The following is a 144,179-nucleotide window of genomic DNA, read 5'->3' on the forward strand; positions in this document are numbered from 1 at the left end:
ATTCACAAACAAACTTGATTTGACTTGATAAATACGTAAAGACAAAAAGATTTATTAGCCATGAATTAATAAATTGGTAAATTAAAATAGTAATAAAGAGGAAACTATTAAAGTAAAATGAGGAAATAATCCTGAAACACACTGAGGGTACTGTGGGATAAAGGGATAGTTTTAGTAACCACTCTATAAGAGCAGACAAATCTTTATTTGTATGGAAAATGTTGAAGGGAGAGTTAGTACCAAGCCAAATATAGTATTCCAATCTAAAGTATTGATTTCACCATAGGAGAACTGTTAAGGTGGAAATAACATTTGTTCGTCGTCCAAGATGTAGAGTTTTAAAAAGACACTGGGCAAAGAGCGATTGCAAATTTAATTTTGGAAAAAGCAATATAATTGGGAGTAATACATGCGGGGCCTTGGATCACTCATTGAAATGGTGCATATTTTTGACAACCAATATCGTTTAGGGACAAGGGGTCACTCAACCCACCCTGCAGATGTTTTAAATCTTACTTGCAGCTTCACAGGGAGCGCACGGCACCAGATTATGAGTTTTAAAAGACAAGCGCCACCACCTCCTAATGGTCATCCATTTAATCAGTGATGACCTGAAATGTAGAGATGTTATTTAAAGTAGAAACATATTAAATCTTTTGATTTAGCTTATTTCTCGGTCTCTGAAGTCTTACAGGGGTTTACAGGGTTTGCACTCGATTGATCCTAAAAAGTCTGCCGGGCCTGACGGCCTTGACCCGTTCTTTTTAAAAATTGCAGCTCAGATGATAGCACAACCAGTAACTGATATTTTTAATCTCTCCCTGTCCACTCACACACTGCCAGCTGTGTGGAAGCAAGCTCTGGTATCGCCCCTCTTGAAAGCTGGTGATCCCACGGAGTTGAATAACTATCGTCCTATCTCAAATCTTTCTGTGTTATCAAAGATTCTTGAGTCCCTTGTTTCTACTCAGCTAAAACTTTTTTTAAATTCACACAACATCCTTAACCCTATGCAATCTGGATTCAGATCAAAGCACAGTACTGTGACTGCCAGTCTGAAAGTCTTAGACGATATTAAGGCTGCTTTGGATAAGAAATCAGTTTGTGTTGCATTGTTTATTGACCTAGCCAAAGCATTTGACACTGTAGATCACCACATTATGTCTAATGTTATGTTGGTGTCTCGTTTCGGTCACAATGCCATTTGCTGGTTTCAGAGTTATCTAACCGACCGCACTCAATGCGTCAGGTTGGGTAGTACTGTCTCTGACCCTGTCACCTTGGAGAAGGGAGTTCCACAGGGCTCTATCTTGGGGCCCTTGCTCTTTTCATTATATGTAAACACTATTTGTAATCAGATGCAATTTTCTACCTATCATATGTATGCTGATGACACTATTGTATACTCGTGTGCTCCTTCTCTGGATATGGCCGTTTCCAATTTAAAATCAGATTTTATCACGCTGCAGCATGCGCTTCTTGATTCTAAACTGCTATTGAACAGTAAGAAAACCAAAGCAATGCTTTTTGCTCCCAAGTCAGCGTCCTCCTCTTGCCTCTCCATTGACACCCTTGATGGCGTTTCTGTTGAATTTGTTGATACCTACAAATATCTGGGCTTTTGGTTGGACAGTAATCTGAACTTTAAACACCATATTGAAGTTTTAACAAAGAAATTGAAATTCACTCTTGGCTTCCTTTTCAGATTTAAATGTTGTTTTTCAATTTCATCCCGTAAAAGGTTGGTCTCTGGCTTATTCCTGTCCCAGCTGGACTACGGTGATACCATTTATAGATTTGCCTGTCCTACTGTTTTGGCCAAACTTGACCCACTTTACCATGCTGCACTGCGTTATATATCAAATGCACCCTATAGGACTCATCATTGCACATTGTATAGCCTAACTGGATGGTCCTCACTTACTATGCGTAGGATGCAGCACTGGTTTTTATTAATGTATAAAGCCATTTTAGGTAAGCTTCCACTCTACATATGTGTCAGATTTGCTCCAGTTTGTGACTCTTACAAACTCAGATCCAGTGCCTGGATATGGTTCCAGGTTCCTACTGTACGGACTGAGGCTGGAAAAAGGAGTCTTTCTTATTATGGTCCTTGGTCTTGGAATGACCTTCAATCACGCCTTAAACTGAGGGCACTTGTCTCTATTTCATGTTTTAAATTGAAGTTGTCTGAAGTCCTCACCACCAGCTGCTCTTGCAGTAACAAGTAGTGTACTTTTTTTATTGTCCTAATGTGCACAATGTAGTGACTGCTTTTTCGTCTTTTGTTTTCTTTATGTTCTCTGTATTTTATATGTTTGTGTTATGTGTTATGTGTAACGTTGCTGCCTTCTTGGCCAGGTCAGCATTGAAAATGAGATTTTATCTCAATGTTTTTTATCTGGTTAAATAAAGGTTAAATAAAAATAAAATATCTGCCATAAGTGAAAATTCCTAAATTGAACTACAAAACATTGATGAAATGACTTCTGTTTTTAAAATCCTTGATAAAGGAGGGAGTAATTGTTACATGTTCGGACACCCAAGGGTTCACACACTGTTAAAGGGGTTGCATAGTTCTGTAAGTAGACCAGAATTGAAGCGAAATGAGTATAATGAGTTATTGATATTCCACCGGTTTCCCCACCATTTCAGGGACTACATGTTAACAAATATAAACAGACATAAAATATTGAAATTGACCATTTACAATAGAGTGTTCAACTTCGCTGTGAAATAAGGAGATCTGTAATGTTTCTCAAATTGATTTCAAAATAATATAAATAACGTGTTTGATGGGCTCTCTTTTGGGTACACACTCTTTTTAATGCAGGGGTTTAATAACAGTGTATTTGTACTCTTTTAATCCTAATATTCCCAAAAAGGTAGGGGGTGATATTGAACATTAATTCACATTTCTTTTGAAGATTCTCAGGAAATGAGAAAATGACATCAGTACAATCACCAGTTAATGAAACAAGCAGAGGACATTGTTGCATTAGGTTTTTATTGCAGGACCTCTGTAAGCTTTAGTGTTGTAGTACAGAATGACAAATAACTATTACGACAGACTGGTGTCATACAGAATTATCACTTAGCAGGATACATACGTTTATTGATTAAAAGTTAAAGCCAATCAGAAGAGTCAATCAATCGTTGAAACCTTGATGTCATCGAGGCCCGACATCCTGATGGAAGTGACATCCTGAATGAAGACTTAACATCTTTATCCCAGGGGAGATGAGTTGGCAGAACAAACAAACGATTTCTTCCCAGAACACACCGAGTCGTTGACGTAGTCAGATTCTGTATGTTGAAAACAATCAAAAACAGCACAAACACTTAATTAATGTATCTAGTAAACATTGTTAGTATGACTAAAGAGGATAAAGAACAAATAATAGTTTTTTTACCTCTAAAGTTAATCTCCATACAATTTTCCTTTCCTTGACCATTTGGCTCCCCCTTTGCCCAGCCGCCAAATTTAAAATTAGAGCCATCGCTCCACAGCCACACACCGTCCTGAAAGAAAAAGGATTATCAGTCAGTGTACGCATTTTCACAAAAAACGTTTTACTTACTCTAAGGCTGAACCAGAGCATACAATTGTGCGAATTCTCACAATGCCGTTTCAGCTTTATTTTATTTAAACAAATTGACTAGCAGACATGAATCTCACCTTGACAGCATCACTGCTTCCAACCCAAGAAAGTTTATTTTTGCCTGTTGCCGTTTTCACCAACTGTCTGATGAATAGGTATTCAACGTGCGTTTCGATGGAAGCCAGATTACCACCCAGGGCAGTGCAAGATTTCTACGGAGGGGAAACAAAGTCAGTGAAAGTATGGACAGGCAAACAATGTTTGTTTTGATCTGTTTCAGAGAATAAGCCAAGATTTAGTGTTCCAGTTACTGTGTTATTGTTGTAATTGTATAAAGTACCTCAGCAATAGCCCATTCCTTTTCCTCATAGTTGAAGATGAAACAGCGAGAGCCAAGCAGAGACCAACCTTGGGGGCAACCTACAACACAATTGTAAAAAAAAACAGACTTAACAAAATACTAATGGGCCTTAGATTAGATATACTTTCTTTGCTACATTCAGTGGCGACTGGTCATTAGGGGCAGCCCCACCTAGTGTCAGCAGAAAGTATTACAAATAATGATTACAAAAATGCAAAAAAATAAATAAAAAAATATATAAAATATATTTTAAGATCATGTTTAATCATCTGATTCGTCTGTACATTGCTGTTTTAGTCTGTGTTCTTCTAATTAGTGTGTCTACAGTCACAGTGTGTGCCTATTGAGCTGTTTAGAGCCATGTGGGACAAAACCTGATTATGCCCCTTCCTCTCGCTGTGAAGTGAACGTGACTGTAAAAACTACACTGCGCATGCTCAGAGTATTTTGTAATGAAATGTGTGTGGCAAAAAAATAATGACCAGATGGGCACGGAGCTACCATCCCCACCATACGTCATCTCAAATCATTCAGAGCTGATTGGCTGTAAGTACGTGTGCCGCGAAAAGTGTGGTGTGTGAAGAGGAGACGAGAGAGCTGCAGTGGCGCGTCCTAAAACCAGGAAGTAAGCACAAAAAAGCAATGAGATTTCTCCAGAGGATTTTAGAAAATAGCTCGAAATAAGATCTGTGGGAAACGTACCTGTTAGATAAATGCACGTTTTGATTAGCCGGATAACATCCACATGTCTACCCTACTTTTATAATTTTTTTATCATAAATCTATGGATTAGATTTATGATAGACTTTTGAAACTACAAGAACATAAGGAGGACTTTTACAAAAAAGTAATAGAAATGTTTGTCCAGAAGGATAGGCAAATGGACTTCATCTTCAAGTCAAGGTAAGACCGCCATTTTATTGAAAATGGGATCTTACTAAGAGAGAACAATTCAATATTTAAATGATAAAATTACATTTTTTGGGTATCCTTTTGTTGAACTGTCTGTTTAAAATTAATCGAAGCATCAGACAAAAAAAGCTTTTGAAAATAATATTATATTTTGGTTTAGGTCAAAATATAATATTTGTAAACCTGAAGAGTCAGTGCCAGTGCCTCAGCAGCCATGAACCTCACTGCACGTCACTGCAGAAGCTTATATATAGACATCTAAGTTTTTTGTGCCCCACCACTTTTGTACATATAAAAACGCCACTGGCTACATTATACAGTATATGGACATATATGAATTATGTTTTCAAATGCACTTTTACTGTTGGTCTTAAACTGAGGAGTGCAGTTCTCTATGCTTGAGCTCGTAAATATTAACTTAGAATGCAACCAAAGCAATGAAAGCCTACAAATGCTGTCCAGTAGGATGTACCAACCTTTTCTTATGGGACAACTTGCCTGTGAATGTAAAGAACGCATTATTAGGAATGAACAGATCCTGATTCATGGTTGAGCCTCAGATTGAAATCACTACAACAACACTAGAAGCATTGCCCAAAATGTCATTATACCAATTCATTCTTTACTTAAACTCCCTGCAGTATCTGTGTTCAAACGCACTTTGTGAATGTAAGCTATGGGGGCTGAACACGTTCTTATCATGAGACTTGAGTCCCCGTCCCCATTGATTATTACATCACTTTACATTGTCTCATTGTCAATTAAGAGACTACTACTGTGCAACCATAATGATAATATTTCAAAATACTAATGTTGCAGGTGATGGAACAATGATATTATTTTTAAGTCATTACCACTGTATTATCCATAGCTAAGCATAACTTATATCACTTACGTCTGCCTCCATCCACAGTCCACCGGTCAAACAAAGGAGCACAATGCAGTGGAAAACTGACGCCATCTATGTAAAGAACAGTGATGTTAACAAGTTAAATGTAATAGAGTTAGTTGACAACACTTCATAATTTTTTCGTCCTTGACATATTACAAATATATATATATGAACACAAGGACCAGTGGCGGCCGGTCCATAGGGGCGCTAGGGGTGCCGCCCCACCTCTTCCTATATTGAAAAAATAAAAAATAAATAATAATTAAAATTAAAATAAAAAAAAAAAAATATGTTTAAAAAGATATATATGTTTTTATTTTTATTTTTAATGAACAAGGTAAATATTATATAATTGGTATCAGTAAAATGTATAATCTACAATAAAATCTCGTTTAAAATTGTGTTACGATGTCTAAAGTTACTGATAAGTCACATGTTTCCTGCCTGGCCTTGCCCATGCACCTTCTCTCGTCTGGGCGCTAAGAGAGGAGCCTTCAACCAGTGCAGCAGCAGCCACCAGCAGCTGACTGTTGCTATCTGTAACGTGTAAACTATGCCGCGAAAATATAATTTCAGCCAATCAGCGTCGTCAAAGATGACGGTCACCGGGCGCCAATGTCAGCGCCCAGTGCAGTCTGTGAGTAGTTTGGACAGTGACTCGTATCCGGTTGACGCAGTAGTTGATGAGGATGGCTTCGTGTGCAGGTGGAGTCTCCGGACCTCGGTCCCCGCCTAATTCTGTTCAAGAGCTAATCTCCAATCCTTTCGAAAGGAGAAGTTTGGCAGATAAATTGTTGCTTAAAGACCTTGCACCGGACCAACCCGATTTGAATATATCGCAGCAATCTCGTGAAAAAGACAACATTTATACACGAGGCTTCACAAGTAGCTGGTACACAAGAAAGGCTTGGCTAGCTGGATGCAAACAGGTAAATGCTGTCTTTTGTTTCCCATGCTTGGATATCACTTTATATGTAGAGAGGAGGTTTCCCATGGTTGTTAGAAGTTTATTAATAAGTGGGCATTTATCACAGAAGTGATTGTTCTGTCTCCACGTTTGTTGCATTGTCTGTGATGTATTTTCCAACGGTTATAGCTCCTGTTCTGTCCCAGCAACACTACACGGTTTGCAGCTCCACCACATTTTTGGTTTATCTTCGGTGTCGCTTAAAATCTGCTTCCCATCGGACTAAAACCTCCACGTAATCTGAAGACAGATACTTGAAGTTATTTAAACCTTTTGCAAACGTTATGTTCTTTCTTGCTCTAGCCTTGCCAGTTACATTGTACATAACACATATATTATCATTATGCTAACTGGTTGTTCGTGTTAGACGATGTAGCTTTTTCATTTCTGAGTTATTGCTATATGTAAATAAGCCTGTTTGTAAATAATCCTCAGAGAAACAAAGAAAAAACACAATTTATGACATTTTGTGCTGTGGTTATTTTTTTTAAATTGCATTTATTCACAGTTCAGTTTGAAATGCTGTAGTGACTTGTATTGAACCACTTAAATATTTATAATTAATGCTACTGAAAAGATGCTATTAATTTTATATCTCACATGCAGTTCACTGTAAAGCTACTTGGTGAAGGTGTTGGTTCATAAAACATGAACAGTTTTAAGAAAGAAAAAAACAGACCAGTTCTGAGAACACAAATTCCTGGTAAAGTAGTAGATGTTCAGGTTGATAAATAATATTTTCCACACTGAAGATTATGGAGGTATTGATCAGTCTTCTCATATTTTTAAGCCTCGATTTCTCCTTTCCCCCCCCCTCTAACATCACCAGAAGTCATCATTTAAGGGGTCATTTCTCGAAAAAAGTTTCCGGGGGGAAACCCCCTGGACCCCCCGGGTAGGTCACTTACGGTACGTCAAGAGCCCCACCAAAAAAAAAGACCACCGGCCGCCACTGACAAGGACTATAGTCTTGTTTGACAGTTATTATTGTTAAAATAAACTAAGAAACTGAACCTTTACCTTGCTGTGATGATCAGATGAAGTTGTACAGCTGTAGCAGTGTGATGAGTTGTGTAATGGTCTTGGAAGAGAAGCACTCTTTATATACCTTATCTAGAATATATACAAACACTTGATTGTCATCACCTCATCTTTGGTGCCATTTCAAATATCACAAATTACATATTGACATATCCTGGATTATATATTTGACCTTTTCATAAAAAGGTTAAAATAAGTTGTCTACAATGTGCTGCACACAGCACATGGTGAAAATACAAACAAGGGTGTTAACTGTATAGCTACTGCTGATGACAGATGCTGTGGGAACATTTCAACTCGTGGACCAGGTTAACTGTAGCCTGAGTGAAAATAATTGTGGGAAAGTTGCTAAGTTATAATTGTTTTGTACTGTACTAAACAGCCTCAGAGTCGAACCCTAGCATCATTCTTTTAAAGCTGTAAACAGCCTATAAGCTCTGCCTCACAGTGAGGGAATGGACTCTGAACACTTTTTATTTAAAATGCAAATATGTGAACCATCGGTCACAACCTAACGGCAAAAGAAAAATTGACATGTTGTCTTACAAACACTTGATTATTGTTGTCAATGGATTTCCTGCCGTCTAGAAACAAATAGGGAAATATTATCTTTCACTTTTCTCATTTTACAACAATAAATTACAGTTGATATGTGAATTTTATATATTTTTTCACCATCCACCACAGTGATGTTTGTGTTTTTATAAACGTTGTTGGTCTGTGTCAGTGTCATTACGATAAAATGTGATCCTAGAGACACCTTTCTATTGTCTTACTCCCCATCTACCCCGTATCATTATTGTTATGGAGAAAAATGAAGATTATTATAATAATAACAATAATAACTAGAGAATGCAATTCCTGAAGAAATTGCTAGTGGGAATGCTTTATGCTGAAAAGCTGACGCTAAACTGCTATGCTGAAATGTAATGTGTAAGAAGAAAGTGAAGAATTTAGATTGAAATGATACATGAACACTGGGGGCTTGAATGTGTTGATGAGAGAAGAAAAGAAAGTAAAAAGGCCTGGAAAAGCAGCAGAATATTTGAACTGCAAACTTTTGAACTAACTTGATGGTGATCTGTCGCCATGCCAACGGCATTTGATGACATCCCATAATACGCTTAGATGCATTGATGGCAGCATCGTTACCAAACCTGTGAAGTTTTGGGCCGTTTGGAGCATTTTCACTGAAGTTATGAGAAAACTGTGTTTCATGGTGAGCATTGTGTTGCCATGGCAACGGCATTTGAAGAAATCTCAAAACTGTCCCTTAGATGTCTTCACGGCTGGACTGTTAGCACACATGTGAAGTTTGAGCACTTTTTGAACATTTTCATAGGAGTTATAGCGACATCGTCTTTTATGGCGAGGGATGCGTTTCCATGGAAACGGCATATGATGACACCCCATAATTGACGTAGAGCTGTTGAGGGCTGGACCGTTAACCATTATCTGAAGTCTGCTGCTCTGAGCATGTCAGTTGGAGTTATGACATCATCGTGTTCCATGACACAGGTGTTTATATTTGAGCTAACGACGTGTCCAGAGATCAGAGGTTTCCATGGTGATGTGCAGTAATCAGTGAGAGGAGAGCATTTTCATTGTTCTGAATGAGAGATAAACCTCTTACATGTGAACGTGTAAGATGCGCCGATGAAGATGGCCGCATCGTCTTTGTGCCCCTCTCCAACTTTGCCCATTTTCGTATTTTGTACATATTTCTTTTACTTTTGCCGTTTTACTTTTAACATGGTTCGCAACATGCTAGCCGACCGCACCTACTCTGCCATACAATATAGCAGAGAGGAACTTTTCCAATTGCGAAACTTCGTGGACAATATTAACCCTCCGACAGACAATGGAGATTCACCATGGCTACCTGTTGCTGTTCTACCTGAGAGACGCAAGAAGAAGACAAAGCGGGGATGCCGGGCCGGGTTGCTGGTCAAACTGAGAAAACGTGAGAATCGGCCCCCTCTTCCGAGTATTCTTCTGGCTAATGTTCAATCCATTGAAAATAAGCTAGATGAACTCAGAAGCCGGATTGCTTTTCAACGGGACATTAAGAACTGTAACGTGTTAATTCTCACTGAGACTTGGCTCAACCCCGCTATCCCGGACTCCGCTATTGTCCCTGACGGATTCTCTATTTTTCGTCAGGACCGGACTGCAAACTCGGGGAAAAGTAAGGGAGGTGGTGTGTGTGTAATGACTAACAACAACTGGTGCTCAGATGTGAAGATTATTTCATCGGACTGTTCCGCACAGCTAGAGCACCTCATGATCTCATGTCGGGCCTTCCATCTGCCGAGGGAATTCACATCTGTTGTGATAACAGCAGTGTATATCCCGCCGCAGCCACTCGCCGACAACAACACGGCACTCGATCAGCTGTTTGGGTTTATTGATAAAACCGAGACTTCACGGCCAGATGCGGCGTTCGTTGTGGCCGGAGATTTCAACACCGCCAACATGAAGAAGGTTTTGCCAAAATATTACCAACACATCAACTTCCCGACGCGCGGGGGAAACATACTGGACCATGTTTATTCCCCTTTCCGGAATGGATATAGGGCTCTCCCTCGCCCTCCCTTCGGCAAATCAGACCATATCTCACTACTGTTGTTGCCTGCTTACAAGCAGAAACTTAAAAGGGACAGACCGATAACAAGGACAGTACAACGATGGAGCGAGGAGTCAGATTCAGCACTGCAGGATTGCTTTGCATCTACGGATTGGAGTGTGTTTGAGGACAATAACATCAACACACACACGGACACTGTCATCTGCTACATTGGGAAATGCATCGATGACGTGGTACCGAAGGTTTCTGTACGGACATTCCCAAATCAAAAGCCCTGGGTAAACGGTGAGGTGCGCGGCAAACTGAAAGCGCGCACTCTCGCGCACACAGCGGGAGATTTGGAGGAGTACAGGAAGTCTAGGTATGATCTCCGGAGAGCAATAAAAAATGCAAAGAGACAGTACAAAGAGAAGGTGGAATCTGACTTCAAAGGCTGTAACACTAGGAATATGTGGGCGGGACTAAGGACAATGACTGACTACAAAGGAGCAGCGGGGGGTGCTGCGGGAGTGTCTGCGTGCGCATCTCTCCCAGATGAGCTAAACAGTTTTTTTGCACGCTTTGAGAGCAGCCAGGCTGTGGAGGTACAGAGGGACCAGGAGCTACACTGCCCTTTTGTTTTAAATAGGGCAGATGTGTGTAAATCCTTTAAAAGGGTTAACCCACACAAGGCTCCTGGACCTGATGGCATCCCTGGCCGTGTTCTCAGGGTGTGTGCAGTTCAGCTGGCAGAGGTGTTCACAGACATCTTCAACAGGTCCCTGCTGCAGTCTGTAGTCCCCACATGTCTTAAACACTCCACCATCATTCCTGTCCCCAAAAAGACAATCATCACCTGCCCCAACGACTACCGCCCAGTAGCACTCACCTCCATCATAATGAAGTGCTTTGAGCGGTTAGTCAAATTATTCATCACCTCCTCCCTCCCTGAATCTCTGGACCCCCTGCAGTTTGCCTACAGAGCAAACAGGTCCACAGACGACGCCATAGCCCTCACCCTCCACACTGCCCTCTCACACCTGGACCCGAAGAAGAGGAACACATATGTGAGAATGCTGTTCATTGACTACAGTTCAGCATTCAACACCATTGTGCCCTCCAAGCTGGCCATCAAGCTCAGAGACCTCGGACTCAACAGCGCCCTCTGTGACTGGATCCTGAACTTCCTGACGGGCAGACCCCAGGCAGTGCGGGTGGGAAATATCACATCCTCCACCCTGATTCTCAACACCGGTGCCCCTCAAGGCTGCGTGCTCAGCCCTCTCCTCTACTCCCTGTTCACCCACGACTGCGTGGCCACACACAGCTCCAACACCATCGTGAAGTTTGCTGATGACACGACCGTCATCGGCCAGATCACAGACGATGACGAGACGGCATACAGAGAGGAGGTCGAAAACCTGACATCTTGGTGCCAGGAGAACAACCTCCATCTCAACATCAGCAAAACAAAGGAGCTGATTGTGGACTACAGGAAGCAGCAGGGAGAGGGACACGCCCCCATCGCCATCAATGGGACTACGGTGGAGAGAGTCAAAAGCTTCAGGTTCCTTGGGGTCCACATCACTGAGGACCTGACATGGTCTCTTCACACCACCACCATCACTAAGAAAGCTCGACAGCGGCTCTTCTTCCTCCGCAGATTGAGGAGGTTCAAAATGGATTCCAGGATACTCTGCAACTTCTACAGGTGCACGATAGAGAGTATCCTCACTGGCAGCATGACGGCCTGGTACGGCAGCTGCACCGACCTCGATCGTAAGGCTTTACAGAGGGTGGTGAAAACTGCACAGCACATCACCAGGACGGAGCTGCCATCCATGGAGGACCTTTACTCCCAGCGGCTCAGGAAGAAATCACTACGGATTATCAAAGACCCCCATCACCCCAGCCACAAACTGTTCTTTCTGTTGCCGTCTGGCAGACGTTACCGCAGCATCCTGGCAAGGACAAGAAGATTCGGAGACAGTTTCTTCCCGCGGGCAGTGAGACTGTTAAAAAATTGAACTGTTGAAACAACTTCAAACATTCAACTGCTACTCAGTAGTATGTATCTAATACCTAATATATATATATCATTCCAATAACTTGTATATAGACTCATACTGCACTATTCCACATCATAACTTTATTTCATTTTTATAACTATTATTATTTTTGTATTGCTCTTGCTCTTATTGTTATTATGTTATGTTATTATGTTGCATTGTTGGAGAAGCCTGTGACATAAGATTTTCAACTGCATAATTACTCTGTAGCTATGTCAGATTGACAATAAAGAACCTTGAACCTTGAACCTTGAACGTGTTGTTGAAGAACCGTAACAGATATCGGTGAAATTTCAAAGTGTGAAGCATGTGAAGGAACTTGAGCATCTGAAGTGTGCTTTTTGTGTACTTTCGGGTTAATAGTGTGGCCTTTTTGGCAGATTAACTAAAGGTGTGCGGCTGCTGTGGTGGGGAAAGATGAGGCTGAACTTACAATGGGGTTTAATGGAGACATGTTGAACGTTTTTGTCACTTCATGCCCTCAAGAGGCATTTTGTTTAATTATTTTGCTTAATCTTTTTTTATTTTTCAAGCTACGAGATGTTTTCCTACGTTTCTCATGAAAAATTATGTCTCAGGTGTGTAGGGTTTGGGAATTATGGCAGGTTTAAAAGAAAATATGAAGGCAAAATTAAATCTGTCCTCCATTCTAGCTGTGACATCACGCACTCTAAAATCTGAAGAAGGCCTCTTTACCAAGGTCTGAACAATGTTTAATATCTCTAAAAGTGTGGATCAGATGTATTAGTTGTGTTACACGATTAATGTCAGAAAGATGTGTAACATTTTAAAGTTGGAATGAGGTTTCTGAGTGAAAGTATGAAGGAGCAGTTAGCAGTTGAAGTTGCATGAAGATTGTTCAAGTCTGAAGAGTTTCTCCATTGACTTCCATGTTAAAAATGTGATGAATTATGGGATGTATCTCAGGAATTATGAAAATGATGAATAAGAAAAGTAATAGCAATCGATTCCCGACCGAGCTGCACGTTTTGATGTTTGAACGGAGTTCCTGCGATGTGGAATGTGGGAGAAGAAGAGGTACAAAATAACCTGGCGGAATAATAAAGATTTTTGTGCGTCGAAGAACAGATAGTTGGAATGCTGTATCAGCATTCCCACTAAATAATGATGATATGTCTCTGTGACAACAAAATGAAGGTAGTTATGTCACACACACACACACACACACACACACACACACACACACACACACACACACACACACACACACACACACACACACACACACACACACACACACACACACACACACACACACACCCCTTAAAGCAACTCTCGTTACTCCTCTGAGTTCCACGCAGTATTGTCATCATGGAGGTATACATAATACAAAAACTGTAGTTTTAATAACTGCTTGTTTAAAGCAGTTGTAGAACAGGGAATTTTTTGACAAGACTTTATTTGACTTATATTATATCGAGCAGTTGTCTGCCTTTCCATTAGGGTTAGGATTTCGTTATAATTGGAAAGAAACAGTCTCATACAAATGTTGACTTAAAGACTGTACAAGCAGCAGCATTTCAAACTCCATTCCATACTGTCACTGGGATAGCATTGCAACCGTGCAAGGTGCAGTGACAAAGCTTCAGGTGTGTCGAATCATCACTTATTTGCATCTGAAACTACATATCAAGTAAAGACTATTTTTGTACTTGAATCCTGTGTCTGCCTCCGTGCTTTTGGGTCCACACCTTGTACCGCCGTGACAGATACTGTATGTACCGGTTTGTAAACACACATTTGTGTCACATTAGTTTCTGACGAGCTGCACACCAAACACTCCAAATGTTCGCAAGATACGCGAGGCAGCTATCATGCGCACGGAAACGCGATGTTAAAAGACGGTTTATAGAGTATGTGAACTGTAATTCTAAGTCAGATTGGTCTTTAGAAATGTAGACATTTTATATTATTAAGTTTGACCAATTATTCATAAAATGTGTATATATTTCTATGACATTTCTAATAGGCAGCACTGTAACTAAATCTGAAAAGAAATTTAAAAAATCAATTTGCAAAAAATGGTTTGGTCCATTTTGTCCTATCTGTGTATTTTATTTATTTTACCTTTATTTATAAACAAAATACACAGATAAGACAAAATGGACGAAACTATTTTTTGCAAATTGATTTGTTTTATTTTTCTTCTATAATAATATTATTATTATTATTATTATTATTATTATTATTATTATTATTATTATTATTATTATTATTATTATCTCATAATAATCATAATAATAATTGTATGAAATAGGCGCCTTTCAAGGCTCTCAATGTTGCTGTGCAAGATAAAATCATGCAAAAGACAATACAAAACACCAGCAAAAAACAAGACAATGCTGTATATTGGTGCACCATAGAGAGTATCCTGACTGGCTGCATCACGGCCTGGTACGGCAGCTGCACCGCCCTCAATCGTAAGGCTTTACAGAGGGTGGTGAAAACTGCACAGAACATCACCAGGACGGAGCTGCCATCCATGGAGGACCTTTACTCCCAGCGGCTCAGGAAGAAATCCCTCCGGATTATAAAAAAACCCCATCACCCCAGCCACACACTGTTCTGTCTGCTGCCGTCTGTCAGGCACTACCGCAGCATCCGGACTAAAACCACCAGACTCAGGGACAGTTTCATCCCACAGGCAATAAGACTGTTAAACACCTGAACTGTTGAAACAACATCCACAATATTCATCTTGCTGCTACTTAAAAATTATTGATCTATTTACCTAATATATCATATTTCAATGAAGACTCTTATTGCACTATTTCACTATTTCACCTTTTTAAACTATTTTTCTTCTTGTATTTACTATTTACTATTTATCTGTTTATCTGTGTTTTGTGTTGCACTGTTGGAGAAGCCTGTGACACAAGATTTTCATCGACATAACTACACTGTAGCTATGTTCGTTTGAAAAATAAAGAACCTTGAACCTTGAACCTGGAACCTATAATCAATCAAAACGGAAGATGTGTGATGAATTGTGATCAGGGTGGATATGCCAGTCAGAAGAGATATGTTTTGAAACCTGTTTTGAAAGATGGGGAGAGTCAATATTACGGATATCAGGTGGAAGGGGGTTCCAGAGGCGGGATGCAGAGCGGCTGAAGGCTCTGGATCCCATGGTGGTTAAGCAGAAGGGTGCAGCAGTGAGGTGGAAGGAAGCAGGAGACCTAAGAGTGCAGGTGGGTGGGTTCAGGGGTGTAGTGCTGCTGGAGCGCACCGGAGCTAGCTAGCAAGCTTGGCTCTTTGTGTGTGTGGGAGTGAGTGAGCAAGCGAGAGAGAGAGAGAGAGCGAAGAGTTCTTTCCTGTTAGAATCCGACTGAGAGGCTCTTCTCAGATAACTACAGCTCAGAGTCAGACTGAGAGGATCTTCTTCAGATAACTAAAGCTCAGTTGATGTACAGTAAAGGAAGCTCTGAATGTTTAGCTAATTAATTTTAGTCTAAGTTATCTCAGTGGGTCACCAACATTTTGTTCACGATTTATGTAAACAAGTATTTCCAAGGCACAAGATGATGATCATTATAGGTCTAAAAGAAATAAGATAATAAATGAAATATTGATAATAAAATATTCCAATTCATGCTATAGGAAAGTAAAACAAAAGTACAGCTTAAAAAGGGAGTGATTTGTAAAATATGTTTAGCCGACCGTAAAAGCAAACCAACTGTCTGCCAGTGCATGCTCTCGGACCCCCCTAGAGGATGTTAGGTCTACCCCCACTTAAAACGTGTTCCTATGAATAGGATACTAAATGTGTGAGTCATAGGTGCGCTCTGGTACTTAAAAATAGCACTACACCCCTGGGTTTGTTGATGTGCAGGAGGTCAAAGAGGTACAGAGGAGTGAGTTTGTGGATAGACTTAAAGGTGAGGAGCAGAATCTTAAAACAAAAACCTGTCTCGAGACAATTTTTTAAAGGTCTTGGTCTTATCTCGTAATCAACTGCATTTGTTCTCCATCTTGTCTCAGTCTCGGACCTATAAGACTCGAGATTTTATGTCAAGATCGGTCAAGACCACTGCTGTGGCTGGGGATGTGATTGGATGTAAAACTCCCTGTTTCAAATGCAGCCAATAACGTGACTTCACAGACTTACTTTCAAGCACTCATGAGACTCAAAATATTTGCACTTATTCGCTGCAATGTTTGTAAACATGGGACTGGTTTATAACGGCTGCTACCCTCTCACCTCTCCCCGACCCGTTCACACACACTCAAACGGTCTGTGAAGATGTCGGGAAATTAAACAATAATTCGATTTGGATAAACAAACCACAAAAATGTCAGTTGCCCACCAACACTCAAGTAAAAACAGTCGGCAGTGTGTAAATACTGTAATGTGACCCTCATTGTGAGGATCCACAGTGCGGCCTTCCTCTTTTTCCTCTGTTGTTGTCTGTCTGTCTTCCTGGCTGGGCGTGGCTGACCTACATTTGGATTTCCGTCTCCACACCGCTCCAGCTGTTGATCATCTCGCTGATTGCCACTACTCACCTGCACCTGCTTAAAACCCTGGTTCTCATCCTCAGTCTTCGCCAGTTCTTCGTTTATTCTTCAGTGGTAAACTAACGTCCAGGCCTACTTAGCATTTTTTGCCTAGTAAACTTTTTGATGTTCCTAGTGAGAGGATTTACCTTCCTAACCCTGCTTCTTTCCTGTTTCCAGATCCACACACCTCCTCCGCCTGCCACGTCCAGCCACCTCCCTGGTCTGTCCTGCTCCTCGTCTCCCCTCTCTGAGTTCCTCGTCCCGGTCTGAACCTCGGTTCCAGGATTCCCCTTCAGCGTCCTCTGCAACTCCTTGACTGTGCCGTGGTCTAAATAAAGCCCATTTTTGACACTTCACCAGTTTCAGTCTAAGTGCTTGCATAGCGGGTTCTCATCTCCAGTCATTCCACGTGAAGCTTAACACTCACAGAAACGGCTGGGACTATGTCCAACTTTTCCAGACACTTGGAAAACCTTACAATTTATATCACCATGTTTTATATTAAGATATTACTAATTTGCTGTTTTTAAATGAAAATAATCACTTTTTGAATAAATATGATGAAGTTTAATTGACATCTTACATTTGAATGTGGGTTTTTTTATGATGATGTGGATCTTTCAGATCAAATTGACTATGGTATCTTCCATATTTTATTGTAAGGCTGAACGCTCTCCCCTCCCTCCCCCCTCTCCCCCCTCTCCCCCCTCTCCCCCCTGCCCCCACTGGACTATAACACTGAAAACACTGACATTCAGCACCAGACACTTTTTACGCTGCTATGGACAATCTTGCAATAATGCACATATGGACAATCTGCACTAATGTACATTCTCATAATATTGAAGCTATTGTTATTTTGTACATATTGATTGTTGTGTTTTTATTTAAGTCTTAATGTGTGCACATGTAAAAATGTGTCTTTGAATCTGTGTATATATATATACATATTTGCACACATATTTTATATACATTTGTTTTTATATTCGGGATTGTGGGAAACGGTATTTCGATCTCTCTGTCTGTACACCAGTGGCGAACCGTCAGGGCCTTCAAGGGCCGGCGGCGGCGGCGGGGGGTTTGTGTGTGTCTACAGAAGGTCCAGTTGTGATAGACACGGTTCGCCACTGCTGTACACACAAACTGGAAGATTGACAATAAGGTTGACTTTGACTTTGAAGTGTATTGGATTCAAACTAGACGGGTTCCTGTCTTGACTTGGTCTTGCCCTGCTTTGGTCTTGATCTTGAGTTGGTCTCGACCTCTTAAAGTCTGGGTCTTGTCTTGGTCTTGGTCAGAGATGGGGTCGTTACTAAAAAAAAGTAATATATTACACTACTTCGTTACTCGCTACATAAAGTAACTCGTTACTTTACTCGTTGCTTTACTCGTTAATTTACTCGCAGGGCCGGCCCGGCTGACTCAGCCATGTTTATGCAGCACTGCACGTGGAGATGTGGACGCGCAGGTCGCGCAGATTATGTACATATAAACCTGCGGCGGAAACCCCTCTTGTCTGTCAGTGTGATTATGACTGATTTTATAAAAGTAACGAAGTAACGCGTGTCGGGGCAATGTTAGTAACTGTAGTGTGATTACTGAATTATAAAAGTAACGCGTTACACTACTCCGTTACCGACAAAAGTAATATTATTACAGTAACGCGTTACACCCAACTCTGGTCTTGGTACACTCCGGTCTTGGTCATGACTTGGTCTTGGTTACGGTGGTCACTCTTGACTACAACATTAGTCAATGGGTCTCACTTAATTAAAACGCATCACATGGAGAGGAAGCCAAACTCTTCACTTCAAACTGAATGCACAAAACCCACACAGACACAAACATTCAGTTAGATGTTTGCCTAGAAATGTTGTGAAGGCCATATCTCCTCCACGAGGAAGGGAGATTTTCCTTTCACAAAACTCTCAATAAACATTGTGAAGTCACTATACCAAGCCTTAAAGAAAAAACTGTTCAGAGTAACCGTTTGATTTCTGAACCAATTTAAAAACATGTGAAATATGTACTCGTCAAGAGCAAGAGGGCATTATCTTCAACTTTTGTCTGACCATCCTTAAACTTTTGCATGTCTCTGCACTGTCTCTCTGCATTTCTCACATATCATTCTCCATGTCATACCTGTTGGTCTTGTGCTGATATCTCTGATGTCCAGGAGTGTGTTTAGAACTCTCTGGCTTTTCTACACTTTATTCTTGTTTCTTTTTTTTTTACTATGGATAATTCAGTCCTCATGTAAAAATAATTTGCAAAAAGTATTGCATTGTGTGTTCTGATGGATTACTGGAAAAACTAAAGTGTTTTTTGGCTACAGCTGTTTTTATATTGACAAGACTTCTTTTGCAGGTTCAAATAATTGAAAGTGGTCCTACAGCAACATCAGAGCATCTTTAGCAACATTCTGTTGTTCAATATTGTTAACAAATATGAACAGACATAAAATATTGAAATTGACCATTTACAATAGAGTGTTCAACTTACTGTAGCTGTGAAATAAGGAGACCTGTAATGTTTCTCAAATTGATTTCAAAATAATATAAATAACGTTTCATTTTGATGGGCTCTCTTTTGAGTACACACTCTTTTTAATGCAGGGGTTTAATAACAGTGTATTTGTACTCTTTTAATCCTAATATTCCCAAAAAGGTAGGGGGTGATATTGAACATTAATTCACATTTCTTTTGAAGATTCTCAGGAAATGAGAAAATGACATCAGTACAATCACCAGTTAATGAAACAAGCAGAGGACATTGTTGCATTAGGTTTTTATTGCAGGACCTCTGTAAGCTTTAGTGTTGTAGTACAGAATGACAAATAACTATTACGACAGACTGGTGTCATACAGAACTTAGCAGGATGCATACGTTTATTGATTAAAAGTTAAAGCCAATCAGAAGAGTCAATCAATCGTTGAAACCTTGATGTCATCGAGGCCCGACATCCTGATGGAAGTGACATCCTGAATGAAGACTTAACATCTTTATCCCAGGGGAGATGAGTTGGCAGAACAAACAAACGATTTCTTCCCAGAACACACCGAGTCGTTGACGTAGTCAGATTCTGTATGTTGAAAACAATCAAAAACAGCACAAACACTTAATTAATGTATCTAGTAAACATTGTTAGTATGACTAAAGAGGATAAAGAACAAATAATAGTTTTTTACCTCTAAAGTTAATCTCCATACAGTTTTCCTTTCCTTGACCATTTGGCTCCCCCTTTGCCCAGCCGCCAAATTTAAAATTAGAGCCATCGCTCCACAGCCACACACCGTCCTGAAAGAAAGAGGATTATCAGTGTACGCATTTTCACAAAAAAAACGTTTTACTTACTCTAAGGCTGAACCAGAGCATACAATTGTGCGAATTCTCACAATGCCGTTTCACCTTTATTTTATTTAAACAAATTGACTAGCAGACATGAATCTCACCTTGACAGCATCACTGCTTCCAACCCAAGAAAGTTTATTTTTGCCTGTTGCCGTTTTCACCAACTGTCTGATGAATAGGTATTCAACGTGCGTTTGGATGGAAGCCAGATTACCACCCAGGGCAGTGCAAGATTTCTACGGAGGGGAAACAAAGTCAGTGAAAGTATGGACAGGCAAACAATGTTTGTTTTGATCTGTTTCAGAGAATAAGCCAAGATTTAGTGTTCCAGTTACTGTATTATTGTTGTAATTGTATAAAGTACCTCAGCAATAGCCCATTCCTTTTCCTCATAGTTGAAGATGAAACAGCGAGAGCCAAGCAGAGACCAACCTTGGGGGCAACCTACAACACAATTGTAAAAAAAAAACAGACTTAACAAAATACTAATGGGCCTTAGATTAGATATACTTTCTTTGCTACATTATACAGTATATGGACATATATGAATTATGTTTTCAAATGCACTTTTACTGTTGGTCTTAAACTGAGGAGTGCAGTTCTCTATGCTTGAGCTCGTAAATATTAACTTAGAATGCAATCAAAGCAATGAAAGCCTACAAATGCTGTCCAGTAGGATGTACCAACCTTTTCCTATGGGACAACTTGCCTGTGAATGTAAAGAACGCATTATTAGGAATGAACAGATCCTGATTCATGGTTGAGCCTCAGATTGAAATCACTACAACAACACTAGAAGCATTGCCCAAAATGTCATTATACCAATTCATTCTTTACTTAAACTCCCTGCAGTATCTGTGTTCAAACGCACTTTGTGAATGTAAGCTATGGGGGCTGAACACGTTCTTATCATGAGACTTGAGTCCCTGTCCCCATTGAGTATTACATCACTTTACATTGTCTCATTGTCAATTAAGAGACTACTACTGTGCAATCATAATGATAATATTTCAAAATACTAATGTTGCAGGTGATGGAACAATGATATTATTTTTAAGTCATTACCACTGTATTATCCATAGCTAAGCATAACTTATATCACTTACGTCTGCCTCCATCCACAGTCCACCGGTCAAACAAAGGAGCACAATGCAGTGGAAAACTGACGCCATCTATGTAAAGAACAGCGATGTTAACAAGTTAAATGTAATATATTACAGAGTTAGTTGACAACACTTCATACTTTTTTCGTCCTTGACATATTACAAAAATATATATATGAACACAAGGACTATAGTCTTGTTTGACAGTTATTATTGTTAAAATAAACTAAGAAACTGAACCTTTACCTTGCTGTGATGATCAGATGAAGTTGTACAGCTGTAGCAGTGTGATGAGTTGTGTAATGGTCTTGGAAGAGAAGCACTCTTTATATACCTTATCTAGAATATATACAAACACTTGATTGTCATCACCTCATCTTTGGTGCCATTTCAAATATCACAAATTACATATTGACATATCCTGGATTATATATTTGACCTTTTCATAAAAAGGTTAAAATAAGTTGTCTACAATGTGCTGCACACAGCACATGGTGAAAATACAAACAAGGGTGTTAACTGTATAGCTACTGCTGATGACAGATGCTGTGGGAACATTTCAACTCGTGGACCAGGTTAACTGTAGCCTGAGTGAAAATAATTGTGGGAAAGTTGCTAAGTTATAATTGTTTTGTACTGTATTAAACAGCCTCAGAGTCGAACCCTAGCATCATTCTTTTAAAGCTGTAAATAGCCTATAAGCTCTGCCTCACAGTGAGGGAATGGACTCTGAACACTTTTTATTTAAAATGCAAATATGTGAACCATCGGTCACAACCTAACGGCAAAAGAAAAATTGACATGTTGTCTTACAAACACTTGATTATTGTTGTCAATGGATTTCCTGCCGTCTAGAAACAAATAGGGAAATATTATCTTTCACTTTTCTCATTTTACAACAATAAATTACAGTTGATATGTGAATTTTATATATTTTTTCACCATCCACCACAGTGATGTTTGTGTTTTTATAAACGTTGTTGGTCTATGTCAGTGTCATTACGATAAAATGTGATCCTAGAGACACCTTTCTATCGTCTTACTCCCCATCTACCCCGTATCATTATTGTTATGGAGAAAAATGAAGATTATTGTAATAATAACAATAATAACTAGAGAATGCAATTCCTGAAGAAATTGCTAGTGGGAATGCTTTATGCTGAAAAGCTGACGCTAAACTGCTATGCTGACATGTAAAGTGTAAGAAAAAAGTGAAGAATTTAGATTGAAATGATACATGAACACTGGGGGCTTGAATGTGTTGATGAGAGAAGAAAAGAAAGTAAAAAAGGCCTGGAAAAGCAGCAGAATATTTGAACTGCAAACTTTTGAACTAACTTGATGGTGATCTGTCGCCATGCCAACGGCATTTGATGACATCCCATAATACGCCTAGATGCATTGATGGCAGCATCGTTACCAAACCTGTGAAGTTTTGGGCCGTTTGGAGCATTTTCACTGAAGTTATGAGAAAACCGTGTTTCATGGTGAGCATTGTGTTGCCATGGCAACGGCATTTGAAGAAATCTCAAAACTGTCCCGTAGATGTCTTCACGGCTGGACTGTTAGCACACATGTGAAGTTTGAGCACTTTTTGAATATTTTCATAGGAGTTATAGCGACATCGTCTTTTATGGCGAGGGATGCGTTTCCATGGAAACGGCATATGATGACACCCCATAATTGACGTAGAGCTATTGAGGGCTGGACCGTTAACCATTATCTGAAGTCTGCTGCTCTGAGCATGTCAGTTGGAGTTATGACATCATCGTGTTCCATGACACAGGTGTTTATATTTGAGCTAACGACGTGTACAGAGATCAGAGGTTTCCATGGTGATGTGCAGTAATCAGTGAGAGGAGAGCATTTTCATTGTTCTGAATGAGAGATAAACCTCTTACATGTGAACGTGTTGTTGAAGAACCGTAACAGATATCGGTGAAATTTCAAAGCGTGAAGCATGTGAAGGAACTTGAGCATCTGAAGTGTGCTTTTTGTGTACTTTCGGGTTAATAGTGTGGCCTTTTTGGCAGATTAACTAAAGGTGTGCGGCTGCTGTGGTGGGGAAAGATGAGGCTGAACTTACAATGGGGTTTAATGGAGACATGTTGAACGTTTTTGTCACTTCATGCCCTCAAGAGGCATTTTGTTTAATTATTTTGCTTAATCTTTTTTTATTTTTCAAGCTACGAGATGTTTTCCTACGTTTCTCATGAAAAATTATGTCTCAGGTGTGTAGGGTTTGGGAATTATGGCAGGTTTAAAAGAAAATATGAAGGCAAAATTAAATCTGTCCTCCATTCTAGCTGTGACATCACGCACTCTAAAATCTGAAGAAGGCCTCTTTACCAAGGTCTGAACAATGTTTAATATCTCTAAAAGTGTGGATCAGATTTATTAGTTGTGTTACACGAATAATGTCAGAAAGATGTGTAACATTTTAAAGTTGGAATGAGGTTTCTGAGTGAAAGTATGAAGGAGCAGTTAGCAGTTGAAGTTGCATGAAGATTGTTCAAGTCTGAAGAGTTTCTCCATTGACTTCCATGTTAAAAATGTGATGAATTATGGGATGTATCTCAGGAATTATGAAAGTTATGAATAAGAAAAGTAATAGCAATCGATTCCCGACCGAGCTGCACGTTTTGATGTTTGAACGGAGTTCCTGCGATGTGGAATGTGGGAGAAGAAGAGGTACAAAATAACCTGGCGGAATAATAAAGAATTTTGTGCGTCGAAGAACAGATAGTTGGAATGCTGTATCAGCATTCCCACTAAATAATGATGATATGTCTCTGTGACAACAAAATGAAGGTAGTTATGTCACACACACACACACACACACACACACACACACACACACACACACACACACACACACACACACACACACACACACACACACACACACACACACACACACACACACACACACACACACACACACACACACACACAGACAGACACACACACACACCCCTTAAAGCAACTCTCGTTACTCCTCTGACTTCCACGCAGTATTGTCATCATGGAGGTATACATAATACAAAAACTGTAGTTTTAATAACTGCTTGTTTAAAGCAGTTGTAGAACAGGGGATTTTTTGACGAGACTTTATTTGACTTATATTATATAGAGCAGTTGTCTGCCTTTCCATTAGGGTTAGGATTTCGTTATAATTGGAAAGAAACAGTCTCATACAAATGTTGACTAAAAGACTGTACAAGCAGCAGCATTCCTAACTCCATTCCATACTGTCACTGGGATAGCATTGCAACCGTGCAAGGTGCAGTGACAAAGCTTCAGGTGTGTCGAATCATCACTTATTTGCATCTGAAACTACATATCAAGTAAAGACTCTTTTTGTACTTGAATCCTGTGTCTGCCTCCGTGCTTTTTGGTCCACACCTTGTACCGCCGTGACAGATACTGTATGTACCGGTTTGTAAACACACATTTGTGTCACATTAGTTTCTGACGAGCTGCACACCAAACACTCCAAATGTTCGCAAGATACGCGAGGCAGCTATCATGCGCACGGAAACGCGATGTTAAAAGACGGTTTATAGAGTATGTGAACTGTAATTCTAAGTCAGATTGGTCTTTAGAAATGTAGACATTTTATATTATTAAGTTTGACCAATTATTCATAAAATGTGTATATATTTCTATGACATTTCTAATAGGCAGCACTGTAACTAAATCTGAAAAGAAATTAAAAAAATCAATTTGCAAAAAATTGTTTGGTCCATTTTGTCCTATCTGTGTATTTTATTTATTTTACCTTTATTTATAAACAAAATACACAGATAAGACAAAATGGACCAAACTATTTTTTGCAAATTGATTTGTTTTATTTTTCTTCTATAGGCAAGGCAAGGCAAGGCAAGTTTATTTATATAGCACCTTTCAACACAAGGTAATTCAAAGTGCTTTACAAAAATGGAAGACATTTTAAAAATGGCATTTAAAATCAGTCATTAAAAAGGAAAGATAATAAAATAAACATTAAAAGAAAAAATACATGGATAAAAGTTAAAAGTTACAGTGCAGTTTAAGATGTGAATAGTTCAATTAAAAGCAGCGGCAAAAAGAAAAGTCTTCAGCCTGGATTTAAAAGTAGTAAGAGTTGCAGCGGACCTGCAGGTTTCTGGGAGTTTGTTCCAGATATTCGGAGCATAATAACTGAATGCTGCTTTACCATGTTTAGTTCTGACTCTGGGGACAGAAAGCTGACCAGTCCCTGAAGACCTGAGGGTTCTGGATGGTTCATAATTTAGCAGTAGGTCAGACATGTATTTTGGGCCTAAACCATTCAAAGCTTTATAAACCAGCAACAATGTTTTGAAATCTATTCTTTGACACACAGGAAGCCAGTGTAAAGACTTCAGAACAGGAGTGATGTGATCCACTTTCTTAGTGTTAGTGAGGACTCGAGCAGCGGCGTTCTGAATTAGCTGCAGCTTTCTAATAGATTTTTTAGTGAGGCCTGTAAAGACACCATTGCAGTAGTCGAGTCTACTGAAGATAAAAGCATGGACAAGTTTTTCCAAATCCTGCTGTGACATTAGTCCTTTAATCCTAGATATGTTCTTTAGGTGATAGTAGGCTGATTTAGTAACTGTTTTAATGTGACTGTTGAAACTCAGGTCAGAGTCCATGACTACACCTAGATTTCTGGCTTTATCTGTTGTTTTGAACATTGCAGACTGAAGCTCAGCGCTAACTTTTATACGTTCTGCCTTGGCTCCAAAAACCATTACCTCAGTTTTATCTTTGTTTAATTGGAGAAAGTTCTGACACATCCAGTCATTGATTTGTTCAATGCACTTACTCAGTGTTTGAATTGGAGCATAATCTCCTGGTGAAATTGTTACGTAAATTTGTGTGTCATCCGCATAGCTATTGTAACTTATTTTGTTGTTTTTCATTATCTGAGCCAGTGGTAGCATGTAGATGTTAAAGAGAAGAGGCCCCAAGATGGAGCCTTGAGGTACCCCACATGTCATATTTGTCAACTCAGATGTGTATTTACCTATAGAAATAAAGTTTTTTCTGTCCTTTAAGTAGGACTCAAACCAATTTAGAACTGTTGCCGAAAGTCCCACCCAGTTTTCTAGTCGGTCTAGTAATATGTTGTGGTCAACAGTGTCAAATGCAGCACTGAGATCTAATAATACTAACACTGAAGTTCTGCCACTGTCTGTGTTTAAGTGGATGTCATTGAAGACCTTTACAAGAGCAGTCTCAGTGCTGTGGTTTGGACGAAATCCTGACTGGAACACATCCAAACAGTTATTTAAATGCAAGAAGTTACTCAACTGTTGAAATACTACTTTTTCAATGATTTTACCTAGAAATGGCAGGTTTGATATTGGCCTGTAATTGTTCATTACTGAGGCATCTAGATTATTCTTTTTTAAGAATTTTAATGACTGCAGTTTTCAGGGCCTCTGGAAAAATACCTGAGTGAAGAGATGTGTTTACTATATGAAGTAGATCTGAGGCCATGCATGGAAAAACATCTTTGAAAAATCCTGTTGGAATAATATCAAGGCAGCAGGAGGAGGATTTCAGAAGTTGAATAATGTCCTCTAAGTTTTTACCATTAATCTGATGGAATTGTGTCATGGTGTTTGAATTGATATTAGGTGGACATAGGGACAAAACATTTGCTGTACCTGATGTAGAGGCACTGACTGCTTGTCTAATTTTCTGAATTTTGTCAGTGAAGAAGGAGGCAAAATCATTGCACGCCCTGGTGGATAGAAATTCAGAGGCTACTGACACTGGGGGGTTAGTTAGTCTGTCTACGGTAGCAAACAAGGCACGTGCGTTGTTTTTGTTTTTGGTAATGATGTCAGAGAAGAAAGACTGTCGTGCGTTTTTCAATTCCAAATTATAAAGGCCAAGTCTCTCTTTATAGATTTCAAAGTGAACCTGGAGATTTGTTTTTCGCCACCTACGTTCAGCTTTTCGACACTCTCTTTTTTCTGTTCTCACGGTCATGGCCTTTCTCCATGGAGATATTTTCTTGCTAATCACTTCCTTTACCTTAGTTGGAGCAATGGTATCTATAACATTTTTAATTTTTGAATTAAAATGATCTACTAGCTCATTTACTGAGATGTTAGCAGGGGCAAGTGTGGATGAGAAATTATGAGTAAACATTTCCCTAGTATTTTCAGTTAAATATCGCTTTGTGGTTACCTCTTTCTGAACATTTTTGTGAACAGAAATAGAGCTCTCAAAGAAAACACAGGAATGATCAGAGAGTGCAACATCAGTCACCACAACCTTTGAGATATTCAGACCCTTTGAGATAATTAAGTCCAGAGTGTGCCCCTTATTGTGCGTGGGCTCCGCCACATGCTGAGTCAGTCCATAGTTATCAAGAACACAAAACAGTTCTTTAGCCCCTCTGTCCTGGGGGTTGTCAACATGGATGTTAAAATCACCAACAATGACTAAACGGTCAAAGTCAATACACACTATAGACACCAGTTCAGTAAAATCATCAAAAAAGCTTGCACAGTATTTGGGTGGTCTATAGATATTTAGGAACAGAGCTCGAGAGGAGCATTTCAGCTGAAGGGCCACATATTCAAAAGAAGCAAAGTCCCCATAAGATGTCTTCCTGCATTGAATGGAATCATTGAACAAAATAGCAACTCCACCCCCTTTCTTATGCATTCTTTCCTGACTCATAAAACTAAAGTTGGGAGGTGTTGATTCGATAAGAACAGCTGCACTGTTGTTTTGTTCAATCCAAGTTTCCGTTAAAAACATAAAATCGAGATTGTGCTCAGTGATAAAATCATTGATTAAAAATGTTTTTCCTGCCAAAGACCTGACATTTAATAAAGCTAGTTTAAGTTTGTTAAATACACTATCAGTAAAACATTTTGTGACAAGCTGTGGCTGACATGGAATCACTGCTAAATTTGATAACCTCACACAAACGTTTGAGCACTTCCTGTTTCTAAGCTGATTTACCGCTCTTAATCTATTACCTATCAACACAGATATCGGCAAAGCTACTGGCAGGCAGGGCCCCGGCATGTGCTGGAAAGAGTTGAGAGTGCCATATGCCCTTGAGCCTGGACCCAGCACATATCAGTAAAAGTTTGTTGCGTTTTGTACACACACATCCTTATCAGGCTTCGGAGACTGCAGATGCTTTCTTGAAGGGATGGGAGGTGGTTGACATAGGCACAGTGATGAAGACGGGGGAGATGGTGCGCGTCTCTGCTTCGGTGATTTTGGTGGGCGTCGTTGAGGGGCGGGGGTAAAGGACATGCTGCCAACCCTGCATCTCGCCTTCATGCGGTCATCGAACTCCAGGGGGGAGGGCGAGGGTGAAAGGGTGAGCGGAGAGTAGAGAGAGCTGGGAGATGAATGAAGAGTATCCTCCAAGGCGTTGACAGGGGGGGTGACGGGCAGTGAAGACTCCTCCATTTGTGTCATAGGTCTCCCATAATCAGAACATTCCTCAGGCGGGTGCAGTGATACTTCTTCAGGGTTTTCTGCGCAATGTGTTGTGTCTTTCTCCTGTTTTGATTCCTCTTGCCGCTTGTCCTTGGCAGAGGGAACAGATTGCTGACGCAGGCAGTTGAATATGTTAGAGATAAACAATTTCACTCCTGACTTGTTCAGGCAAACTCCATCTGCCTTAAAAAGATGTCTGCGATCCCAGAAAAAGTTAAAATTGTCAATAAAATGGACAGAATGGTCAGTGCAGGCAGCTGAAAGCCACATGTTCAATGCAAACAGTCTGCTGAATCTCTCCACTCCTCTTCTGACTGGCGGTAGAGGGCCACTGATGAACACCTCCGCATTTAGAGAGCTGACAGTTTCCAACAGACATTTAAAGTCTTCTTTCAGCGCTTCTGACTGTTGTTTCACAACATCATTTGTTCCAATATGTAGTACCACATTCTTCACAGTCGGATGTTCAGCCCCAATATGCAGGATCTTCTCAGCCAAGTCGGAGACCATATCCTTGGGAAAACAGAGTACTTTGGTGTTGTTCTTACTACACAGACCTTTTACATCTCTTACAGCAGAATCACCCACAATCAGAGTTTCAGGCCCAGCCGTTAGCTTTCCCTCTAGCCTTTTACTTTTGGAGTAGCTATTGGTCCTTACCCTGCTGTGTGAAGAGGACAGGTTATCCAGGTCATCAGAAAGAGATCTCCGGTTCTCGGTCAGCGGAGCGTATCTGTTCTGGATTGGCACACTTGGTGGTTTAGGAGGATTGTTTGTAGTTCTCCCTTTAGCAGCTGTCCACGGCTGTTTCCTAGTATGAATAGGGGTTGAAGAGGCACTCTTCCTGGGTGATAACAATGCAGGCCAGCCGGTCGCATCACAGATTTCAGAGCGCTGGGCTCTGCCTGTTATTCGTTCTCCCAAATCCCATGGAAATGATTTACTCTTAGGCTTTGCACCCAGAGAGTTCCAGGGAGGACTACCACTTGTAGATTTATTACCCAGTACACAGCCCTCCTGTTCCTTGGAAACCTTGTAGCTGCTAACTAGCTGTGAGTTAGCATACCCTTTTCCATTATCTTGCAACACTGGTAAAGTGGTGTTATTCCCACAACATAGTCCATTCACTTCCACGTTAACTTCCAACCGTTACATTTTCATTTCCAACACAGCCATCTTCTGTTGAAGTTTGTGGAAGTCATCTGTAGAGAACGGAGGCATTTTGCTACCAACTAGCTTAAGCTAAATAGCATGCAGTAGCCTACCAGGCTTTAGCTGTTGCTAGGCCACGCTACTGTAAGACTGAGGTCGTCGTAAAAATGTTGAAATATGGCTGAAACCCTCCGTCTATTTACGATGAATAACTGTCCCAGTGATAAGTTAATGTCCAGGAGCCGCTGCTCGAAGTTTTCAGAGAATAAGAATAGGAAAATCAGCATAAAAAGTAAGCAGAGGCAAGAGCAAGCAGAAAAGCGTCTGCACTGTAAGAAAGATAACAGTAGTAAGTCATTTTATTATTATTATTATTATTATCTCATAATAATCATAATAATAATTGTATGAAATAGGCGCCTTTCAAGGCTCTCAATGTTGCTGTGCAAGATAAAATCATGCAAAAGACAATACAAAACACCAGCAAAAAACAAGACAATGCTGTATATTGGTGCACCATAGAGAGTATCCTGACTGGCTGCATCACGGCCTGGTACGGCAGCTGCACCGCCCTCAATCGTAAGGCTTTACAGAGGGTGGTGAAAACTGCACAGAACATCACCAGGACGGAGCTGCCATCCATGGAGGACCTTTACTCCCAGCGGCTCAGGAAGAAATCCCTCCGGATTATAAAAAACCCCCATCACCCCAGCCACACACTGTTCTGTCTGCTGCCGTCTGTCAGGCACTACCGCAGCATCCGGACTAAAACCACCAGACTCAGGGACAGTTTCATCCCACAGGCAATAAGACTGTTAAACACCTGAACTGTTGAAACAACATCCACAATATTCATCTTGCTGCTACTTAAAAATTATTGATCTATTTACCTAATATATCATATTTCAATGAAGACTCTTATTGCACTATTTCACTATTTCACCTTTTTAAACTATTTTTCTTCTTGTATTTACTATTTACTATTTATCTGTTTATCTGTGTTTTGTGTTGCACTGTTGGAGAAGCCTGTGACACAAGATTTTCATCGACATAACTACACTGTAGCTATGTTCGTTTGAAAAATAAAGAACCTTGAACCTTGAACCTGGAACCTATAATCAATCAAAACGGAAGATGTGTGATGAATTGTGATCAGGGTGGATATGCCAGTCAGAAGAGATATGTTTTGAAACCTGTTTTGAAAGATGGGGAGAGTCAATATTACGGATATCAGGTGGAAGGGGGTTCCAGAGGCGGGATGCAGAGCGGCTGAAGGCTCTGGATCCCATGGTGGTTAAGCAGAAGGGTGCAGCAGTGAGGTGGAAGGAAGCAGGAGACCTAAGAGTGCAGGTGGGTGGGTTCAGGGGTGTAGTGCTGCTGGAGCGCACCGGAGCTAGCTAGCAAGCTTGGCTCTTTGTGTGTGTGGGAGTGAGTGAGCAAGCGAGAGAGAGAGAGAGAGCGAAGAGTTCTTTCCTGTTAGAATCCGACTGAGAGGCTCTTCTCAGATAACTACAGCTCAGAGTCAGACTGAGAGGATCTTCTTCAGATAACTAAAGCTCAGTTGATGTACAGTAAAGGAAGCTCTGAATGTTTAGCTAATTAATTTTAGTCTAAGTTATCTCAGTGGGTCACCAACATTTTGTTCACGATTTATGTAAACAAGTATTTCCAAGGCACAAGATGATGATCATTATAGGTCTAAAAGAAATAAGATAATAAATGAAATATTGATAATAAAATATTCCAATTCATGCTATAGGAAAGTAAAACAAAAGTACAGCTTAAAAAGGGAGTGATTTGTAAAATATGTTTAGCCGACCGTAAAAGCAAACCAACTGTCTGCCAGTGCATGCTCTCGGACCCCCCTAGAGGATGTTAGGTCTACCCCCACTTAAAACGTGTTCCTATGAATAGGATACTAAATGTGTGAGTCATAGGTGCGCTCTGGTACTTAAAAATAGCACTACACCCCTGGGTTTGTTGATGTGCAGGAGGTCAAAGAGGTACAGAGGAGTGAGTTTGTGGATAGACTTAAAGGTGAGGAGCAGAATCTTAAAACAAAAACCTGTCTCGAGACCATTTTTTAAAGGTCTTGGTCTTATCTCGTAATCAACTGCATTTGTTCTCCATCTTGTCTCAGTCTCGGACCTATAAGACTCGAGATTTTATGTCAAGATCGGTCAAGACCACTGCTGTGGCTGGGGATGTGATTGGATGTAAAACTCCCTGTTTCAAATGCAGCCAATAACGTGACTTCACAGACTTACTTTCAAGCACTCATGAGACTCAAAATATTTGCACTTATTCGCTGCAATGTTTGTAAACATGGGACTGGTTTATAACGGCTGCTACCCTCTCACCTCTCCCCGACCCGTTCACACACACTCAAACGGTCTGTGAAGATGTCGGGAAATTAAACAATAATTCGATTTGGATAAACAAACCACAAAAATGTCAGTTGCCCACCAACACTCAAGTAAAAACAGTCGGCAGTGTGTAAATACTGTAATGTGACCCTCATTGTGAGGATCCACAGTGCGGCCTTCCTCTTTTTTCCTCTGTTGTTGTCTGTCTGTCTTCCTGGCTGGGCGTGGCTGACCTACATTTGGATTTCCGTCTCCACACCGCTCCAGCTGTTGATCATCTCGCTGATTGCCACTACTCACCTGCACCTGCTTAAAACCCTGGTTCTCATCCTCAGTCTTCGCCAGTTCTTCGTTTATTCTTCAGTGGTAAACTAACGTCCAGGCCTACTTAGCATTTTTTGCCTAGTAAACTTTTTGATGTTCCTAGTGAGAGGATTTACCTTCCTAACCCTGCTTCTTTCCTGTTTCCAGATCCACACACCTCCTCCGCCTGCCACGTCCAGCCACCTCCCTGGTCTGTCCTGCTCCTCGTCTCCCCTCTCTGAGTTCCTCGTCCCGGTCTGAACCTCGGTTCCAGGATTCCCCTTCAGCGTCCTCTGCAACTCCTTGACTGTGCCGTGGTCTAAATAAAGCCCATTTTTGACACTTCACCACAGTTTCAGTCTAAGTGCTTGCATAGTGGGTTCTCATCTCCAGTCATTCCACGTGAAGCCTAACACTCACAGAAACGGCTGGGACTATGTCCAACTTTTCCAGACACTTTCCATCACCATGTTTTATATTAAGATATTACTAATTTGCTGTTTTTAAATGAAAATAATTACTTTTTGAATAAATATGATGAAGTTTAATTGACATCTTACGTTTGAATGTGGGTTTTTTTATGATGATGTGGATCTTTCAGATCAAATTGACTATGGTATCTTCCATATTTTATTGTAAGGCTGAACTCTCTCCCCTCCCTCCCCCTCTCCCCCCCTCTCCCCCCCTCTCCCCCCTGCCCCCACTGGACTATAACACTGAAAACACTGAAATTCAGCACCAGACACTTTTTACGCTGCTATGGACAATCTTGCTATAATGCACATATGGACAATCTGCACTAATGTACATTCTCATAATATTGAAGCTATTGTTATTTTGTACATATTGATTGTTGTGTTTTTATTTAAGTCTTAATGTGTGCACATGTAAAAATGTGTCTTTGAATCTGTGTATATATATACATATTTGCACACATATTTTTATATACATTTGTTTTTATATTCGGGATTGTGGGAAACGGTATTTCGATCTCTCTGTCTGTACACCAGTGGCGAACCGTCAGGGCCTTCAAGGGCCGGCGGCGGCGGCGGGGGGGTTTGTGTGTGTCTACAGAAGGTCCAGTTGTGATAGACACGGTTCGCCACTGCTGTACACACAAACTGGAAGATTGACAATAAGGTTGACTTTGACTTTGAAGTGTATTGGATTCAAACTAGACGGGTTCCTGTCTTGACTTGGTCTTGCCCTGCTTTGGTCTTGATCTTGAGTTGGTTTCGACCTCTTAAAGTCTGGGTCTTGTCTTGGTCTTGGTCAGAGATGGGGTCGTTACTAAAAAAAAGTAATATATTACACTACTTCGTTACTCGCTACATAAAGTAACTCGTTACTTTACTCGTTGCTTTACTCGTTAATTTACTCGCAGGGCCGGCCCGGCTGACTCAGCCATGTTTATGCAGCACTGCACGTGGAGATGTGGACGCGCAGGTCGCGCAGATTATGTACATATAAACCTGTGGCGGAAACCCCTCTTGTCTGTCAGTGTGATTATGACTGATTTTATAAAAGTAACGAAGTAACGCGTGTCGGGGCAATGTTAGTAACTGTAGTGTGATTACTGAATTATAAAAGTAATGCGTTACACTACTCCGTTACCGACAAAAGTAATATTATTACAGTAACGCGTTACACCCAACTCTGGTCTTGGTACACTCCGGTCTTGGTCATGACTTGGTCTTGGTTACGGTGGTCACTCTTGACTACAACATTAGTCAATGGGTCTCACTTAATTAAAACGCATCACATGGAGAGGAAGCCAAACTCTTCACTTCAAACTGAATGCACAAAACCCACACAGACACAAACATTCAGTTAGATGTTTGCCTAGAAATGTTGTGAAGGCCATATCTCCTCCACGAGGAAGGGAGATTTTCCTTTCACAAAACTCTCAATAAACATTGTGAAGTCACTATACCAAGCCTTAAAGAAAAAACTGTTCAGAGTAACCGTTTGATTTCTGAACCAATTTAAAAACATGTGAAATATGTACTCGTCAAGAGCAAGAGGGCATTATCTTCAACTTTTGTCTGACCATCCTTAAACTTTTGCATGTCTCTGCACTGTCTCTCTGCATTTCTCACATATCATTCTCCATGTCATACCTGTTGGTCTTGTGCTGATATCTCTGATGTCCAGGAGTGTGTTTAGAACTCTCTGGCTTTTCTACACTTTATTCTTGTTTCTTTTTTTTTACTATGGATAATTCAGTCCTCATGTAAAAATAATTTGCAAAAAGTATTGCATTGTGTGTTCTGATGGATTACTGGAAAAACTAAAGTGTTTTTTTGGCTACAGCTGTTTTTATATTGACAAGACTTCTTTCTGCAGGTTGAAATAATTGAAAGTGGTCCTACAGCAACATCAGAGCATCTTTAGCAACATTCTGTTGTTCAATATTGTTAACAAATATGAACAGACATAAAATATTGAAATTGACCATTTACAATAGAGTGTTCAACTTACTGTAGCTGTGAAATAAGGAGACCTGTAATGTTTCTCAAATTGATTTCAAAATAATATAAATAACGTTTCATTTTGATGGGCTCTCTTTTGGGTACACACTCTTTTTAACGCAGGGGTTTAATAACAGTGTATTTGTACTCTTTTAATCCTAATATTCCCAAAAAGGTAGGGGGTGATATTGAACATTAATTCACATTTCTTTTGAAGATTCTCAGGAAATGAGAAAATGACATCAGTACAATCACCAGTTAATGAAACAAGCAGAGGACATTGTTGCATTAGGTTTTTATTGCAGGACCTCTGTAAGCTTTAGTGTTGTAGTACAGAATGACAAATAACTATTACGACAGACTGGTGTCATACAGAACTTAGCAGGATACATACGTTTATTGATTAAAAGTTAAAGCCAATCAGAAGAGTCAATCAATCGTTGAAACCTTGATGTCATCGAGGCCCGACATCCTGATGGAAGTGACATCCTGAATGAAGACTTAACATCTTTATCCCAGGGGAGATGAGTTGGCAGAACAAACAAACGATTTCTTCCCAGAACACACCGAGTCGTTGACGTAGTCAGATTCTGTATGTTGAAAACAATCAAAAACAGCACAAACACTTAATTAATGTATCTAGTAACATTGTTAGTATGACTAAAGAGGATAAAGAACAAATAATAGTTTTTTTACCTCTAAAGTTAATCTCCATACAGTTTTCCTTTCCTTGACCATTTGGCTCCCCCTTTGCCCAGCCGCCAAATTTAAAATTAGAGCCATCGCTCCACAGCCACACACCGTCCTGAAAGAAAAAGGATTATCAGTCAGTGTACGCATTTTCACAAAAAACGTTTTACTTACTCTAAGGCTGAACCAGAGCATACAATTGTGCGAATTCTCACAATGCCGTTTCAGCTTTATTTTATTTAAACAAATTGACTAGCAGACATGAATCTCACCTTGACAGCATCACTGCTTCCAACCCAAGAAAGTTTATTTTTGCCTGTTGCCGTTTTCACCAACTGTCTGATGAATAGGTATTCAACGTGCGTTTCGATGGAAGCCAGATTACCACCCAGGGCAGTGCAAGATTTCTACGGAGGGGAAACAAAGTCAGTGAAAGTATGGACAGGCAAACAATGTTTGTTTTGATCTGTTTCAGAGAATAAGCCAAGATTTAGTGTTCCAGTTACTGTGTTATTGTTGTAATTGTATAAAGTACCTCAGCAATAGCCCATTCCTTTTCCTCATAGTTGAAGATGAAACAGCGAGAGCCAAGCAGAGACCAACCTTGGGGGCAACCTACAACACAATTGTAAAAAAAAACAGACTTAACAAAATACTAATGGGCCTTAGATTAGATATACTTTCTTTGCTACATTATACAGTATATGGACATATATGAATTATGTTTTCAAATGCACTTTTACTGTTGGTCTTAAACTGAGGAGTGCAGTTCTCTATGCTTGAGCTCGTAAATATGAACTTAGAATGCAACCAAAGCAATGAAAGCCTACAAATGCTGTCCAGTAGGATGTACCAACCTTTTCCTATGGGACAACTTGCCTGTGAATGTAAAGAACGCATTATTAGGAATGAACAGATCCTGATTCATGGTTGAGCCTCAGATTGAAATCACTACAACAACACTAGAAGCATTGCCCAAAATGTCATTATACCAATTCATTCTTTACTTAAACTCCCTGCAGTATCTGTGTTCAAACGCACTTTGTGAATGTAAGCTATGGGGGCTGAACACGTTCTTATCATGAGACTTGAGTCCCCGTCCCCATTGATTATTACATCACTTTACATTGTCTCATTGTCAATTAAGAGACTACTACTGTGCAATCATAATGATAATATTTCAAAATACTAATGTTGCAGGTGATGGAACAATGATATTATTTTTAAGTCATTACCACTGTATTATCCATAGCTAAGCATAACTTATATCACTTACGTCTGCCTCCATCCACAGTCCACCGGTCAAACAAAGGAGCACAATGCAGTGGAAAACTGACGCCATCTATGTAAAGAACAGCGATGTTAACAAGTTAAATGTAATAGAGTTAGTTGACAACACTTCATAATTTTTTCGTCCTTGACATATTACAAATATATATATATGAACACAAGGACTATAGTCTTGTTTGACAGTTATTATTGTTAAAATAAACTAAGAAACTGAACCTTTACCTTGCTGTGATGATCAGATGAAGTTGTACAGCTGTAGCAGTGTGATGAGTTGTGTAATGGTCTTGGAAGAGAAGCACTCTTTATATACCTTATCTAGAATATATACAAACACTTGATTGTCATCACCTCATCTTTGGTGCCATTTCAAATATCACAAATTACATATTGACATATCCTGGATTATATATTTGACCTTTTCATAAAAAGGTTAAAATAAGTTGTCTACAATGTGCTGCACACAGCACATGGTGAAAATACAAACAAGGGTGTTAACTGTATAGCTACTGCTGATGACAGATGCTGTGGGAACATTTCAACTCGTGGACCAGGTTAACTGTAGCCTGAGTGAAAATAATTGTGGGAAAGTTGCTAAGTTATAATTGTTTTGTACTGTACTAAACAGCCTCAGAGTCGAACCCTAGCATCATTCTTTTAAAGCTGTAAACAGCCTATAAGCTCTGCCTCACAGTGAGGGAATGGACTCTGAACACTTTTTATTTAAAATGCAAATATGTGAACCATCGGTCACAACCTAACGGCAAAAGAAAAATTGACATGTTGTCTTACAAACACTTGATTATTGTTGTCAATGGATTTCCTGCCGTCTAGAAACAAATAGGGAAATATTATCTTTCACTTTTCTCATTTTACAACAATAAATTACAGTTGATATGTGAATTTTATATATTTTTTCACCATCCACCACAGTGATGTTTGTGTTTTTATAAACGTTGTTGGTCTGTGTCAGTGTCATTACGATAAAATGTGATCCTAGAGACACTTTTCTATTGTCTTACTCCCCATCTACCCCGTATCATTATTGTTATGGAGAAAAATGAAGATTATTATAATAATAACAATAATAACTAGAGAATGCAATTCCTGAAGAAATTGCTAGTGGGAATGCTTTATGCTGAAAAGCTGACGCTAAACTGCTATGCTGAAATGTAATGTGTAAGAAGAAAGTGAAGAATTTAGATTGAAATGATACATGAACACTGGGGGCTTGAATGTGTTGATGAGAGAAGAAAAGAAAGTAAAAAGGCCTGGAAAAGCAGCAGAATATTTGAACTGCAAACTTTTGAACTAACTTGATGGTGATCTGTCGCCATGCCAACGGCATTTGATGACATCCCATAATACGCTTAGATGCATTGATGGCAGCATAGTTACCAAACCTGTGAAGTTTTGGGCCGTTTGGAGCATTTTCACTGAAGTTATGAGAAAACTGTGTTTCATGGTGAGCATTGTGTTGCCATGGCAACGGCATTTGAAGAAATCTCAAAACTGTCCCGTAGATGTCTTCACGGCTGGACTGTTAGCACACATGTGAAGTTTGAGCACTTTTTGAACATTTTCATAGGAGTTATAGCGACATCGTCTTTTATGGCGAGGGATGCGTTTCCATGGAAACGGCATATGATGACACCCCATAATTGACGTAGAGCTGTTGAGGGCTGGACCGTTAACCATTATCTGAAGTCTGCTGCTCTGAGCATGTCAGTTGGAGTTATGACATCATCGTGTTCCATGACACAGGTGTTTATATTTGAGCTAACGACGTGTCCAGAGATCAGAGGTTTCCATGGTGATGTGCAGTAATCAGTGAGAGGAGAGCATTTTCATTGTTCTGAATGAGAGATAAACCTCTTACATGTGAACGTGTTGTTGAAGAACCGTAACAGATATCGGTGAAATTTCAAAGCGTGAAGCATGTGAAGGAACTTGAGCATCTGAAGTGTGCTTTTTGTGTACTTTCGGGTTAATAGTGTGGCCTTTTTGGCAGATTAACTAAAGGTGTGCGGCTGCTGTGGTGGGGAAAGATGAGGCTGAACTTACAATGGGGTTTAATGGAGACATGTTGAACGTTTTTGTCACTTCATGCCCTCAAGAGGCATTTTGTTTAATTATTTTGCTTAATCTTTTTTTATTTTTCAAGCTACGAGATGTTTTCCTACGTTTCTCATGAAAGATTATGTCTCAGGTGTGTAGGGTTTGGGAATTATGGCAGGTTTAAAAGAAAATATGAAGGCAAAATTAAATCTGTCCTCCATTCTAGCTGTGACATCACGCACTCTAAAATCTGAAGAAGGCCTCTTTACCAAGGTCTGAACAATGTTTAATATCTCTAAAAGTGTGGATCAGATGTATTAGTTGTGTTACACGATTAATGTCAGAAAGATGTGTAACATTTTAAAGTTGGAATGAGGTTTCTGAGTGAAAGTATGAAGGAGCAGTTAGCAGTTGAAGTTGCATGAAGATTGTTCAAGTCTGAAGAGTTTCTCCATTGACTTCCATGTTAAAAATGTGATGAATTATGGGATGTATCTCAGGAATTATGAAAATGATGAATAAGAAAAGTAATAGCAATCGATTCCCGACCGAGCTGCATGTTTTGATGTTTGAACGGAGTTCCTGCGATGTGGAATGTGGGAGAAGAAGAGGTACAAAATAACCTGGCGGAATAATAAAGATTTTTGTGCGTCGAAGAACAGATAGTTGGAATGCTGTATCAGCATTCCCACTAAATAATGATGATATGTCTCTGTGACAACAAAATGAAGGTAGTTATGTCACACACACACACACACACACACACACACACACACACACACACACACACACACACACACACACACACACACACCCCTTAAAGCAACTCTCGTTACTCCTCTGAGTTCCACGCAGTATTGTCATCATGGAGGTATACATAATACAAAAACTGTAGTTTTAATAACTGCTTGTTTAAAGCAGTTGTAGAACAGGGGATTTTTTGACGAGACTTTATTTGACTTATATTATATCGAGCAGTTGTCTGCCTTTCCATTAGGGTTAGGATTTCGTTATAATTGGAAAGAAACAGTCTCATACAAATGTTGACTTAAAGACTGTACAAGCAGCAGCATTTCAAACTCCATTCCATACTGTCACTGGGATAGCATTGCAACCGTGCAAGGTGCAGTGACAAAGCTTCAGGTGTGTCGAATCATCACTTATTTGCATCTGAAACTACATATCAAGTAAAGACTATTTTTGTACTTGAATCCTGTGTCTGCCTCCGTGCTTTTGGGTCCACACCTTGTACCGCCGTGACAGATACTGTATGTACCGGTTTGTAAACACACATTTGTGTCACATTAGTTTTCTGACGAGCTGCACACCAAACACTCCAAATGTTCGCAAGATACGCGAGGCAGCTATCATGCGCACGGAAACGCGATGTTAAAAGACGGTTTATAGAGTATGTGAACTGTAATTCTAAGTCAGATTGGTCTTTAGAAATGTAGACATTTTATATTATTAAGTTTGACCAATTATTCATAAAATGTGTATATATTTCTATGACATTTCTAATAGGCAGCACTGTAACTAAATCTGAAAAGAAATTAAAAAAATCAATTTGCAAAAAATGGTTTGGTCCATTTTGTCCTATCTGTGTATTTTATTTATTTTACCTTTATTTATAAACAAAATACACAGATAAGACAAAATGGACCAAACTATTTTTTGCAAATTGATTTGTTTTATTTTTCTTCTATAATAATATTATTATTATTATTATTATTATTATTATTATTATTATTATTATTATTATTATTATTATTATTATTATCTCATAATAATCATAATAATAATTGTATGAAATAGGCGCCTTTCAAGGCTCTCAATGTTGCTGTGCAAGATAAAATCATGCAAAAGACAATACAAAACACCAGCAAAAAACAAGACAATGCTGTATATTGGTGCACCATAGAGAGTATCCTGACTGGCTGCATCACGGCCTGGTACGGCAGCTGCACCGCCCTCAATCGTAAGGCTTTACAGAGGGTGGTGAAAACTGCACAGAACATCACCAGGACGGAGCTGCCATCCATGGAGGACCTTTACTCCCAGCGGCTCAGGAAGACATCCCTCCGGATTATAAAAAACCCCCATCACCCCAGCCACACACTGTTCTGTCTGCTGCCGTCTGTCAGGCACTACCGCAGCATCCGGACTAAAACCACCAGACTCAGGGACAGTTTCATCCCACAGGCAATAAGACTGTTAAACACCTGAACTGTTGAAACAACATCCACAATATTCATCTTGCTGCTACTTAAAAATTATTGATCTATTTACCTAATATATCATATTTCAATGAAGACTCTTATTGCACTATTTCACCTTTTTAAACTATTTTTCTTCTTGTATTTACTATTTACTATTTATCTGTTTATCTGTGTTTTGTGTTGCACTGTTGGAGAAGCCTGTGACACAAGATTTTCATCGACATAACTACACTGTAGCTATGTTCGTTTGAAAAATAAAGAACCTTGAACCTTGAACCTGGAACCTATAATCAATCAAAACGGAAGATGTGTGATGAATTGTGATCAGGGTGGATATGCCAGTCAGAAGAGATATGTTTTGAAACCTGTTTTGAAAGATGGGGAGAGTCAATATTACGGATATCAGGTGGAAGGGGGTTCCAGAGGCGGGATGCAGAGCGGCTGAAGGCTCTGGATCCCATGGTGGTTAAGCAGAAGGGTGCAGCAGTGAGGTGGAAGGAAGCAGGAGACCTAAGAGTGCAGGTGGGTGGGTTCAGGGGTGTAGTGCTGCTGGAGCGCACCGGAGCTAGCTAGCAAGCTTGGCTCTTTGTGTGTGTGGGAGTGAGTGAGCAAGCGAGAGAGAGAGAGAGAGAGCGAAGAGTTCTTTCCTGTTAGAATCCGACTGAGAGGCTCTTCTCAGATAACTACAGCTCAGAGTCAGACTGAGAGGATCTTCTTCAGATAACTAAAGCTCAGTTGATGTACAGTAAAGGAAGCTCTGAATGTTTAGCTAATTAATTTTAGTTATCTCAGTGGGTCACCAACATTTTGTTCACGATTTATGTAAACAAGTATTTCCAAGGCACAAGATGATGATCATTATAGGTCTAAAAGAAATAAGATAATAAATGAAATATTGATAATAAAATATTCCAATTCATGCTATAGGAAAGTAAAACAAAAGTACAGCTTAAAAAGGGAGTGATTTGTAAAATATGTTTAGCCGACCGTAAAAGCAAACCAACTGTCTGCCAGTGCATGCTCTCGGACCCCCCTAGAGGATGTTAGGTCTACCCCCACTTAAAACGTGTTCCTATGAATAGGATACTAAATGTGTGAGTCATAGGTGCGCTCTGGTACTTAAAAATAGCACTACACCCCTGGGTTTGTTGATGTGCAGGAGGTCAAAGAGGTACAGAGGAGTGAGTTTGTGGATAGACTTAAAGGTGAGGAGCAGAATCTTAAAACAAAAACCTGTCTCGAGACAATTTTTTAAAGGTCTTGGTCTTATCTCGTAATCAACTGCATTTGTTCTCCATCTTGTCTCAGTCTCGGACCTATAAGACTCGAGATTTTATGTCAAGATCGGTCAAGACCACTGCTGTGGCTGGGGATGTGATTGGATGTAAAACTCCCTGTTTCAAATGCAGCCAATAACGTGACTTCACAGACTTACTTTCAAGCACTCATGAGACTCAAAATATTTGCACTTATTCGCTGCAATGTTTGTAAACATGGGACTGGTTTATAACGGCTGCTACCCTCTCACCTCTCCCCGACCCGTTCACACACACTCAAACGGTCTGTGAAGATGTCGGGAAATTAAACAATAATTCGATTTGGATAAACAAACCACAAAAATGTCAGTTGCCCACCAACACTCAAGTAAAAACAGTCGGCAGTGTGTAAATACTGTAATGTGACCCTCATTGTGAGGATCCACAGTGCGGCCTTCCTCTTTTTCCTCTGTTGTTGTCTGTCTGTCTTCCTGGCTGGGCGTGGCTGACCTACATTTGGATTTCCGTCTCCACACCGCTCCAGCTGTTGATCATCTCGCTGATTGCCACTACTCACCTGCACCTGCTTAAAACCCTGGTTCTCATCCTCAGTCTTCGCCAGTTCTTCGTTTATTCTTCAGTGGTAAACTAACGTCCAGGCCTACTTAGCATTTTTTGCCTAGTAAACTTTTTGATGTTCCTAGTGAGAGGATTTACCTTCCTAACCCTGCTTCTTTCCTGTTTCCAGATCCACACACCTCCTCCGCCTGCCACGTCCAGCCACCTCCCTGGTCTGTCCTGCTCCTCGTCTCCCCTCTCTGAGTTCCTCGTCCCGGTCTGAACCTCGGTTCCAGGATTCCCCTTCAGCGTCCTCTGCAACTCCTTGACTGTGCCGTGGTCTAAATAAAGCCCATTTTTGACACTTCACCAGTTTCAGTCTAAGTGCTTGCATAGTGGGTTCTCATCTCCAGTCATTCCACGTGAAGCCTAACACTCACAGAAACGGCTGGGACTATGTCCAACTTTTCCAGACACTTTCCATCACCATGTTTTATATTAAGATATTACTAATTTGCTGTTTTTAAATGAAAATAATCACTTTTTGAATAAATATGATGAAGTTTAATTGACATCTTACATTTGAATGTGGGTTTTTTTATGATGATGTGGATCTTTCAGATCAAATTGACTATGGTATCTTCCATATTTTATTGTAAGGCTGAACGCTCTCCCCTCCCTCCCCCCTCTCCCCCCCTCTCCCCCCTCTCCCCCCTGCCCCCACTGGACTATAACACTGAAAACACTGACATTCAGCACCAGACACTTTTTACGCTGCTATGGACAATCTTGCAATAATGCACATATGGACAATCTGCACTAATGTACATTCTCATAATATTGAAGCTATTGTTATTTTGTACATATTGATTGTTGTGTTTTTATTTAAGTCTTAATGTGTGCACATGTAAAAATGTGTCTTTGAATCTGTGTATATATATATACATATTTGCACACATATTTTTATATACATTTGTTTTTATATTCGGGATTGTGGGAAACGGTATTTCGATCTCTCTGTCTGTACACCAGTGGCGAACCGTCAGGGCCTTCAAATGCCGGCGGCGGCGGCGGGGGGTTTGTGTGTGTCTACAGAAGGTCCAGTTGTGATAGACACGGTTCGCCACTGCTGTACACACAAACTGGAAGATTGACAATAAGGTTGACTTTGACTTTGAAGTGTATTGGATTCAAACTAGACGGGTTCCTGTCTTGACTTGGTCTTGCCCTGCTTTGGTCTTGATCTTGAGTTGGTCTCGACCTCTTAAAGTCTGGGTCTTGTCTTGGTCTTGGTCAGAGATGGGGTCGTTACTAAAAAAAAGTAATATATTACACTACTTCGTTACTCGCTACATAAAGTAACTCGTTACTTTACTCGTTGCTTTACTCGTTAATTTACTCGCAGGGCCGGCCCGGCTGACTCAGCCATGTTTATGCAGCACTGCACGTGGAGATGTGGACGCGCCTTATCTTCAACTTTTGTCTGACCATCCTTAAACTTTTGCATGTCTCTGCACTGTCTCTCTGCATTTCTCACATATCATTCTCCATGTCATACCTGTCGGTCTTGTGCTGATATCTCTGATGTCCAGGAGTGTGTTTAGAACTCTCTGGCTTTTCTACACTTTATTCTTGTTTCTTTTTTTTTACTATGGATAATTCAGCCCTCATGTAAAAATAATTTGCAAAAAGTATTGCATTGTGTGTTCTGATGGATTACTGGAAAAATAAAGTGTTTTTTGGCTACAGCTGTTTTTATATTGACAAGACTTCTTTTGCAGGTTGAAATAATTGAAAGTGGTCCTACAGCAACATCAGAGCATCTTTAGCAACATTCTGTTGTTCAATATTGTTAACAAATATGAACAGACATAAAATATTGAAATTGACCATTTACAATAGAGTGTTCAACTTACTGTAGCTGTGAAATAAGGAGACCTGTAATGTTTCTCAAATTGATTTCAAAATAATATAAATAACGTTTCATGTTTGATGGGCTCTCTTTTGGGTACACACTCTTTTTAACGCAGGGGTTTAATAACAGTGTATTTGTACTCTTTTAATCCTAATATTCCCCAAAAGGTAGGGGGTGATATTGAACATTAATTCACATTTCTTTTGAAGATTCTCAGGAAATGAGAAAATGACATCAGTACAATCACCAGTTAATGAAACAAGCAGAGGACATTGTTGCATTAGGTTTTTATTGCAGGACCTCTGTAAGCTTTAGTGTTGTAGTACAGAATGACAAATAACTATTACGACAGACTGGTGTCATACAGAACTATCACTTAGCAGGATACATACGTTTATTGATTAAAAGTTAAAGCCAATCAGAAGAGTCAATCAATCGTTGAAACCTTGATGTCATCGAGGCCCGACATCCTGATGGAAGTGACATCCTGAATGAAGACTTAACATCTTTATCCCAGGGGAGATGAGTTGGCAGAACAAACAAACGATTTCTTCCCAGAACACACCGAGTCGTTGACGTAGTCAGATTCTGTATGTTGAAAACAATCAAAAACAGCACAAACACTTAATTAATGTATCTAGTAAACATTGTTAGTATGACTAAAGAGGATAAAGAACAAATAATAGTTTTTTTACCTCTAAAGTTAATCTCCATACAGTTTTCCTTTCCTTGACCATTTGGCTCCCCCTTTGCCCAGCCGCCAAATTTAAAATTAGAGCCATCGCTCCACAGCCACACACCGTCCTGAAAGAAAAAGGATTATCAGTCAGTGTACGCATTTTCACAAAAAACGTTTTACTTACTCTAAGGCTGAACCAGAGCATACAATTGTGCGAATTCTCACAATGCCGTTTCAGCTTTATTTTATTTAAACAAATTGACTAGCAGACATGAATCTCACCTTGACAGCATCACTGCTTCCAACCCAAGAAAGTTTATCTTTGCCTGTTGCCGTTTTCACCAACTGTCTGATGAATAGGTATTCAACGTGCGTTTGGATGGAAGCCAGATTACCACCCAGGGCAGTGCAAGATTTCTACGGAGGGGAAACAAAGTCAGTGAAAGTATGGACAGGCAAACAATGTTTGTTTTGATCTGTTTCAGAGAATAAGCCAAGATTTAGTGTTCCAGTTACTGTGTTATTGTTGTAATTGTATAAAGTACCTCAGCAATAGCCCATTCCTTTTCCTCATAGTTGAAGATGAAACAGCGAGAGCCAAGCAGAGACCAACCTTGGGGGCAACCTACAACACAATTGTAAAAAAAAACAGACTTAACAAAATACTAATGGGCCTTAGATTAGATATACTTTCTTTGCTACATTATACAGTATATGGACATATATGAATTATGTTTTCAAATGCACTTTTACTGTTGGTCTTAAACTGAGGAGTGCAGTTCTCTATGCTTGAGCTCGTAAATATTAACTTAGAATGCAACCAAAGCAATGAAAGCCTACAAATGCTGTCCAGTAGGATGTACCAACCTTTTCTTATGGGACAACTTGCCTGTGAATGTAAAGAACGCATTATTAGGAATGAACAGATCCTGATTCATGGTTGAGCCTCAGATTGAAATCACTACAACAACACTAGAAGCATTGCCCAAAATGTCATTATACCAATTCATTCTTTACTTAAACTCCCTGCAGTATCTGTGTTCAAACGCACTTTGTGAATGTAAGCTATGGGGGCTGAACACGTTCTTATCATGAGACTTGAGTCCCCGTCCCCATTGATTATTACATCACTTTACATTGTCTCATTGTCAATTAAGAGACTACTACTGTGCAACCATAATGATAATATTTCAAAATACTAATGTTGCAGGTGATGGAACAATGATATTATTTTTAAGTCATTACCACTGTATTATCCATAGCTAAGCATAACTTATATCACTTACGTCTGCCTCCATCCACAGTCCACCGGTCAAACAAAGGAGCACAATGCAGTGGAAAACTGACGCCATCTATGTAAAGAACAGTGATGTTAACAAGTTAAATGTAATAGAGTTAGTTGACAACACTTCATAATTTTTTCGTCCTTGACATATTACAAATATATATATATGAACACAAGGACTATAGTCTTGTTTGACAGTTATTATTGTTAAAATAAACTAAGAAACTGAACCTTTACCTTGCTGTGATGATCAGATGAAGTTGTACAGCTGTAGCAGTGTGATGAGTTGTGTAATGGTCTTGGAAGAGAAGCACTCTTTATATACCTTATCTAGAATATATACAAACACTTGATTGTCATCACCTCATCTTTGGTGCCATTTCAAATATCACAAATTACATATTGACATATCCTGGATTATATATTTGACCTTTTCATAAAAAGGTTAAAATAAGTTGTCTACAATGTGCTGCACACAGCACATGGTGAAAATACAAACAAGGGTGTTAACTGTATAGCTACTGCTGATGACAGATGCTGTGGGAACATTTCAACTCGTGGACCAGGTTAACTGTAGCCTGAGTGAAAATAATTGTGGGAAAGTTGCTAAGTTATAATTGTTTTGTACTGTACTAAACAGCCTCAGAGTCGAACCCTAGCATCATTCTTTTAAAGCTGTAAACAGCCTATAAGCTCTGCCTCACAGTGAGGGAATGGACTCTGAACACTTTTTATTTAAAATGCAAATATGTGAACCATCGGTCACAACCTAACGGCAAAAGAAAAATTGACATGTTGTCTTACAAACACTTGATTATTGTTGTCAATGGATTTCCTGCCGTCTAGAAACAAATAGGGAAATATTATCTTTCACTTTTCTCATTTTACAACAATAAATTACAGTTGATATGTGCATTTTATATATTTTTTCACCATCCACCACAGTGATGTTTGTGTTTTTATAAACGTTGTTGGTCTGTGTCAGTGTCATTACGATAAAATGTGATCCTAGAGACACCTTTCTATTGTCTTACTCCCCATCTACCCCGTATCATTATTGTTATGGAGAAAAATGAAGATTATTATAATAATAACAATAATAACTAGAGAATGCAATTCCTGAAGAAATTGCTAGTGGGAATGCTTTATGCTGAAAAGCTGACGCTAAACTGCTATGCTGAAATGTAATGTGTAAGAAGAAAGTGAAGAATTTAGATTGAAATGATACATGAACACTGGGGGCTTGAATGTGTTGATGAGAGAAGAAAATAAAGTAAAAAGGCCTGGAAAAGCAGCAGAATATTTGAACTGCAAACTTTTGAACTAACTTGATGGTGATCTGTCGCCATGCCAACGGCATTTGATGACATCCCATAATACGCTTAGATGCATTGATGGCAGCATCGTTACCAAACCTGTGAAGTTTTGGGCCGTTTGGAGCATTTTCACTGAAGTTATGAGAAAACTGTGTTTCATGGTGAGCATTGTGTTGCCATGGCAACGGCATTTGAAGAAATCTCAAAACTGTCCCGTAGATGTCTTCACGGCTGGACTGTTAGCACACATGTGAAGTTTGAGCACTTTTTGAACATTTTCATAGGAGTTATAGCGACATCGTCTTTTATGGCGAGGGATGCGTTTCCATGGAAACGGCATATGATGACACCCCATAATTGACGTAGAGCTGTTGAGGGCTGGACCGTTAACCATTATCTGAAGTCTGCTGCTCTGAGCATGTGAGTTGGAGTTATGACATCATCGTGTTCCATGACACAGGTGTTTATATTTGAGCTAACGACGTGTCCAGAGATCAGAGGTTTCCATGGTGATGTGCAGTAATCAGTGAGAGGAGAGCATTTTCATTGTTCTGAATGAGAGATAAACCTCTTACATGTGAACGTGTTGTTGAAGAACCGTAACAGATATCGGTGAAATTTCAAAGTGTGAAGCATGTGAAGGAACTTGAGCATCTGAAGTGTGCTTTTTGTGTACTTTCGGGTTAATAGTGTGGCCTTTTTGGCAGATTAACTAAAGGTGTGCGGCTGCTGTGGTGGGGAAAGATGAGGCTGAACTTACAATGGGGTTTAATGGAGACATGTTGAACGTTGTTGTCACTTCATGCCCTCAAGAGGCATTTTGTTTAATTATTTTGCTTAATCTTTTTTTATTTTTCAAGCTACGAGATGTTTTCCTACGTTTCTCATGAAAAATTATGTCTCAGGTGTGTAGGGTTTGGGAATTATGGCAGGTTTAAAAGAAAATATGAAGGCAAAATTAAATCTGTCCTCCATTCTAGCTGTGACATCACGCACTCTAAAATCTGAAGAAGGCCTCTTTACCAAGGTCTGAACAATGTTTAATATCTCTAAAAGTGTGGATCAGATGTATTAGTTGTGTTACACGATTAATGTCAGAAAGATGTGTAACATTTTAAAGTTGGAATGAGGTTTCTGAGTGAAAGTATGAAGGAGCAGTTAGCAGTTGAAGTTGCATGAAGATTGTTCAAGTCTGAAGAGTTTCTCCATTGACTTCCATGTTAAAAATGTGATGAATTATGGGATGTATCTCAGGAATTATGAAAATGATGAATAAGAAAAGTAATAGCAATCGATTCCCGACCGAGCTGCACGTTTTGATGTTTGAACGGAGTTCCTGCGATGTGGAATGTGGGAGAAGAAGAGGTACAAAATAACCTGGCGGAATAATAAAGATTTTTGTGCGTCGAAGAACAGATAGTTGGAATGCTGTATCAGCATTCCCACTAAATAATGATGATATGTCTCTGTGACAACAAAATGAAGGTAGTTATGTCACACACACACACACACACACACACACACACACACACACACACACACACACACACACACACACACACCACACACACACACACACACACACACACACACACACACACACACACACACACACACACACACACACACACACACACCCCTTAAAGCAACTCTCGTTACTCCTCTGAGTTCCACGCAGTATTGTCATCATGGAGGTATACATAATACAAAAACTGTAGTTTTAATAACTGCTTGTTTAAAGCAGTTGTAGAACAGGGAATTTTTTGACGAGACTTTATTTGACTTATATTATATCAAGCAGTTGTCTGCCTTTCCATTAGGGTTAGGATTTCGTTATAATTGGAAATAAACAGTCTCATACAAATGTTGACTTAAAGACTGTACAAGCAGCAGCATTTCAAACTCCATTCCATACTGTCACTGGGATAGCATTGCAACCGTGCAAGGTCCAGTGACAAAGCTTCAGGTGTGTCGAATCATCACTTATTTGCATCTGAAACTACATATCAAGTAAAGACTATTTTTGTACTTGAATCCTGTGTCTGCCTCCGTGCTTTTGGGTCCACACCTTGTACCGCCGTGACAGATACTGTATGTACCGGTTTGTAAACACACATTTGTGTCACATTAGTTTCTGACGAGCTGCACACCAAACACTCCAAATGTTCGCAAGATACGCGAGGCAGCTATCATGCGCACGGAAACGCGATGTTAAAAGACGGTTTATAGAGTATGTGAACTGTAATTCTAAGTCAGATTGGTCTTTAGAAATGTAGACATTTTATATTATTAAGTTTGACCAATTATTCATAAAATGTGTATATATTTCTATGACATTTCTAATAGGCAGCACTGTAACTAAATCTGAAAAGAAATTTAAAAAATAAATTTGCAAAAAATGGTTTGGTCCATTTTGTCCTATCTGTGTATTTTATTTATTTTACCTTTATTTATAAACAAAATACACAGATAAGACAAAATGGACCAAACTATTTTTTGCAAATTGATTTGTTTTATTTTTCTTCTATAATAATATTATTATTATTATTATTATTATTATTATCTCATAATAATCATAATAATAATTGTATGAAATAGGCGCCTTTCAAGGCTCTCAATGTTGCTGTGCAAGATAAAATCATGCAAAAGACAATACAAAACACCAGCAAAAAACAAGACAATGCTGTATATTGGTGCACCATAGAGAGTATCCTGACTGGCTGCATCACGGCCTGGTACGGCAGCTGCACCGCCCTCAATCGTAAGGCTTTACAGAGGGTGGTGAAAACTGCACAGAACATCACCAGGACGGAGCTGCCATCCATGGAGGACCTTTACTCCCAGCGGCTCAGGAAGACATCCCTCCGGATTATAAAAAACCCCCATCACCCCAGCCACACACTGTTCTGTCTGCTGCCGTCTGTCAGGCACTACCGCAGCATCCGGACTAAAACCACCAGACTCAGGGACAGTTTCATCCCACAGGCAATAAGACTGTTAAACACCTGAACTGTTGAAACAACATCCACAATATTCATCTTGCTGCTACTTAAAAATTATTGATCTATTTACCTAATATATCATATTTCAATGAAGACTCTTATTGCACTATTTCACTATTTCACCTTTTTAAACTATTTTTCTTCTTGTATTTACTATTTACTATTTATCTGTTTATCTGTGTTTTGTGTAACACTGTTGGAGAAGCCTGTGACACAAGATTTTAATCGACATAACTACACTGTAGCTATGTTCGTTTGAAAAATAAAGAACCTTGAACCTTGAACCTGGAACCTATAATCAATCAAAACGGAAGATGTGTGATGAATTGTGATCAGGGTGGATATGCCAGTCAGAAGAGATATGTTTTGAAACCTGTTTTGAAAGATGGGGAGAGTCAATATTACGGATATCAGGTGGAAGGGGGTTCCAGAGGCGGGATGCAGAGCGGCTGAAGGCTCTGGATCCCATGGTGGTTAAGCAGAAGGGTGCAGCAGTGAGGTGGAAGGAAGCAGGAGACCTAAGAGTGCAGGTGGGTGGGTTCAGGGGTGTAGTGCTGCTGGAGCGCACCGGAGCTAGCTAGCAAGCTTGGCTCTTTGTGTGTGTGGGAGTGAGTGAGCAAGCGAGAGAGAGAGAGAGAGCGAAGAGTTCTTTCCTGTTAGAATCCGACTGAGAGGCTCTTCTCAGATAACTACAGCTCAGTCAGACTGAGAGGATCTTCTTCAGATAACTAAAGCTCAGTTGATGTACAGTAAAGGAAGCTCTGAATGTTTAGCTAATTAATTTTAGTCTAAGTTATCTCAGTGGGTCACCAACATTTTGTTCACGATTTATGTAAACAAGTATTTCCAAGGCACAAGATGATGATCATTATAGGTCTAAAAGAAATAAGATAATAAATGAAATATTGATAATAAAATATTCCAATTCATGCTATAGGAAAGTAAAACAAAAGTACAGCTTAAAAAGGGAGTGATTTGTAAAATATGTTTAGCCGACCGTAAAAGCAAACCAACTGTCTGCCAGTGCATGCTCTCGGACCCCCCTAGAGGATGTTAGGTCTACCCCCACTTAAAACGTGTTCCTATGAATAGGATACTAAATGTGTGAGTCATAGGTGCGCTCTGGTACTTAAAAATAGCACTACACCCCCATCTTGTCTCAGTCTCGGACCTATAAGACTCGAGATTTTATGTCAAGATCGGTCAAGACCACTGCTGTGGCTGGGGATGTGATTGGATGTAAAACTCCCTGTTTCAAATGCAGCCAATAACGTGACTTCACAGACTTACTTTCAAGCACTCATGAGACTCAAAATATTTGCACTTATTTGCTGCAATGTTTGTAAACATGGGACTGGTTTATAACGGCTGCTACCCTCTCACCTCTCCCCGACCCGTTCACACACAGTCAAACGGTCTGTGAAGATGTCGGGAAATTAAACAATAATTCGATTTGGATAAACAAACCACAAAAATGTCAGTTGCCCACCAACACTCAAGTAAAAACAGTCGGCAGTGTGTAAATACTGTAATGTGACCCTCATTGTGAGGATCCACAGTGCGGCCTTCCTCTTTTTCCTCTGTTGTTGTCTGTCTGTCTTCCTGGCTGGGCGTGGCTGACCTACATTTGGATTTCCGTCTCCACACCGCTCCAGCTGTTGATCATCTCGCTGATTGCCACTACTCACCTGCACCTGCTTAAAACCCTGGTTCTCATCCTCAGTCTTCGCCAGTTCTTCGTTTATTCTTCAGTGGTAAACTAACGTCCAGGCCTACTTAGCATTTTTTGCCTAGTAAACTTTTTGATGTTCCTAGTGAGAGGATTTACCTTCCTAACCCTGCTTCTTTCCTGTTTCCAGATCCACACACCTCCTCCGCCTGCCACGTCCAGCCACCTCCCTGGTCTGTCCTGCTCCTCGTCTCCCCTCTCTGAGTTCCTCGTCCCGGTCTGAACCTCGGTTCCAGGATTCCCCTTCAGCGTCCTCTGCAACTCCTTGACTGTGCCGTGGTCTAAATAAAGCCCATTTTTGACACTTCACCACAGTTTCAGTCTAAGTGCTTGCATAGCGGGTTCTCATCTCCAGTCATTCCACGTGAAGCCTAACACTCACAGAAACGGCTGGGACTATGTCCAACTTTTCCAGACACTTGGAAAACCTTACAATTTATATCACCATGTTTTATATTAAGATATTACTAATTTGCTGTTTTTAAATGAAAATAATCACTTTTTGAATAAATATGATGAAGTTTAATTGACATCTTACATTTGAATGTGGGTTTTTTTATGATGATGTGGATCTTTCAGATCAAATTGACTATGGTATCTTCCATATTTTATTGTAAGGCTGAACGCTCTCCCCTCCCTCCCCCCTCTCCCCCCTCTCCCCCCTGCCCCCACTGGACTATAACACTGAAAACACTGACATTCAGCACCAGACACTTTTTACGCTGCTATGGACAATCTTGCAATAATGCACATATGGACAATCTGCACTAATGTACATTCTCATAATATTGAAGCTATTGTTATTTTGTACATATTGATTGTTGTGTTTTTATTTAAGTCTTAATGTGTGCACATGTAAAAATGTGTCTTTGAATCTGTGTATATATATATACATATTTGCACACATATTTTTATATACATTTGTTTTTATATTCGGGATTGTGGGAAACGGTATTTCGATCTCTCTGTCTGTACACCAGTGGCGAACCGTCAGGGCCTTCAAGGGCCGGCGGCGGCGGCGGGGGGTTTGTGTGTGTCTACAGAAGGTCCAGTTGTGATAGACACGGTTCGCCACTGCTGTACACACAAACTGGAAGATTGACAATAAGGTTGACTTTGACTTTGAAGTGTATTGGATTCAAACTAGACGGGTTCCTGTCTTGACTTGGTCTTGCCCTGCTTTGGTCTTGATCTTGAGTTGGTCTCGACCTCTTAAAGTCTGGGTCTTGTCTTGGTCTTGGTCAGAGATGGGGTCGTTACTAAAAAAAAGTAATATATTACACTACTTCGTTACTCGCTACATAAAGTAACTTGTTACTTTACTCGTTGCTTTACTCGTTAATTTACTCGCAGGGCCGGCCCGGCTGACTCAGCCATGTTTATGCAGCACTGCACGTGGAGATGTGGACGCGCAGGTCGCGCAGATTATGTACATATAAACCTGCGGCGGAAACCCCTCTTGTCTGTCAGTGTGATTATGACTGATTTTATAAAAGTAACGAAGTAACGCGTGTCGGGGCAATGTTAGTAACTGTAGTGTGATTACTGAATTATAAAAGTAACGCGTTACACTACTCCGTTACCGACAAAAGTAATATTATTACAGTAACGCGTTACACCCAACTCTGGTCTTGGTACACTCCGGTCTTGGTCATGACTTGGTCTTGGTTACGGTGGTCACTCTTGACTACAACATTAGTCAATGGGTCTTACTTAATTAAAACGCATCACATGGAGAGGAAGCCAAACTCTTCACTTCAAACTGAATGCACAAAACCCACACAGACACAAACATTCAGTTAGATGTTTGCCTAGAAATGTTGTGAAGGCCATATCTCCTCCACGAGGAAGGGAGATTTTCCTTTCACAAAACTCTCAATAAACATTGTGAAGTCACTATACCAAGCCTTAAAGAAAAAACTGTTCAGAGTAACCGTTTGATTTCTGAACCAATTTAAAAACATGTGAAATATGTACTCGTCAAGAGCAAGAGGGCATTATCTTCAACTTTTGTCTGACCATCCTTTAACTTTTGCATGTCTCTGCACTGTCTCTCTGCATTTCTCACATATCATTCTCCATGTCATACCTGTTGGTCTTGTGCTGATATCTCTGATGTCCAGGAGTGTGTTTAGAACTCTCTGGCTTTTCTACACTTTATTCTTGTTTCTTTTTTTTTACTATGGATAATTCAGTCCTCATGTAAAAATAATTTGCAAAAAGTATTGCATTGTGTGTTCTGATGGATTACTGGAAAAACTAAAGTGTTTTTTGGCTACAGCTGTTTTTATATTGACAAGACTTCTTTCTGCAGGTTGAAATAATTGAAAGTGGTCCTACAGCAACATCAGAGCATCTTTAGCAACATTCTGTTGTTCAATATTGTTAACAAATATGAACAGACATAAAATATTGACCATTTACAATAGAGTGTTCAACTTACTGTAGCTGTGAAATAAGGAGACCTGTAATGTTTCTCAAATTGATTTCAAAATAATATAAATAACGTTTCATGTTTGATGGGCTCTCTTTTGGGTACACACTCTTTTTAACGCAGGGGTTTAATAACAGTGTATTTGTACTCTTTTAATCCTAATATTCCCCAAAAGGTAGGGGGTGATATTGAACATTAATTCACATTTCTTTTGAAGATTCTCAGGAAATGAGAAAATGACATCAGTACAATCACCAGTTAATGAAACAAGCAGAGGACATTGTTGCATTAGGTTTTTATTGCAGGACCTCTGTAAGCTTTAGTGTTGTAGTACAGAATGACAAATAACTATTATGACAGACTGGTGTCATACAGAACTATCACTTAGCAGGATACATACGTTTATTGATTAAAAGTTAAAGCCAATCAGAAGAGTCAATCAATCGTTGAAACCTTGATGTCATCGAGGCCCGACATCCTGATGGAAGTGACATCCTGAATGAAGACTTAACATCTTTATCCCAGGGGAGATGAGTTGGCAGAACAAACAAACGATTTCTTCCCAGAACACACCGAGTCGTTGACGTAGTCAGATTCTGTATGTTGAAAACAATCAAAAACAGCACAAACACTTAATTAATGTATCTAGTAAACATTGTTAGTATGACTAAAGAGGATAAAGAACAAATAATAGTTTTTTTACCTCTAAAGTTAATCTCCATACAGTTTTCCTTTCCTTGACCATTTGGCTCCCCCTTTGCCCAGCCGCCAAATTTAAAATTAGAGCCATCGCTCCACAGCCACACACCGTCCTGAAAGAAAAAGGATTATCAGTCAGTGTACGCATTTTCACAAAAAACGTTTTACTTACTCTAAGGCTGAACCAGAGCATACAATTGTGCGAATTCTCACAATGCCGTTTCAGCTTTATTTTATTTAAACAAATTGACTAGCAGACATGAATCTCACCTTGACAGCATCACTGCTTCCAACCCAAGAAAGTTTATCTTTGCCTGTTGCCGTTTTCACCAACTGTCTGATGAATAGGTATTCAACGTGCATTTGGATGGAAGCCAGATTACCACCCAGGGCAGTGCAAGATTTCTACGGAGGGGAAACAAAGTCAGTGAAAGTATGGACAGGCAAACAATGTTTGTTTTGATCTGTTTCAGAGAATAAGCCAAGATTTAGTGTTCCAGTTACTGTGTTATTGTTGTAATTGTATAAAGTACCTCAGCAATAGCCCATTCCTTTTCCTCATAGTTGAAGATGAAACAGCGAGAGCCAAGCAGAGACCAACCTTGGGGGCAACTTACAACACAATTGTAAAAAAAAACAGACTTAACAAAATACTAATGGGCCTTAGATTAGATATACTTTCTTTGCTACATTATACAGTATATGGACATATATGAATTATGTTTTCAAATGCACTTTTACTGTTGGTCTTAAACTGAGGAGTGCAGTTCTCTATGCTTGAGCTCGTAAATATTAACTTAGAATGCAACCAAAGCAATGAAAGCCTACAAATGCTGTCCAGTAGGATGTACCAACCTTTTCTTATGGGACAACTTGCCTGTGAATGTAAAGAACGCATTATTAGGAATGAACAGATCCTGATTCATGGTTGAGCCTCAGATTGAAATCACTACAACAACACTAGAAGCATTGCCCAAAATGTCATTATACCAATTCATTCTTTACTTAAACTCCCTGCAGTATCTGTGTTCAAACGCACTTTGTGAATGTAAGCTATGGGGGCTGAACACGTTCTTATCATGAGACTTGAGTCCCCGTCCCCATTGATTATTACATCACTTTACATTGTCTCATTGTCAATTAAGAGACTACTACTGTGCAATCATAATGATAATATTTCAAAATACTAGGCAAGGCAAGGCAAGGCAAGTTTATTTATATAGCACCTTTCAACACAAGGTAATTCAAAGTGCTTTACAAAAATGGAAGACATTTTAAAAATGGCATTTAAAATCAGTCATTAAAAAGAAAAGATAATAAAATAAACATTAAAAGAAAAAATACATGGATAAAAGTTACAGTGCAGTTTAAGATGTGAATAGTTCAATTAAAAGCAGCGGCAAAAAGAAAAGTCTTCAGCCTGGATTTAAAAGTAGTCAGAGTTGCAGCGGACCTGCAGGTTTCTGGGAGTTTGTTCCAGATATTTGGAGCATAATAACTGAATGCTGCTTCTCCATGTTTAGTTCTGACTCTGGGGACAGAAAGCTGACCAGTCCCTGAAGACCTGAGAGTTCTGGATGGTTCATAATTTAGCAGTAGGTCAGACATGTATTTTGGGCCTAAACCATTCAAAGCTTTATAAACCAGCAACAATATTTTGAAATCTATTCTTTGACACACTAATGTTGCAGGTGATGGAACAATGATATTATTTTTAAGTCATTACCACTGTATTATCCATAGCTAAGCATAACTTATATCACTTACGTCTGCCTCCATCCACAGTCCACCGGTCAAACAAAGGAGCACAACGCAGTGGAAAACTGACGCCATCTATGTAAAGAACAGCGATGTTAACAAGTTAAATGTAATATATTACAGAGTTAGTTGACAACACTTCATAATGTTTTCGTCCTTGACATATTACACATATATATATATATGAACACAAGGACTATAGTCTTGTTTGACAGTTATTATTGTTAAAATAAACTAAGAAACTGAACCTTTACCTTGCTGTGATGATCAGATGAAGTTGTACAGCTGTAGCAGTGTGATGAGTTGTGTAATGGTCTTGGAAGAGAAGCACTCTTTATATACCTTATCTAGAATATATACAAACACTTGATTGTCATCACCTCATCTTTGGTGCCATTTCAAATATCACAAATTACATATTGACATATCCTGGATTATATATTTGACCGTTTCATAAAAAGGTTAAAATAAGTTGTCTACAATGTGCTGCACACAGCACATGGTGAAAATACAAACAAGGGTGTTAACTGTATAGCTACTGCTGATGACAGATGCTGTGGGAACATTTCAACTCGTGGACCAGGTTAACTGTAGCCTGAGTGAAAATAATTGTGGGAAAGTTGCTAAGTTATAATTGTTTTGTACTGTACTAAACAGCCTCAGAGTCGAACCCTAGCATCATTCTTTTAAAGCTGTAAACAGCCTATAAGCTCTGCCTCACAGTGAGGGAATGGACTCTGAACACTTTTTATTTAAAATGCAAATATGTGAACCATCGGTCACAACCTAACGGCAAAAGAAAAATTGACATGTTGTCTTACAAACACTTGATTATTGTTGTCAATGGATTTCCTGCCGTCTAGAAACAAATAGGGAAATATTATCTTTCACTTTTCTCATTTTACAACAATAAATTACAGTTGATATGTGAATTTTATATATTTTTTCACCATCCACCACAGTGATGTTTGTGTTTTTATAAACGTTGTTGGTCTGTGTCAGTGTCATTACGATAACATGTGATCCTAGAGACACCTTTCTATCGTCTTACTCCCCATCTACCCCGTATCATTATTGTTATGGAGAAAAATGAAGATTATTATAATAATAACAACAATAATAATGATGATATGTCTCTGTGACAACAAAATGAAGGCAGTTATGTTGCACACACACACACACACACACACACACACACACACACACACACACACACACACACACACACACACACACACACACACACACACACACACACACACACACACACATACACACACACACACACACACACACACACACACACACACATACACACACACACACACACACACACACACACACACACACACACACACACACACACATACACACACACACACACACACACACACACACACACACAACACACACACCTTAAAGCAACTCTCGTTACTCCTCTGAGTTCCACGCAGTATTGTCATCATGGAGGTATACATAATACAATAACGCCACTTGATGACGTAGTATACTTGAAATAGTGGCTCTGCAGCAGGTATACTCGACATTGAGAAACGGCCACATACTGTCACTTGGATAGCATTGCAACCATGCAAGATGCAGTGACAAAGCTTCAGGTGTGTCGAAATCCGATAAAGGCTTAGTTAAAGAACACCATTGCCCCCGTCCCCAACTTTACACCCCTGGCCTATTTATTCGTAATGGCTGGTTTGATCCAATCACGATCTGGAATCTAGTAAAGTAATGACATCAATGCTCCTTTATTAATTTCATATAATTTGGAACATGTGTTTCATAATGTTCTTTTATACTATGTGTACTGAGCTTAATGTTTCAGGGAGCTGGTTTGTATTATTTGGGTGGCATAGCGTCATTTTCTAAAAGTAAAATCGCACAATTAACAACTTTTGTAGCAGGTAATTGTGGCTTCAGCTGGAACACCAAAGAGTGTCAGCAGGGGGTCAGGTTGAATTATTGTAAGAGTTTGTGTCAAAAAACTATTTTCCCAATTGTTTCTCCGCCATAGCCAATACATATGATTTCAATCAGGAGAGACTTAGTTCGTAGTTGATAACATATTTATTGCCGTATGAACAATAACGTTTTGGAAATTAGACCCCATCATACTGTGATGAATTAAGGGGGGGGAGAAGCCGACTAGAAAAGAGAAACCCCCCAGGGTCTAGGCACTGGTGGTGGTAAAGTACTAAAGGGAAATACAAATCCGGAGTGATGAGGGTTCTTCTGGGCTAGCCTGCCTTGGATCTGATGAAACTGGAGGTGGAGGAGGGTTGCATCAATTCTCCTGAAAGATGCTGGCAGGGGAGCAGATTTAAACGTTTTCCGGGTGTAATGTGATTGGCTGTGGGGATGAGACACAACCGATTGGTTTAGCTGGGGGTATGTTGCGTCCTTGCTTATTGAGAGAAAAGGCGAGTGAGTGAGAGAGAATTGTGAATGAGAGCGTGGGAACCAGTCTTCCTGAAAGAACTTGCGCTGAGCTTCATTTAGTGAGCTTTGCACTTTTTGTAAGTGGGAGAATATCTCGGTTTATTTTTGCCAGTTTTGCCTTATATGCATGTATTCCGTATACAACTTTAAACTGAAAAAGAGAATGACTGAAATAATCCCAGATATCCACAGTCAGGGGTTAACCCAGATCTTGTTCATAGGCTGTTTCTAATAGTATTCAACAAGGGAAAGTCTTCAAATTGGATCATGAAAATGGAAAAAGTAACTTCATCTAATTGAAGCGAGGTAGCCCTGAATCTGCACATAATGCCAGACCTGTAGAAATCTAAATAAATGTGAGTTTGGTTTAATTCAAGTTTTTAATTTTGCTTCAACACTTTTCTTGTATAGTGGCAAGAGAACGCAAAGTAAGCATGTACAAATCAGTCACCAGAGTCATCATTAAAGTAACCACTAAGGGGATTATTAACACCCTCAGTAGTGTGATCCAAATGGTAACAGTGAGGGTGTGCCAAAGCCACAGTCAAAACACATTATGGGAACATGTTTCCACACACAAGTTGACTTAAGTTAAATAAATAAATACATGTTGTAACAGTAACACTGAAATGTCATCCCCCTTCTGTATGCTGATATGTCATCAGCCTTGCAAATGTTTATTGTCATTTAAGAATTGCATTTCAAATGTTTGCTCTGCTCATAGAAAATGCTGCTGCATATCAAATCAAGTGCTTCATAAACTGCCAGACACCAGCCAGCACTGAGAAAACTCAGAAAACCTGATGGTTTCTTTAGAAATGTAGAAATGTTGTACTATTAATTTTGACCTATTATTTATCAAATTGTAATACATTTCTAGGAAAGGGCATACATTAATAATAGAAATCGTTTCATTTATCAATATTTGTATACTTTTTTTTCATAATATTGCATTCTCATTACATATGCATTTGTATGTATTCTCTAATTGATGACAGACTGCCTGACTTATTGATTGACTGCAAAATCACTATAACATTCATTAGAATCTAGCTTTCTTTATAAGACACCTTTTCCATGCTCTTACTGTAATACATGTATTTTAGTTTGACTGCAGCTCACCCAGATCTTAGAGATCTTAGAGAACAGGGATCATAGCAGTAAAATGAAGACAGAAAAAGACAAAGTAAAATGAGACGAAGGGAAACTTCAACATATTCCTGAAAGACAGTCTACTCTTGACGCTACGGTGCTCTCTTGTGGTAGAATTACAACACAACACTATAGAACATGCTGCAAACCTAACACATGTTCACATGTGTAATGACAATAGCGTTTGTCTAACACAGCAGTTATGACAACACGAGTGACTCAAATCAACACCAAATGGCAACAATAAATGTAAATAACGGCACATAAATACAAGTGAGAAACACAGACGCATCACATTCAAGTAAGATAAGATAAAACATTTTTTATTTGTAATTTACCTTGCTTGTAGTTTCAGTGCCTTTGGGTGTATTCCCACTTTTCTTCTAAACAACATCTGGTTCCTATCTTTCATCCTCAAAGATGCTATTTCATTTGGAAGATAACCCGGCCAGGCGGTTGGACACACACATTTGAGGATCCGGACTTAGCGATGGACTTTGTAAATGCAAGTATCAAAAAGTCAGTGACCCCCAATGCTGTGGTCTAAGGAACTGCATTTGTTCCCTCTACCTCCCAATTGAGGGGGGTTCCTTATTTTCTATTATTACTTATTTTGTGTTGTTATTATTATATTTATTTATTCTAATTTACTTTTGTTTTAATTTACATTTTTGGGTAACTTTTATTTAATGGAGTTACCGCAAACAGTGAGATTTAATTTTCTCATCCATTACATTACATTACATGTTACTTGTCATCCACCATACTTCAAAATATGAATGCTCTCTAAGGTCCACTATAACTCAGTGTTATGTCACATCACCTCTGTAAAGGCGACCCTGGTTTATGTCCAACAGAGAGTTTAGATAGACAATGGGATTAGCGTGTGTCTCGTTTGGGGAGGCGCTTATGCAAGGGGGGGTGGGGAGGAAGTTGGTTGTTCACTTATTACCAACATGTTCTTTGTTCTATTGTTATTTACCTTTCACTAAGTCACCTTACTTAACCTTTTGTAATGGCTTTTCATTTTGTATTGAGTACACTCGTATGCACATTTACTTGATGGCAAGAAGGCAGTATGACTCAACCTAATTTCTCTTGTCAGTCCGGGGCGGGTTTAAAATGTATAAGTTGGAACTGTAGAGGTCTAAACCAGCCTATCAAACGTAGTAAAGTACTACATCATCTTCAGCACTTAGGGGCACACATTGTTTATCTTCAGGAGACCCACTTGAAACTTTCAGAGCATGCCAGGCTACGTTGAAGGTGGGTCGGTCAGGTGTACCATTCTTCTTTCCAGGGGAAGTAAAGGGGTGTTGCAATTTCGATTTGTAAATCGGTCAATTTCACGTGCTCTGACATTATCTCTGATCCTAATGGGAGATATATTGTTGTAACTGGTTTTTATATAATACCCCTGTGGCATTTTTCAATATTTATGGCCCTAATTGGAACAATGAATCTTTTTTTCAATCAGTGTTTTCTAAACTAACTAACTTGTCTACATATTTTCCTATAATAGGGGGTGACTTTAATTGTTGGATTAACCCAGCATCGTTCCTCCACCAAAAATATAATGTCTTCTAAAGCTGCAAAAGCACAATGGGAGGGTGATTTACAATTTGAAATTGAAGATGTTTGGAATGAGTGTCTGTGACGGGTTCACTCCTCCTCCATCTCTGCTAGGCATGGATTGCTTCAGTGTAAGGTTCTTCACCGCTATCACTTAACTAAGGTCAGGTTATCCAAAATATATGACGCCGTTGATCCTGTCTGCGACAGATGCCGTCAATCTCCGGCTACCTACATCCATATGTTTTGGACTTGCCCCTCTCTGCATAACTTTTGGTCTGAAATATTCAAGGTTCAAGGTTCAAGGTTCTTTATTGTCAAACTAACATAGCTACAGAGTAATTATGTCGTTGAAAATCTTAGGTCACAGGCTTCTCCAACAATGCAACATAATAATACAGATAGTAAAAGTAATACAAAAAGAAAAATAGTTCTAAAATAAAGTGGAATAGTGCAGTACGAGTGCAGTTCAATACAATATCACAGGTTATCTCTATCTCTGTCGAGCCTTCTGCAATCATTGCCCTATTCAGAGTCATCATTAGGCCTGCAATGCCAAATTATAAGAAGAACTTTGTAGCTTTTGTTACCCTCTTAGCTAGACGCTTGATTCTACTCAAGTGGAAATCCCCAGCTTCACCTGCCCATCAGGACTGGATTAGAGATATATCTTTCTTTGTATGGAAAAAATTAGATGTACGCTGAGAGGGTCGTCTGCTAGTTTTAAGAAGACATGGGGAACATTTTTTTGCATATAGCCTACTGATAAAAATGACCTTTGATACTATCCCGGACTGACAAACTCTTAGACACGCCTAATTTGCTGGAATGACTTAAAGGTGGGGTAGGTAATTCACTTCAGAAACACTTTTTGTTATATTCCATGTAATGCTCTTAACATCCTGATAGCAATGCATATATGCTTTGACAATAAATACATTAAAAACCCAATAAAAAAAGTCTGAAAAAAATAAAGATGCTATTTCATTTACAAATAATGCCATTTTTAAACAGTTCTGCAGTTAAAGGTGGGGTTAGGGTTAGGGTTAGGGTTAGGGTTAGGGTTAGGGTTAGGGTTAGGGTTAGGGTTATTAAGCGATGTTAAAGGTGAGGTAGGTAAGTTTGAGAAACCGGCTCGAGATACACTTTTTGTTATATTCCATGGAATGCTCTTAACATCCCGATAGCAATGAATATCTTAAGTGCTTTGACAAAAAATCCAACATTTCATCTGTGGAAGCCGTAGTACTGTAAAAAGCACGACCAATCATTTTAGGGTAAATAACTGGATGGCCTACCTGCCTGTCAACCTTCCATCTGTGCACAAACTTATCTCGTGCCCTCATTGGTCATGTGCGCGTTCGTGTGTGTTGGAGGAGGGGCTCTGTAAGGAAGTGGCAGATTTTTTCCTGCTGTGTATTTTCAAATTCTAGCGCACTCGAGCTGGTTTCTCCAAAATTACCTACCCCACCTTTAAAGAGCCAATAAGGAACCAAATATGTTATGTCATGAAATCTGCTCTTCTAACAGTGTTCTATCTATTGGCCTCAGATCTATTCGATTGTTGGATTTTATTGGACTTTAAGTAAAGCTGCTGTTGTTTTTGATTGTCGCAAGTATTCTTGCAACAATCAAAAGCATCACCAGCAAGCTGTTCCCACGCCCTTTACATCTCCCATATGCAAACAGATGGAACCTAATGGTAGAGTAATGTATTATTTAGAAAAACTGGAAAAAGCAGGCTGTCAAGGTGGATTTAGGAAAGGAAGGAGCACTTTGTTATAATTTGAGAATGAATTGAGGAAAGTGTATAATGAAACAGTAGTTGCAGTGTTCTTTGATGAAGGAAACATGTTTGATATGCTTTTAAATGAGAAAATTCTCAAAGCTCAAAAAGTTATTTTTAACTTAATGGGAACTTATAGTTATTTTTTCATTAAGATAAGTATAAAGAGGACCATGGGATACCTCAGGGTAGTGTGATAGGAACTCTACTATTCTCTATTAAAATGGCATTTTATTGTTTTAAAACTACTTTTGTTTCTTAAAGTACAACAGAAGATTGCATTTTGAGGTGTAGTAAAGTAGCTCCCACAAATCAAAATGTAACATAATATATGTCTTCTCTGCTGTTATTAAAACGTAATGAGTTAATATCGTACGATTTAGGGAACTGGGTTCACCCCAGGGGTTCTAACTACACCTTGTTGGATTTAGTCGAGGTAATAACACCCTTTGCATATGTTATATTTCTTTTTAAATTCCATAATCTGTTAAAAAAGCTCAATTCTGCAAACATAATTAACAAACGTAAAACATTTTATTACAACCAACAAGAGGATAAATGCACAACCGAAAATCCATCTGACATTTGCAGACATCATTTTTTCACAAACTTGTAAAAGAAAATCTTAATGAAAAAAACTGAATAAAACCATAACTATTGCATTTTGATAAATCTATGTAAAACATTCACCTTATCTTTCAAGCTACATACTCTTTAAAATACAGGTCATATAGATAACAGGATTATGTACAATATTTACATCACATTGTACCAACAAACTTATACCAAAGACGTTTTTACACTTAATGTGGACAAAACAATTGAATAACCAGAGCAAGCACACACTAAATGTGACTTTACTTTCATAGGTGTGTTATTTAAGATGACTTAAAGATTATGTATCAGTCAATCTTGGTAATTTCTAAAACATTCAGAAATGTAAATAGACAGGCTTTTAATAATGTTGCTACATTAAGCTACTGGCTAACTGGGGTGGTTAAACTGACCAATACTTTGTCATTACAGAAGTCTTGCACAAACAAGTCAGCATTGCAGAGAACAATTATAAATAAATAAAATGGGCTGAGATGCATGGAAAGGCAAGACAATAAGTTCTAGAGACATGCATCTACATTCACAGTATTCATTAATAATCACTGCGGTAGTTATCCTGCCTCCATTAGTGTTTGAGAATATGACTCATTGTCATGAGGGCAGGAAAGCACAGCAGGTCAAATATATATATTTTCTGTTCACAAGGCTGTAGCAGCAGCATTTTGCCTGGATAAATATGACTACCAACAGTTGAAAACAGCATGCGATGAGTGTAAGGAGGACCTGTCCCACAGTAGTAACACTAAAACCAAGTTTATAGTATTCAATTAACTTTAAAAAAAAAAAAAGTGCAGTGTGTAAGATATGACCAGAATCTTTGTTGAAAACATTTAAAAAACGAATCAACATCATAAACATTGTGAAGAAGTTACAATGTTGCTTTTTGTCAATCTATCTGCATATATCTACTGAAATAAGTACGCTAACAGGCTTACCACGGCCCGACACCGTCTTGTAATACAACTTGATCCTCTAGAGGCCATATTGAGTCTATCATTTGTGTTTGTGTTTTGATAGTTTGTGTTACTGGATTAAATGTTAAGAGGTAGAAACTAGAACATTTCATATTTTTGTTAGGTCATCCACGCAAGCGAAGGCTGCTTCTCTGTGTAGTGGCAGGCAGCTGCTTGGGTATACTGACCTTATATAATATTAACAAATACAAGAGTTATTTTCCCATTTCTGCTGCTTTGGATTCAGTCCAGTGATTGAAGTATGAAAGTGTTGATGGACCTCACAGCCCTGAGGCCTGTACTACGAAGCCGGATTTTCGCTTAGCGAGCTAACTTCAGGGAAAACTCTGGGTTTCCGGTCCTACGACGCTGGTTCACTTCTTAGCGGGCTAGATCTCCATGGTAACTTATGCTGAACGGCTAGCCTGGTCCGGAGCAGGTTAGGTTCCAGGATAAGAGATCAACTCAGTGAAAGCACCGCCTGCTGACCAATCAGAGCTCAGTGTGCGGAGTTTAAAGCGATCAAGTCATATTACAGGAGAAAGAAATACAGTTTAAACTGCCGTTGCAGGAAAGACGGCCGGCAAAAATCAACTGACTGTGTGAACGTGAAAATGAATAGAATATCACCTCCCATCTTCAGAGCAATCTGACTATTATAACATTAGCGTTAAGAAAGCTTACTTAAATATCTGCCACAACATAAGTAACCGGATCAGAGTAACATTAAGTACAGTCCGCGGCACTGTGAGTGCAGACGTCGATGTGTCCCATTATCATTCATATCATATCACATCATAATGTATCAGATATTACCTTATCTGAGTCAGCTTCTTGAGCCGTATCTGGCCGTGCAACACTCACAGTGTCACATACTGTATGCAGAAGTATTATTTTAAGCAACACATTAAGTTGACGAAACACTCGAGTCAAATGTAATTAAAGTCAGATCCACTCGTGTCTTGGACGGGGCAGTGATATCATAAACCTGTTAATGTACACATTCAAACGCTTTTTCTTTTACCAGTTGTATTCACCTTGCAGGTGCAACTATGTGGCTTTTATCCTGGATAAAGTGTTTAAGTCATGGATGTTTAAAGTTTAACTTCTTCATATGTCTAATATTATAGTTGACTTTTCATTCCTGAAGTATGACGCGCTGCGCTGTCAGTACGCTTGTCCATGTTTGTGATTGGTCGAATGCTCCAAATACCACCCCTTTCATGTGAACACGCACCTAACTAGATAGGGCAAAGCTGGCTTGAGTTAACGAGTTGATAACCAGCGTCATAGGACAGTTTAGCGAGAGCGCGTTTGTTTTGGATTAGGTAAGCCGGGTAACTCAAACATATCCAGGTTAGGTTGAACCGGCTTCGTAGTACAGGCCTCTGGTAAGTGGCCGGTAAAAATAAAGATCATAAAGAAGATTGCAGTGTTATTTTTGATTGGCTCTCAGAGTTTCAACAGTCGTTTTTTTTAAGCTAATAGCAAATTAGTTAGTAAATTATTAGTAACTAGTAAATTGAGATTGTACGGACCCAGTGGTAGAGGTAAAACGCTGCCCCGTTGATTCACCTGACTCGGTCTTACACATTGCACCTTAAAAAACATCTGTAACTATTAAATATCTCAAGTGCAAAAATGGCAGCAGAACACGAGGGGAGTCATTTTGGTGTGACAGTAGATAAATAAGAAGTCTCTTTCTCACTCGCCTCCATCTATTTACTGGAGGTGATCTTGTCCAGTCCTGGCCACGTGGGGATGTAGTAGCGAGGCAAAGTGCCTTCCATGAGCCTTTCCATCCATAGCCCCAGACGGTCCAGCTTGTGGTGGATCTGCAGGGTGGATAAGCTACGGGATCGCTTGGATCTGCGCGGCGGATTGTCATCGCGGGAACTGGACCTCGACCTCCCCCCTGAAGCGGCCCCTTCATCCTCTGATGACTTGCTGTCGATGTCTTCCCCGGTGTAGACGGGTTTAAACAGACAGAGGTACTTTTTGTGTCCGTTGAGTGCCAGCACGTAGCCTGTGTAGTCCATCTTGTGGTTTCCTGCGTCATCTTCATCGATCTGCATGGCATCCTGGGCGTATTCAAGCAGTGTGTCCATCCACTCGCCGTGTTTGTCGATGTTCAGGAAGGAGAAATGTAGTGTCAGGCTCCTAGGAGTGTTGAAAGAATGAATTTGATGAAGTATCGAGAAAAAGGATTACACAAATGTGAGGAAAAGGGATTGTTTATCTCACCCTGTGAAAGAGTAGACCTCTTTAGCGTACTTGCTAAGTAGGATGTTTTTGGAGGCGTCAGTGAGCACCAGCACTATGTTCATGTGTCCTGGCCTCAGCTTCACCAGGTTGCTCATGTATGTGATGTCTGTCAGCTCCGTCACCTCCACAAAATTCTTCTTTGGAGGCCGACTAAAACCAATAAGTAAAATAAAAAGCTTAAAAGATAATTATAAATCCTTCACTGCATTTATATGGAAATTATAATTGTAATCTTGCCTTGAAGCACTACCGTTCCCTGGTGACCCATTTTCAGATTTTGTCCCATCCTTTGCCTTTGGTTTAGTCTGCTTATCTTCACTGGAGTCACTTAAAAACACACAAAAAAAAAAGTTTTCCAAACGGGGTTGCACTAGCGTAGAAGAGTAAATATTAAGCATCATTTTATTTTTTTGCTTGACTTTAGCTTTTTTTTAATATAGTGTCTTACACTAATCCAAGGAAAGGCTGATGTTGCTATGGTTACAGTTTTGGTGGATGGGTAAAGTAACCGACCTGAAGGCCTGGACGACGACAGTTCCAAACAAGATGAACAAGGCAGAGAAGATGAGGGACAGAAGAGGCATCATCTCACGCCTGCAAATCAACACAGAGACACATCTAAAGAGCTGCTTATTCCATTATGGAGATAAATACAGAAATAGTAATATTAGTATAAATCCCAAATAAAGTGCGGAGGTATGGCATTTGCCAAACGAATTATGCTAAAATTGCCCTTGAAGTAATGGAATTTGTTGACGGGAAGAGTATCAGGAAGAAGTGTTAATAATGTATATGTCAATAATAAAGGATTGCATCACTAAGATCTTTTTTAAATAAGTGTTAGAAATGTTTTCTAGCAAATTAAATGAAAACTGTAGCTCAGCAACGGTTATTCAGTAACATCAAAATCATATACATACATGTTTTTGGAGTTGCTTAAAACTAAACATCACTACCTACCAGTTGTTATGCAGAATATCATCGATGACTTCAGAGAGGTAATCGTACGATGCATAGATCCATCGGATAACAAACATCTACACAGAGAGATTAAAACATTTAGTAACAGGACTAATGGTTGATATCTAACACGGACAGGCATTGTTAAAGCCCACTGCTTTACTCAAAGAGAGCGTACAGAGGCAAACTCGTTGTTGAGCTCGGGCAGCATGGCGTCATGGACGAGGATGGACGGGTCCTTCTGAAGGCGCTCCAGCTCCTCCAGGAGACGCTGCTTGTCGTCATCGCTGCCGTTCCAGGCGGTCACTGGCTTGAACAAGGCCTTCCCTGCAGCATTACGCCTCTCCAGGATCACCACCTGAGGTAAGAAAAATCCCCCTGTTAATATGATTTATGTCCGTACATTTCTCCTCAATTACATTTAAACATAACATTGCAGTATATTTGTAACACAACATTTAATTTAATAAGTAACCGACTGGGGAAATTACATGGTGATTTATTTGTTACCCTGTTTTACCCAGTTCACCTTTAGTGTTTTTAAAAGTGTATGAATTTTACAATTTGTATCTAAAGGGTGTTTTTTTTTTTTCTCATACACTGAACTTGAAATCTTTAATTCAGTAGCACTTAGATGAACCATATCGATACATACCTATCTGTATGATGATGTTTGTAAAGAGTGGTTTGTTTATATATCATTCATAGCCATAACATTCCTAAAAACATTCCCGCTATTTGTTTTGGCAGTGAAGTAAAACCCTTCAAATCATAATCTCTTCGTCTCAAATCTTTGTAACAATACATTGCTTAGCAAATAGCTTTCATGCATTCTATATCGAAAAGTGATACCTGTTTGCAAATGACCATAAAAGCTTTAAATGAGCTGAGCAACTTAAAGCTGTGGTGTTGGTTGAACAGGTGTACCTGTGCTGGAGACTCCGCAGTGTCCTTGTTTTGCATGAAGATGTCACAGAGAGGTTGCTGTAGCCGTTGGTAAACATATGAAAATCTCACTACTTCCTTGCTATTGGTGGAGGCAAAGGAAAGAAACGCCTGGTTCCCAAAAGAAAAAGTCTCTTCATCGCCTGTTATCAGCAGGACACAGTATCTGAAGAGAGGAAAGACATAACATAATGCAAAAGCTACATCTCTTAAAATACTTCAAAATAAATGTGGAAATTACAGCATCGAACAGAATTATTTTGGTTCTGTATTTTAATAGTCTCTGACAAAAAAAAGAAAGGAGGTGTAAGATCCTCTTACTTTCTTCTTCTATGAAACTGTTTGACAGGACAGAGCTCATCAAAGAGTTTCTGATTTACCAAACGTGGCACGAGAAGAAATCGGTTGTTTGACATGAACTCATCAATAATTTGCTTTTTCATTCCTTTAGCCTGCAGAGAACAAACATAACCATAAATAAAAAAGAGTGAATTAACCTTTTTGTGAACAAAAGTGCAGTGTATAGATAACAGTGAATAATAGCTCTCTGCTGCTGTGACTGACCTGTATAATGTCAGCGGGCTTTTCAATGCTCTCTTTGAACACCAACATGGTCGGAGCGTAGGTGTTAATATTGAACTGTTTCTGCAGATCAGCGGTCTCCGAGAGGCCCTGGTCCACATAGCCAAACTGCAAGTAGTCCTTATAGGCAAACGCTGTGAGCTATGAAGATGTAGAGAGAAAGGATTGACATGTAAGCGATGCAATTACTGGTTATTTTCCTTACAAATAAAAACATAGCCTTTACCGATGATGGATTGAATTTAATTAAAAGATCTTAAAGTGTAACAATAAGCACATTTGCCAAACTTAAAAAAAAGAAAATTAAAAAGTGAGTCACATTTATCTTGAGGTCAATAATTGGAGGAATAAACTTTTTATATTTTGTGAATAAAAAAAAGCATTTCAAACTGCAAGAGCCTACCTTGTAAAGCAGAGGAACTACAGGCACTTGGTCAAACAGAAGCACGTGAGGCTTGTTGAGCTCATGCCAGCTGCTCAAGAACTGCAGGTAATTCTTGTCGGTGACCTGAAGTACACAAAAAGCACAACATTTAACTCATTTTGTATTGTATAGCCATTCAAAATCTGTACCCCTAAATCTTACATGGCCAATATTTTAGTCATCCTCCCTAAAAATCTACCGATTGCAAAAAGTGTATCACAAGACGCGGAGATACGTACCCACTCTACAAGTCTTTGAGGGAGAAGGTCTTCTACAAACTGCCTGAGGTGCTCCTTTGCTACAGCGTAATGGAAAAACGTCACTTTGCCATTTATAACTCCCAGTATGGATGGTGTGCGATGAGCGCCAAGGTGATTGGCTAACCTTCTTTCATAGCCAACATCCACCACACCTATCCCGACACCTGCAAACACAGCATTTTCTCACATCAACCTTTTCAAATCGCCAAAATGCATACAGATGGCCGGGCTGCTCAATAATTCTGCATGATTGACAGGCTATTTCCAAACCTAGAGTCTCCATCTCCTGCACCACCTCTTTCCAAACAGGCTCAATGTGGATGCAGCTGAAGCACCAGTCGGAAGTGATCTTTATCAGGTACGGTCTCTTGTAGCTGTCAGGCACCACCTCGTTGACATACTGGTTAAAGTGCAACGTGTACTTGCTGTCAGCAAAGTCCCTCTGGTTCTTGCTGTTAAAGGGAAAGTTGAAGAAGGACTCATCAAAATAAAAGCCTTCCTGGCGCTGACCGTAGCGACCGTTGCCGCCGTATGGCTGCGTGTCATCAGTCTGCCCATAACGGTCGTAATTGGCACGTTTGTCTTCACTGGACAGGATCTGGATTTAGGATGGAATAAATATAAATAAAGAAGAAAAAACATAAATATCATATGACCTTTCAATATCATGTGCAATATTTTGATTTTTCAATATCGTGCCCAATATTAGCTTTCAATTTTAGTAAACATATTATTATTCATTTATCTTACTTTCAAGTTTTCTTTTAGGACATTTTGTTAATATTACTTCTTATACACACTATTTGTTTTTTTCATTCTAATGTTTTGTTATTTTTGATAAATCTCTGGCAAGAATGTCCTTCTGAATTATAAAAATGATATCTTATCTTCCTTCTTCCTCATGCACATGTTACAGTCTTTTATCACAGCTTACACAGAACATATGATACTTACGGTAACCCTGTGCACAATATAATGATGAATTTGGACAAATGACTAACCTCATAAGATTTAGTAATCTTAATAAACATGTCCTCAGCTCCTGGACTCTTGTTTTTGTCCGGATGCCTTGACACAAGAAGAAGATGCTTATTATAAGAATACATGAATGAGGTTAACAAAACAGGCCAGTGACACTGTAATGTGAGAAATACTTACCATTCTTTTGCCAGACGCTTGTAAACCTTTTTGATCTCAGCCTGGCTTGCACTCCTGGTTACTCCCAGGATTTTGTATGGGTCCATCTCAGGCCCAGCAGCATGGGCTACTCCTGTGAGCAGCACCGAGAGGACCAGCACCAGAGCCAGCGGTGCGGACATCTTTGACCCTGCCATCATCGCAGAAACCTTTTGCACATCACAAGAATAATCAACAGTTAAGGTGGATTCATTCTGAGAATGTTCGGGCGTCTGAAATCATGACATTGCCTTTAGCTGACTTGCAAATCTAAAACAGCATGTCTTCCATACGAATGTTAGCATATTAATGATGAAAAGGGATGACAACCGGGTAGCTATATTAAAATGGTATTTAGCATGCTAACTACAGAAGCTAGGCAGTAGGCTATGTGTCAACTTACAAGTGCAGAACAGATGGTACCGTATCATAATGCAGCTGACATGTCAGTAGGATGTGACATTAACCTTATTCCTCGAGGATAAAAATATTCATGCAGTTTTTTCCTTCATTAAGATTAGTTGCGTTGCTAGCTAGCTATCTAAACGCAACAAGCTCTAAATTCACCTGAAGCAGATGCAGTCAGCCTGTCGTACGTCACATATTTGATGAGCGTTTTGATGTTCCTCGGCTTGATGTGAAGAGACAGCGAGATGCACAGGGTGTGTTCCGCAGCATCCCGCAGCTCCTCCAGGGCGAGATCACAAACTGCTGCTGACAGGAGAGAGAGGGGGAGGCGCCAAGTGTCGAAATTAATTTGGGGATATTGAGTATTTATGACACCTAATGCTTCATATGTTTGTTTTCGGTTTAACGCCCGTCGCTCCGTGTTCATGCATTATGTTACGCTGGTATTGCGGCAGCGGTGCGCGGTAAGTAAAATCAAGCGCACCCTGTTTTTTTTCTGTAGGTAGTCTCTCAGTGGACCAATCACAGACAGCGGTGATGTAAACAGGAAATTGCTAATGCAACCGAGAGCAAACAAGAGAAATTAGACAGGAACTTCTAATATCTTTACGGGAACAACGTATAATTTCGCTTTCACAACCGACATTTTAGGATAACGACTTGCTCTGTTGTTGAAACAAGATTTTCGGCTTTTATACGGCTTTTACGATATTTCTCTGTCTACCTCGACGAATTAGTGTGTAGTATTAAATGGAGGAACGCCAAAAGAAGATCCTCCAGCGCAACAGGACCAGTCTGGTGAGAGACTTGGACCCATCGAACCTTTATGATGGTCTTATTGAAAAGGGAGTTTTTACCCAAGACATGATCGATGAGATCAAGGTAAGACAGCTGTATGGGTCACGTCATTAGGTTGCAGATTAATTTATACATTAAGTAGTATTTATTCCAGTGTACAGTAATTAATTTCACATTCTGTTCTTGTTCATCTTGTTCTATTTTACATAGACACCTGCATTAACTTGATCACTTTCAGCATTCTCTGCCACATTTAGCTTATTGTATTTTACATGTACTTTATATCGTTGTTCACTTATTCTGCTTTACTTGCACATTGTTCTTGCAACATAATCTTGCACTGATTTATTTCTTCCCTGTTTCTTCTTGCACAATTGTTATTGTTTTTATTGTTTTATGTCTTATATGTATGTTGCATTGTTGGAGGACCCTGGGATTGTAAATGCCATTACTACACTTTAGCTACTGTGCATATGATCATAAAGCCTTTGAATTTAATTGAATTTGAATTGAGGTTAATAATACTTTGTGGGATTGCTATAAACAGCACTTATTTGACTGTGGTGTTGGTACACCTGTCTCCTGTCAGAGCTCAGGGGCCAGACGTGATCAGGCCAGGCAGTTGGTCCGGGACTTGGAGACCCGGGGGAGTCGAGCCTTCCCGTTATTTCTGGAGTGCCTTCAGGAGGCAGGGCAGCACAGTTTGGCAGAGCTCCTTCAGAGTGGAGTTCCATCAGTTCAGCTCCAGCCTGCTACTCCTACCCAGACTGTACGCCCTGTTCTCCAGCCTCTGCCAGTGTGTGAGTGTGTGATACTGCACTTTATTTCACCTGTATTAATTTCACAACAGAAACATAACTCTGGTCCTGTAATATTAAAGGCAGACACCACAGGGGAATAAGTCAAATGTTTAACTATGAGATATTACCATTAATATCATCCAGATGATTATTTCATTTAGGATTTTTTTTTTGTATAGCAAGTTTTTTTTAAATGTTATGTATGAATGTGTTATTGAGGCATTGTCTTAGTAAATGTGAGCTCATGTTCATACGTTTTCATATTTTGTGCTACTGAAGTTGAGAATATAAGAAAAAATAGTTTGGGGTAAACAGCCATTAAATATATTTATTTTAAAAATGTACATTTTACAAGATACTACACATAAACAGAAAAATCAACTAATAGATATCACCATAACACTTTGCAAGTGGTTTACTTACATTAAGACGTGTATTTTTTATATAACTTCTAAAATGTTATGTTTGAATAAGCAAATTAAGCCATTTAGGAGGAATCTACAGCCCAACTACAAAATAAACACCTTAATGTGTATTATGGTGTTTTTTTGTCCATTAATCTGAAAGAAGACCTGTTATGGAAGAAAAATGGCCAAAAATCACAAAATGTACCATTCTTTGATGTCTCATATATATATATATATATATGTATGTATGTGTGTTTTTATTTCCCTATTAGCCTCTCCTATGGATGTTGATAAGAACATTAAATATGCTGTCCGTGTTCATCCAATACCAAGACCCAGTACTACTCCTACTCCATGTAAGCTTTATGGTACATTTCAGTGTTCTTTACAGACTGGTATGTTTATTGATGGTTAACACGTATTCATTCTCATGTCACAGCACCTGAAAGGGAGTACATGAGACCGAGGCCACAAGGCAGAACTAGACGGGATAGTATTCAGGTAAGCAGCATTTATTTATCATGTGCTTATGACCAACAGAAGATAAAAAGTTTGGAAGAAGCATTATATATTAACATCATGTCTCCTTTTTCCTCTACGTGTGTCAGAGCTATAAAATGGATGCCAGCCCATGTGGACATTGCCTCATCATAAACAACGTAGAGTTTGAACCCGAGAGCGAGCTGAGCTATCGCAAAGGCTCCAATATAGACTGTGACAAACTGGAGAGTAGATTCAAGGCACTCAACTTTATTGTGGAAGTTAGGACGAACCTGAAACAAAGAGTAAGGAGATCTCTTATTTTTCTGTGTATTAAAACTCATGTGAAAATGCATAACTACTATATAGCTAACTGTTATCACTGCATTTCAGCAAATCAAACATGAACTTTCATCTTTATGTAAGAAGGACCACTCACAATATGACTGCTGTGTGGTTATCATGCTGTCCCATGGGACTGAGGTAAGCCATGTCCTCATGTTCTTTTGTAAAATCAGAAAACACTTTTCTCTCTGGCCTGCTCAAGTTCAAATCCAAACGCCTTATAATGTACGCTCATATCTTTTTTTGTAGGTGAGTCACAACCGATTCCCTGGTGCTGTGTATGGTGTGGACGGACAGCATGTCCCAGTTCAGCACATCACAAACTACCTCAATGGCCAGCATTGCCCGTCTTTACAGGGCAAACCCAAACTGTTCTTCATCCAGGCCTGCGGAGGAGGTAGCTAACGCAGAACATACAGTTAATATAACTCAGTAACAAAGCATGTGTACATTTTCTTTATACTTTTGTTGAACATCTTTAAATTACAAACTATTATCACTGTTTAACACGTTTAACACCAATTCCAAGAAAGAATAATAATCACAAAAAAACTTGCTATTAAATAGAAGGGGGTTTATTAAATATATAACGTAAGTACAAAAATGAATTGGGTTTAGGTAGAAACCCATTTTGTTTAAAATGCTCTTTGGAAAAAGTTACATGCAAAAAAGATGTACCTTTATTGAAATGGCATGGTCATGTTAAACCTAAAAGAAAATCTGGTATGTTTGAGAATCACATGATTTCAGGTAAAACATGACTGTACCATTTAAAAAAAAATTGGTCTTAAGGCACTCTTTTGTTAACGATTAAAAGAAGATTTTCAATGGCAGAAAACTGAGCAAGATTTATATAATACAATTTGTTAAAACAAATAGTCTGAACTCTGTTTTGCATTAGAAACACCAAACTAAACTATGATATTAGACCGGTATAACACCCTTTATAACTAAGTGCTCTTGCACCCTGTCCCAAAAACAAAATAACAAATGTTTCTAAAATATTTAATTATATTTTTTGACAAAATACACACAGATAACCATCCAAATGAACGCTTAAGAGTTCCCTGCCTGGATAAATATCTGTAATGAATCCATAAGTTAAACTTGTTGTTGCTCTTGTCCCGCAGGTGAAAGAGACACAGGCTTTGAGGTGTCCCCTGACGAGGTTGAACCCTCCCATGGTGGAGCGGATGATCAGACGGACGCCATCCCAATGTCGTCCAGCAGCGACTCTCTGAGCATGTCTGATGAACCAGATGCCAGAGTAACGCTGCCCACCCCCAGTGACATCCTGGTGTCCTACTCTACCTTTCCAGGTGTGTATGTGTTGCAATTATTATTCACCTGATTTATAACTCTAGAGATACACTTGCTTTGTATGTCCTTCTAATGCCTTTTGTGACAAACGCAGGTTATGTTTCCTGGAGAGACACCCAGTCAGGCTCCTGGTACGTGGAGACACTAGATGGTATTCTTGAGGAAAATGCTGCTACCGATGACTTGGTCACAATGTTGATGATGGTGAGCTTTTTACCATTTAGAGCTTTTTTAATTTCAAACATGGACACATCTGATTGTTGTTTGTGCTTTTTTTCAGGTCAACCATGAAGTCTCTCAAAACTCAGCAAAAGGGCTCTACAAACAAATGCCTGGTTCCTTTAACTTCCTCCGCAAGCTTCTCTACTTTCAAACCCAAGCATAGCGGCAGAGTTCCGCTTTACATTTTTCAGTGTCACGTTCAGGAAAGGAAAGTTTACTTCATGGATGTAATTTCAAAGATTCAAAGGGTTTATTGTCATATGCACAATAGCCAGAGTGTAGTTGTTGGTAATGGAAATCTAAGCCTCAGGCTCCTCAAACAATGCAACATACAATACACTTGAGACATGAGAAAGAAAATAGTGCAAATAACATCATTGTGCAATTGGGATTTCTGAAGTGTATGAACTTGTTAAATTGTTTTTACAGACACAATCATGTCTTAGTGTACATTTCTATTGTTTGTCATATCTTGCAATGTTTTTAATTGTTTTAACTTTTTGGGTTATGGTGTAGAAAATATTTATGTACAGTGAAAATGTTCTCCAGTTTATAGGCTTGGTGTCTTATGGACACCAGCAGCTGTTGAATTTCAAGAGTAGACAATCAACATAATGTTTAATTTGTACTCTGCAAATTGATATTAAAGATGTTGCTTTCTTATAAATGTTCATAAACAAATGTGAAGTTATGTCTCTTCTAAAATACAACGCACAAATGAATGCAAAGTTATTTTTATCTTTATATCTGTATCGCTGCCTCTAATTTAAAGGTCACCTATTATGCAAAATCCACTTTTTCATGTCTATTATACATAAGCATGTGTCCCCTCTGTGTAAAGAGATTATCCATTTATATAAAAACCTGTCTGAAAATGAGCTGATCAGATTTTGGCCACTTCATGATGTCATAACTTTTTTTGGCTTGTGTAACCATTAGCCAATCACCAACCAAGGTAACCCCCCCCCCCCCCCCCCCACCTTATCACCTGAATCTCCTCCTAGAGCACCAGTGTTCTTTTTAATCAAATATCTCTCAGAGTGGCTCCTTATTTTCATCTAAATTAACGGTCAGAATCAGCTGTTTGTAGATATCTGAGACCTATAATATATTGATGAAAAACAGTATAATAGGGGACCTTTAAAATGTTTTTCTCCATTCGTAGATCAATTCTTTTTTTAATTAAATAATTAGAAAGATACAGATTTTACCTTATTAAAATGTATTGATTTTGTTTATTTCACAGGCACAATGAACAGGAGGCAAACAAAATGCTGTAGTTGCTGCAAAGTTTGTAGCCTAAAAATAGCATAAGATGAATACATAAGCAATAATAATCAGATGTAGGCCGTATCAATTTCTGTAAAATTAAACAGGGATAGACATGGGCAGCAGTAAAAGCAGAGCAGTTACATAACAATGTATTGAGCATTGGGTTTTTATGAGTTATGTAAGTATTTTTGTATAATAATGAAACTATTTTAATGCTTGGCACAATCTGGTTCTACCAAGATCTTTGTTTTGACAAACTATTGCATACCAAGTATGTTTTTGCCCTATGTGTCAAGTCATCATGGCGAAATCATTGTTAATCTGAAGTTGTTTTTCCTACTTCCTCTTAGCCTCACATGTTTTAAAATCAAGTCCTGCACATGAGGGTTGCTTGAGAAGTCACTGTTAGCATACTGAAACCACAAAAAGATCATAATAAATGTGTAAAATATAATCTGTTAAATCAGCCGCATGTTTCTTGTCTGTTTGTGATACATTTTTCTTATAATTTGATATCGAGGTAATGATTCAACAGAAAATGAAAGAAATGTCTGTGCTTAAGCAGAGCTCCACTTCAGTGGCTCTCTGTGCCTGATGTTTTTCTGGGTCTTCAAGGAAGTCCAGAAAACAAAAATAAGTGCTTGAGAGTGTTCAAGGAAGACAACTGAAAATGTCAATACAATAGATAGTCATCAGTTTGCAGGAACAACCATCTCATTTATGTAAAAGAGGAGGAAACTGAGAAACCTGTTTAGCCTAAAATATGTTTCAGTTTTTCAACTAAAATCTGTGTCTCAACCCAATGAAAAACCTTCCTTCCTTATATGGTGTTCATTTGTCATACCTACATGCCATGTAAAATTACTGTAAAATTAAACAGGGATAGACATGGGCAGCAGTAAAAGCAGAGCAGTTACATAACAATGTATTGAGCACGGGTTTTTATGAGTTATGTAAGTATTTTTGTATAATAATGAGACTATTTTAACACAATAGCTATGGTAGATGGTCTTTCAGAGAAGACTTCATGACAAACTTTATGAATCTGTTATATCTCTACACTGCCACCATGGGTCACTATAATGTAAAAATGTTTCTTAATTCATTTCAAGTCGCCTTAAATCAGCACACAGCTTTAAACAGATGTTTATCACTTATACCCTGAACAGCCTCAAAGAAACACTAACATGGTTGTAGACTATTTTCACTTCTTCATATTCTAATATAAAGTATAATTCAGTTTAGGTCTTAATTCTGGACAATAAATGAAAAAATGTCACAATTAAATGTTTCCAATTATTGACAGTCTTCGAACGATAAAAATAACTTTTCAAAACGTTTACACATAAATAATGCTAAATCTCCTATTTAATACTCTTGATTTGATATTGAACACTTCATGTTGTTAGGGTTCGGCAAAAGGTAGGACCCAAATGCAGATTAAAAGGCAAGCGGGTTTCAAAACAAAAGTGAGCTTTAATAAAAAAGCTGATGAACGTAAATAACATGGCATGAAACACATAGGTAACACGAGGAAGATACAATACCAAAAACGATCGTGACCAACATGGAGGGAGACAGGAAAAACCAACAATGAACCGACAAGACACAGCTGGGGTAAGGGAGGCAGAAACACAAGGGCAACAGGTGAACACAATCAGACACACCAGGGAAACTAACGACAGGAAGGCAAACACAGGAAGAAGGAACAGAGAAGACACAAGGAGGAAAACATTTCAAAACAAAGGTGGAAAATGAAAACATAAATACAAAACCGTAACAGAACCCCCCCCTCAAGGGATGGATTCCAGACGTCCCAAGAAAACCCCAAAAAGTCCAAAACCTCTAGAAGGGTGGGCGGAGGGGGCCCGGAGGAGGGACGCACAACCAGGACCAAAAGGGTGGGTGGAGGGGGTCCGGAGGACGGGCCCGGAAGGGGTCCCGGGCGGACGGCCCAGGGGCAAGGCAGAGTCCAAAAAGGGGCAAAGGCCACAGAGGGCGAACTCAGGGGCCCAGGCATGAGAGCGAAGGCAGTGGCTGGAAGAGTCAGGGGGCCGGGCTCGAGGGCGAAGACCGCGGCTGGGGAACTCAGGAGGCCGGGCTCGAGGGCGAAGACCGCGGCACTCAGGGGGCCGGGCTCGAGGGCGAACAAGAAGGCGGCGACGGGACAGCTCCGGAGGACGGGCAGGAAGGCGCTGACGGGACAGCTCCGGAGGCTGGGCAGGAAGGTGCTGACGGAACAACTCCGGAGGACGGGCAGGAAGGCCATGACGGGACAGCTCCGGAGGACGGGCAGGACCCAGTATCGGCCGGACAGGAACCGGAGCCGACGGGACAGGCGTAGACGGGATCCTGAACCAGACATTGGCTGGTGTCAATGGGACCTCGGATGGAGCAAAGGCTGGTGTCGACTGGACCCCCAATGGAACAGGACACAGAGTTGGCAGGACCCCCGGTGGAACAGGTGTCGGCGGGACCTCCAACAGGACAGGACATGGAGTTGGCAGGACCCCCGGCGGGACAGGTGTCGGCGGGACCCCCAACAGAACAGAACATGGAGCTGGCAGGACCCCCGGCGGGACAGGTGTCGGTGGGACCCCCAACAGGACAGGATATGGTGTAGGCAGGAAATCTGGCGGAGCACGTGTCGGCGGGACCCCCAACAGGACAGGATCTGGTGTTAGCAGGAAACCCGGCGGAGCAGTAGTCGGCGGGACCCCCAACGGGACAGGACATGGGGTTGGCAGGACCCACAGCGGAACAGGTGTCGGCAGGAACCCCAACGATACTGGACGTGGAGCCGGCAGGACCTTCAGCGGAACCCCCAACGGCACAGGACACAGGGCCGGCAAGACCCCCGGCAGAAGAGCAGTCGGCGGGACCCCCAATGGGACAGGACATGGAGTTGGCAAGACCCACGGCAGGAGAGTAGTCGGCGGGACCTCCAACAGCACAGGACATAGGGTTGGCAGGACCCCCAGCAGAAGAGTAGTCGGCGGGACCCCCAACGGGACAGGACATAGGATTGGCAAGACCCCCGGCAGAAGAGCAGTCGGCGGGACCCCCAATGGGACAGGACATGGAGTTGGCAAGACCCCCGGCAGGAGAGTAGTCAGCGGGACCTCCAACAGCACAGGACATAGGGTTGGCAGGACCCCCGGCAGAAGAGTAGTCGGCGGGACCCCCAACGGGACAGGACATAGGATTGGCAAGACCCCCGGCAGAAGAGTAGTTGGCGGGACCCCCAATGGGACAGGACATGGAGTTGGCAAGACCCCCGGCAGGAGAGTAGTCGGCGGGACCTCCAACAGCACAGGACATAGGGTTGGCAGGACCCCCGGCAGAAGAGTAGTCGGTGGGACCCCCAATGGGACAGGACATGGAGTTGGCAAGACCCCCGGCAGGAGAGTAGTCGGCGGGACCTCCAACGGCACAGGACATAGGGTTGGCAGGACCCCCGGCAGAAGAGTAGTCGGCGGGAACTCCAACGGGACAGGACATAGGGTTGGCAAGACCCCCGGCAGAAGAGTAGTCGGCGGGACCTCCAACGGCACAGGACATAGGGTTGGCAGGACCCCCGGCAGAAGAGTAGTCGGCGGGACCTCCAACGGTAGAGCACATGGGGTAGGCATCGGCCGTAGAGCCAACAGGACACGGGGGGCTGGCGTCGGCCGGAGAGCCAACAGGAGACGAGGTGCTGGAGTCGGCCGGACCACCGACAGGACACGGGGGGCTGGCGTCGGCCGGGGAGCCAGTACTGGAGCCGAAACTGAAGCCGGAACCATGGCTGCTGGGGCCGGAACTGGGGCCGGAACCATGGCTGCTGGGGCCAGAACTGGGGCTGGAACCATGGCTGCTGGGACCAGAACTGGGGCTGAAACCATGGCTGCTGGGGCACGGGCTGGAATCCTGGCCCTGCGTTTCTTAGAAGCCTTTTGGAAACGCCGTGGACCTCCAACAGGACAGTAGTCGGATCCCAGGAAAGGGTTAGAGGCTTGAGAAAAGTTTCCAGGACTACATGTAAAAAGATGTAGCCACTCAGGCAACAAACCCCTGAGCCAGGGCTTGCGAGCAACCTCCTGGCGTGCTTCCTTCAAAGCAGCCACTCTACCCCGTACAGATGTGGCGTTATACCAGGTATAAAAAAGGTACTCAAGAGAGTACCCAAGACGTTCCGCCTGTAGCATCAAAAACTCTGAATCTGCTGAGTCCAAAGCTGGTCGGTTCATTCTGTTAGGGTTCGGCAAAAGGTAGGACCCAAATGCAGATTAAAAGGGAAGCGGGTTTCAAAACAAAAGTGAGCTTTAATAAAAAAGCTGATGAACGTAAATAACATGGCATGAAACACATAGGTAACACGAGGAAGATACAATACCAAAAACGATCGTGACCAACATGGAGGGAGACAGGAAAAACCAACAATGAACCGACAAGACACAGCTGGGGTAAGGGAGGCAGAAACACAAGGGCAACAGGTGAACACAATCAGACACACCAGGGAAACTAACGACAGGAAGGCAAACACAGGAAGAAGGAACAGAGAAGATACAAGGAGGAAAACATTTCAAAACAAAAGGTGGAAAATGAAAACATAAATACAAAACCGTAACACATGTGATGTACTTGTTAATGCAAACTTCCATAGTTGGTTACTTAAGTAACGAACTCCTCTTAGTAATACTACCTAAAGGCTTGGTTTGAATATGATAATGACATGTTGTCATCTAATTCTAACTAAAGTGATACATAATAATAAAGCTTTATTTGTAGAGCACTATTCATACAGGTGTGGCTCAAAGTGCTTTAACAAAATGGAACACATCAAAAATGAAACAGAAAACAAGAAATTCAATTCAGGTCAAACATTAAGATTATTAAATTAAATTACAATTCAAGGAACACAAGGAGTTAAAAAAAAAGGTATGATAATAAAAAAGTAAAATTAAATAACTAATGATCCAAAAAGTTCCAGCAGATAACCCAAGAGGACATAAGGCACAATTAAAAAAATATCTCTTGTTTTAAAAGACTAACTAAAGGGCAATGTCGTAATAAAAAGTTATGTCTTCAGCTGTCATTTAAAAATGATTTTATTTTGGGTGAATTTAGGAATATTTTTGAAAGCCTGCTTACAAGGACCTTAGGGCTTTTCCAGGGACATAACACGACAGAGAATCCGTGATATATGAGGGTGCCACACCATGAAGAGTAACGTAGCTAAAACAGGAGTAATGTGCACATTTTTCTTGTTTTTGATAAAAGCCTATAGCAGCAGAGTTTTGAATAAACTGCAGTTTTTCAATTGACTTTTTGGGAAAACCTGTAAAAATAAAAGAGTAGTCCAACCTACTTTAAATGAATGCATGAGGTGTATCAGTGTCTTGTTTATTTAAAAACAGGACGCACTTTGGCAATATTTATTAGAGAGAAATGTGCAGTAAAAGCAACTCTGGAATGCAATGGAGCCACCCATGCTTGGCACAATCTGGTTCTACCAAGATCTTTGTTTTGACAAACTATTGCATACCAAGTATGTTTTTGCCCTATGTGTCAAGTCATCATGGCGAAAACATTGTTAATCTGAAGTTGTTTTTCCTACTTCCTCTGAGCCTCACATGTTTTAAAAACAAGTCCTGCACATGAGGGTTGCTTGAGAAGTCACTGTTAGCATACTGAAACCACAAAAAGATCATAATAAACGTGTAAATGTGTAAAATATAATCTGTTAAATCAGCTGCATGTTTCTTGTCTGTTTGTGATACATTTTTCTTATAATTTGATATCGAGGTAATGATTCAACAGAAAATGAAAGAAATGTCTGTGCTTAAGCAGAGCTCCACTTCAGTGGCTCTCTGTGCCTGATGTTTTTCTGGGTCTTCAAGGAAGTCCAGAAAACAAAAATAAGTGCTTGAGAGTGTTCAAGGAAGACAACTGAAAATGGCAATACAATAGATAGTCATCAGTTTGCAGGAACAATCATCTCATTGATGTAAAAGAGGAGGAAACTGAGAAACCTGTTTAGCCTAAAATATGTTTCAGTTTTTCAACTAAAATCTGTGTCTCAACCCAATGAAAAACCTTCCTTCCTTATATGGTGTTCATTTGTCATACCTACATGCCATGTAAAGAATGTCAAATGTTTTGTATAAAAGGCGAGGTCAGTTCTTCACCTGGCAGAATAACCGAGTAACCAATCAGTCCTGCTATCTACGACTAGAGCTTCTAGAAAACATGCTTCGCTTCAGAGTCAGTGCAACCCTGCGTAAGTACACAGCCGACTAACGACTAAAACAATACTTATGTGGGTTCAAGTAAAATACAAATTATAATAGATTCTATCTTGATAAAGTAGCCAAAGTATTTATTTAAAAAATATATATAGAGTATAGATTTATATATATAAATATTCATATATATAAATTTTTAAAACCGTAAAGAAAAATTGATGTTGGGCTGACACCGTTTCACAGTGATGTTTCTTTTGCAGTTCTGGCAGCAACATGTTTGCTCATGATGAAGACAGGTAAATATCTGAGGAGGTGTGATAGCAACAGTGATTGCATTTGTTTTCTACAAACAGTATGAGGTTTGAACACACTCAAATAACTTCTGTCATTTAAGTGTTTGGCACAGAGAGAGTAACCACCTGTGGCGGCGTCTACAATGTCCATCGCCTGAGCTGTGGTACGACTTAACTCTTTGTGTACACTGTGCAAAAATCATACTCATAAAAGCAAATATAAGGGATGGGATTTTTCTTGTTTCTTAATTTCCTCAATTACTGTGTAAAAGATACTGGAGTGATCGTTGTAAAGGATGCACTGTATGGACGCAGAGACAGCGAGACTTGCATTAAGGGAAGACCTCATTCACAGATCTCAAATACACTCTGCTCTCTGGAGGGCACACTGGACATCATCAAGTTGAGGTACACATTTCTTGTAATATCATATTATAATAGGCATTATAATTAATGTATTCCAAATGCAGTGCCTTAAATGTATACTTTGATGACATTTAACAGGCAGTCATGCACTTTACCAGATGCAGCAGTTCCCTACTACTAATTTGGCTGATCGAAGTTGCATAAAGAAGTGGAAGAGCAAAGATATTTGACTGAATTGACGGAACAATTACATTATACTGTATATTAAACAAGAGTTTTACACTCTCAAGTCCTGGTTTCACATTATATATTGCACCTAAAGCTTGGGGTTGAAGATAAGTCCAGGTTACTACTGTACATTATTTACTCAATTTAACTTTAGGTGTGCTTTTACTCTGCGCTGAAGCAAACATACTCCTAATTTGTTTCCTACAGCTGTGACGGCAAGACGGAGTGTGAACTAAACCCAAGAGTCTTTTCTAAGGATCCCTGCGTTGGCACCGCCAAATACCTGGAAACCACCTATGACTGCTTCCCAGCAAGTGAGTCACATGTCTGCATTAAACTAACAGTAAAAACAAAGCTTTATAAAGTATCACTCCAGCCACAAACTGTTCTGTCTGCTGCCGTCTGGCAGGCAGTACCGCAGCATCCGGACTAAAATCACCAGACTGGACAGTTTCATCCCACAGGCAATAAGACTATTAAACACCTGAACTTGAAACAACATCATAACATTAATCTGGCTGCTACTTAGAAATTATTTATCAAATATATCATTCCAATCACTTGCACTATTTCACTATTTCACTTTTTTACAATTTTCCCTTTTGTATTTACTATTTACTTGCACTATTTTTTTTCTGTTTATCTGTTTTATTGTGTTGCACGGTTGGAGGAGCCTGTGACCTAAGATTTTCATCATCATAACTACACTGTAGCTATGCACGTATGACCAATAAAAACCTTGAACCTTGAACTTGAACCTATTATAATGTGATGTCTGATGTGATTCAATCATGTTATTTTGACAGTTAACTTTGATACGTGTGAGGGCTCTTTGGCACAACTCCAGTGCGGTAAGAAGCCTAATGATATTCTCAATACATCTATAAATCTACATTACAGTTCTGTCATACGTTGCCAATTGTCGTGTTCTTTTTGACAGATGAAGGAAAGATTATATTTATCTACGGTGCTAACTACGGACGCCATGACCATACCACCTGCTCTTACAATCGGCCCACTATCCAGCTTCAAAGAATCGACTGCTCTGACCATTCTCGCAAAGTTGCTAACATGTAAAGCTGCACAGCCTTTGTTAATATAGGGAGAACTATTTTATAAGCTTCATAAACATTTGCATTTAAAAGCAGCTAAAAATGCAAAAATAGGAATCTGCAAAATATTTTGTGACATACGATACTTGCTGATTGAAAGGTTGTGATTTTTATTTGAACCTATATGAAATATCTTTAGGTTTACACCATAGACTGTATATGTGGGTGTATTCACTCATGTCACTCTCCATCCACAGCTGCAATGGAAAAAACAGCTGCACTATCAGTGCAACCAATTCCGAGTTTGGAGACCCTTGTGGCGGCACTTACAAGTACCTGAAGGTTGCTTACACTTGTGTAAGTATCTCAAATGTCTACAAAGTGTTGCTACCACACTTCTGAAAAAAAGGCCAATTACTAAAACCTAAAAGACAATTTTATAGCGATGAAAGCCATCACGTTTTATGCTGTCCGTTCTTTAAAGTATTTGTCTGAAATAATATTTATTGTTCATTGCAGATCCTACAACCTCAACAGCGTCCAAACAATTAACCTGTTAACATAATGAAATGGCAGGCACATCACAATAAACCCCATGGAAACGAGATGGTGCATCTCAAAGTTTTCCTCTTAATAAACATGCATTGAAAAGAATATGTCAATATGTCAATTTGTTCATGTGTTGTTCAGCATTTATAATTATATTAGAATACCAATGTCGAGTAGTTTCACCCATACAGGTTGTGTTAAGGTTTAACGTTTTGATGGATTGAAGTGATGCAGTTTGTGTTCCTACATTGTTTAGGAGTTAGCATTAGCACTGCAGCTACAATGGCTAAGAAAAACTTAGACGTACAGACACTCAAGCTAAACAGCAAACACTGTGTGTGGTATATGAAATTAAATAAATAAAATGAAAGAAGGAGTATATTTTATTAAGTCTAATTCAGACATTTTTTGCTGCTGCTTAAAGGGTGACTGCCATTTTTAAAGTAATAGTAGTATCACAAATAAGTTACCAGTCAAAAATGTTTTAATTTCACCGTTTCACAGAAAACGTTTCTTCATTTGGTAAATAATACAAAAATGTTGATATTTGCTCAATGTTGACATATTGATCATGCTTTTGAGAAAGCAGCACTAAGGATTTATTAATATATAACATGTGGTCCAAAAATGTTGTCCATTAACCAAAGAGATTCGTAAGAAAAGGATGTAAAAGTATGTAATGTTTTAACATGTTGTCAATCCTTTGCCTTAATGTCCCACATCTTTAATCTGTTCAATTGAGATGTAATGCAAAAATGCAAATCATGAACTGATTTTGCTTGTTTTTTTACATGTATTAGTAATTTAATTTTTCCCTAGGAATGTGTAGGAATGTGTAAGTTTATATGCTCTTCTTCTTGCATTAAAACAGCCTTAGTCGTTTTGGAAAAACTAAGGGTTAAATGAAAAGGAAATTACATACCATTTATTTTCCTTTACTTAATTGGAATTGTAAGTCTTGCTTCGAATGCTTCTTCAGATTTTAGAGTGCGTGATGTCACAGCTAGAGTGGAGGACAGATTTAATTTTGCCTTCATATTTTCTTTTAAACCTGCCATAATTCCCAAACCCTACATTCCTGAGACATAATGTTTCATGACAAACGTAGGAAAACATCTCGTAGCTTGAAAGATAAAAAAGAAATTAAGCAAAAATAATTTAACAAAATGCCTCTTGAGGGCATGAAGTGACAAAAACTTTCAACATGTCTCCATTAAACCCCATTGTAACTTCAGCCTCACCTTTCCCCACCACAGCAGCCGCACACCTTTAGTTAATCTGCCAAAAAGGCCACATTATTAACCCGAAAGTACACAAAAAGAAAGTACACTTCAGATGCTCAAGTTCCTTGACATGCTTCACGCTTTGAAATTTCACCGATATCTGTTACGGTTCTTCAACAAAACATTCACATGTAACAGGTTTATCTCTCATTCAGAACAATGAAAATGCTCTCCTCTCACTGATCACCATGGAAACCTTTGATCTCTGGACACGTCGTTAGCTCAAATACAAACACCTGTGTCATGGAACACGATGATGTCATAACTCCAATTGACATAATTAGAGCAGCAGACTAATGAAGCTCAGCGCAAGTTCAACCAGGAAGACCGCCTTTACTCATTCACGTATTTCTATTCCCATGTTACTACTCTCTCTCCTCTCAATAAGTGACCGGGGGCGTCACTCTTCAGCTTAACCAATCACTTCGCTCTATTCCCAAGAGCCTATCATAGCGCTCTGTCAAACCTTTTAAGTCTGCTCTTCCCCCTCTGACAGCTGTCATTTCAGGTGACTCTACGTAGTTGGTAGTCGCAACAAACCTTCTAAGTAAAGCGCTTCTAAAAAGTAAAACTCAACATGTCCAGTTCGGACTTCTCTGAGAACGATCCCTTTCAGGAGGATCCCGATCCTGGCCCCGACATGCTGGCTGACACAGCTTCTACTTCCTCAAGCTACCGGCGCACGAGCATTCACTTGCTTGCCCGCAGCGGCGCAGCCTCACGGACAGCAGAGGCAGAGCTCCTCACCTCTCAACTTCAGCAGCAGGGCATCGTACCAGCACCAGGTCTCCCTCTCTCCCAGCTTCGTGAGCTCTCGGACCAAGTCCCACTCGTCGCTCCCCAGCCCATGCCAGCAGCTCCAGCCGGCCTCTCTGACAGACCAGGGCGCGCGCGCGCGCGGGCGCGGGCGCGGGGGTAAAAGAACAAGGAAGTCGAGCCCTCCAGCAGCTCCTCCCTCAAAGAAGACAACTCCTTCCCAGCCTCGCCCCATCGCTGACCAGCCCGTAAGCACCTTCAACCAGCCCTACATGGCCAACACCCTGCAATCCCTGGCCGATTCCATGCAGAGAATCGACACTCGCCTCCAGTCCCTGGAAAGGGTTTCAGCCGAAGCCTCCACTTCAGCAACCACCAGGGCCGTACTTTCTGCCATGGCGCAGCCAGTGCTCACGCCGTGTCAGGCCCTTTCAGTCCCACACACCGATGTCTCCCCTCATTCTCTGGCTTCTGCCATCCCACCCCCTCCTTCAGGTAGGCCTTACATCCCCCAAGCTGCTGATATTTCCCACCGGCTCAGGGCAAAAATACTTCAAGGGCAAGATATTAACCTGGTCAGCCTTATCCTACCTTCCCCCGAGTGTGACAAATCCATCGCCACCGGGGGAAACATCACAACAGTTTTCAAAACATCAGACCCCCGTCTCAACAGAGACCTTTCCATAGGCCAGTTCCCGGTTGCATTCGGCATATATCGTGAAGTAATATGCTCAGTCTACCCGGGAAGGAGGCATGAACTAGACGCTTATCTGGGTCTGATCGGCGATCTTCATCTCAAATACGGGAAAAGTGTGTTCTACGCTTATCACAAGAGCTTTTCAAGCAAAGCCGCCCTTCACATAGCTCACTCAAACATTCGTCTGGACTGGTCCATGCTGGACACCGAGCTGCTCGTGATGACTACAGGCGGCCACCAAGTCATCTCATGCAACAGCTGCGGGACCCCGGGCCACCTCTCCCCTTTCTACCCTTCAGTGCCTCTCTCTGCCTTCAAAGCCCCTTCTGCGTTCCAAGCCCCAAACGACAGACAAGGCCGTCAGGTGCAGTGCTGGCGTGAGATGCAGATCTGCAATAATTTCAATGAAAATGTCTGCACTTACTCAGCCTGTACTTTTCTCCACATCTGCAGTTTCTGCAAGGACTCGCACCCGAGGTCTGTGTGCCCCAGGCGCGGCGGCCGTCCCAAGATCCCTGCCCTGCTTCAGAAACCTCTTGGCGGGAAAACCTTCTGAACATTCACCCCTCCACTCCAATTAACATAACACACTTAGCAGCCGTCCTATCTACTCACCCAGATCCCGTGTTCGTTGACTATCTCCTCTCAGGGCTTTCCCAAGGCTTAAGGGTAGGGGTCCTCTCTTCCCCCACTGTGACCTTCGTTGCGAAAAACCTGCAGTCTGCCATCAAAGAACCCGCAGTTGTTTCTCAGCTCATAGAGAATGAACTCAGCAAAGGGTATATCATCGGCCCTTTTCACTCATCTCCATTCTCAGTGTTTCGCACCAGCCCAATAGGAGTAGCCACTCGCGAATACTCAGAGAAAAAAAGGCTAATTTATGATCTGTCGGCACCCCGCTCAGGCCCCTTTTCCAGCGTCAATAGCCTCATCCCATCAGAGCCATTCTCCCTTCACTACGCCTCGGTCGACAACGCTATTAAGTTAATTAAATTCGCCGGCCAAGGAGCCTGGCTCTCCAAAGCAGACATCACCGATGCCTTCAAAATCATTCCCATTCATCCGTCCCAGTGGAACATGTTCGGCATCAGGTGGGAGTCCAAGCTCTACTTCGCCGTCCGCCTCACTTTCGGGTGCAGAAGTAGCCCATGCATTTTCAATTCCTTCTCCGAGGCTCTTTGTTGGATCCTGCTGAACGTTGTCAGAATCCCATCCGTTCTTCACCTGCTGGATGATTTTCTCCTCATAGATCCCCCATGGGACAACTCAGGCGCTTCACTGCTTAAACTGAAACTCTGTTTCCAAGAGCTAGGCATCCCCCTATCCAAGGAGAAAACCATAGGCCCCGACACAAGTTTGGAGTTTCTGGGCATCACTCTCAACTCCATAGAGATGAAAGCGTCTCTCCCTAATGACAAACTGCAGCGCATACGCGACATCACTAAGTCCTACTGTGCACAACACATCATTACTAAACAGCAGCTGCTCTCCCTCCTCGGGCACCTTCATTTCGCCATGCGTGTCATCCCACAGGGACGCTCATTCATCTCCCGCCTCCTGGACGCAGCATCAGCTGTTAAAAACCTCCACGATCATGTTCCCTTAGACGAAGGATGCCGCTCAGACCTACGCTTCTGGTCCCTCCTGCTCGACCAATGGAACGGTGTCACTTTTTTCTACAACGACATAGTGCACTCCTCAGACTCAATGAGGCTTTTCACGGATGCCGCCCCATCCGCTGGTTTTGGGGGTTTCTTTCAGGGAGAGTGGTTTGCAGGTCCCTGGCCCCTCTCCTTCCCTAATCATGCCACATCCTCTGCCCTGCACGAGATCTACCCAATTGCAGTAGCTTGCTATGTGTGGGGCCACCTCTGGCTCCGGAAACGCATTTCAGTGCTATGCGATAACCAAGCAGTGGTCGGGATCATTAACAAAGCGCGCTCTCCATGCCCTGACATTATGCCATTCATGAGAAGCATCACGTGGTCCTCCATCACCCACAACTTCATTATCTCAGCCCGTCATGTTCCCGGCCACCTCAACGTAATCGCTGACTCCCTCTCTCGCTTTCACTTTCAGACATTCCGGAACCTCTGCCCAGAAGCCAGGCTGCAACCAGTCGGGATTCCCCCTCTTCATCTCCTCTTCCTCTTCTAAACACAAGCCCCTTAGTTAGGCACCTCGAGTCCGCCAGGTTTCTCATGAGGAAGGGCTTAGCCGCTTCCACTCTCAAAACGTATGATTTTGCCTGGAGAACATTCGCCATGTTTTGCTTTTCGTTAGGCATCCCCCTCAAACCCGTTCTCATCCACACTGTGTGCGCCTTCATGAGCTACTGCTTCACTGACCGTCACCTTAAACCCCAATACATTCCGGGTTTGGTAGCCGGGGTTCAGTTCAACGTTCGATGCTATGATCCCAGTTTTCCTAGTTTATTTTCTAACCAGGCAGTTAAGCTCATTCTCAAAGGACTTTGCTTTACTTAAATATGTGGTGTAAGGTTTTTGGGGGCCATAAAATAAAATTACAACAGGATTGTACGGTTACGAATGCATAATAAGTTAGTTATGATGTAGTTAAAACAATATTGGATGATAGTCATTATTTTTGAGTGTTTTGGACTGAGATAAATCATGGGTCAAAATTGACACGCGAACACCATGAACGGTAACAGCTTTCGAACACAACACAAGGGTTAACCTGTTAAGCCCGAGAGACCCCGGTACCGACGCCCTCCCGCAACATCTTGCAGGTGTCTGAGGGCATGTTCATTTAATAAACTATGAATGTTTTATATCCATGTAACGGGAAGAAACTCATCTAACTGATCGTTTTAATTTTTTTTTCAAAATAAAACCCACAATGCTAACGCTGAGCCTCTGAATTAGCAACGAGCGAAAAATGCGAACAGATTACTGCACCGAAATTCACTCACAAAACCTTATTATTTATCTTTTCTGCACATCACTGACATCGTTTCACATCGTGAGGTGACACAGAATCGATGGGTGCATACATTATCACTCCATGATACAAACTCGCGACTTTATAAACAAAAACAGACATGAAAACATGTGGCGCTAGGTAGCTAAAAACGCTAACATGGCTCACCTGTGTCTTTGTCTGGTCAAAAGTGGTCTTCAATGGCATTAAAACGATAAAAACGCTGCTGAAGTTAATCCATAGGTTAATCCAATGTGTCTGTGTCCCTTTGAAATGATTTCTGATAATCCATGAGCAATAAACCTCCTTTTCCGTTTCCAGATGTCAGAGCTACAGTATAGGTTCGCTTTGATGCAAAACTGTATGCGCGAAGCCCCCACCTTTTTGTTGTACCATGTTAGTGAGTGGGGAGATTCCCCTTCGATTATATTGGCAAGACCCCTGTGGATCTGATCTTCTAGGATGAGAAACTCTCACCTGGGGGTCCGGAGCCCGTCGTCCAATCGGATCAGAGCCCCTCGGATCAATTAAAGCCAGTGTCCAGTGTACCAACCGCCCAGATCCCCCCCACCCCAAATGCTCTTTGACACCCCCTGCTGGCTGCATGCTTGATATGACAAAGAGATGTTATGAAGTTGTGAAAAGAAAGAAATAAGCAGTCAGAGATATTCAAGTTTAAAAATACCTTTTTATTTATTTACAAGTTTTACAAGTTTTACACTTTATGTATTTATGTATTTTATGTTATGTTATGTTATAAAGTTTTACACTTTATGTATTTATGTATTTTATTTATCTTCATCCTCCACCCTGCCGTGGAGCAGGAAGATGAAAGAAATCCTCTCTGTCATATCCCTCCTCCTCCTCCTCCTCCTCCTCCTCCTCCTCCTCCTCCTCCTCCTCCTCTTCAACAGTCACCTCCTCGCTGTCATCGGGCACATCGGGATCATCAGGGAGGGGCTGCAGAACCTTTCCCGTCTGATTGTACAGGTAGCTGATCCCGATGAGCTCACCTGAGGAAGAAAAGAGTAACTAGATTCTTAATATCACAGTTGTTCTTCACCTTGTTCTTCAATGTTCTCAAACAGAAACCTTCCAGAAGCATCGGCTCTGAGTCTGAAGTATCACCTGTGTACTGCAGCGGCTTCACGTGGCTCTCCACCAGCGTGGTGTGGAAGAAGTGCTGCGTGAGCTGGTGGAGAGTGTACTGCTGCTGGCCGCTGTAGCAGTTGATGCCGGCCCCCCCCCGCTGCCGCCTTTCCCCGGTCCTCGTTCCACCTCGTGAGCCCCTCCAACAGGAACATTTGGAGGAAAGTCCCCCTCGCAGAGGAGCCTGCAACATGACACACAAACGTCAGGGTTTTACACCCAGGGAGAGAGAGAAAGTGTAAAACTCTTAGAGCACGGTGCCTCACCCGGGATGAACCTGTGGAGGTGCAGGTGGAAGGATTCCAGGGACGTGGAGCCGCGGGCACAGCGGTAGACGGGCAGAGACACCCCCTCCCGGGTCAGCTGTCCCGTCTTGGTGTACAGGCAGAGACCAGCAGGATCCTGAAGGGGAGAGGCTCTGATTATTCAGTGTCTGAATTCATGTCTGAACATGAAACATGTTGAATTGTTTCCTGTAAGAGCTGTACCTGAATGCAGGGGATGTGATGCCTCTGTGTCTCCAGGATCTCCTCCATGCGGCGTCGGTGCAGCAGGGGGACGTTCATGGCATCGGTGGCCCCCTTGAACGCCTCCACCGCCTCTCCAAGGAGACGCTCGGTCTCCTGAGCCCCACGCGTGCGGCGGCGGCAGTGCCGACCCAACTCCTTGCTGGACGGCGTCCTTCTGAACCCGTCCGCCTGCAGGGCCGTCTCCAAGAGGGACAGGTCCTCCGGGTCCCACTCGAAGATGCAGCTGGAGAGACGCCGCATGAACTCGGGGTAGAGGAGGTGGCTCTCGGAGGTCACGCCTACTGCCAGTCGGCGTATAAAGTGCCAGATGTCCAGCCTGACAGCCAGGCGTGGCCAGGCGGGGAAGAGAGCAGCTGCAGCGCAGGTGCCTCCGTCCCTCCGGCAGCAGTCCCTGTCCACATACAGGACCTGTGGAGGCTCCTTCCCTGCCAGCTGGTACCGGTCCTGCAGGCCCCGCGCCATGTCTCTCAGGCCGTAGCCCTCAGCGGCCGTCAGCACGGACATCAGGACCTGCCCCAGCTCGTTCCCCACGCTGCTCATCCACAGAGCGGTACCAGCGTCTGCTCCCGCCAGCTTCTTGGTCACCTGTGTCAAATGATCATATAATCATAAAAAAAAAACATATAGTCTTATACTCTGATTGCCTTTTACACTGTTACATTGTATTGTTAGTCTTGAATCATTTATCAGTTTCTCTTAAGACGTTCCTCCACAACCTGCAGGGGAGAAGAGGGTCTCCTCCATCAGTCAGGGTGCAGCCATGACACCTACAGTGTACATAAGTAACATTACATTTCTCACCTTCTTGGTGGAGACCATCTTGTGTGCGCAGCTTGGGCACTTCAGGTGGTACTGCCACATTTTGTTCGGCGCCCAGAAGAAGAAGGGCCGCTGGAAGAAAGCATCTGGGGAGGAGGGCCGCTGGTGGTACTTCAGCCGGGGGCCGGGGGGGTGGTGCCACAGCTGATAGTCCGTGGACAGGACGGGCCACCCTGACTTGTAGCCCACAAACAGAGCCCTGCTGACCCACTCGTGCTGCTCTGCAGGGAGGCTGCCGGCAGGAGCAGCTGCAACACACACACAGGTCACTGAGCTGCAGCTTCACACTACACACTGATACTAGATGTTTACAACAACATTATTACAGACCTGAGGGTGCCAGAGCTCTCTGCTGCTGGGCAGGACGAGGAGGCGGCGGAGGAGGAGGAGGAGGAGGAGGAGGAGCAGATGCTGTGCACAGCAGAAAAACACACTTGACATACCAAATAGATTTGATTATACAAAGCTTAATAATGACTCGAAGCACAGACTTACCTAAAGCAGCCTCCACCTGAGCCGCAGCCTCCACCATCAGATGGTCGTCTTCGTCCTCTGAGGAAGCTGCAGACACAATTTAAAAAATGTTCACTCATCACACATCACCTGACTGACAGTAACACTCCACTGACATGATACATACACAGGACCACTGGCTTTCTCTTCCTCCGCTGTTTGGGGGGAGATGTAGTGGAGGGGGAGACAGCTGAGGAGGTGGCGGCTGCTGATGCAGCTGAGGAGGCGACAGACTGCTTCTCCTTGTCCCTTCTGTCTATGTAGTCCTTCAGCTGCCCCAGTTCGGACCCGGGCCTCCTGACGGGCTGACTCCTGAGCCACTTCCTGTACCTGACATTGAGATTGAGAGGCAACAGTTAGATTGATATCACATCAAGTGTTTCTACAGCTAGTGATGAAAGTCACACATGGCCTTACGTGCTTGGCTCCCTCTCCGCAGTGTCGTACAGGTCCCTGTACGTCATGGCTGACCAAGTCCCAAAGCCCACCAGCTGCTCGTGCTCTGCAGCCGTGCGCGGTGCTCTCTTCCTGCTCACGGCTGCCATCACTAGGGCGAAGAGGCTGGCGTACTCCAGCAGAGCATCTTTGTTCCACATGAGGGGGGTGCTGCTGACATCCCCCCCCTCACGCTCTCCCTGATGGCCTGCCAGAATGGTTGCCGTGTAGCCCACGTCATTTGACAGCAACCACTGGAGAGTCTGGCCCCGGTACTGACCAAACTGGAGCTCGGTCTGGCTGAGGAGCTGCCAGCGGTCCACCGGGTTGCCCCCCAGCGCTGTGACCCTTGACACAGCTTGTGCCTCAGCCACCTCCCTGGTGTCGGAGGTGAGGCGCGGGGCTGCCCTCTTCAGATTGTGTTTCGAGACTTTGCCAGCTTCTGTGCTGGCCATCAGCTGCAGGTCTGATGTACCAGCCTGGAACGCGAAGGACGGTTTGTGATCCATTGTTCTGAAATCACATCAAACACACGTCAGAAGCTAGCAGGCAAGTACTTCACAAGTACATGTCACATCAAACACACGTCAGAAGCTAGCAGGCAAGTACTTCACAAGTACATGTCACATCAAACACACGTCAGAAGCTAGCAGGCAAGTACTTCACAAGTACATGTGAAGTACAGCAAACACCTTGAACCTTTAACCTAGCTAGCATACAAACAAAGCCTCTCTTTGGATGAGATGGACCTTTGAATTCAGGTGTTGCAGCAGGAGAGAAACACAGATAGTACACAGGAAGAACAGTCTGAATAGAAATAAGAAAAATAACATGAGTAAAAGCTGGTTCTGATTGAAAAGAGAATGCTATCTTAGTGCTATCATGTAATAATGTTAGACAACACTTTTCCATCAGCTCAACAGTAACCTCAGAGGTCTGACTTTAAATGAATGATGGCCTTCATATAAATGTTAACTTTAGTTATTACAGTACTTCATTAAATAGCCAAGTGTCTATGACTGTTAACCCTCCGTCCACATCTGTGAACGGATGTAAGCATTAACTTTATGAACATATACGTTAGTGCAAAGTAAAAAGCGTTACGTGTTTGCATCAAGCAAAGTGCGGGAGCAATGCATGTTGTTGCCGCAGTTCTAAGACTGTACATGGCGGAGTGGCAGCTTTTAATCACGAATGGTGCATATAAATGTTAACTTCATAAACGTTAGCACATAGTAATAAGCATTAAATGACAAGTATTTACGGATTTCAACGGCCAGAAAGCTCCGGTGTGTTGCCGGCGTAAAGCCTCGGTTTTGCGGAAACTTTTTACCAATGCGAATATGCGCGAACGTTAAAAGACAACACATTGGCATTCATCTACTGTAATAGCAGAGGACAACAAAATACATTCCCATTCATCTGTTACCGTTATATTACATTATAACGGACTGTCTAGCGGAGGGTATCTTACCTTTTCAAAAACCGCTCAGTTGTAAATGATGCCTGGAAACTTTCAGTGAAAACTCCTCCCCGCTCCTCCCCGTTTCAATGAAACGTCAGTGGGACAACCAATGGGTGGACACAAGATTAAAGTGAGAATGCCATAAGAAATGAACGGGAGGGGCGGGGCTAAAGTGGGACTGAGCAGCCCCGATTATCCTCGCCCCCTGGATACTGAGGATACTGCCCATTCTTCTCTACGAAGCAGGGGGGCAAGGAGAGGAAAGGGGGCTCAAAAAGTGAAAAAAAAAAAAAAAATGTGGGGAGCGGAAGGTCCGCGGTTCGATCCCCAGCTGTGGCAGACATGAGGAAGAGCTGAAGAGATGATGACAGCCAGCACTGACTGACACATAGTGACTCTAAAACAGGGGGTTTAAATTAAAGGGTATAAAGTATAAATATATAAATGTATATTCTGTGAAAAATTCACAAATTTCTCACAGACTGAGCAGCCAAAGGGTTTCTCTCCTGTGTGGATCTAGATCTCTTCTATGTCTAAAAGCTTTCTAAGATTGAGCAGCTGAGTGGTTTCTTTTCAGCACTACGTCGTGGATCACTGACAGATTCTTGTCTATTTTTCAGTGACTTTGAGCCTGAGGCAGGTTCTCTGGTCTCCTTCCAATCAGCACTGTGTTCAGCGTCAGGTTCAGAAGAGTCTCCAGTGTCGTCCTCAGTCTTTGGTTGTAAACTGCTCTCTGGATCTGAGTTCGAGGAGGAGGAGGAGCAGCCATGAGAGCCATCACTGACTGACACATAGTGACTCTGAAACAGGGGGTTTTGGTAAATGATGATGATTGTAATAAACTACAAAGAGTACGGTATACCATCTCATCATCTCTACTGTGCTTATTTATGCACCATGTTGTGTTTTATGGACCCGTGTTGCAGTGAAATATCAGACGTTGTGTAATGAATTCTAAATAAAGTTTCCACACAAAGTTCAGTTCAGAGTTTTATTTTAAAATAGAGATTCAAATAAATAAAGATAAAAGAGAATTAAAGAAAAAAGTGCTATCATTCCCCCCCACCCTCTGGGTCCCTTTTGAGTCTTTTCATCTCCTCCCGCCAGTTTTCCCACCGGCAGCCGCACAGTAAGACACACCTGCAATGCGAGTGTGGTCAGTGTTGATCCTCTTGGCCTGGCCACACTTGCTGCAGGTGTACTGACCTGTCTGCTCCCGGGCTGCGGCCCACCCCTTGCAGCATCAGCCTCCGCCGCCTTCCTCTTCCTGTAGGCTGTTGTCCTGGGCACACGAAGAGGAGGAGGCTGAGCAGCAGAGGCAGCCATGAGAGGGACATCCGGGAGCAGTGTCTGAGGAGGGGGAGGAGGAGGGGGGATGTGGCCAGATGAGGCAGGCAGACCCACCCCTGAAGGTCCCGGCACCTCCGGGATGTTGTAATTGAAGGGCTGTCCTTGTCCCACCTGTACTGCCGAGAGAACCTGTAAGACAAACCCGAGAAGACAGCTGAGTCACGGAGAGGACAGTGAGGGTTAATACGCAGCCAATATTTAGTACAGGAAACAGGAATATTTGAAGCAAGTCTTACCGTTGGAGACTCTCCTTCCCAGGACAGGAGGTGTTCTTCCCCTTCGCTGTCTTGAACCGCCCCTTCAGCTGCCTCTCCCGGTGTCTGGGAGGGTAGACGACTCGTCGCCTGTCCGGCTCGTGCAGGCGTTGCCAGAGGGCCATGAGTTCGTCCACCCTCTTGTCAGAAAGCCCCTGAAGGCTCCTGGCTTCCAGCAGGGCCTTGGCCAGCTTCAGGACATGCTGGTATCCTGGCTGGCCATCAGGACCCTGCATCTCCTCCTGAGGAGAAAAGGAAGGAGGGAGGAGGAGAGAAATGCTGCTGTGAGCAAAGAGTCTTGAATACATATTATTATTATTATTATTATTAATGCACTCTCTATTGAACACAGAATCTGTGTTCATCAGCACTCCAGGTACTCAGTGGCCATGAGTTATTTTACTGTGTACTTTTTCAGTTATTCTCTGTCAAACTCCTGTGGCAGAAAATCATTTTATCTCTCATCAAATATGGCAGAAAACATGCGGATTAACAGAGGATTAAAACTGTAATCAGAGCCCTCTCATCTGAGCTCCGTTACACACACACAGGAGCGGGACATCCTCCTCAACCTGTCCGCCATAAATGCCTCAGAGGACGGATACCTGAACCGTAGCGTCCAGCTAGCTTAGCCGCTAGCTTAGCGATAAATACACACAGCGTTGTATTGTCCTCCCCCTGTCGTCCCTAAAAGCTTCAGAGTGCGGATACCTGAGCTCCGTAGCATCCCGCTAATGTGAAACACACACACACAGCGTTAGCGGGACACTGTCCTCCCCCTGTCGGCCCTAAAAGCTTCAGAGGGCGGATAGCTGGGCTCCGTAGCGTCCCGCTAGCTTAGCCGCTAGCTAAAGGTAAACACACACAGCAGTGCATCAGCGGTTCACAAAGTACCGCACAAACACCACGGTTAACTCAGTATGACTAATCTCGGACATAGAAGTGCGTTTGTAACAGTGTTTACACCCGTATTTGCTAATAATTAATGCACATTTTACTCACAGTGTCGCTTTGTTGAAGTCAGTCAGTGTGAAAAAACAATGGCGGACGGAGGAGAGATTGCTGAGAATTATGGAACAAATCCGCCTCACCGATTGGACGCCAAAAGCCCCAAAAGTTTGATTCTCTCTTATGGAACATATCCGGCCTCCCTATTGGGCGAGTTATGGAACAAGCCTGGACAGCCATTGGTCAGAAATTGGAACATTGGAACAGAGAAGAACATCTCACCGGTAGCGCAAGGATGACACGCAAATTCGTGAAGCGTTCCTCTTTGCCAATTTGTAATGATTTTTCTAAATTAAATCCCGATTCCTAACAAGCAGAGGTGGAAGCAGTACTCAGAACTTCCAGTTAAGTAAAAGTGAGGTTGCTTGTCTTGTTTTATACAGTATTTTGTGTTTTTGTCCAATCGGGGGCACAAACTGCAGCACAGCAGCAGGGGTCTTTTTTGGACTCAATGCCTAGAGTCACCCAATAGCTTTACTCTCTAATTGTGTGCAAGTACAGATTCCAAACAACAGTGAAGCTATGTTGCATTTGCAGAGAATGGGAACCTAGTTTTCCTCTTAGCTTACAAAGATTCTACCACTCATTCGCCCACATTCACAAGACATCGTAACTACCACTACGCTGGCGAGGTCAACAGCACGGTCAACAAGGTGGATTTTTCAACAGATATGCTATATGCTCTAAGTCATTTAAGAAGGGATACAGTCCACTGGTCATCCCTTACAGTGATTTGATGTCAAGCATCTTACTGAGTTCTCAAATCAATAGGAGTCGGCACGGAGAACATCCCTCTTTACTTGTACACTCCAAAGACCTGTGTGTTTGCTGGAGCAGAGTCCAAGTGGTTTAGGCATTGTACTTTATTTTCAGACAACAAAGAACTGTCTATTGCATTGGCCGGGAATCGGACCCGGGTCTCCCTCGTGGCAGGTGAGAATTCTACCACTGAACCACCAATGCTGAATTATAAAGCCAAGCCACCATACGGCAGTTGAGGCGAAAAGTTCAGCCAACAAAGACTGTTTTTCAAGCAACCACGCTTCTATATTTCATTATAAGCTCTATATCCGTAAAGACATTCTAGTGTTCCTCCCTTAAATGGATGTGATGTTTAGCATCAAACTAGTGTTTTCTAATGCCACGGAGTAAGCACGTATAACATCCCACACAACTAAAGCGTATTACTAAAGAGATAGGTTCCAATTGGGGGCACAAACTGCAGCACAGCAGCAGGGGTCTTTTTTGGACTCAATGCCAAGGAAGCCACAGGTGAGAGCCATGAACCATGCTCGCGCAGCTCTAGCGCAGCTGGGGGAAAGGGTGTGGCCTGGGAGGTGGAAAAGCCAAGTCAGGGTCACCGCGAGGGCTTGGACTGGGACAACTGCGGTGCTGTCTGTTCTCGAGGACGGCCTCCACAATTACTCTGGTTTCTCTTCAAAGCGTATAAGTCTTTCGCCTTTTACTAAAGACTTCCGTGGAGAGGAACACCTACGAGTTCAACCTATTTTTGGTAGGCTTGGCCGTTTGGCTGAGCATTCTGAGTTTGTGAAAGACAAGAAAAGGGACTGGGTTAGGGTTAACCCAGTTACGCAGCGCCTCTCTTATGCCAGGTCAAAAGAGCCGCACCAAGACCGGCGGTGTCTGTGCAACGAGTCCGTCTCCTGCAGCAAACGTTAAGGGTCATCGCTTCTCGGCCTTTTGGCTAAGATCAAGTGTAGTATCTGTTCTTATCATTTTTTCCAGGAAGGACATTTCGAACCACGAGGAGAAAGGAGCGATGGCCGGGAGGGCCGATGACGGACAGCCGATCCCAAGAGTCGGGCTGAGATTCACACTACGCTTCCAGGCAGTTGGCGCAGACGAAGATGTCGTATCGAGGACGTGGTTCTGCAGGAAAGTCATCATGGAGCAGCTCCATCTGAAAGTTGATGTCATCTACTGCCTACAATGGAACCAGCAGGAGAAGGCTTTCGACGTCACCCTAAAGGACGAGCAAGTATATACGAAGGTTGCTAAGGACTGTGTTGCTGCTGCTATGGTAAAGCCGCTAGCCTGCTACAAGGTTTTAAATTTGGACAGACCAAATTTCAGGACAATCACGGTCAACATGTTTAATCCCTTTGTGACTGACAGAGCGCTGGCTGATTTTTTGAGGCTGTATGGGGAAGTGCTAACTGCAGCAAGACATGTCAAGGACACCATGGGGATCTGGACAGGTCGAAGGCAGTTCCAGGTGCTTCTTAAATCTGAGCCAGAGGGTTTTGGCGGCCTCAAGCACCCGCCTGCCTCCTTCAGCCTTGGAGCAGATCGAGGGTACCTTTTCTACCCGCGTCAGCCAGCTTTCTGCAGGCGGTGCAGGCAATCAGGCCACGTGGAGGGAGGGTGCGCTGGCACCAGCTGCCGTTTTTGTGGCCAAAGGGGACATGAGGCCAAAGACTGTACAGTGCCCAAGGCCTGCCATGGCTGCAGTGGGATCGACCATCTTCACCGAAGCTGTCCTGAGCGTAGGAGGACGTTTGCGGAGGTAGCCGGGGCCAACAACCGGAGGGAAACGGAGTTCGAGGACCTTCTGGAAGGGCTTATCCAGTGCCAGAAGAATATGTTTCCGGTGGGCACGGGGGAGGCTGCGGCGGTGGAGCGGGTACCGGGCGGCGGCTCGGGGTCTGACAGCGTGGGCCGAGGGCCTGCGGGGAATACGGACTCAACTGTCGCAGCCGATGTGGGTGTCAAGCCTGGGATACGTAAAATACAGGAGGCTTTCGGAACAGAGGCTCCAGAAGACAATGGGGACTGCTCGCAGGTCGGAGACAGTAAAAGGCCAAAGACAGAGGGGACGAGGAGGAAGGGGCGGGCCAAAGAGGTGGTGGTGGATGAAGGAGATGGGCAGCAGAAGAGGAAGGGACCAGTGAAGGACAGTGACCAGGGGAGGGGCAAAGCGGACGAATGCCATGGTTTGGGTGGAGGGATGGTGGGGGAGGACCCAGGGGTTGTAGGGGTTGGGCTCCCAGCTGGGTTGCCACTGGACCGGGGGCTGCTTGCTGCTCCACTGCTGCAACCACCTCCCTCGGGGGATGACACACAAGGGGGCGTTGTGAGTCCCTCCACCTCTTCTAGTGTGATTCCTGTGTTATGGGCCGACCAGATGGACAGTTTCAGTGAAGACCCCTATGCATCGTGAAAATGGAGTGGGTAATTTTTCCTTTGTTAAGGCTTAACATTTCATCCTCATGACACGTTATTTTGATGTTCTCACTTTGAATGTGAGAGGAATGAGGAACACTGTTAAAAGAAGGACTGTTTTTGATTTTTTAGGCACTTTGCATGTTGCCATAGTTTTTTTGCAAGAGGTCCATCTGAGAGACATGGGGGATGTGGGGATGTTTTCAAGGGAGTGGACGAAAGGGGACTCAGTTTGGAGTGTAGGGGGGGTTCACTCTACGGGGGTTGGGATTTTGTTTTGTTTTAAGGAAATAAGGGTGGAGGATGTTTTTGTTATTGACCAGGGCAGGGCAATAGGGGCAGACATTGTTTGGGGAACAAGGAAGCTGCGGGTCATTGTGGTATATGGACCACAGTCACCGGCAGAGCGGACTAATCTGTTTACATTAGTGGAGCCTTTCCTTGTTACCAATAGACAGGTAATTATAGGGGGTGATTTTAATGTTGAGCTGGGGAAGGGAGGGGATGCCAGCGACCAGTATATTTCACAACTCATGGTTAGATGTGGGTTGGCAGATGGGGGTAAGGGGGTCAAGCCACACGTGGCGTAACTCAAGAGGCGTGGCAAAACGTTTGGACTATTTGTTTTTTTCCAGGTCTTTAAACCTGATCACAGGTAGGACCATCCCCGTTTTCTTTTCTGACCATGATGGCCTGCTGTTTCGAGTAGATGTGTATGCGCTAACTTTTGGGCCTGGTTACTGGCGCCTAAATGTCAGTGTTTTGGAGGAAAAGTTTTTCAACCAACAGTTCCCTTTGTTTTTTAAGGGAGTGTTGGGCCTCAAACCGCTGTGTCAGGGGATACTAGAGTAGTGGGAGGTAGCCAAGGACAGATTTAAGACCTTCTGCTTAGGTTATTGCAAAAGGAAGGCAAGACGGTCAAAGAGGGAGATGTCCCATCTGCAGCGACTCCTAGAGCGTGAGTACGCAAAGGGGAACTGTGGTTCTACTATAAATGAAAATGTATGCAACTCTTTGAAGGCAAGGCTCAGACATGTCTCTGAAGGCAAGGCCCGGGCTTTCCTGGCGAGATCACGTTCAGAGTTCATTGAGCAGTCAGAAACATGTTCTGCTGCTTTTTTCAGCTCGGTACGGGCTAAAAAAGCAAGGCAGGTGGTGACAGGGTTTAGGGACAGTCAGGGTATTGTAGTGACAGAAGAGGGCCAGGTGGTGAGGGTTGCCACAGATCATTTCAGGGACAGCTTTAAGGAGAAAGATGTGGGAAGAGGGGATGATTTCCTGGAACTGCTGGATCGCCAGGTTCCAGGGGACATAGTGCAGGCTTTAGAGGTCCCGCTAACAGTTAGCGAATTGGAGGGTGCGCTCAACAGAATGAACAAGGGTAAGGTGCCAGGAATTGATGGCTTACCTGTGGAATTTTATGCAAAGTTCTGGAGCATATTAGGGCCAGTATTGTTGGAGGTGCTGACAGAGGCACTGCAGGCAGGAGAAATGAGCGGGTCTTTAGCCACCGGGGTGATCTCCCTCCTGTATAAGAAGGGGGATCGCACTGAAATAGGTAACTGGCGACCTTTGACCATGCTGTGTGTGGACTATAAACTCTTGGCAAAAGTTCTCACTGATAGGCTAGGCGAAGCAATGCCCCATGTGGTTCATGTTGACCAGACATGTGCGGTGCCAGGGCGCTCAACAAGATGGAACCTGCAGCTCCTAAGGGATGCTGTAGCGTGGGCAGAGGACAGAAACCTGCCACTCATGCTGGTTGCTCTTGACCAGACCAAGGCTTTCGACAGGGTGCAGTGGAGTTTTATGTTCAGCATTCTGGAGAGGCTAGGTTTTGGTAAAGTCTTTATAAGGTGGTTGCGCACATTATACATGGACGTGGGGAGCAAGGTAGTAGTGAACGGATACCTAGGCGATTTTTTCCGGTTACAATCGGGTGTGAGGCAAGGGTGCCCTCTCTCACCACTGCTATATGTGCTCTATATGGAGCCTTTGGCGGCAGCCATTAGGGCAGACCCAGGGGTCAGAGGTTTTCTAGTGCCTGGCAGCAGAGGGTTACGGGTGAAACTGTCCCAGTATGCAGATGACACCACTTTGCTGCTGGACAGGGATGAATGCCTTATTCGTTCGCTGCAAATCATGGAGGACTTCGGCAGGGCATCCGGTTCCAAGCTTAACTGTGCAAAGTCCTCGGTGAAGTTTTTTGGGAAATGGAGAGAAAGGATAGATGCGCCAGGGGGTCTTGCTTTCTGCCCAGGGCCTATAAAAGTTCTGGGGGTCAGTTTTGAGTCTACTAAAAGTGCTTCCCTGAGTTGGGCAAGACGGCTTGAGGCAGTAGAGAGGAAAGTGTCTCTCTGGAAGAGTAGGCAGCTGACCTTCATAGGGAAGGTATTAGTGCTGAAGGTAGATATATTGCCATCCCTCCTATATCTCGCATACATATATCCGTTGCCGGTCAGCATGAGGAGGCCTCTTATGCGCCTCGTGTTTGGCTTCATATGGGGTGGGAGATACGAGTATGTGGCGAGAGGCCGCATGCTGGCTGGGGTCGAAGCAGGGGGGAGAGATGTACCACATTTAACTCTGAAGATGGACTGCATTTTTGTTTCGACTTTATGTAGGGAAGTATCAGGCCCAGTAGTACATCCTTCTGGTTATTTTATCCGCCTTTTCTTTTCTTATCAAGCAAGAGAGCTTATGGCCTGGAGCAATTTGGGGCCCAGAGCGGAACAGCAGCCATGGCACTACCGCCATGCAGCAAGGTGGCTTCGGGCTCACCCGGAGGCTGCCGGGCCAGAGGTGAAACTCAATCACAGAACCCTATATAAAGAAGCCAGAGAGAAAATCAATGTCGGTCCTGTCATTGGAATACCATCCAAAGTGTGGAGGAGGATCCAGCCGAAGGGACTAGACAATAGACTAAAGGACCTTAACTGGCTGTGCCTGCTTAGGTGCCTGCCAGTGCGGGAAATCATGCACCGTCATGGATTGGCAAGGTCTCCGGTGTGCCCTAGGCCAGACTGTAAGGATGAAGAGACCATCAGACATGTCATGTGGGACTGTCCTTTCGCACGGGGAGCATGGAGAAGAGTGGAAGGGTGGTTAGGACAGAGTTTTCCTGGTCTTAAGATGACATGGGATGGGATTGAAAGGGGCTCGGGTCCTGGTGAATATTGGGCAATGTTCCCCATTTGGCTAGTGGTAAGCCTGCTGAAGAGAAATCTGTGGCTGGCTAGGCAGGATGTTGTAAAGAACAAATGCTGCAGCAGCATAAGGGGGATCATAGGAAAAGTAAGGGCAGATTTGAAGGGGAGAATGGAGAGGGACATTCTGAAATGGGGACAACACGCCGCTTTGGAAAGATGGAAGGGGGGTTTAGGGCTGGTGGGGTGAAGACCAGATCACCTAATGGTTATTACCAACATGAAAAGTAAAAGTGATATATGTGTTTGTATTGAATGTCCTTTGTTTACTTGTTTGTAAACTGTGTATAAGAATGATGTAAATTGAAGATTTGTTATAATAAAAAAAAAAAAAAAAAATCTGTTCTTATCATTTTTTCCAGGAAGGACATTTCGAACCACGAGGAGAAAGGAGCGATGGCCGGGAGGGCCGATGACGGACAGCCGATCCCAAGAGTCGGGCTGAGATTCACACTGCGCTTCCAGGCAGTTGGCGCAGACGAAGATGTCGTATCGAGGACGTGGTTCTGCAGGAAAGTCATCATGGAGCAGCTCCATCTGAAAGTTGATGTCATCTACTGCCTACAATGGAACCAGCAGGAGAAGGCTTTCGACGTCACCCTAAAGGACGAGCAAGTATATACGAAGGTTGCTAAGGACTGTGTTGCTGCTGCTATGGTAAAGCCGCTAGCCTGCTACAAGGTTTTAAATTTGGACAGACCAAATTTCAGGACAATCACGGTCAACATGTTTAATCCCTTTGTGACTGACAGAGCGCTGGCTGATTTTTTGAGGCTGTATGGGGAAGTGCTAACTGAAGCAAGACATGTCAAGGACACCATGGGGATCTGGACAGGTCGAAGGCAGTTCCAGGTGCTTCTTAAATCTGAGCCAGAGGGTTTTGGCGGCCTCAAGCACCCGCCTGCCTCCTTCAGCCTTGGAGCAGATCGAGGGTACCTTTTCTACCCGCGTCAGCCAGCTTTCTGCAGGCGGTGCAGGCAATCAGGCCACGTGGAGGGAGGGTGCGCTGGCACCAGCTGCCGTTTTTGTGGCCAAAGGGGACATGAGGCCAAAGACTGTACAGTGCCCAAGGCCTGCCATGGCTGCAGTGGGATCGACCATCTTTACCGAAGCTGTCCTGAGCGTAGGAGGACGTTTGCGGAGGTAGCCGGGGCCAACAACCGGAGGGAAACGGAGTTCGAGGACCTTCTGGAAGGGCTTATCCAGTGCCAGAAGAATATGTTTCCGGTGGGCACGGGGGAGGCTGCGGCGGTGGAGCGGGTACCGGGCGGCGGCTCGGGGTCTGACAGCGTGGGCCGAGGGCCTGCGGGGAATACGGACTCAACTGTCGCAGCCGATGTGGGTGTCAAGCCTGGGATACGTAAAATACAGGAGGCTTTCGGAACAGAGGCTCCAGAAGACAATGGGGACTGCTCGCAGGTCGGAGACAGTAAAAGGCCAAAGACAGAGGGGACGAGGAGGAAGGGGCGGGCCAAAGAGGTGGTGGTGGATGAAGGAGATGGGCAGCAGAAGAGGAAGGGACCAGTGAAGGACAGTGACCAGGGGAGGGGCAAAGCGGACGAATGCCATGGTTTGGGTGGAGGGATGGTGGGGGAGGACCCAGGGGTTGTAGGGGTTGGGCTCCCAGCTGGGTTGCCACTGGACCGGGGGCTGCTTGCTGCTCCACAGCTGCAACCACCTCCCTCGGGGGATGACACACAAGGGGGCGTTGTGAGTCCCTCCACCTCTTCAAGTGTGGTTCCTGTTTTTTGGGCCAGATGGACAGTTTCAGTGAAGACCCCTATGCAATGTGAAAATTGAGTGGGTAATTGTTCCTTCCAAATGCTGCAGCAGCAGAAGGGGGATCATAGGAAAAGTAAGGGCAGATATGAAGGGGAGAATGAGAGGGAAATTCTGAAATGGGGACAACACGCCGCTTTGGAAAGATGGAAGGGGGGTTTAGGGCTGGTTGGGTGAAGACCAGATCACCTAATGGTTATTACATACATGAAAAGTAAAAGTGATATATGTGTTTGTATTGAATGTCCTTTGTTTACTTGTTTGTAAACTGTGTATAAGAATGATGTAAATTGAAGATTTGTTATAATAAAAAAAAAAAAAAAAAAAAAAAATCTGTTCTTATCAGTTTAATATCTGATACGTCCCCTATACGGGGACTATATATTAAATGGATTTTTAGCACTGGGAGCCGAAAGAGGGGCTTGCCCCGTTCACTCCACGCATCAACCCGGTATTGCAGCGCCTCCGGGAACGGTGCACCCATCTCCTGCCTTGTCGAAAAACAAACACAGACGCATCTCGAAACAACAACAAATGGTTTCATTTGAGGGCAGAAACTGCAGCACATCGGCAGCAGATCCTTTTTTGGACTCTATGCCAGAGAAGCTAAAGGTGACAAATTGAACTTGCCTTGGCTCTGGAGCGTGGCACGCAGAGTGAGGCTCACTGCAAGGGACAGAGATATTTAGAGCCCAAAGGAAGGACACGCTCTGGGAGGACATTGACACCAGAAAGTCTTCCCTGGAGCAAAGAAGCTGCCACACATGCAAGCTGTAGCCAGGTTGTCTTTGACATTTTCTTCAACACTATAATCAGGGGAGAGCGCGAACGCAGTCCCCCACTACCACAAATTATGCAGTCGAGATTCCCACATTTGGGGAATTCGCAGCGGTCAGCATAGCCGGGGTGCAATGGCCGAGCCTCGCCCTGGGTGAACCACCTTGGTGATCATGGTATCTCCCCTGCCAGGTAAGTATGAGTTGGATGGGTCAGAGGCAGGGGACTCTTGCAACGACAAAGGACACGGCGTGGCGGTTCCTGCCTCTGAGCCGGCCAACGCAGCCCATCAACCACATTTAACCCTAAGCCTTAAAGACAGATAAGGCTTGAAATAGAAATAGGTTCCAATCGGGGGCACAAACTGCAGCACAGCAGCAGGGGTCTTTTTTGGACTCAATGCCAAAGAAGCCACAGGTGAGAGCCATGAACCATGCTCGCGCAGCTCTAGCGCAGCTGGGGGAAAGGGTGTGGCCTGGGAGGTGGAAAAGCCAAGTCAGGGTCACCGCGAGGGATTGGACTGGGACAACTGCGGTGCTGTCTGTTCTCGAGGACGGCCTCCACAATTACTCTGGTTTCTCTTCAAAGCGTATAAGTCTTTCGCCTTTTACTAAAGACTTCCGTGGAGAGGAACACCTACGAGTTCAACCTATTTTTGGTAGGCTTGGCCGTTTGGCTGAGCATTCTGAGTTTGTGAAAGACAAGAAAGGGGACTGGGTTAGGGTTAACCCAGTTACGCAGCGCCTCTCTTATGCCAGGTCAAAAGAGCCGCACCAAGACCGGCGGTGACTTATATTATATTATTGACTCAATAATATAATACATGACTTTGAGAGTAGGCAATCTAGGCATACAGTATTAACAAAATGAATTAAACATACTTATCACGGCGATGGTGTACTGAGTTTGTTTATTTTTTTTGTTGTTGCTAGGGGCTCCCTTAGTGGCTGCGGGGCCCTAAGCAGCCGCTTATGTCGCTTAATGGGTCGGGCCGGCTCTGGTGAGGGGGATTCTTGCTGTAACGGAAGTCATTGTAATGTAACGGAAGTCATTGTAATGAAACGGAAGTGCCAAACTGCTAGTGGTCTCTTTGCTAGCCCCGTTAGCCCTGTTAGCTTCATTAGCTCCAGGCTGCTACTCGGACGTGTTTGTTGTGTTGATGCCTGGTGGAGTATTCTTCATTGAAATATTGCACTTATCTTATGGATCTGCGGTTTAAAGTAAACAGATATGGTTCTAAACTGTATTGAAGTAAACATGTATTATTTTGAACTGTATTTTAGTGAACATGTATTGTTTGAACTGTTTTAAGTAATCCTCACTTACACTCACTGACCCAGATATCCTGCTACACACACATACACCTCCTCCCACCAGCACACACACATATTCTTTTCAAGGTCCTTTCTGGGCATCAATATATCTGTGTACAATGTTTGGTTGTCTGGGAAAGAATAGTTTGTGTGAAATATTCCTTGGGAAAGTAAAGGAGTGAATACAGGTGCAGAGATAAAGATTGACTCTGTCCTTGTGTACTTCCGAAAATCTCACGCTCCATCAGAAGAAACATACTTTTTTCCCAGAACTCTGATTCGCTGTATTGGACCCGACCAGAAGTGAATCCAACCAGTAAAAACACCTGGGGGAGTGAGCAGCTCACACAGCTCCTCCCCACGGACTCTCTGATTCGCTTCGGAGTAAAATGGGACGGAAGAGTCAACACATCTCCGCCCCAAAAATGTCTATGAATACTGTTGTTTATTCATGCAAAATGCTTCCTGTTTCTGACTGGCTGGTCCCGATACCTGTATTGCACGGCAGTAGAGCTGGAAGTCCAGAGTGCTCTGGGCTTCCTGTTTCTGACTGGCTGGTCCCGATACCTGTATTGCCCGGCAGTAGAACTGGAAGTCCAGAGTACTCTGTAAACTTGTATAAGTGTTTGGTAACACTTTATTTTGATAGTCCATAGTTAACACTCTATAAGTCATCAGTTGACATTCAACAACACTGTTTCAACAGACAAGTAACATGCATTCAACTAACTGCCAGTAGAATATAAGGTACATCTCAAGTGTTGATCTATAGATTTTACAAAAAGTCTCTGTTGACTGTCAACATGTTTTTTGCAACAGGTTATTAACCGATATTCAACCTTACTATCTGTAGATTGTGTCAACATCTTCAAAATTGACAATCAACTACTCAAAATCAATCTGTCAGTTGAAAGTCAACAGGGTCATGTCGACTATCTGTTGAGTCAAGATGTCAACTGAAGATGACATTAACCATTAGTTGATGATCAACAGAAAAGCAACTTTAGAGTTTAGTTGATTATTACAGTAAGCATTAATAATAGTAATACATCTAATTTCAAAGCGCTTTTTCAGGTGCTCAAAGACGCTTTACAGTGGTGATAAAACAAGATAAAATAGAATAAAACATATTAAAACAGCAACACAACATAATTCACAAATTAAAAGCCAATCTGAAGAGGTGTGTTTTGGTCAGTGTTTTGAAAGTGGGGGGGTCGGTGCAGTCTCTGATGTGTTGTGGAAGGGAGTTCCAGAGGGTGGGGGCAGCGATGAAGAAGGCTCTGTCCCCCCAGGTTCGGGGAAGGGGTGTAGTGGTGGATCAGGTCGGTGAGGTAGGGGTTGATTAGTTGATGATCAACAGATAAGCAACTAAAGTTTAGTTGACTATTACATTAACCATTAGTTGATGATCAACAGATAAGCAACTTTAGAGTTTAGTTGATTATTACATTACGCATTAGTTAATGATCAACAGATAAGCAACTTTAGAGTTTAGTTGACTATTACATTACGCATTAGTTAATGATCAACAGATAAGCAACTTTAGAGTTTAGTTGACTATCTGTTGATCGTCAACTAATCTAGAGTTGACTATCAGTATACTTTTAGTAGGTTCTCCACTGAGCGTTTGTAGGCATGTGTTAGGACTATCCAATTCAAGTGAAAAACAGTTGAGAACAGTAGAAAGTCTATAACCTATCAACAGAACACATACATTCATCCACTAATTGAATGCACAACTGATCAGAAACACTGGATAACTGAAGTCAATACCAGGCTATAAAGCACAGTAAAACAAACACTATAGGCAGGATATCAGAGAAAGAAAGCTTTTTTTATTTTAAGAACATGTTAATACATTTTATTAAAATTTGATTATTTCCAGTTTGTTTAAAAGCACAACACATTAACATACATGGAGACACATGGTTATTACTTGATGGTTATTCAAACTGCATCTGGCTCGTGGGCAACGTATAACTTCATGCTGTGCATCACGAGATTGTTGCACTTCGACCTCTGCTGTTCCCTGTATACAAATGAAACACTAAATTGAGTACAAATCAGGACACACCATGTGTTTTCCTCAACAACAAAAATCACATCCGTCTTGAAATCATAACGAGACAGTTTACATTAGCTGTTAACAGACGGTAACAGAGGTGCTATTCACATGCATTACAAGGGGATTAAGCCATCAAAAAAAAGGCTGGTTTGCAAGAAAATGAACCATAGTCATGATATTGATATAGTTCATAAATGTCCAACTACATATTTTTAACCCCACCTCATGCTCAGAGATTTATATAAAGTGGCACATGGGTCCTAGAATAAAAAGAACAGACGATTATTTCAACTTTTATCTTGATAAGTGAGAGCGCAGGCCAGTCTACATGAATGCAGGGCAAGGCACGTTTCTGTCCAAAGGTTCCATGATGGAGTCGATAATGTTTTAAAATATCACTTTGAGTGGTGACATGCTGCATAGTTTACATCTCCATCCCATCTGTGATTCAAAAAATAGAAATGGGTACGTTTACCTGATGCTCATTATATTAGTATGTAAACATAACACGTCTTGAATTAACCTCTGAAACAACAACTAGTCTGACACACTCAAGGGCTTACCTAATGTGAACCTGAAGTCCATAGCAGGAGGCTACAGTAAATGTCTTCAAGAGGAGGTGGGACTGTTTTCTGGGGAGGCAAATAAAAGAACAAAATAGTTACATGATGACAATGTAACAATCATTTCAGTAGAATTCATTAAAACATATTTAATTCAATTAATGGAATCAAACATAATTAAAATATAAGTATCATTTAAAACGGTATTGTATTTATATACATTTATAAGGATGGCATTTATTAAGGATAGTATTGGTAGATACCAGTACAATTCGATGATTCTCTACACAGCGGATCCTAATTACTTCCATATACACTCCTTTATCTCGTTTGCATACTGTCTAATATCTATTTTACGTTGTAGTAAAACATCTCCTTAATAAAACTGTATTTATTGATATTTCTCGCTAAAGACTGCATTTTACTGGACTACAATGAACACATATTGCTGACGTTATAAATCCATCTTCGCCCAATTCACAATTTTACTGAATTGCGCCTGAATGCACCTTAACTGAAGAGAGCTAACGTTCTCAGATTCAAACATGATTTGCATCTATAGCGTTGCATAAGCATGAAAAATATAGTTTTAGTTGCACTTCATATTGTATAACAACAACTCGATGCTGTAACTGCAGACTGAGTTTAAATTGGGTACACATCTAAGATTGTAGAAAGATAATTAATTGCTCACAGTAAAACAAACGGTGAAATACATACAAAGGAATACATATCAAATCGGCGCATTAGTGACTTACTCTTACATAACCGCTGGGTTATAAAGTAGTAGGGAATAGCTTTAGCGGAGGTATTTTACCGCACAACATGCAGCAGAGCCTCTGAGCCCCGCGGCTGTATCACAGTGCCCGGCAAACGCTTAGAGCGGCACAGGGGAACAGTTTGCGGAGTTGATTCTTAATACGTGCTCTTAACTTAACCACAGAATTGTGTGGGTAGGCACTTGATACAAACTTTGCCCAACACCATTTGCGCGAAGAAATAGACTACATGAGCACAACAGGGCTGAGTCTAACTTTAACAGCAGTAATGGCGCTGGCATGTCGATGTTCCGTTCAAAACAGTGAATACAAGAAAAGTAAATAACACTTGCTAGTTAAAAAGCAGTAATTAATAACTCAGGTGGTATGCTTACTTGTTTTAGATGATTTGAAGAGAATCCAACGCAAACACGTGTCCAACTGCCGAAGAATCGCTGTAAAGAGTTACAGGAAGTCTCACACCGCGGTATTCTCGTTTGAGGGCGTGGCATGACCGTGGCGTTGACAAAAGCATTTTCATTAAAGCTCCAGATTAAAGTGTGCAGAGTCAAAACCCTCAAAGTACACCCTTTAGCGAGTAAAACTCCAACACAGAAAATACCTTCCGGGTACCGCCTGATGTCATGCGGTACCCGGAACGAAATGGACCAATCCCGAAGAGCTATGGCCACACCCAGCGGTGCTGGCCGCACCCTCTGCCAGCCTAACATTTACCGTTGGAAGCTCTGGTTCAGTTCACAATCGATCCAGTCATGCCGATGCCAAGGACCTGTTTCCTGAAATGTGAGGAGAAGTCTGAGCTGTTTGTCCTACCGACGGAAGAACCACAACGAAGTCAGTGGTTGAAATGTCTTTTTAACACTGTTCCTTCAGAGGTTCGAAGAACTTTACTGTGGGCCCGGCATTTCACAGACGAAAGCTTCCAAAACATTGCCCAGTTTGAGGCCGGATATGCACAGCATTTGAAACTGAAGGACGATGCTGTTCCTAGTTTGTTTGGACCGTTTGGAGCAGGAGAATATTCGGGTACACAACCTGTAATGCATTGTTATTTGTGTATTTATCAAACAAGGTATCTACCACGACTGTTGAAATGTGTAAACCGGACTGCTAAGCTATTGACATAGTGCTAACTGGGCTAACTAAGTTGCTAGCGTTTCCATATATCAACTCCAATATCAGCAGATCGCCTTACATACATGTATCTCATAGCAGGATAATGTCTGCATTCACACACGAAATAGTCATAGACAGTATACTCCGGGTGATTTACCGTACGGTCAGTCGCGAAACGTAATTACATTATAGCTAACGTAACGACCGTGTATGCTACCGAGCTAAACAACTAGACTACTAAGAGCTAGACATGAGTTTGCTCGGAAAAAACATTCGTTTTATGCCAGCTACAATGAATGTAGCAGACTACCCATATAAGATTGCAATTATAAACACGTTATTGCTAGCCTAATATGAACCACTAACTTTTGTTCATAGTAGTTTTATTACTCTACATTATAGTTGCCGTTCCTCCGAGCTAACGTTCATATCGTGTTAGCTACCAAGGTAAACAAAGCTAGGTTAGCATATTAGCTGGCAAGCTGTTCATTAGATTGATTAGATAGATCCACACTCCTACCACAACTACTACTAACGAATCTAAAACAACTAAGTTTCTCTAATATTTTGTGATTTGCATTTGATTTCGTCCAGCCAGATCCTGGCGGACAATACATGACGGGACTACCACACTGATGCATCGTCCTAAAAAGCCCCGGCTGCTATAGGCAAGATGCCGACAACGGGGAGTAATTGATGATATACCGTGTATATATGTATATTTACGTTCATTTTGTACATTTCTAAAAATAAAGTTTAATGGAAATACTTAGTAGGCTTATCCTTTCTTCCCTGAATTATTTGCTCCTATAACTTATCATTCATATATAGCAAACCATGATTTGATTTCTCATCACACAGTAGTAGTTTATTACAGGTAAAAATAACTTACTCTTTGTTATGACCGGCTCGTAGGCCACAACGGAAAGACAAGGAGACATACACGAGTTTACAAAACCACGGCACATTTATTGTGGTAAATGCAGAGATAGGTGGTCGAGGGGAGAGGATCGCTGAGCTGCTTTGGAGAGAGAGAGGGGCCGCCGTGTGACTCCGGGCAGCTGGCTAGCACCTCGGCTCCGGCCAGGTGTCTGTGATCGCGCTGATTAGCCTCTTCAGCTCCACCCCATCGTAAGACAAAGGCCCTGGGGCCGTCACACTCTTCTATAACAACAGTTGTAGGTACAGTTCGGTTAGTTAGCGTATAAAATATACGGCTGTACCGACGCCATTATAAGACTGATGTTCCGCTGAGAGCAGCCGGAAAAAGCACTGTTAGACATGGGCGGAGCCTCTCTGGTGGTTGACTAATCAGAACAGAGTGGCCGAGCTGACCAATCGGAGCACACTAGGCTCACAGGGAGGGGGGGGCAAGAGCTCCAACGAGTCGTTTAGTGGAGAGAGTGAATACTGCTGAATACACATACTTGACAGAGATGCTGTTGTGCACCGACAGAAATGCTAGAGAGATGCATGTTATTTACGTTTGCTTTCTCTCATTCCAGGCTTCCTGATTATTTTCACCTGTGTCTCCTGTGCTCATCAATGTCAGCCCCGCCCCTGATTGGTCCCACCTGTGTCTAGTTACCCTGTGCTTATATTCCCCTGTCTCCCAAGTGTTCTTTGTCAGTTCGTATTGTCTCTTGCTATGGTCAGGTCTATGCTCTTTGTACTCTTGTAAAGTTTGATTCCTCACTACGTGAGCGCTTTCATTTTGTTCCTCTATTTTTGTCATCTCGGTTAGAGATTTGATAGTTACCTTTTTTGTTGTTCATTGCTGTATTTTGGAAAATAAAGTATCTTACTAATACTTTACCTCTGTCTCCCGGGTCGTGCAATTGGGTCCTACATCCTAAGTGTCTGAGTTCGTAACAGAACGAACTGACCATTATGGACCCAGCCGACCCAAGAACGCTTCACGCAGCGCTGTCAGCACAGGGCGTGAAGATCTTTCATCACGAGGAACAGCTGGGCCTAGTCAACCAGGAAATGCAAGAACTAAGAGGACACCAGGCCGGGATTCAGGAAGCATTATCCACACAGATGCAACAACTGGCTGTCCAAATGAATCATTTTTTCACTCACCAACAGACTGCTCCTCCGGTGACGTCATCCACAACTGAGAGGTTGCCTGTCAATGCTCCAGCTGATTTCCCAAGTCAGGCTGTTTCTTCCCCTTTACGGCTGGCTCTTCCGGAGAGATTTTCCGGAGATTCTTCTAATTGCAGAGCCTTTTTGGTACAGTGCGATCTGCATTTTCAACACAACCCAGGAGCCTTTTCATCGGACCATGGTAAAGTGGCGTTTATTGTGTCTCATTTAACGGGAAGAGCTGCAGCCTGGGCTACTGCAGAATGGTCAAGAGAAACTGAACTATGTTACTCATTGACCGATTTCATAGAGACTATGAGTCGTATTTTTGACCACTCATCGCCTGCTACAGAGGCCAGCAGAAAACTTTTTCATATACGCCAGCTCAACCGCCAGGTGGTTGATTACGCCATCGAGTTTCGCACAGCAGCAGCGGACAGCGGATGGAATGTTCCGGCTCTTCGTGACGCCTTCATGACGGGACTTTCGGAACCGATAAAAGACCAGCTGGCTCCACTGGAGACACCCCGGGATCTGGAATCTCTCATCGCCGTGGCCATCCGGATCGATAACCGTCTTCGGGAAAGAGAGAGGGAGCGTCGACGCAACCGAGACGTTATTCCCAGCTCCCAGAATGCATCTTGGTGGGTCGCGCCGCCAGCCCAGGATGTCCAGCCCATGTTACCACACCGTCAGAGGATTACACTTCCGAATGACTCCGGGGAATCCATGCAGCTGGGAAGAACCAGGCTTTCTCTGGAGGAGAGGCAGCGCCGTCTACGGGAGGGTTGTTGTTTCTACTGCGGCCAGTCGGATCATCAACTCGCTTCATGCCCGGGAAAAGATCGTGCTCACCAGTCAAAAGGAGGGCGCTGGTGAGCAAGTTTCCCGCAGACTTTCCTCCTCGACCTGTTACGCAGGTAAACATTTGTATTAACAATCAAACCATTGACCAGGGTGTGTTAATAGACTCAGGGGCTGACGAAAGTCTTATGGACTGGGGCGTAGTAAATCAGCTAGAAATAAAGACTGTTCCGCTATCTCATCCTATTAATGCCAGTGCCTTAGACGGCCGCTTGTTGTTCACAGTCACCCATTGCACTGAGCCCATTCAGATTACTGTGAATAAGGACCATACCGAGAGCATGCAATTCCATATTTTTGAGTCGGCTCAGCACCCGATTATTTTGGGGTTTCCATGGCTAAAGATCCACAATCCTCACATTGACTGGCGTTCAGGGAAAATTAAGGAATGGGGAGAGGATTGTATGGGCAGGTGTAAACTTTCACAACCTGTTAATGCACCAACAGACTCTCGTAAAATCATTATAGATCACCCCGACTATCCTGATCTACAGAAGGTACCTTCCTGTTACCATGATTTAAAGGAAGCCTTTAACAAATCCAAAGCCATGTCGCTACCTCCTCACCGAGATTTTGACTGTCCCATTGATCTCTTACCGGGAGCCCCCATTCCCAAGGGGAAACTTTATTCGATTTCGAGACCTGAGAGAGCAGCAATGGACGAATACATTTCCTCTTCACTCAAATCAGGAATTATCCGTCCTTCATCTTCTCCAGCCGGAGCGGGATTTTTCTTTGTGGGAAAGAAAGACGGGTCTCTGAGACCTTGCATAGACTACAGTCCACTAAATGACATTACAGTGAAGAACCGCTATCCTCTGCCACTCATGACATCTGCCTTTGAACTACTTCAAACTGCCAAAATATTCACCAAGTTAGATTTAAGAAATGCATATCACTTGGTTAGAATAAGAAAAGGGGATGAGTGGAAGACAGGATTCAACACTCAGAGTGGTCACTATGAGTATCTAGTAATGCCCTTTGGACTATGCAATGCACCGGCTGTGTTTCAAGCTCTTGTGAATGAGGTTTTACGGGAATTTTTGAATATTTCAGTGTTTGTGTATCTGGATGATATTCTGATTTTCTCCCCAGACACTAAGTCTCATGTTAACCATGTCCGTCAGGTTTTGCAGAAACTGCTAGAGAATCAGTTATATGTCAAGGCAGAGAAGTGTGAGTTCCACACAAAAGAGGTATCCTTCTTAGGATACATAATCTCACCTAATCATATGCAAATGGATCCGGCTAAAATCAGTGCAGTATCCCAGTGGCCTACACCAGACTCCAGGAAGAAGGTCCAACAGTTTCTAGGGTTTGCTAACTTCTATAGGAAGTTTATTAGGAATTTCAGTTCTGTTGCTGCCCCTCTACATGTTCTGACTTCTCCTAAGGTTCCTTTCAAGTGGACTCCCCAGGCGGACTTCGCTTTCCAACGTCTCAGAGAGAGATTCACATCAGCCCCCATACTCACCATTCCAGATCCCCAGCGCCAGTTTATGGTCGAGGTTGATGCTTCCAATGAGGGAATTGGAGGAGTACTGTCTCAACGTTCTGCAGAAGACAACAAGATGCATCCATGTGCTTACCTGTCGCGGAAACTGACAACGGCAGAGCGGAATTACGACGTGGGGAACAAGGAACTGTTAGCTGTAAAAGCTGCCCTCGAGGAATGGAGACACTGGTTAGAGGGTGCAGAGCAGCCGTTTTTAGTCTGGACAGATCACAAGAATCTGGAATATATAAGAAAGGCTAAGCGTCTCAACTCCCGTAAGGCCAGGTGGACAGTATTCTTTAGTAGGTTCAATTTCACCCTCTCTTTTCGTCCCGGGTCTCAGAATCAAAAACCCGATGCTTTGTCTCGTCTTTATGATCCGGAACCACTTGCGGTAGAGCCCAAGACCATCCTTCCACTTAACCGTGTGATCGGAGCCTTTTCCTGGCAAGTGGAGTCGGACGTAAAAAAGGCGAATGTCAAGAATCCAGCACCTAGCGAGTGTCCCAACAATCTGCTGTTTGTTCCTGAGGCTCTTCACTCCAAGGTCATCCACTGGGCTCACTCATCTGTGCTTTCGTGCCATCCGGGGGGTAACAAGGACAATGTTCAGGATACAACAACGTTTCTGGTGGCCAGCCATGAAGAAAGATGTGGCAGAGTACGTAGCGGCTTGTCCGGTGTGTGCGTGTAATAAGACCTCATCACAAGTCAAGATGGGCTTGCTCCAGCCCCTGCCGATTCCCCAACGTCCTTGGTCACACATTTCAATGGATTTTGTGACAGGATTTCCTTCATCCAGAGGCAAGACTACGGTCCTAACAGTGGTGGATCGATTTTCAAAGATGGCTCACTTCATCCCATTGACCAAGCTTCCCTCTGCCAAAGTCACCGCAGAGGTCATGATGAATCACATATTCAGGATCCATGGATTCCCTGATGACATTGTTTCCGACAGGGGTCCACAATTCATTTCCGTTTTCTGGAAGGAGTTTTGTCGACTCATAGGTGCCACCGTCAGCTTGTCATCAGGATATCATCCTCAGTCAAATGGACAGTCGGAGCGTCTGAACCAGGAACTAGAGACTACGCTACGTTTGTCTCGTCTCCCGGAACCAGACTACCTGGAGTGACCACCTCACATGGGTCGAGTTTGCCCACAATACTCTTCCTACGGCAGCCACAGGTCTCTCTCCATTCCATTGTGTCAATGGTTTCCAGCCTCCATTTTTCCCTAACAACGAGGAAGAGGTGAGGGTTCCATCGGCTCATGCCATGATCAGACGTTGTCGACGAGTTTGGGCTGGTGCTCGCCAGGCTCTTCTCCGAAGTTCAGCTCGGATGAAGGCTGTTGCAGACGTCCATCGCAGGGTCGCTCCCTCCTACAGACCAGGCCAAAATGTTTGGCTTTCCACTAAGGACTTACCACTCCATGTCGCCTCAAAGAAACTGGCTCCGAGATTTGTGGGTCCTTTCCCGGTGTCCAGAGTCATCAACCCGGTGTCTGTACGCTTGCAACTCCCCAGAACTATGAGAGTACATCCGACGTTTCACGTCAGTAAAATCAAGCCGGTGTACGAGAGCACACTTGTTCCCGCCTCCAAGCCCCCTCCACCGCCCGAGTTCTTTGAAGGGGGTGAGGTTTACAAGGCCCGTAAGCTACTGGAGGTCCGTAATAGGGGGAGGGGGAAGCAATTCCTGGTAGACTGGAAGGGTTACGGTCCTGAGGCTAGAAGCTGGGTAGCTGCGTCATTTATCGTAGACAAGACGCTTATCCACGATTTTTACAATCAGCCTGGGCCATCAGGAGTTGGCCCTAGAGGGGGGGGGTACTGTTGTGCACCGACAGAAATGCTAGAGAGATGCATGTTATTTACGTTTGCTTTCTCTCATTCCAGGCTTCCTGATTATTTTCACCTGTGTCTCCTGTGCTCATCAATGTCAGCCCCGCCCCTGATTGGTCCCACCTGTGTCTAGTTACCCTGTGCTTATATTCCCCTGTCTCCCAAGTGTTCTTTGTCAGTTCGTATTGTCTCTTGCTATGGTCAGGTCTATGCTCTTTGTACTCTTGTAAAGTTTGATTCCTCACTACGTGAGCGCTTTCATTTTGTTCCTCTATTTTTGTCATCTCGGTTAGAGATTTGATAGTTACCTTTTTTGTTGTTCATTGCTGTATTTTGGAAAATAAAGTATCTTACTAATACTTTACCTCTGTCTCCCGGGTCGTGCAATTGGGTCCTACATCCTAAGTGTCTGAGTTCGTAACAGATGCTGTATGCGAAACCAATGTGAGTTTGGAAAATTGCACAATATAAATCTATTTTACTATACCTCAACAATGTAATTATGATCAGTGGAAATGGCCATGACATTGGCCCTTTAAGTTTTCCAAAACTTATTTATAAGAAAGTTCAGGAAAATGTGATATTAATTTACAAATTAATGAGTTCTTAAAACATGTTCTCATTGTTGCTTAAGTGTTACTTATTTAAACGCACATTGAAAAAAAAGTAATTTAGGGCAAGTCAATTACATAAATAATGTTTTTCTTAATTAACAAGATTATTATCTCAGAATTCCAGGAAAAGTTCTTGTGAAAAACCTTTTTTCCTCAAGTGAATGCATTAGGCTTCTGTATTTATCTTATATATTAGTCAAATAAAACAGGAACAGGTGTTCCTAACTCAAAAATTACATACATTATGAATAAATAACTAAATATTCACACAAAGCCAGAGTCAAGACTAAATTGAATTGCATTGCAGTGTCACAAGATTTGTTTTCAATCAATTTCAGTCAAGATTTTGTGGTTCCTAATGTGGTCATAGTGACAAAAATAAAAGCACAAATTCATGAACTGTCGAGGAGAAAAAAGATAACCTTCGGGTTAGACCTTGAGAAGATTATCCATTTCCAGCAAATCATTTTGTAAGCATGTTTACTGTGTTAAAAGGAATTAAAAACAGATTTCAATGAAAAGGTAATTACACCTGACTAACAATAGATTGATTAAACATAAAGTCAAGAGATTATTTTGTAATAATGTTCACACTGTTTTTTGGTAGTATGGAAGAGGACGCTTTGGTAACACCTGGAAAAGAAAGAGATCTTGGGTGTTTGGTATACTCGAGATCAAAGCTGCAAGCAGACGTCCCATTCTTCGCCTAGTAAAGAGAAGAAACAAGGAGACCCTTGTTCCCATCATCAAGAAGCATATCAAGCCTCAAAGTCTTGTTGTGAGTGATGAGTGGAGAGCATATGCCAGTCTTTCCCAAGAGGGCTACAGGCATGTCAGGGTCAACCACAGCCAGAATTATGTTGATCCACAAACAGGACTACACACTCAAAATATTGAGAGAGCATGGCAGACCAACCCTGTCTCCTAAAAATTACGTTCCCACAGAACTAAACTGCATTCTCAATTACGTTTAGCTAGAAACGTATTTTCTCCCACGTTACGTTGGTTATGAACCTATCTCAAATACGTTTATTTTCTACATATCTTCTAGAAACATATTTTCTCACACGTTACGTTTGTTATGAACGTATCTCAAATACGTTTATTTTCTACATATCTTCTAGAAACATATTTTCTCACACGTTACGTTTGTTATGAACTTATCTCAAATACGTTTATTTTCTACATATCTTCTAGAAACATATTTTCTCCCACGTTACGTTTGTTATGAACTTATCTCAAATACGTTTATTTTCTACATATCTTCTAGAAACATATTTTCTCCCACGTTACGTTTGTTATGAACTTATCTCAAATACGTTTATTTTCTACATATCTTCTAGAAACATATTTTCTCCCACGTTACGTTTGTTATGAACTTATCTCAAATACGTTTATTTTCTACATATCTTTGCTATTTATTGTCTTGCTTATAATAATGATAATAGTCATTTATAAATATCATTTTAGAGCACACATTTGAAATCGACGATCGGGCTCGATATCCTATGGTTAAATTAAAATCAGTAGGCGAGGCTGTAATTTCGCCAGCTGCGAGGCAGAAAATAATAGTTTTAACATGCCAAAAAGATGCTTTGTCGTTTATTGCACCTCAAACATTAAAACAAATCCAGAGTTACGTGTTTCTGTACTTCCTCTAAGAAGAAAGGACAGTATACAACAGAAGAGCTCTGTGGCTTCAGGCTTGATCGCCGTTCAAATGACAGCTGGTTTCCCCAAAAGTGGGTGGGGCTGTAAAGTGACGTAGGAAAGATCCTCAGCTCGCTGATTGGATGTTTTGCGATATGAAATCCGAAAAAAAAATCAGAGTTTAGGATGGCCGAAGACACTACACTACCCATAATCCCCAGCTATCGTTTGGGACTACAGTCCCGTTGACAAACCCCGTGATTAATCTTCAAGCTCTGGGATTGGATGTTGGAGTGGCAGTGCGCCAAGGTTACGCCGAGCGCCAAACAGCTCTTTGAAATGGAACGAAACCACGGCAGACTAACCAAAACTGGACTTGAACGCCCCCCCAGAACTACACATGCTGGCTATTGTGTTTCGCAACATGTTCTATGGCACGTCTCTACTGGGAATTGTAGTTTTAAAAGACGTTTTCGTTTTTCCCAAAATTAGAAGTTGACAGTATTAAACTGTGTACAGCCCTGGAGGTTTAGGGGATAGGAAACAAATTGGTGTGTACAAATGTAAAACATGTAATTAATAAATGGGTGAAAATCGTCCATAATGGGAAGCATTAATATATACCCACATGCCAGCTCATTGTTACTTTGTAATTCTACTCCACTACAATTCAGAGGTTAACCTGGTATTTTTACTCCACTACATTTATTTTAGTTACTTTGCAGATTCTGATTAATGATGTGAAATATAAACAACCCTTAAAGCAGACTTTAGTTACACCTGAGTAAAATTCAGGGAAAGGTGATTGTCAAGTGCCAACAATCAGGCGAGATATTAGTTGGTGCTTGAGAAGACTAAACATTTATCTGCAGATCTCTATAAAGTATATTCATTACTCGTTATTCTCTACTAATAGTTAATTAAAAACTGTATATAATAGCTATTTTGCACATCCCTTTCAAGATTTTCTAAGGTTTATTGACATATCATATACACAACTATGTTGAAGTTATGCAATTAATGAAAAACTTGGGTCACAGGTTCCTCAACAGTGCATTACAAGACATCTATCAATATGTGTGTATACCTCCACCATTAAACTCAAATTCTGCACATGTCTTATACTATCTACATACATAAGAGTATAATTAATATATATATAATATCAGTTAAAATAAGTGCTTCAACACAGTTAACATTGCAGGAAAGCAATATATTAGACGTTAAGTACTTTGTCAGGCTTAATATTTATCTGTAGATAGATACCCCCAAAGCTTTTTTCTTATTTGAAAGAAGACCTTATTTATTTATTTTATTTAGCCTTTATTTATACAGGTGTAAAATCTCATTGAGACACAAGGTCTCATTTCCAAGAGAGACCTGTCAGTGGTAACACTACCACACAAAGTTACAGACAGACAGGACACTAAACACAGAGGCAACAATCAAATACAACATCGTAAAAAAAAGTAGCCATTGAAATCCATAGAAAGTATTCAGATATAGCAGGTGCAAACACCCACAGATGATTTCTCCAGCTTTTTTAAAATTAGTTTAAAATCCGTGATGGGTATCAAACTGGTCAGCTTAAGTTCCTGCTGAAGTGTGTTCCAGGTCGAGGGGGCAGAGTATGATATGGCTTTTTTTCCAAGCACCGTGCGAACTGAGGGGACGGACAGAGTGATGTAATGTTGAGATCGTAGGCTATAGCTGTACTGTTTGTGTGATATGTAAGTGGATATGTAGAGGGGCAGCAGTCAAAGCATAGCGGTATAGATGAGTTTGTACCAGTGCAGTGATCTGCGCATTGATAATGATGTCCAGTTGACTAAAGAGTACAGCGTGCAATGGTGTGTGAGGGGTTTACAGTTGGTTATGAACCTCAGAGCCCCATGGTAGACAGCGTCCAGCAGATGAAGGGAGTGAGCTGAGGCCTTCATGTACACAACATCCCCGTAGTCCAAGAGCGGCAAAAATGTGGCAGCTACAAGCCGTTTCCTCGCACTTGTGGAGAAGCAGGCCTTATTTCTAAAAAAGAATCCCAGTTTTAATTTCAATTTCCTTAAGAGATTGTCAATATGTGGTTTGAAGCAGAGATTTTCATCTATAGTGATGGCTAAGTATCTGTAGGTGTTAACAGCTTCAATGGGGTTATGCTGTGCAGACATGATGCAGGGAAGAACAGTTGGTAACCTTTTCTTATTGGAAAACAACATGACTTTTGTCTTATTTGAGTTTAACACCAACCTAAGGTGGAACAGATGTGACTGAAAAGTGTCAAAAGCAGACTGCAGACGTTCAAATGCAAGGGCAACAGTGCTAGCACAACAGTACACAACAGTATCATCTGCATATAGATGTACAGAGGCATCAATGCTTTTACCCACATCATTTATGTAAATAGTAAAAAGGGTCGGTCCCAAGACCGAACCTTGAGGAACACCTCTGGGCACATTAAGAAAGCTTGAGGAGAGACCACTGAATTTTACACATTGCTTACGATTCGAAAGATAGTTTGCAAACCAACCAACAGCTTGGTCAGACAGGCCTATATGGGATAACTTCTGGCATAGAATGCCATGGTCCACAGTATCAAAAGCCTTGGATAAGTCTATAAAAAGGGCAGCACAGTAGCTCTTTGCGTCCAAGCTTTCAACAATGTCATTCACTACTTTCAAAGCAGCCGTTACTGTACTGTGCTGCTTCCTAAAGCCTGACTGGTGAGGAGATAGAATGTTGTTCAAGCTTAAATATTCTTTGATTTGATCATTCACCAGCCTTTCAAGTACTTTAGCTAAAATAGAGAGCTTGGAAATTGGTCTGTAATTATTCATCACCATGGGATCACCACCTTTCAATAAGGGGAGAACATTTGCAGTTTTCCAAACATCTGGAATGACATTGTTTGTTATAGAAAGATTAAAAACATGACACAGTGGTTTGGCTATAATATCTGCAGCTAGCCGTAAGAAATAAGGGGGGAGATCGTCCGGGCCTGCTGATTTTTTGGGTCTAGGCCCTTTAGAGCCTTACAAACCTCCCCAACATTGAAGGGGTTGAAGGAGAAAGTGTGGCTACTGGAGGCATGACTATTGGCGATGGAGGGAGATGATTTACCAAAAGATAATGTGTCAAACAAGGAACTGGACGCAATAAAATGTTTATTAAAACAATTAAGCATCTCTGTCTTATTTGACACAGTGGTGGAGTCAACAACAATGTTTGGAGGCAGCTCTAAGGAGCGAGAGCTGGCAGAGAGGGATTTTATGGCATGCCAAAATCTCCTAGGATCGTTCAAACTGTCTGTGGTCTGGGATAAGTAAAAATCGCTTTTGGCTTTTTTAATGGAAGCAGTACAGCGATTACGCAGTTGACGAAAAAGAAGCCAGTCAGCCTCAGAGCCTGTCTTCCTCGCAGCAGCCCAAAGGAGATTCCTCTTGCGTAAGAGGGCTGCCAGATCAGAAGTGAACCAGGGGGTATAACGGCCCTTCACCCTGAACCGGCGAAACGGAGCATGTTTATCTAAAAAATAACTAAAACTGTCATAAAAATACTTCCAAGCATCGTCAACATCACCAATCAATAAAATACGATCCCATTTAAAATGAACTAAGTCATGAAGAAAGGCTTGCTCTATAAAGTGCTTAACATTTCTTTTCAGAACAACACAGGGTTTAGTACGGGGGATTTTGGTATCCCTAATAGCACCAACTAGACAATGATCACTTAGGTCATTAGCAAAGACCCCGGTTGCAGTATATTTATGGGGTTGATTAGTAATTAAAAGATCGATAAGAGATGATTTTTCTAGACACCTGGTGTTAAGACGAGTAGGACTTTCAATTACTTGTGTAAAATTTAGAGACATACAATGAGCTTTAAAATCATCAGACACTGGTGAAAGCCAGTCCCAGTTAAAATCACCTACCAGGATGATTTCCTTAAACTGTAGTTGAGATAAAAGCTGCATTAGCGAGGATAGTGTGTCGTTTGTAGCAGAAGGGGGCCTATAGCAACCAACAACAGTTAAAAACTGACCACCAGATAAATCAATCTTTAGTGCTAACATTTCAAACTGCTTAACAGCAGATTTGGAGAAGATGACCTGTGCAGCAAGATTATGTTTTACGTAAATCGCCATGCCACCACCTTTCCTGGGGCGGTCCGAACGATAAATATTGAAGCCGTCAATTCCGACATCTTTATCCAATATTTTCTTTGAAAGCCAAGTCTCAGAAACAATAATTAGATCAGCTCCAGTTGACTCTGACCAAATTCGCAACATATCCATTTTGGGAAGCAAGCTGCGAGCATTTACATGGATGATGTGTAACCCAGACAGGTTCTTAAAGTCCGTCGGGGTATTACATGCCATTAAAGGACCAGGATTAGGCTGAATACCAGACAGAAGAAGAAGCAACATGATTAAGCACTTCTGCTTAAATTTCGTTATAGTCGGGAGACTAGAAGAGTTAGAAGAAGAATACTGGCAAAGGGCATCTGTAGGGTTTTCCACGGTGAAGGCCCCAGGAAAACAACAGATCTTGCGAACCCAGGGGCAGTAATTCAAATGAGAAACATTTCCAAAACTAATCACATGCGACAACCATCCATTATGTTCATGGCCCAGTGTGGATGTCACACCATCTGTGGTAACCAGCCGCGGGCGTAAGGAGTCTGGGTTGCCGATAGCATAGCCGCTAAAACTCCATGCCACGACAAGGCAGAGGAACACAGGAAAATACGCCATCGTAATAGCCAGAGGGGAAGAGCGGGGCAAGATCCACTCAGCAGGTAAGCATAGGCCTACCCGATCCGCCGATGGAAGCCCGTCCTGGATAGACGGGGCCCGGACTACTGGCCTTGCAGGGCTCGGCGCCGGCGATGACAGTTGGCAGTAGCCTCCACACGTGCGAGGCCCACTCTGTGTTGCTGGTGAGTTGAACGGGGCTCGGTCCTCCGCAGGAAAACACACCTCCGCAGGAAAACACACCGGGCCGTGGGTGCTCGGCGCCGGCGATGACAGTTGGCAGTAGCCTCCACACGAGCGAGGCCCACTCTGTGTTACTGGTGAGTTGAACGGGGCTCGGTCCTCCGCGCATTGAGACTTCACGTGTGAATGATACGGTGAGGACCTTAACCTAAAGTATTCTTTAATGTGTTAATAAAGGTTAATTAGTTTGTCTGTTTTGCACATCCTCATATTAATATCTTTGTACATCAGGCACTAAACTGTTTTATTGTAGAGATCACTTACAGTATCTTCTTGATTTTTTATATTCTATATTTCTATCATTGACCTTCTACTTTCCCCCTATGAAAGTATGTACTCTTAATATTTTATTCATCAAATAACATTATTCAACAAAAATAACATTATTCAACAAAAATAATTAAATAACGTGCTTTAACCACTAGGCGGTGCACACAAGGTACACACAGTATACTAATAATAACTTTGTATTATTAGTGTAGGACACTTATGTATGTATAACATCTGAAGATGTGTAGTTTTATTCATGTTTTTACATAATTGTACAGGATATTGCTATATTATTTCACATGTTTTACTTCTACACATTAATATCTGATTTGTAAAACATCACAGACAGAAAGGTATATCCGTCATTTAATGGTAAGCTATTGAAATTGTGATTCCATAGATGTGTCTCCCATCACCCAAATCCCCTGACTATTCTCTCAACTCAGTATTTACATTCTTATATTCAAAGAAAATCAGTAATATCTTTAAAAACTACAAGTCCTTTTCTATCAGCTGTGCACCGTTATGGTGTAAATATAACCTATCTACCAATTGGATCAAATATAAAAGTCAGCCGAATTAGTATTGATACTGCAAGGAGACGTATTTTGTGAAAATAAATGTAAGATGTTGTTTAATTGCTGATATATTTATGATCCACGTCACGTATTCAGTTTCGGCGGCAGTTATTCCTGTTTGTCCAGAAGTCTTCTCATCAGGGCTCTATAAATAAAGAACTACGGCAGATGTGTAATATTTAATGCAGCCGAACCGTGTATTACAATGCCGTTATGTGATGACTTTCAAAGAGAAAAGCAAGAACACTCGGAATAAAGTATTATTATTATTTTTTTTAATGTTTTCGGATTTCACATCGCATAAACACCATATCCCAACGTGCATTGCGGCTAAAACATCCAATCAGCGAGCTGAGGATCTTTCCTACGTCTGTTTCCGGTATTGTTCCTGTAATGAGAGTTCACATTTATGCTACATTGAAGGGTGGAATTGACTACACATCTTCAGAAACATAATTTGCTTCAGATATACTGTAACTCATAGCAATATTGTAACCATTAAGAAAAGCCAACTGCATTAAAAACCCAGTTAACAAACACTAGGTAAAGTATTTTTCCTTCAGTAATGAAGATGTAATTCCAATGTAGACACACCTGGGGTCGCTGTTCAGTCTGTTACGCTGAGCCATGCATTGTCTGGAAGGAACGTAAAAGGGACGAAGAAGACAAAGTGAAGTGACGTACTTCCGGTTCAATGTGAAAACATTCCCAGTTTAACAACAGAAACAAATCGCTTAATAAAAAGATAAAACACTGGCATGTAATCTACGTTAGAATAAATAGAATGGTTTTGAATAATAGATGAGAGTAAAATCTATGTCACTTTACAGCCCCACCCACTTTTGGGGAAACCAGCTGTCATTTGAAAGGCGATCAAGCCTGAAGCCACAGAGCTCTTCTGTTGTATACTGTCCTTTCTTCTTAGAGGAAGTACAGAAACACGTAACTCTGGATTTGTTTTAATGTTTGAGGTGCAATAAACGACACAGCAGCTTTTTGGCATGTTAAAACTATTATTTTCTGCCTCGCAGCTGGCGAAATTACAGCCTCGCCTACTGATTTTAATTTAACCATAGGATATCGAGCCCGATCGTCGATTTCAAATGTGTGCTCTAAAATGATATTTATAAATGACTATTATCATTATTATAAGCAAGACAATAAATGGCAAAGATATGTAGAAAATAAACGTATTTGAGATAAGTTCATAACAAACGTAACGTGGGAGAAAATATGTTTCTAGAAGATATGTAGAAAATAAACGTATTTGAGATAAGTTCATAACAAACGTAACGTGGGAGAAAATATGTTTCTAGAAGATATGTAGAAAATAAACGTATTTGAGATAAGTTCATAACAAACGTAACGTGGGAGAAAATATGTTTCTAGAAGATATGTAGAAAATAAACGTATTTGAGATAAGTTCATAACCAACGTAACGTGGGAGAAAATACCTTTCTAGCTAAACGTAATTGAGAATGCAGTTTATTTCTGTGGGAACGTAATTTTTAGGAGACAGGGTTGGTCTGCCATGCTCTCTCAATATTTTGAGTGTGTAGTCCTGTTTGTGGATCAACATAATTCTGGCTGTGGTTGACCCTGACATGCCTGTAGCCCTCTTGGGAAAGACTGGCATATGCTCTCCACTCATCACTCACAACAAGACTTTGAGGCTTGATATGCTTCTTGATGATGGGAACAAGGGTCTCCTTGTTTCTTCTCTTTACTAGGCGAAGAATGGGACGTCTGCTTGCAGCTTTGAGCTCGAGTATACCAAACACCCAAGATCTCTTTCTTTTCCAGGTGTTACCAAAGCGTCCTCTTCCATACTACCAAAAAACAGTGTGAACATTATTACAAAATAATCTCTTGACTTTATGTTTAATCAATCTATTGTTAGTCAGGTGTAATTACCTTTTCATTGAAATCTGTTTTTAATTCCTTTTAACACAGTAAACATGCTTACAAAATGATTTGCTGGAAATGGATAATCTTCTCAAGGTCTAACCCGAAGGTTATCTTTTTTCTCCTCGACAGTTCATGAATTTGTGCTTTTATTTTTGTCACTATGACCACATTAGGAACCACAAAATCTTGACTGAAATTGATTGAAAACAAATCTTGTGACACTGCAATGCAATTCAATTTAGTCTTGACTCTGGCTTTGTGTGAATATTTAGTTATTTATTCATAATGTATGTAATTTTTGAGTTAGGAACACCTGTTCCTGTTTTATTTGACTAATATATAAGATAAATACAGAAGCCTAATGCATTCACTTGAGGAAAAAAGGTTTTTCACAAGAACTTTTCCTGGAATTCTGAGATAATAATCTTGTTAATTAAGAAAAACATTATTTATGTAATTGACTTGCCCTAAATTACTTTTTTTTCAATGTGCGTTTAAATAAGTAACACTTAAGCAACAATGAGAACATGTTTTAAGAACTCATTCATTTGTAAATTAATATCACATTTTCCTGAACTTTCTTATAAATACGTTTTGGAAAACTTAAAGGGCCAATGTCATGGCCATTTCCACTGATCATAATTACATTGTTGAGGTATACTAAAATAGATTTATATTGTGCAATTTTCCAAACTCACATTGGTTTCGCATACAGCATCTCTGTCAAGTATGTGTATTCAGCAGTATTCACTCTCTCCACTAAACGACTCGTTGGAGCTCTTGCCCCCCCCTCCCTGTGAGCCTAGTGTGCTCCGATTGGTCAGCTCGGCCACTCTGTTCTGATTAGTCAACCACCAGAGAGGCTCCGCCCATGTCTAACAGTGCTTTTTCCGGCTGCTCTCAGCGGAACATCAGTCTTATAATGGCGTCGGTACAGCCATATATTTTATACGCTAACTAACCGAACTGTACCTACAACTGTTGTTATAGAAGAGTGTGACGGCCCCAGGGCCTTTGTCTTACGATGGGGTGGAGCTGAAGAGGCTAATCAGCGCGATCACGGACACCTGGCCGGAGCCGAGGTGCTAGCCAGCTGCCCGGAGTCACACGGCGGCCCCTCTCTCTCTCCAAAGCAGCTCAGCGATCCTCTCCCCTCGACCACCTATCTCTGCATTTACCACAATAAATGTGCCGTGGTTTTGTAAACTCGTGTATGTCTCCTTGTCTTTCCGTTGTGGCCTACGAGCCGGTCATAACAAAGAGTAAGTTATTTTTACCTGTAATAAACTACTACTGTGTGATGAGAAATCAAATCATGGTTTGCTATATATGAATGATAAGTTATAGGAGCAAATAATTCAGGGAAGAAAGGATAAGCCTACTAAGTATTTCCATTCAACTTTATTTTTAGAAATGTACAAAATGAACGTAAATATACATATATACACGGTATATCATCAATTACTCCCCGTTGTCGGCATCTTGCCTATAGCAGCCGGGGCTTTTTAGGACGATGCATCAGTGTGGTAGTCCCGTCATGTATTGTCCGCCAGGATCTGGCTGGACGAAATCAAATGCAAATCACAAAATATTAGAGAAACTTTGTTGTTTTAGATTTGTTAGTAGTAGTTGTGGTAGGAGTGTGGATCTATCTAATCAATCTAATGAACAGCTTGCCAGCTAATATGCTAACCTAGCTTTGTTTACCTTGGTAGCTAACACGATATGAACGTTAGCTCGGAGGAACGGCAACTATAATGTAGAGTAATAAAACTACTATGAACAAAAGCTAGTGGTTCATATTAGGCTAGCAATAACGTGTTTATAATTGCAATCTTATATGGGGTAGTCTGCTACATTCATTGTAGCTGGCATAAAACCAATGTTTTTTCCGAGCAAACTCATGTCTAGCTCTTAGTAGTCTAGTTGTTTAGCTCGGTAGCATACACGGTCGTTACGTTAGCTATAATGTAATTACGTTTCGCGACTGACCGTACGGTAAATCACCCGGAGTATACTGTCTATGACTATTTCGTGTGTGAATGCAGACATTATCCTGCTATGAGATACATGTATGTAAGGCGATCTGCTGATATTGGAGTTGATATATGGAAACGCTAGCAACTTAGTTAGCCCAGTTAGCACTATGTCAATAGCTTAGCAGTCAGGTTTACACATTTAAACAGTCGTGGTAGATACCTTGTTTGATAAATACACAAATAACAATGCAAACTTACAGGTTGTGTACCCAAATCTTCCTCTGCTCCAAACGGTCCAAATGAACTAGGAATAGCCTTGTTGTTTAGCTCGGTAGCATACACGCTCGTTACGCCAGCTATAATGTAATTACGTTTCGCGACTGACCGTACGGTAAATCACCCGGAGTATACTGTCTATGACTATTTCGTGTGTGAATGCAGACATTATCCTGCTATGAGATACATGTATGTAAGGCCATCTGCTGATATTGGAGTTGATATATGGAAACGCTAGCAACTTAGTTAGCCCAGTTAGCACTATGTCAATAGCTTAGCAGTCCGGTTTACACATTTCAACAGTCGTGGTAGATACCTTGTTTGATAAATACACAAATAACAATGCATTACAGGTTGTGTACCCGAATCTTCTCCTGCTCCAAACGGTCCAAACAAACTAGGAACAGCATCGTCCTTCAGTTTCAAATGCTGTGCATATCCGGCCTCAAACTGGGCAATGTTTTGGAAGCTTTCGTCTGTGAAATGCCGGGCACACAGTAACGTTCTTCGAACCTCTGGAGGAACAGTGTTAAAAAGAAATTTCAACCACTGACTTCGTTGTGGTTCTTCCGTCGGTAGGACAAACAGCTCAGACTTCTCCTCACATTTCAGGAAACAGGTCCTTGGCATCGGCATGACTGGATCGATTGTGAACTGAACCAGAGCTTCCAACAGTAAATGTTAGGCTGGCAGAGGGTGCGGCCAGCGCCGCTGGGTGTGGCCATAGCTCTTCGGGATTGGTCCATTTCGTTCCGGGTACCGCATGACATCAGGCGGTACCCGGAAGGTATTTTCTGTGTTAGAGTTTTACTCGCTACAGGCTGTACTTTGAGGGTTTTGACTCTGCACACCGTTTACATGCATAAAAACCTTCATAACACACAAGGGGACGGGTAATAACCGGAAAAGCATGACATGGGAGCTTTAATGAAAATGCTTTTGTCAACGCCACGGTCATGCCACGCCCTCAAACGAGAATACCGCGGTGTGAGACTTCCTGTTCCTCTTTACAGCGATTCTTCGGCAGTTGGACACGTGTTTGCGTTGGATTCTCTTCAAATCATCTAAAACAAGTAAGCATACCACCTGAGTTATTAATTACTGCTTTTTAACTAGCAAGTGTTATTTACTTTTCTTGTATTCACTGTTTTGAACGGAACATCGACATGCCAGCGCCATTACTGCTGTTAAAGTTAGACTCAGCCCTGTTGTGCTCATGTAGTCTATTTCTTCGCGCAAATGGTGTTGGGCAAAGTTTGCATCAAGTGCCTACCCACACAATTCTGTGGTTAAGTTAAGAGCACGTATTAAGAATCAACTCCGCAAACTGTTCCCCTGTGCCGCTCTAAGCGTTTGCCGGGCACCGTGATACAGCCGCGGGGCTCAGAGGCTCTGCTGCATGTTGTGCGGTAAAATACTTCCGCTAAAGCTATTCCCTACTACTTTATAACCCAGCGGTTATGTAAGAGTAAGTCACTAATGCGCCGATTTGATATGTATTCCTTTGTATGTATTTCACCGTTTGTTTTACTGTGAGCAATTAATTATCTTTCTACAATCTTAGATGTGTACCCAATTTAAACTCAGTCTGCAGTTACAGCATCGAGTTGTTGTTATACAATATGAAGTGCAACTAAAACTATATTTTTCATGCTTATGCAACGCTATAGATGCAAATCCATGTTTGAATCTGAGAACGTTAGCTCTCTTCAGTTAAGGTGCATTCAGGCGCAATTCAGTCAAATTGTGAATTGGGCGAAGATGGATTTATAACGTCAGCAATATGTGTTCATTGTAGTCCAGTAAAATGCAGTCTTTAGCGAGAAATATCAATAAATACAGTTTTATTAAGGAGATGTTTTACTACAACGTAAAATAGATATTAGACAGTATGCAAACGAGATAAAGGAGTGTATATGGAAGTAATTAGAATCCGCTGTGTAGAGAATCATCGAATTGTACTGGTATCTACCAATACTATCCTTAATAAATGCCATCCTTATAAATGTATATAAATACAATACCGTTTTAAATGATACTTATATTTTAATTATGTTTGATTCCATTAATTGAATTAAATATGTTTTAATGAATTCTACTGAAATGATTGTTACATTTTCATCATATAACTATTTTGTTCTTTTATTTGCCTCCCCAGAAAACAGTCCCACCTCCTCTTGAAGACATTTTGCCTCCTGCTATGGACTTCAGGTTCACATTAGGTAAGCCCTTGAGTGTGTCAGAGTTGTTGTTTCAGAGGTTAATTCAAGACGTGTTATGTTTACATACTAATATAATGAGCATCAGGTAAACGTACCCATTTCTATTTTTTGAATCACAGATGGGATGGAGATGTAAACTATGCAGCATGTCACCACTCAAAGTGATATTTTAAAACATTATCGACTCCATCATGGAACCTTTGGACAGAAACGTGCCTTGCCCTGCATTCATGTAGACTGGCCTGCGCTCTCACTTATCAAGATAAAAGTTGAAATAATCGTCTGTTCTTTTTATTCTAGGACCCATGTGCCACTTTATATAAATCTCTGAGCATGAGGTGGGGTTAAAAATATGTAGTTGGACATTTTATGAACTATATCAATATCATGACTATGGTTCATTTTCTTGCAAACCAGCCTTTTTTTTTATGGCTTAAACCCCCGTAATGCATGTGAATAGCACCTCTGTTACCGTCTGTTAACAGCTAATGTAAACTGTCTCGTTATGATTTCAAGACGGATGTGATTTTTGTTGTTGAGGAAAACACATGGTGTGTCCTGATTTGTACTCAATTTAGTGTTTCATTTGTATACAGGGAACAGCAGAGGTCGAAGTGCAACAATCTCGTGATGCACAGCATGAAGTTATACGTTGCCCACGAGCCAGATGCAGTTTGAATAACCATCAAGTAATAACCATGTGTCTCCATGTATGTTAATGTGTTGTGCTTTTAAACAAACTGGAAATAATCAAATTTTAATAAAATGTATTAACATGTTCTTAAAATAAAAAAAGCTTTCTTTCTCTGATATCCTGCCTATAGTGTTTGTTTTACTGTGCTTTATAGCCTGGTATTGACTTCAGTTATCCAGTGTTTCTGATCAGTTGTGCATTCAATTAGTGGATGAATGTATGTGTTCTGTTGATAGGTTATAGACTTTCTACTGTTCTCAACTGTTTTTCACTTTAATTGGATAGTCAGTGGCGGCTGGTGGAAAATATTTTAGGTGGGGCTGTGGAAATGGTGATCAAACAATACTAGAGGGGTCCGGGGGGATGCTCCCCCGGTAATTTTTTTTGAGAAAAGACCCCTTAAATCATGACTTCTGGTGATGTTAGAGGGGGGGAGAAGGACAATTTGAAGCTTAAAAATATGAGAAGACTGATCAATACCTCCATAACTTCAGTGTGGTTAGCTATAAATCTTACACCGGGGCTTTGGGAACACTGATTTAATTCCCATTTAACCTGTTAAGGGGCTTTTTTCCCCCGTTTTTTTTCTCACGAAACTGTGTCTCAGGGCTTCTTAAAATGTAATAAACTATTCATGTGTCCTACTCAGAGGAAACGCATCTAACTGATGATATGAACCATGTTTACCGAAACAAAACACAAGTCTCACAAGAAGCGTCTAAATGAGCCCTGAGCGAAAAAATGCTAACGCACTCTAGGTATAAATCAATCGATATACTTATCGGATATGCACAAACAAGCTTACAAGCTGAGATTCCACATATTCTAGAAATATAAGTATCATCACTGAGCGATCAGAACTCGCGACAGGGGAAGCAAATACAGACATCACACGACGTAGCTTTAGGTAGCAAAACATGGAGATATGCTCACCTTTTGCAGAATAACAATTCTGATCAAAAACGAGAAAAACGCAGCTGAAGGTTAATCCATAAATTAATCCAATGTGTCTGTCACTTTGAAAAATGATTGATGATCCATAATTCCATTTTTATGTCAAAAACTGAGTTTTCATTAGCTGCTAAATGGTAGCTTCCAGAGTGTATGACAGCTTCCTGTTTTGTCTCCTTGGATACGAGTCCAAACAACTCACAGACTGCACCGGGCGCTCACGTAGGAGCCCTGTGACCATCATATTTGACGACGCTGATTGGCTGAAATTATGTTTTCGCGGCATAGTTTACACGTTACAGATAGCAACAGTCAGCTGCTAGTGGCTGCTGCTGCACTGGTTGAGGGCTCCTCTCTTAGCGCCCAGACGAGAGAAGGTACACGGGCAAGGCCAGGCAGGAAACATGTGACTTATCAGTAACTTTAGACATCGTAACACAATTTTAAACGAGATTTTATTGTAGATTATACATTTTACTGATACCAATTATATAATATTTACCTTGTTCATTAAAAAAAAAAATAAAAAAAAAAATATTTTTTAAAATATATATATTTTTTTTATTTATTTTTTTTAATATGGGAAGAGGTGGGGCGGCGCCCCTAGCGCCCCTATGGACCGGCCGCCACTGTGGATAGTCCTAACACATGCCTACAAACGCTCAGTGGAGAACCTACTAAAAGTCAACTCTAGATTAGTTGACGATCAACAGATAGTCAACTAAACTCTAAAGTTGCTTATCTGTTGATCATTAACTAATGCGTAATGTAATAATCAACTAAACTCTAAAGTTGCTTATCTGTTGATCATCAACTAATGGTTAATGTAATAGTCAACTAAACTTTAGTTGCTTATCTGTTGATCATCAACTAATCAACCCCTACCTCACCGACCTGATCCACCACTACACCCCTTCCCGCAGCCTTCGTTCATCAAAAGCGAACCTCCTCTCTATCCCCACACGAACCAAGCTCCGAACCTGGGGGGACAGAGCCTTCTTCATCGCTGCCCCCACCCTCTGGAACTCCCTTCCACAACACATCAGAGACTGCACCGACCCCCCCACTTTCAAAACACTGACCAAAACACACCTCTTCAGATTGGCTTTTAATTTGTGAATTATGTTGTGTTGCTGTTTTAATATGTTTTATTCTATTTTATCTTGTTTTATCACCACTGTAAAGCGTCTTTGAGCACCTGAAAAAGCGCTTTGAAATTAAATGTATTACTATTATTAATGCTTACTGTAATAATCAACTAAACTCTAAAGTTGCTTTTCTGTTGATCATCAACTAATGGTTAATGTCATCTTCAGTTGACATCTTGACTCAACAGATAGTCGACATGACCCTGTTGATTTTCAACTGACAGATTGATTTTGAGTAGTTGATTGTCAATTTTGAAGATGTTGACACAATCTACAGATAGTAAGGTTGAATATCGGTTAATAACCTGTTGCAAAAAACATGTTGACAGTCAACAGAGACTTTTTGTAAAATCTATAGATCAACACTTGAGATGTACCTTATATTCTACTGGCAGTTAGTTGAATGCATGTTACTTGTCTGTTGAAACAGTGTTGTTGAATGTCAACTGATGACTTATAGAGTGTTAACTATGGACTATCAAAATAAAGTGTTACCAAGTGTTTTTTACCAGTAAAATCAGATTATTGTTATAACCTTTATTCCGGTGTTTTGAACTCCTTCTTTTATTAAATCTAACCAGGCTCATCTAACGGACGTTAACGGCGCGTAGCGGAGGTGGGCTTTAAGCCACCACCACGGTGTTTGCTACAACAGGTTCAAACAGACCGTCCATGAATGCAGTTTATTCGGTAAGTGAAATTCAAGCACTTTATTTCTTACTTATTTGTATTCAGCTAACGAGCGAGACGAAGCTACATCTGTGCTAACGATGCTATTCGTAGCATACAAGTTAAAACATAATAGAGAAGTGTAAAACATTAAGAAGGATTTTACTGTAGAACAAAAGGCTTCTCGTGAGGTTGGTAAAATAAGGTCATGCTTGTACATTAGTTAGTTTGCTAGTTAGGTAACTGTATGCATTGTTATTGTTAATTTAAAATAGCTATGCTCGACGATGCAGACAGCTAGCGTCACATTAGTGTTGAAGAGCAGAGTACTGTATGAGATTAACCTCACTATAAGATCTGTGGATCTGAAAAATATGAATCTCACATTTCCAGTTGGTTCCAGAAATAACGTTAACGTAGATATTGCAATATGGTTTGTTGAGCTGGAGTTGATTATTGAAGCCTACTGGTTAACGTTCATCATATTAAACGAACGAACCCAAACGTTGTTGTTTTTATTAATATTATTACCAATACTTACTAAGCATTATCATTACACTGGAGAAACCAACTTATTGTGGCAGCAGAACGTGAACATGTAACTTAATGCCTGCATTTAAGGACGAAAAATAGCTCAGTCAATGCTTTAGGGACAAGGACATGATTTGTTTAAATATTAGATATGACGTTGTGTGCTTCCGTGACAATTAAGCTTATTCATTGCATTACATTTGTTAAAGATGTGTGTCTTTTACCCTTACGCATGGGCGTAGGAAGCATCCTGAATGTGGGGGGGACATTTTTAACGGGGGGTGTGGGGGCGAAAAAAAATATAGATTTCCTGTATTCTGGTGCATTTTAACAGGTGGTTTGATACTTTTATGTGGCTATACTAGCATGAGGAAAATGATGGGTACATTTTGTAATTTCATCCAGTAGTAAAGAAAGGAAACATATTTGATTATTAATTCAGAGTCATCTTTGAATTAATAAAAAGCAGTTTAAATGCCCATTTTTTGTACATTTATATACAACAATAATTATTTGTGAGTGCATTGAGAGATATTGTTGTGGAGTCATTTATATATAAATCGCAAAATACATTTGTGAATCCTTCTGTGAGCATTTATTAATATTGAGACTGATCTGACTCCATACAGATGTTAAGTTCACCTAGGAATGGTATCATTGACTTAAATGTTCAAATAAATGTTGCTCTTCTGTCTATATTGGTCATATGATGCTCTGACTCGCTCTCAAGTGCCTAGATGTCAAGAGAGGTGGTGAAGTGATAATTATTTATTGAGCAGTATATTCTTTCACATTGAATCATAACAAGTCATACTGAATGTAACTGACTCTAAAGTAAGTCGCAGTCTGTGACATTGGACATTTTGAAGACTCAAAGTCCCAAGCAGTAGGTAGAATATTCTATGTAATGTGCACAGAAAATAAATAGTTAACTGAATACTGGGATGGAAATAGCCTATAAGCACTCAGTAAAATATAAACACACACAAAAAGCTTCTGAATGATAAGAAGTATAATTAAAACATAATGCACATTACCATTTTGAGAGAGAGTACCTAAGTTAAAGAACTCAGAAAATAATCTCTTATCGAACTGAGGCTCCAGTAAAACACACTGACTGCGTCTCTACATGGACATCAGTAAGCCGTGTATGAGTAGTATCCTGGTTATGATCATATTGGGGATATGGTGTTTACATGAGCACAGAGAGATCGGGTTATTCATGTTCCCTGTTTACATGATAAATACTAGTAACCTGGCATTTCGATGCCTTTTTCTCATCTAAACTATTCAGTATTTGTATTTCTCTATCATGACATAAAGACGAAACTCCTCTCCAGAAGTGAGACGCCGCCATCACTGTTAACTGATTAACTGCTACCAGCTGATGACTTGTTTTCCTCTTCTTTGAAAAAAATGTTCTTATGTCCATGTTGTCTGGGGGAGAAAACATATCAAACCAAGAGATCGTCAGCTTTGATTTTCGCTGTATTAACCATTTCCTGAACATTTGGTGTGTGTGCCTTACCTCCGCTACCGGCATCGCCTCATACAACAGATCTGAGCTGTCCAACTATGACAACACTCCTTGAACATGCGCGCTATGTGAGAATCTGCCTTGGTACAAAGTAGCAGTGAAAACATGGTACGGAGTTTCATTGATTTGGGCATTCTCTCAATAAGCAAGTGGAATGGATTTCATTTGATAGTGAAGCACTGACACAGCGCTCTACAAAGTGCGGCGAGTGGATAGACCGATTCACGGACTTTCCGCATAGTAAAAGTGGGGGGGTCTAAACTAACCATTTGAAAAAGTGGGGGGGACTTGTCCCACCCTCATATAATGGCTGCGACGCCCATGCCCTTACGTGTGTATTACAAATGAATGTGAATATGGCATAGGACAAATATTTAAATTGACTGTCTCATGAAAAACGATTCCAAAATAACAGTAAAATAAAAAGGACCCCAACTAGACAATAATACACAATCCAACTGATAAGATACAGTAAGGGCTGTGATATCCAGCACTTTTTTTAAGGATAACCAAACGATTAGCACATGACGTTTTGCATGTAAAAAAAAGTCTGTGACCAACACATTGTTACTTTACATATATATATCTGTTTGTTTTAAGTTTCCAGGTGATGCAGACAGACCAGAGGATACTGACCACGAGAGACAGACCTATTCCTAACATCAGTGAACTTCAGCATGGACTCAAAGGTACAAAGACTCCTTTCATACTGTACAAAGAATCGAGAAACGTTCTGGTTTAAATAGATAAATGAACAACTATAATCACCTTTCACACCTTTCACATTTCAATGTGTGTAATTTAAGGCAATTCTTATTTTACATTGTGAGAATTACTACCATTTGTCTCTACATATTGTCTGTAAAAGACGTGGTAAAAGTGGTTCTTGTAGTGAGACAACCGAACAGCATGACACTACATTTACACTAAGTTCTGATAACAGTTGAATATTATTTAATAATGACATATATTTTAATGTTGATTAACTGCAGACTGTTAATTCATAATCTGATTATCTTTGTAGTACAGTGTTGAATTTAAAAAACACATTAAAATAAATATATATATTATTTCTACAGCCGCTTAATAAACAAACACACCTCTTTCATAAATAACATACTTACTCTGCAATAATGTAATATGTTTGATGTTTCTTGTCATTTCTGTTAGGAAAGGACATACCTGAAGGACACAACTGCCTCACCGTTTTCTCCGAGGGACCAGAAGAAAATGAAAAGCTGATATGAGATTAAAGACCAATACAAGACATTCACTAAGAAACTACACTTTTATTGTGAACAGAAAGATCTGCACACTGAATAGTGTGTATTCAAACAGGACCATCATTTGTTTGTGACAGCTGTGCCCAGTATGGGCTCACAGATGCAGTTTGGGGGTTTCTTCATCAGGCCTGGTCCTCCTCCATCAGGCCTGGTCCTCCTCCCAGAGAAAGACCGCTCCACCTCAGTCCTCTCCAGCCAAACCCACAGACAGGACATCCGTCACGCTGAGGTTTCTCCCAAAGTCTCTGCAGCTCTCTGGACACCACGCCGTCTCAATTGATCCACACTGTGAATATGAGAGGGGAAAATGTGTGTAATAAATGCTTTAGACAATAAGAAATATGAAGTTGACTGTTAGGAATGGCTCATTCTTTTTTAAATAGACAAAACTATTACTGTATTTCAATATCTCACGTCTGAAAGATTAATTTAAAAGAAGAAGAGGCCCCAAAAATAAAGATTGGTATATCAATAAATGTAGTTGATTTTGTCTTTTTAATTGTTTAAAGTAAAGTAGATAGAACTGGTACTTAAGAGTTTGAATACAGTCTGGTTGCGGAGGAGGCACACAGGTAAGAGCACTCACTAGCTACCATAACATGTAACTAAGCTTGACTTGAATTTATTAAAAGTATAATTAAGTA

The 144,179-nt window shown here is 41.5% G+C and overlaps 6 protein-coding genes, 5 non-coding genes and 1 pseudogene across 12 annotated transcripts; 6 read left to right on the forward strand and 6 right to left on the reverse strand.

Annotated features, from left to right (window-relative positions):
- Positions 1 to 3,226: 3,226 nt before the first annotated feature.
- Positions 3,227 to 17,262, reverse strand: LOC117494306 (galactose-specific lectin nattectin-like). Its single transcript, XM_034145149.1, has 7 exons — positions 17,078 to 17,262; positions 5,771 to 5,836; positions 5,352 to 5,373; positions 3,943 to 4,022; positions 3,680 to 3,814; positions 3,414 to 3,522; positions 3,227 to 3,306 (listed from the first exon to the last, which is right to left on the reverse strand). The coding sequence occupies exons 2-7, from the start codon at positions 5,834 to 5,836 to the stop codon at positions 3,227 to 3,229; spliced, it is 492 nt and encodes a 163-aa protein (XP_034001040.1). The 5' UTR covers positions 17,078 to 17,262.
- Positions 17,263 to 19,793: 2,531 nt separating this feature from the next.
- Positions 19,794 to 32,869, reverse strand: LOC117494307 (galactose-specific lectin nattectin-like). Its single transcript, XM_034145150.1, has 8 exons — positions 32,829 to 32,869; positions 21,632 to 21,724; positions 21,389 to 21,454; positions 20,970 to 20,991; positions 20,647 to 20,726; positions 20,384 to 20,518; positions 20,120 to 20,228; positions 19,794 to 20,013 (listed from the first exon to the last, which is right to left on the reverse strand). The coding sequence occupies exons 3-8, from the start codon at positions 21,452 to 21,454 to the stop codon at positions 19,934 to 19,936; spliced, it is 492 nt and encodes a 163-aa protein (XP_034001041.1). The 5' UTR covers positions 21,632 to 21,724; positions 32,829 to 32,869; the 3' UTR covers positions 19,794 to 19,933.
- Positions 32,870 to 67,894: 35,025 nt separating this feature from the next.
- Positions 67,895 to 74,003, reverse strand: dnajc16 (DnaJ (Hsp40) homolog, subfamily C, member 16). 2 transcript variants are annotated; one of them, XM_034145033.1, is made up of 15 exons: positions 73,756 to 74,003; positions 73,171 to 73,358; positions 73,014 to 73,080; positions 72,283 to 72,610; positions 71,992 to 72,176; positions 71,732 to 71,836; positions 71,311 to 71,469; positions 71,068 to 71,198; positions 70,729 to 70,912; positions 69,980 to 70,159; positions 69,802 to 69,878; positions 69,355 to 69,435; positions 69,079 to 69,168; positions 68,821 to 68,991; positions 67,895 to 68,736 (listed from the first exon to the last, which is right to left on the reverse strand). In XM_034145033.1, exons 2-15 carry the CDS (start codon positions 73,347 to 73,349, stop codon positions 68,295 to 68,297), a joined length of 2,379 nt encoding a protein of 792 aa, XP_034000924.1. In that variant the 5' UTR covers positions 73,350 to 73,358; positions 73,756 to 74,003; the 3' UTR covers positions 67,895 to 68,294. The 2 variants fall into 2 exon arrangements, with proteins under 2 accessions (XP_034000924.1, XP_034000925.1); XM_034145034.1 differs by lacking the exon at positions 73,756 to 74,003 and adding an exon at positions 73,592 to 73,749.
- Positions 74,004 to 74,165: 162 nt separating this feature from the next.
- Positions 74,166 to 78,804, forward strand: casp9 (caspase 9, apoptosis-related cysteine peptidase). Its single transcript, XM_034145035.1, has 10 exons — positions 74,166 to 74,478; positions 74,984 to 75,194; positions 75,874 to 75,957; positions 76,041 to 76,102; positions 76,210 to 76,386; positions 76,475 to 76,564; positions 76,676 to 76,823; positions 77,557 to 77,745; positions 77,841 to 77,950; positions 78,027 to 78,804. The coding sequence occupies exons 1-10, from the start codon at positions 74,347 to 74,349 to the stop codon at positions 78,129 to 78,131; spliced, it is 1,308 nt and encodes a 435-aa protein (XP_034000926.1). The 5' UTR covers positions 74,166 to 74,346; the 3' UTR covers positions 78,132 to 78,804.
- Positions 78,805 to 85,376: 6,572 nt separating this feature from the next.
- LOC117494234 (L-rhamnose-binding lectin SML-like) lies at positions 85,377 to 88,062 on the forward strand. Its single transcript, XM_034145036.1, has 9 exons — positions 85,377 to 85,502; positions 85,728 to 85,763; positions 85,862 to 85,924; positions 86,033 to 86,168; positions 86,562 to 86,668; positions 87,161 to 87,205; positions 87,295 to 87,427; positions 87,664 to 87,763; positions 87,926 to 88,062. The coding sequence occupies exons 1-9, from the start codon at positions 85,472 to 85,474 to the stop codon at positions 87,956 to 87,958; spliced, it is 684 nt and encodes a 227-aa protein (XP_034000927.1). The 5' UTR covers positions 85,377 to 85,471; the 3' UTR covers positions 87,959 to 88,062.
- Positions 88,063 to 94,537: 6,475 nt separating this feature from the next.
- On the reverse strand, positions 94,538 to 97,589 carry LOC117494308. Its single transcript, XM_034145152.1, has 9 exons — positions 97,063 to 97,589; positions 96,773 to 96,975; positions 96,628 to 96,693; positions 96,463 to 96,543; positions 96,115 to 96,380; positions 95,272 to 95,898; positions 95,050 to 95,185; positions 94,763 to 94,967; positions 94,538 to 94,647 (listed from the first exon to the last, which is right to left on the reverse strand). Exons 1-9 carry the CDS (start codon positions 97,587 to 97,589, stop codon positions 94,644 to 94,646), a joined length of 2,115 nt encoding a protein of 704 aa, XP_034001043.1. The 3' UTR covers positions 94,538 to 94,643.
- A 4,460-nt stretch (positions 97,590 to 102,049) lies between these two features.
- Positions 102,050 to 102,120, reverse strand: trnag-gcc. The gene has a single exon. It is a non-coding gene; the product is annotated as a tRNA-Gly (tRNA).
- Positions 102,121 to 102,578: 458 nt separating this feature from the next.
- Positions 102,579 to 102,695, forward strand: LOC117494564. Its single transcript, XR_004557094.1, has one exon. It is a non-coding gene; the product is annotated as a U5 spliceosomal RNA (small nuclear RNA).
- A 147-nt stretch (positions 102,696 to 102,842) lies between these two features.
- On the forward strand, positions 102,843 to 102,923 carry LOC117494550 (annotated as a pseudogene).
- A 6,698-nt stretch (positions 102,924 to 109,621) lies between these two features.
- Positions 109,622 to 109,810, forward strand: LOC117494577. The gene has a single exon (XR_004557106.1). It is a non-coding gene; the product is annotated as a U2 spliceosomal RNA (small nuclear RNA).
- Positions 109,811 to 110,138: 328 nt separating this feature from the next.
- Positions 110,139 to 110,302, reverse strand: LOC117494548. Its single transcript, XR_004557082.1, has one exon. It is a non-coding gene; the product is annotated as a U1 spliceosomal RNA (small nuclear RNA).
- A 366-nt stretch (positions 110,303 to 110,668) lies between these two features.
- On the forward strand, positions 110,669 to 110,785 carry LOC117494565. The gene has a single exon (XR_004557095.1). It is a non-coding gene; the product is annotated as a U5 spliceosomal RNA (small nuclear RNA).
- The last annotated feature ends 33,394 nt before the right edge of the window (positions 110,786 to 144,179 follow it).

The sequence above is a fragment of the Trematomus bernacchii genome, unplaced genomic scaffold (genome assembly GCF_902827165.1).
Source record: "Trematomus bernacchii unplaced genomic scaffold, fTreBer1.1, whole genome shotgun sequence".
NCBI classification, from domain to species: domain Eukaryota; kingdom Metazoa; phylum Chordata; class Actinopteri; order Perciformes; family Nototheniidae; genus Trematomus; species Trematomus bernacchii.

Coding starts and splice junctions, on each gene's coding strand:
- LOC117494306 (XM_034145149.1), bottom strand. CDS start 5,836: ATGGCGTCAGTTTTCCACTGCATTGTGCTCCTTTGTTTGACCGGTGGA. Junction 3,523..3,679: donor GAAGCAGTGATGCTGTCAAG/GTGAGATTCATG, acceptor TTTTTCTTTCAG/GACGGTGTGTGGCTGTGGAG. Junction 3,307..3,413: donor TATGGAGATTAACTTTAGAG/GTAAAAAAACTA, acceptor TTCAACATACAG/AATCTGACTACGTCAACGAC.
- LOC117494307 (XM_034145150.1), bottom strand. CDS start 21,454: ATGGCGTCAGTTTTCCACTGCATTGTGCTCCTTTGTTTGACCGGTGGA. Junction 20,727..20,969: donor AAGTTGTCCCATAGGAAAAG/GTTGGTACATCC, acceptor ATTGTGTTGTAG/GTTGCCCCCAAGGTTGGTCT. Junction 20,519..20,646: donor AGGAATGGGCTATTGCTGAG/GTACTTTATACA, acceptor TCCCCTCCGTAG/AAATCTTGCACTGCCCTGGG.
- dnajc16 (XM_034145033.1), bottom strand. CDS start 73,349: ATGATGGCAGGGTCAAAGATGTCCGCACCGCTGGCTCTGGTGCTGGTC. Junction 73,081..73,170: donor AAGCGTCTGGCAAAAGAATG/GTAAGTATTTCT, acceptor TCTTGTGTCAAG/GCATCCGGACAAAAACAAGA. Junction 72,611..73,013: donor AGATTACTAAATCTTATGAG/GTTAGTCATTTG, acceptor TCCTAAATCCAG/ATCCTGTCCAGTGAAGACAA.
- casp9 (XM_034145035.1), top strand. CDS start 74,347: ATGGAGGAACGCCAAAAGAAGATCCTCCAGCGCAACAGGACCAGTCTG. Junction 76,565..76,675: donor TGCTGTCCCATGGGACTGAG/GTAAGCCATGTC, acceptor CTTTTTTTGTAG/GTGAGTCACAACCGATTCCC. Junction 76,824..77,556: donor CATCCAGGCCTGCGGAGGAG/GTAGCTAACGCA, acceptor CTTGTCCCGCAG/GTGAAAGAGACACAGGCTTT.
- LOC117494234 (XM_034145036.1), top strand. CDS start 85,472: ATGCTTCGCTTCAGAGTCAGTGCAACCCTGC. Junction 86,669..87,160: donor CTATGACTGCTTCCCAGCAA/GTGAGTCACATG, acceptor TTATTTTGACAG/TTAACTTTGATACGTGTGAG. Junction 87,206..87,294: donor TTTGGCACAACTCCAGTGCG/GTAAGAAGCCTA, acceptor TCTTTTTGACAG/ATGAAGGAAAGATTATATTT.
- LOC117494308 (XM_034145152.1), bottom strand. CDS start 97,589: ATGGATCACAAACCGTCCTTCGCGTTCCAGGCTGGTACATCAGACCTG. Junction 96,694..96,772: donor GAGAAAGCCAGTGGTCCTGT/GTATGTATCATG, acceptor TTGTGTCTGCAG/CTTCCTCAGAGGACGAAGAC. Junction 96,381..96,462: donor GAGAGCTCTGGCACCCTCAG/GTCTGTAATAAT, acceptor TGTGTGTTGCAG/CTGCTCCTGCCGGCAGCCTC.